Below are 138,976 nucleotides of genomic sequence, written 5' to 3'. Positions count from 1 at the left end.
CTCCCGTGTGGGCCCTGACCTCTGCAGACACCTTCACCTACTTTTCTTTTTTTTTTTTTTTTAAAGACTTTATTTATTTATTTGACAGACAGAGATCACAAGTAGGCAGAGAGGCAGGGAGAGAGAGAGGAGGAAGCAGGCTCCCTGCCGAGCAGAGAGCCTGATGCAGGACTCGATCCCAGGACCCTGAGATCATGACCTGAGCCGAAGGCAGAGGCTTTAACCACTGAGCCACCCACGCGCCCCTCCACCTACTTTTCAACTCTTGCTGTGTTGCCAAGCCTCTGCTCCCCTCACCCCACCCTGTCCACCTCTGTCCTCTTGAGAGGCATTGCCAAGCATGTGGGCGAGCCTCCCAAAAGCACACCAGCTGCTGGGCGTGTCACAAGCACCTGTTCGCTTACCTCTTCCTATCACAGCCTCTCTGACCGCCCTTAAGAAAACCTTCACGACAACTCTCTCCATCTATGACTGGCCACATCTCTAAACTGTCTTCCCAGCGGATACAAACTTTTAATTGACTTCGGCTCAAAACAAATGGCCAAACAGGAAAGAGTAGCAGAAACAAAACAACTGGTCCGATCATGAAACAGAAGGAATCTGGCACCCAAAATCAATGAAGTCCTCAAAAAGGAATCAAAATCAAATTCTTGGTGTGCTTCCAATGGACCTGAGCCCAGAGAGCGTGAGACCAGAGCGGGAGTCCCTTTGGGGTCTGGACTGCTGGTCAACAGTGGCACACGAGGGATCCTAAGATCTCTCCAGTCTGCACCAGTCAGGGCACCAGAACCTCGAGGGTAGGGGGGGAATGTCTCAGACCGTGAGGGAGACAATTTCATTCAAGCTACAGCAACAAGAAGAAAGTTCGCTGATGAGGAATGTCCACAGGGAATGAACGGGGCTTGGGTTTTTCTAGAAGCAGGTAGACAAGAGAGTCATGAGGAAGAGTGGGAGGGTATTGCATGTACAAGGGCAAAGTGGACTTTTAGAGTTAGCCATTTCTCGGAGTACAGAAGGATGGGATTTCTCAAACATCCTTGCTTTTCTGGAGCCGGGGCTCAATCTGTCCTGATGTTGTGTGTCTGATTGTGTGCTCGTGTGTTTGCCGGGTGTGAGCGGGTATCATATCTGTTTCTAGAGGAGTGGGTTTTTGTGCATGAGAGTGTGTGTGTGTGTGTGTGTGTGTGTGTGTGTGTGTGTGGTGTCTAGTTGGGGCTGGGGGGCTAAGGATGGCTGTTAGAGGCTCTCTGTCTACTCCCGTGTTTCTGTTTGCTGTCGGGTATGCATTTTTCTTGGTGGGTCTGTCTCTGTGTTTGCCGGTATCTAGTGATGTGTATGTTTATAAGGTGTACCTCTCATTGGTTGTGTGAGTTGCGTGTGTGAATGCATGTGTGTTGCAATTTGTGTGTGTGTCACCGTGTTTCTGTTTGGTGGTGGTGTGTGTGTCTGTGTCTTGGCATGCGTCCCCCTGGGTGTTGCTGGTGGAGGGTGTATGCGATTGCTGAGGGAGTGTCTCTTGGTACTTCTGTGGGTCTGGCGGTGTGTGTGTTGTAAGGCGTGTGTCTCTCTCAACGCTTCCATAAGTTGGTGGCGAGTGTTTTGGTGTTACAGGGTTGTGTGCCTGTTAGTTTCTTAGGATGTGTGTGTGAGTTGCGGTGTCTCTGTCTTGGCGCTCCCGTTTCTCATGGTGTATACATTGTGGACTGAGTCTCTTTCTACTTCTGTGCCTTGGCTGGATTTCACGGTTGGGACTTCCAGGGGGAGTGTTCTTCCCCGTCTTCCTGTGGGCTGTGTGTGTGTCTGTGTGTGTGTGTACTGGCAGATGAATGTCTCTGTTTCTTCAGGTCTTGCTGTGTGTGCGTATGTGTCACGGTGAGCGTGTTTGTCTTGGTATTCGTGTGTGTGTGGCGGGGTGCGTGTTTGTAGCTTGGTCTCTCCGTGATGTGAACTGTGTCCCCATCTGAAACCCAGCCTGGCTCGGGCCTTCTCCAGACCCACATTCCTCCCGCTCCTTTGTGCTCTGTGCTACAAAAAATATTTGCGTTTTCCACGACTCATAATTTTTCCTCCTCAATCGCTACCAGATGTGGGTCCTGTGGTCCCCATCCCCATGGCAACAGAGGTTCCAGCGGCCGCGGTTCCCTTCTGTGGCGCCTTCCTTGGAAGCTGGCACTGCCGGCAGGCCTGAGGGGGTGGGGAGGAAACGGCTGTGTGTGTGTGTGTGTGTGTGTGTGTGTGTGTGTGTGTGTTGGGGGGGCGGTTTGTTGAGGGGTCCTGGCAGCTGTCTCCCGCAGCGGCTACCAGGATCATCCTGGTGACTTTCTTGGCCTGGTTCCTGCCTGGCCTCCAGGCCACAGCATCCTGCCCGCAGTGGGGGCGGGCAGCAGAGGCTGGCTGCTGTACGGGGGATGACCCTTCTCTGTGAGGCACCCACTCTGAGGGGCTCCCGAAGGTCAGGGTCTTGGGCCCCTGGAGGGTTCCTGTGGCTCCAGGAAAGGCCCCATCTATGTGACCACTCAGGTCACCCCCGCACTGTGCTGACCCAGACTGCTGGGAGGGGGAGGGCTAAGAGCTACGTTTTGGGGGCCAGGGAGTGTCAACGTGGGCCTCCCTGGGGGGTAGGGGGTACAGAGCAAGACTGTGGCCTCAACCACTGCACCACCCTCCCCCACCATCCTCGGTCACTGCTCTGTGTTTGCTGGGCCCAGCTGGGCATCTGTCCCTCCTGGGCAACCTTAAGCCCGTGTTCTCAACCCCAGCAGCAATAGAGGCAGCCAGCCACAGGGCCACGGCTGGGAGGGTGCCCGGCTGGCCAGAGGGAAGCCTGTGTTCCATGTGCAGCCCGACCAGGCCAAATGCCGGGACGATGTCCACGCAAGCCACATCAGATGTCCTGCCCATGGCATGAGGCCATCTCCACCCAGGTGGCTGAGCCACTGTATGGGTCACTGAAGTTGACATCAGTGTGGTATCTGGCCAGAAAGCAAGAGACTTGCAGGGCAAGATCCCTGAGCTGCCAGCATGGTCAGACCCTATGCTATGCTGGGGAGATGATTGGAGGATCTTGGCAGAATCTCCTGATTGAAACTGCTGGGCATCCAGATGGAAAGAGACCTGCTGGGCAGAGGCAGGGGGATGGGAGGAACCCAGATGGACAGAGGCCAATGTGTACCCTAGAAAGATAAGGCTTTGTAGCCCAGGAAGGTCACTTGGGAGACCTGCTGGAGGGCCAGAAGCCATGAAGACCGTGGGGGGGGCGGCGTGCAAATGGTCACAGATAGAAGGCTGGGCCAGAGTAGGGACTGCCTGCCAGGCCAGCTAGGGCTCAGGGCCAGGCACGCTCCCTTTCCTCTTCCCCCGCCCCCTCAGCCTCCCTCAGCCTCCCTCAGCCTGTCGGGGAGGGCGGGTGAGAGTTTCCGGCCGAGGACAAGGAGCCCATTGAGGCAGACAGCGGGGCTCTGTGCAGGGCCAGACCATCTTGTTTGTGCCTGACGAAGCCGGCTGGAGCTGTGCCTGTGGCCCACTGCCCCCTGGGCCCAGCCTCTGACCTGCGCCAGCCACACCAAACAGCTCCGAGCCCCCAAGTGTAATAGCAGTGGCCCGTGGGAGAAGCACAGGTCAGAAGCAGCCCCAGGCACAAGCTCCCTGTAGCCAAGGGACTCCACCCTGTCTGTTCTGGCCCATCCTTCATCCTGGGCCACCTGTGGAAAATGGGAGGGGTGGGTGCCCAGTAAAGTTGATAAATAAATGATGGGCCGATGGACACAACCCGCTTCCAGTGTGGTCCCAAGAGCCCCACACCTGGGCTTCCAGGCTCTGCTTAGGTAGAGGACTCTGGTGTGTGAGCACCCACTGGAAAAAGTGACAGGAATTCTTGGAGGGAAGATCCTTCCTTGCCCGCGAAAGGGCAGATAGGAAGCAAGCAAAGCACAGGAGGAAAAAAAAAAAAAAAAAAAAAAAAAAAAAAAGGCACTTTAATAAGAAAGCTTTGGCCAAGCCCCTGCCGGGAGGAGCCCATCCTGGGGCACCCGGATGGGGTGGGAGCAGCCCTACCGGGGGCCTATAAATACATCTCCTCAGACCACTGGAGTCGCCCCTCGGATTCCCGCGGCATGTGGGGTGGTGGGAGGCCATCAAAACCAGCTCGACAGCTGAGGGGCCAGGGCTAGGGAGGCTGGGGTTGGGGGCGCAGGGAGGAAAAGTGGGGGGGGGACAGGCCGGGCCCAGGGGATGCTGAGCCCCCTAAGGAGCAGAGACCAGCCCTCCTCCCCAGGCTCCAGTCAACCAGATGCCCTGGGGCCTGGCCAGTGCAAGTAGCCTTCCGCTACCGTCAAGAAAAGAGGCCTCTAGCCACAGGCGCCAGGCCCTGGCCAATGAGAGGCAGCCGAGGCAGAAGTGCTTCTGGCCTCAACCAATGAGGAGGTACCCCAGCACAAGTGCACTCTGGGCCAGTTCTTACTGGTCTCTCGGTGGTCTCTCGGCCTTCGAGACCCTGGGTGGTCGGAGCTCTCGGCCAATGGGGAGGGAGTCGCTTGCTAAGCGCCTGTCAGGCCTCAACGAATGGAATGGGGTCTTCCCGCCAATTGAAGAGCCGCCGCTGGAGCCTGAGCCAATAAGACGCAGCCTCCCGCCAGGCTGCTTCAGGCGAGGTCCCGGGAGGCCGCCGTGGCCGGGTCACCGCGGGGCTCGTCGGGCAGGCGCGGAACGCGGGGTGGCAAGCAGCGCTGCTAAGCCTGGGGGACCTGCGGGCGCGGCCGGGGCCACCGCCTGCTACAGGGTGGGCGCGCCCGCCCTGCCCAACTCGCCCGCCGCTTCCCGGCTCTTCTTACGCGGCGGCTTCTGGATGGGGGTCTTTTTCCGGGGGGTGTCGGGCGCGGGCGCTCCGGCCGCCACCTTCTCGGGCCCCGCGGCCTCGGGCGCAGGGGACGCGCGGGCCGGCGAGGCGGGCAGCACCGAGCGCTTGGCTTTCTGTGGCGGCGCCGGCTTCTCTCGCGGGCCCTGCGCGCCGGGAGCCCCTTCGGCGCGGCCCAGGCTGCGAGTCTTGTCGCGCAGTTCCGCGGCGAGCATGGAGGCGGCCTCGGGAGCGCTGCGCGGGGGACCGCCAGCGTCCGTGGGCTCCGAGAGGCCAGGGCCGCGACCCCGCGCCCGAGCCCTAGGCGGCGACGGGGAGGCGAGAGCTGGCCCCTCCTCCGCCAGCCCCGGGGGCCGTGGCGTGGGGTCGCGGGCCCTGGGGCTGCCGGGCTCCTCCGGTCGCGCCGATGTGTCGCTGGGCGTCCGTTTCCTCTTGCTGGGACTGGGCGCGGCCTCGGGTCCCGGGAGTGGCGGTGAGGGCGCACGGGCAGCGGCAGCGGCGCCGTGCTTGCCGTGGATCCAGGACACCTTGGGCTTGGTGGCAGGGTCGGGTGGAGGCGGCTTCCTGCGCTCGGGAGACGGCGAAAGCGACAGGCCCCCGGCCTCGCCCCGGGCCCGGGCCGGCCGGGCCTCGCGCCGAGCCACCCGCGCATACAGCGCCCCGCCAGGCCCTTCCACGCTCGACGCTGACCGCTCGCTGTCAGAGGACGCGGGGAGGGGAGTCGCCTCCTCTGCGGACGTCGGTGTGGTCACCGGCGCGGGGGATGACGCCAGCGCCTCGGTAGGGCCCGTGGGGGCCTCCGCGTCCCGGCTCTCGGTTGCGGTCTCTGACAAAGGAAGAAGAGCTGGCGGTCACGGCCTCCACAGGGAGCTCAAAGTCCAGCCTTAAGGCAAAACCCTCACCTTCCTCCTCCTCTTCCCCACCCCAGCTGATGCTCGTTCGCCCTGGCATCTATACACGCTTTCAGAAATCATACCAACCACAAACTTAGTTCCGATCCCCTAGGGTGTGCTGCCTGGTGCTAGGGAGTAAGGGGGAACATTCCTGGGGCTGAAGCCACAACCTTGGCCTGGCCTCGTACCCCTCCCCCACCACATCCCCAACCTGGGGGCCGCATCATCAAATATGACCCTGGAACACCTCCAATGGGATTCATTATTCTTCATTAAGAGATAAGGGCTTTTAAGGCTCAGAGAGTTTAGTCACCTGCCCAAGGTCACCCAGGGGGATAGCCAGAGGAGAAGAGAAGCCACGGCCAGAAAACCAGCCAGTCAGGCTCCTTCCAGATGACTGTGGGCCAAAACTTCAGGCAAAGGTGTGCCCCATATCCCATAGGCCATCAGCTCCTATCACCTTTGCCATCTCCCACCCAGGCCCAGAAACTCCTCTAGGGATGGCCTCCCCAAGAAGTGACTCTGGGCTGTGGCTAGAGACAGGAGAGCCCACCCACCTCCCCAGACCCTACCCCAGTCCAGCTCTGAGCAGCACAGAACCCCACTCAGTAGTCTCAGCTCTGTGTCCAACCCCCAGTTATAAGCATCGCCACATCCTTCATCCCCATGCTGCCTGTCCCTCAGAGCACGGAGATCTTTTCAACTGGAACATTTCACTTGCCTGGAGGGAGGCCCAAGGAGAGCCGTACTCACCCTCATGGGGTACGCAGTACACCGGGCCCTCATCAGTGGTGTCAAAGGAGGAGAAGGAGGCCCGGGAGGACCATGATGGCGAGGGCTGCTCCAGCCCCGACGGTGGCTCCAGGAAGCTACAGTTGAGTGTATTATCCAGGTCGTGATGGGCCACTGGGAAAGGAGGGAGGCACAGCTGCCAGGGGTCCCCACCCTGCCCCAGCCTGCACCCTCACTAGCCCTGCAACAAATGCTGGAATAACTAAGACCAGCCCTACCCTAAGACTGGGGGGTGGAACAGGCAATTCAACAGGCAGAGCAACATTACACCAGGATGGGAGAATGGGTAGAGGTGGGCTGGTAAAAAGAGAGAAGGGGGAACAATGTAGTCAATGGTGCCAGGCTAGTGTGTGCAGCTAGGCAACTGAACAAGGATGGGCTGAAGTGTTGGAAATAGAGGGCCAGAGAGAACCCCTGGCTGGGACAGACCATCAGGGCCTCTGAGCCATGTTCAGACCCTGCCCTGTAGGACCCAGGGAACCTCAAAGCACTTTTTCAGCCCAAATGTGCAGTGGCAAGGCTCCCCTTTGGCTCAGCCTATCTCAGCAGGCTGAACCCTCAGGCCTAGCCTCCATGAACGTAGACCCCCACAATGGAGGAATCTCAGAGGCTGGCTGGCCTGCCCCCTTTTATGGTTGGGATGTGGGGTCCAGCCCCCACACTTTTGTCCATAGATCCCACTCTGCTGAGTGGGCCAAGGAGTTTTCTCAGCTGTCTCCATCTTCTTTTTTCTTTTTCTTTTCTTTTCTTTTTTTTTTTCCCAACAGAGAGAGAGCACAAGCAGGGAGAGCAGCAGGCAGAGGGAAGGGAGAAGCAGGCTCCTTGTTGAGCAGAGCCAATGATCCCAGGACCCCAGGATCATGACCTGAGTGGAAAGCAGACGCTTAACTGAGCCACCCAGGCTCCCCAGCTGGTTCCATTTTTACCTCCCAGGAGATGAGACTCCCCCTCCCCTTCATCATCGGAAACAAGATGAAGAGGGAGAGTCCACTCCCGGTGTGGATCAGTGCAGAAAGAGGGAGAGAAGCACCTCCCTCCCATCTGGAGTCCTGACCAGGGTGCAGGAGCCAAGGAACCAGCCTGCCCACCATCCAGAAAGCACCGCAGGGGATCCAGGCGGCGGGGGTGGGGGGGTGCTCCTTGTAGCAGGGTTTCCATGCACAGGTCCCACCTACCACCGCCGCCGCCGCCGCCGCCGTCCCCCACCCCCAGCCCGCGTTCACCTGCAGCTACCCACCAGGATTTACAGTGCAATCCTACAGATCGAAGGGGCTTTGCCCACCAGGATGTCTACACACTCCAGATGCAATCACTCCCACTCACGGAAACAGGGCCCAAACCTTCTCCCCACACCTGCCTCTACACCTAGGACTCCCGCCTTCCTCCCCTAGCTCGCCGGCATCAGAAGCCCCTCTGTCCCTCCCCAGCCCACCCACATCAGCACCCAAGGCCCCGTATGTCCTGCATCGGGAGGTGCTCCCCCAGAGACCCCGTGCCGATATCCTTACCTACGACCTTGGGCAGCTTCTGCCTCCGGAGCGGGATCCGTGGCAGCTTCATGCTGATGCGGCTAAAGCGACCACACAGTCGCTGCGGCGCCTTCTTCCTCCCGAGCGTGAGCTCCCTGCAGGGGCGGGGACTGAGTAAGGGGGCGGGGCCCGGATGGGACTGTGGGACCTCCGCGGGAGCCCTCACTCAGGAAGGGCGGGGCCTGGGCTAAAGTTAGGCAGTGCCACACTCCCGGGCGGGGTAGGGCGGGTCCTGGAGGAGGGCGCGCGGCGCCACGTACAGGGTGTGGCCCGAACTCAGGAGAGCCCGACCGCTTCTGGCCTCACCGGCGCGCCGGGTCCTTGCCGCGGCAGGCGCAGCAGCAGCCGAGCAGCGAGAGCAGCAGGCCGAGGAGCAGAGCAAGCAACGCACCGGCTCCCATCACGCCCTTGCGCTGGTTGGTCTCTGTGGGACGGCACCGGGGTCAGCGCGGTTGCCGGCACCCCTGGCATTCCCCTCAACGGGATGCCCCCCACGACTCACCCAAGCGGCAGGCACCAGTGACTGGGTCGCACGAGTCCTCGTGGCAACTGCAGGCCTGAGCGCAGTCCACGCCGTGAAGCCCAGGCGGGCATGTCAGGTTACAGCTATGGGGGCACGGGGTCAGGGAGGGCCACAGCAGCCCTCCGTGATGCTCCTCGCCCTCGCACCTGCCGCCAGGCAGCCCCGGTCCCAGAGCGGAGCTCTCCACCTCTATTCTCTAGGGTTCTCTAGGGTTTGATGCCCGCCACCACCGCCCGGCATACACTGGATGATCAGTGTTTTGGAAAAGAATGTGCAACAGCACAACCAGCAGAATGGGATCTGGGGGACAGGGCCTGGGGTCACGTGGCCTCAGCGTCCATTTCTGGGGCTGACTCTTGGGTGGGTGAGAAGAGGGGCTGCCAAACCACTCATGACTGTAAGTGGAGGTCTCTGCACTTTCTGCACCTCAACCCTGCGGTCCTCCGAAGCCCACTGACCAAAGGCTGAACTGGTTGCCAGATCCCACCATGCGAGCCGGCTCCACACCACGGCAAGAAACTGCCCCAAAAGAGCCTGACGGCTCTCCCTAGCTGCGGTAAGAGGACCTGGGCTGAAGGGCAAGCCTGGGTCTCAACCAGTCGGCCACCATTAGCAGCACCTGGGGGTCTGGCTGGATCCCTGGGACGTGTACTAACTCCTAACCCCCAAAGGGGTCTCTGGCACTCACTGGGGCCCGTGGACGCCGGGGCTGCACAGGCAACGCCCCGACTGGAAGTCGCAGTGGCCGCTGCCGCAGTCGGCGCACACAAATGCACAGTCCTCGCCGTAAGTGCCATTGCTGCACTTGGTCTCGCACCTCGGAAACGCGGAGGAGGGGGAATCAGCGGAAATGGGGGCAAACGAACCCAAAGCCCGTAGTGCCCTCCGCGGAGAGCATTCGGGGATTGGCGGGGCTTTCGGGGGAGAGGAGCTGCATGCCTGGGACACATTCAGGCACGGGCGGCTTGCTCACCGGTCGCCGATCCAGCCCGCGTTGCAGCGAGTGCATTTGCCAGTGACGTGGTTGCAGGCATGCCCGTCGCGGCAGGGCGGGCAGCGGTGGCTGCAGCCCTCGCCATAGAAGCCGGTGGCGCACGGCTGGTCGCACTTGGTGCCGTTCCAGCCAGGCTCACAAGTCAGGCAGCGGCCCTCGGCCACCGTGCAAGGCTGCTGGCCTTTGCACTGGCCGCATCTGGGGAAGGGGCGGAAGGCTAGGCGGGGCCCAGAGCAGCCTCACCCGCCCCGCACCCCCTTCGGCGCCTCCCCCGCCCTCCCGTCTTCCCAGGTCGGGGGCCCGCGCTTACCGGCGGCGGCAGCCCAGGCCGTAGAAGCCGGCTGGGCACGGCTCCCGGCAGTACTTGCCCCGGTAGCCCGGCTCGCAGGCGCACGTGCCGTCCACAGGGTGGCAGCGGCCACGAAAGCACTGGCAGTAGCGCTCGCAGCGCGCGCCAAACGTGCGCTCGCGGCACTGGCAGCGGCCGCTCTGTTGCTCGCATGGCGACGTGTTGCAGGCGCACTGATTGTTGCAGCTGCGGCCCCACCAGCCTGCGTGGCACAGGCACGCGCCCGTCTGTGGGTCACAGCGCGACGTGGCGCTGCAGTAGCACGCGCTGGCGCACTGCGCGCCCCACCAGCCGGGCTCACAGCGACACGCGCCGCTCCGCGGGTGGCACACGCCATGCTGGCACTGGCACGCATGCTCGCAGCGTGCGCCCCAGCGCCGCGCGTGACACGTACACTGGCCTGTCACGTCCTCGCACTGCCCATGCGGGTGGCAGATACACAGCTCTTTGCAGTCGGGGCCCCAGAACTGGCGCGGGCACTCTGCAGGGGCGGGCAGAGAGGGGTGTCAGGCCAGGGTACTGGCGAGGGAGCGGGGATCCCGTCAGAACCTTTCCCCAGTCCTGCTCTCCTCCTTTTGGGGCCCCACCCCCTTGCTGGATCTCGTCTCCGGGTCAGATCCCGCCCCATTCAAAGGCCCCGCCCCACTGCCCAGCCCCCACCCGGGTCCTCTGCTCACTCGTGTCGCAGTTGGCACCAAAATAGCCATGGCGGCAGCGGCACTCGCCCGGGCGCACGCACACTTCGTTCTCCGAGCACGTGGAGTTGCCCTCGCACACCGCTGCGGGCAAGAGGGGCCTGAGCTGCCGCGTGCCCTATCCCCACACTTTTCCCTCCTCTCCGTGTCCCTGCCTGCTGCCCAGGTCCCCAGGGTGCCCCACTCACCGACCCCACACTCGTCGCCCTGCTGCCTCCAGCCAGCGCAGCACGCAGGCTCCTGGGAGCTGCAGGCAGAGAAAGGACTCCTGAGCCCTAGCTCCAAGCCCCTGTCCCCGCTAGGACTCCCCGGCAACCCCTCCCCCAACCCCCCACAGGAGGTGGTTATGGAGGCCCTGCCACACCAGGCACTGATGGAAGTTCAGGAGACTCCCAGCAAGTAAGACAGACTCCAGCCCTGCGGAGCAGACACTGGGAAGCAGCAGAGGCACACCACTGAGGGATCTAACCTCCAAGAACTTCCCAGTCCCCTCTAGGAGGGATCTTCCCTCCCCTCCCCATTCCACCAAACTCCTCTGTGACACCACCCCTCCCCAACTAGGCCTGAGGAAAGAGCCCAGGTGTCCCAGAAGGGGCTGGTGAGAGATCCTTGAGTCTCCAGGAGCTGCTTAAAGGTGACATCGGTGGTGGGGGGGGCCCCCGCCAGATGGGTGTCAGGATCTAGATGTGACATGACCTGACAGCAGGGACAGGTAGAGCCAGAGGGCACATCTGGGTACACAGTTGGCATGATGGGCAACCTCTTATAGAGGTGTCCACTCAGTGGAGGGGCAGGGCACACCCAGGAGACCTTCACGACAGCAAGGAAAGCAAAACGTGAAGGGTCCAGCGCACCAGGGCAAGACTCAGGATGGAGGGAGGAGATTAGAACACTTACTTATGTGTTTGAAAAATCTTGTTTTAATTTTATTTGGTCTTACAAGGTACGTGGTGTTACCTCTGCAGGAGGTAAATAACTTATGACTGTTGCATTTCAGGGTAGTATTTGAGCCCAGATTCTGGGCACAAAAGTCTGCAGGCCCTGCCAGAGTGACGCCTACCACTGGAGATTGTGCGCGGGGCCGGGGGGGCAGGTGGTTTGAGATGGAGTGTGCCCAGATTTGGGGAGCAAAGGAGCCTGAGAAGGAAGAGACAGACACTCAGGCTGCAGATTCATGGGTCCCGTCAGACCTAGAACTTTGCCCAGATCCTAAAGGCACATAGCAGCCATTCATGGTTCAGAGGAAAAGGAATGTGTTCCTTCAGAAGGGTCTGATCTGAACACCTGAATGTGGTGTTGGAAGGATGTTAGAAAGAGGCCTGAGACCCTGGTGGGTGGAACTGACTGGGAAGGGAAAGACTGCAGGTGCCCATATCATGCCCCTCAAAATGCCGCCCACCCGCCCCCCCATCCCCCAGGAGAGAGCATCACCACACCCTGGATGAGTCCCCGCCCCCAGTTTGATTCTCCTTCAGGCCAAAGATGAGGCACCTAGGGAACAGGACCCATGATATCCCGTACTGCAAGGGGTGGACCCATCTTCTTTTCTACAAATCAAACAGGAACCCAGGCGCGAAAACACAAAGCAGGCTTGGCCGCCATCGTTGATTCCAGCCACCGGACTCGTGGATGCCCATCTGGGGGTAGAGCCAGATCTGCCAGCCTATCACCCTCCTGCCCTTTCTGCCTGTTCCGAACCCAGGTCTCTGCGTGGAGAGCCTCTGCTGCTGTCCCTCCTGTAGGCAGTCTCGCCAGATGGCCAGCTGGGATGGTCCTAGAAGCACTGACCACTTTCTGCCCTGGCCACATGGCTCTGTGATTGGGCGTCTGCTTTTAGGGTCACACAAAGTTGGATTTGATTCCTGTGTGACTTTGGGCCCAGAACTTAACCTCTCTGACTTTCAGACTCCTTATTTGTAGAATGGGGTCCATGGGTTTGGAGGGAGGATTAAGAAAGCCAAGATGTCAAGTGTTTGGCATGAACTAAGAGCTCAGCCCAGGGTTGTACCCTGCTCTCCAGCCCATGCTATGCAGGTTCCCTGGTCCCACCTCCCTGCCAGCATGGCTGGCACCTAGGCCCCACCCAGCAGAGCAAACACCCTCTACCCTGGGCAGGACGGAACGCACGTGGGTTCAATAAGAACATGAGGATGAGACTGTGGGACGGCTGCCTTTCCTCTGGGAGGGCTGGCAGAGGGGACCAGGCTGGGGTGGCAAGCCCACCCTCTTAAGAGCTTACAGAAGTAGATGAGAAAAATGGCCTGGCCCAGGGGACAGTTCCCACACTTGAGCTCTAAGTTAGCTCTAAGTTAGCAAGACCCAGGGGAGCCAAACCACAGGCTGGGCCAGGCCCCTTAGCAAGCATGCCTTGCTTCGGGCTGTCCCTTCTAGAGATTATTGTCATTGTGAACACAACTGCCCTGATTCAAACCGTGTGACCTTGAACCTGCCCATGCCAATGCAGCAAAGCAGCCTGGGAGAACTGCTCACTGTGCCAAAGTCCCCATTCTCTCTCCAATCCAGCCCAGAGGCTCCCTGGTCTACCATACCACTTGGGATCCCATACTTCCCTGTTCTCCTCCTTCACCCCTGCCCCTGGACACCCCTCCTCTGGTTTCTGTCCCCCTCCTTGGCTCTGTCTTCTCCTCTCCTCTTGCCACTCCATCAGGAAGCTCCCCAGGGCCCATCTAAATGAGGTGCTGAAAATGCTCGGAGCCCCCCAGTGGGGCCCACCTCCTCAGCCTGAATGCCTAGCCTCCCCCACCCGTAGCCTTCCTTCCGCATCTCAGGGAATGCCATCCTTCCAGGCTGGGAGCCTGAAACCCCAGAGGCCTCAGCTCTGCAGTGACTGAGACAGCACACACCTGATTCATGGAGAAACACGTGCCCTACCTTCCGAACTGGATCTAGGATGGACGAACCACTTCTCGGACTACTCTGCCCCAGCCTTGTGAGAGCCACCCTCATTCTGCCTGGTTTTCTCCTGACTTCCTACCTGGTTCCTCCTTTTACCTTCCTGAGCCAAGTTCATCTGCCACCTGGCAGCCAAGCCTGTTCAGATCCCACCCCTCCCCTGTGCATGGGTTCCCATGGCCCTCAGAGCAGTGGGCAGGCCCGCTCTCATTCTTTGGCCTCTCCTCCACCATCCCTCTCTCAGGCTCTGCCTGGGCCCCATGGCTCTTTTCTGGGCTTCCAGAAGCCCTTGGCACTTAGAGCCTTGCCCCCAGACACCAAAAGGCTCCACCTTTCCTCCTTCAGATTTCTGCCCACTCACCACCCCTCAGTGGGTCTCCTCAGATCACTCTAAAGGATACAGCATTCCCCAACTGAACCCCTCCTCCACAGCACTCAGGAAATGTCAGATGACTTGCTGTAAGTCTCTTCCACTGTGGGGACAGCAGTATTTGTCTCAGCTGCTGTTATCGCTGCACCAACCACAGGCCTGGCATACATAGTAGGTGCATGGGATTTCACCGGCTAAGTGTATGTTCCCCTCTTCGGTTCTCCTGCCATTGGGGAAAGGAACCCCTGGAGATGGCCTGGACCCTGGGTGGGTGGTGGCCAGAGGTGGCTGTCCTTCCCATAAACCAGCTCTCCACTCCATGAGTGGGGTGCCACAGCAACAACCCCATTTGACAGAGGCAGAGACAGGCCCAAAGAGGTTAAGCGATTTGTCCTGGTCCGCACGGGTGGGGAGAAGTGACACCAGGATCGGAACCCCAGAGGCGGTGTCTGGGTTGCTGAAACAGGCCACCTCGTGCGGAGGTGCCCGGGCAACGGGACGCGAGAGCGAAAGTTTCAGGCTCCCGACAGCTCGAGCCTGTTGCCACCGGATCCCCCAGCACGGAGCCCCATCGGGGAAGGAGGGCTGAGGCGGAGAGACAGGGCCCGCAGCAATCGCGCCCTCCCCCTCTCCAGGCACGGCCCCGCCCGTCACTGCCACTGCATTCCTGGGGCCGGGGAGGCCCGGGAGGCGGCGGCGGCGTCGATGTGAAGCAGATGGCGGGCCAGGCCGGCCCCCGCCCCGGAGGCGGGGCTCGCAGTGGGGAGGGGTCTGCGCGCCTCGGGATCCGAGCTCGGAAACCCCGCGCGGCCCCTCACAGCCCCTTGTCTGCGGCGACCGCCAAGCCCCCGGACGCGGCCTCCCAGGGCCCTGCGGCTCAGGACGCCCCGACGCGACGCAACCTGGGGCCTTGTGGCCGCCTCTCCAGCTTCCCGCCCGCCCGGCGCCCCGCCCGCCCCCACCGCCCGGGCTTGAGCCAAGGCACCCCCATACGCCAGCTCCTCGGCCCTGGGTGGAGATGCCCTTGACCTCGCTGTGGCCTCTGACCGGCCGACCAAGTCCTCGGACCCCTGCGCTCACTCCTAGCGTCCTGTCTTCCGCTCTTTTCCCTCCGCGCAAGGTCTTCGGCCCGCCGCTCTCCGACCCAGCCTGCCCACTGCCTGTCCCACGCTGGCTTCCCCAGCCGGCACCTCGTGGAGTCCCATGTCTGCGCGGCCCCTCCGAGCACCCAGTATCCCCACTCGGGTGTTCCATATCTATCGGACCCCGGTGCACGTCATTGTCTTCTCGAATCCTGCTTCTGGTCCACTCTGAGCGCAGGCTCCTCAGTGCCCACCTCTATCACCACCCTCTTCCCACCCGCGCCTATCTCTAAGACACAAATTCGTCCTTCCGAGTCGCGCCAGCCTCAAGATTTGCCAGCTCCCACCTCTCAGGAGCGCTACTCCATCTCCACTCGACCCTCACCCTCCCTCCGGGCTGGAACCACACTCGTGCCCGGGGCCTTTGCAAATACCCTTCCATCAGCTTGGAATGCCCTTCCCCGACTTCTCCCTACGCCTTCGCAACCCAGCCCAAGCGTTCCTTTTTCTAGGTCTGAAATCTCAGACACGGTATGTCACCTCGGGGTGCCCACTGCACTCCGTTCTCTCCTCGGCTGACTTCGCGTCTGGGGTATCCTCGGATGCACCATCGTGGCCCGGCGCCCAGGCTCGGCCTGGAGACGAATCGGCGAGGGCGGCGGAAAGGACTAGAGCGTTTAACTTAGGAAAGTCCCGGACGCCCCCTTCCCTCGGTTCCTAACGTCCCCCTCGGCCCCTTCTCCCAGCCAGGCTGGGCTCCTACCCGGGCGCGCGGCACACGTTGCGGCCGCGCGGGTTTAGCTCCTGGGGTGCCGCGGAGCCGGGCAGCAGCCAGAGCAGCAGCAGCAGCAGCGGCGGCGGCAGCAGCGGCGACGGCAGCTTCCCGGCATCCCGGCGCCGCGCCGGCCCGGCCCCCCGGGGCCCTGCGCCCTCCATGAGGCGCGGGGCAGGCGCGGGGCGGGCGCGGGTGCGGCCGCAGCGAGAGCGGCCGGAAGCGGAGTGCGCGGCCGGGCGGGGGGCGGCAGGAGGGGCGCCGGGCCGGGCAGGAAATTCCACATCGGCTCCCTGATCCCGGGCCAGCCGCGGCCGGCCAGGCGGCAGCGCCCGCCCCGCGCGCCAGACCCCACCCTCCGGCCCCGCCGCCGCCCCTCCGCGCGGCCCCCGCCCCCACGCGGCCGCTAGCAAACTTGGGGGCGAACTTGGAGTAGGCCCGCGGAGCTTTGGGAGAGGGAGGGGCCAGGGCGAGAGGGAGGAGCCGCGGCGGTCCCGCCCAAGGAATCCCCTGCCCCCGAGCCTTTCCCCTCCCTTTCCAGACACCCACCGGAGAAGTCACCCCTGCGCGCTCAAAGCGCGGCCAGGCCCGGGGCGGGAAAGAGGGTGGGGGACGAGAACGCGACGCCCCAAAGCTCCCCCGGCCCGCTGTGCCTCGGAACCGGCCGGGGAAGAGCGGTCCGAAGACGCCCCAGATCAAGGCCACAAACCGGCCTCCGGTGTCCCCCGCGAAGCCCTCGCCCTTGTAGAGCTGGGCTGTGGTGTTGGCTCCTCAGGCTCACTTGGGTGCAGTCAAAGCCTGCAGAAGACACCCGAACAGAATGCTTGAGGCCAGTGGGTCGCCTCGGTCTGCACCTGAGACCTCTGCAAAGGGTGTCTCCGCAGAAGGTAGAATGGCCCAGCAGTGGGCTCTTCGAGAACGTGGAGGGAAATGCAGATGGGGGCAAAGACAGAGAGAGAAGGCGGGAGTACTCCAGGACTGAGAGACCCTGCAATTCTCCTCCAGTGGTGAAAGGGGAGTTTGGGAGAGACATTCTACTTGAGAAGGCTGTTGGATCACCAGAGGTAAAAGTCCAGAAGGTGGAGGCTTGGGGGATCCTGTATCAGGAAGAGTGGGGTGACAGCATAGAGCAGCACAGGGGCAGTGGGGGAAGGGGAGCAATGTGGAGAGGAACAGGGCAAAAGGGGACAGGGAGGAAGAACTCTGGGCCTGAGGAGCCGAGGAGTTGGCGGTGGTCTGGGACACAGACCCAATCCCAGAGACCATGGAGCGGGAAAAGGTGGGCAGGCTGGGATATGGAACAAAAGGGGAGCATCCAGATCCCAGCAAAGATGAGCTTGTCTTTTGCAGACTTGGGAGTTGGTGGGAAGACCTGTGCAGCGAGAGGGCACCTGTGCTCTCTTGGAGAACAGGCTGCATACAGGCTCCTCAGAGGAGGGAGAGGTGGTGTCCTTCCTCAGTCACGTGGAGATGGTCAGAGTGGAAGGGGGGCTGAAGGAGGGACTTGGAATAACGGCCACTGAAAAGCCCAAGGCTGTGGACATCACCAGACTGGCTGGGCCAGAAGCCTGTCCAGAGTAGGCTGGTGGAGGAAAGGAGAACAGGGAACTTCAGAGTTAGGGCCCCTCCGTCGGCCAGAAGCCTGTCCAGAGTAGACTGGTGGGCCAGAAGCCTGTCCAGAGTAGGCTGGTGGAGGAAAGGAGAACAGGGAACTTCAGGTTAGGGCCCCTCCGTTAGCCATGCTGGTGCAGGAGGGAGGTCAGCGGCAGGCAACAGCTGGGTGGACTGGAAGGGGAAGTTGATGGGGCGCCTGGGTGGCTCAGTGGGTTAAAGCCTCTGCCTTTGGCTCGGAAGGGGAAGTTGAACCCCTGAGATCACAAATGCAAACACTTCTTGGGGACAAGTAAACAGGCTAGCCACTTGTGGGCAGCTCTGCCTGGGCACGGCCCTGACACAGCCCATGCTCTCCCAGCCTGGGGGGCCCCTTTCAAGAGGCTCTCCCAGCCTGGGGGGCCCCTTTCAAGAGGCCCCCCCTTAGACTGCCACCAAGAGGGGCCAAAAGTGGTCCATGTGGCTGCCCAGCTCCTAGTTTTAGAAGCACACCCCCCAGGGCTTTGGGCACTCACCCCAGCAGGACTGAGTTCATGGACAGGCACCTCAAACTCCTCACCTTCTTTCCCTTCCTTCAGAACGGCTTGCAACCCCAAATTGCCTCCACTGTGAAGGGCACCAGCTGGATGATGCCCCCCACTCCATGCCAACACCAGGACCTCACAAGTGTCTCAAATCTCTACCTACCCCATTGGCATATCACCCAGAGCAACCCTTCTAATCACATCTGGCTGCCCCCAACGGCTCTCAGGCCTGTCCCCAGCCTCATCTCACTCAATATCCACAGTGGGACCGACATGGGCCCTGCATTCACCCCTGAACTTCCCATCACCTGGGAGGTGGCTATGATGGGACACAGGTGGAGGACCACTGTGGAGGTCGCCCACAGACGACCAACAACCACACATATGCCCCATGGGGGTGTGGAGCCTGGGCCGACTGGTTTCAGCCACGATGGCTTCCCCAGGGGGCCTTGAGAGGGTGAGGATTCGCAGGCAGAATGGAATGAGCGCCCAGCTGAGTGAAGGCATGAGGCGGGGCCTCTCTAAGAGCCTGCAGGCTGGAGAGCCCAGGTTGCCCAGGTCCCAGACAGGTGTTGGGAGGGGAAGCCATGAAGGCCTCCAGGCTGGCTGGACAGTGGCGGGACTCCTTTCAGGGCTCATGTCTAGCCCACCCCATGCTCCACAGGACCTCACAGACCCTTCTTCCCCACCTTCCAGAGCAGAACTCTTACAAAGCTGTGGCCGCACCCTGAAGGCTGCGGGTGGAGGGGATGACACCAGCAAGCCTGGGACACACTGCAGGGGAGTGGCCGTCTCTGGTGCTTCTCCTTCCCAGGGACTCTGGGGTCTGCAAGAACTGCTGCCCTGGCCTCAAGGTACTGTGAGCCCCCGAGCAGGGGAGAGGACACTGAAGAATGTGGCTACTCTGTCCTGCTGGAAGTGATCCACTAGGCTCAGCACTGGGATTGCCACCCAAGCTAGAAATGCACGATGTCACATAGGGGTTAGGGAGTGGGCGCCTATTCTTGAGGGGTACCCGATCCCTGAGAGACAGGAAGATCATACACATGGCCCTGAGGGGCAGGCAGCAACTCCCACTGTCTTTAGGGCATCTGGGCCCTACCTCTTCCTCCCATCAAGCAGCACACACTGTCCCTCTGCTCTCCTCCATCCACGACAGAATGCCAGCTTCCACAGGCTCTGGGGCACAGAAAGAAGACGCCGGTGTCCTTGCGCTCTGCCCAGGAGACTGGAGAAGTGACGGTTCCTCTGCAGGTTGCCCCCTGCCGTTGGGAGTTCGCAAGAGCAGAGGCTGTGGCAGGAGGAGGGGAGGGGGTTCAGGTGGAAGGTCAGCTGCGCAGAAGCAAGGGAGGTGCTGGAGGCCCAGCCCACTCGAGGGTGGCCCCAGAGGTTGCCATCTGCTGTGCCACCACGACCCTTGAGACCACATACTAAGAACTCAGCTAGCGAACCTATAGGAAATGCAGCTCCCCTTCCCACCCCTGCCACACTCAGATCCAGCAAGCAGGGAAGAGCCTATGGTGAGCGGGTCTCCCTCCCCAGGCTTGGGGCTGGGCTTTACTCAGGGCCATGAGATTGCTCACCAAGCTGGACTGAGGTTCAGAGAAGAGCACCTCACCAGAGGTGGTGTTCCAGCAGGCTGGGTGACCACGTCTCAGCAGACCAGGGCGGGTTTCCAGGTTTCCCAGTAACAGCCTGGCTAGCTGGGGGGGGGGGGGGAGTGAGGGGGGTACTGTGCTTTCCCGTCAGATGGGGGCTCCTGTCCTGCCACTGCCACTCAGCAGCTCTGGGCCCGGAAGGCCACAGGCACCCGCAGACGACAGCCTTGCACCGGCTGTGAACGGATGGTGAGGCTGCGGCCACAGGAACACAATTCACACTTTTTGTAAGATGATTTATTTCATTTATCAACAACATGGGGTCAGAAAAGCCCAGCTGTAGGAGATCTTTTTATTACTAGAAGCAGTCTTGGGCAACTCTATGTATCTCCATTCCCTTTCCAGGCCTTGGGAGCTTGCAGTAGCTCAAGCCTCTGAATGCTAGGCAAGCGGCCGGCTCACTCCATCCCCTCCCTGCCCACGGAAGGCGGTATGGTGTGCCTCGGCCGCCTCACCCACAGGGCCAGTCCCCAGGTCCCTTTGGAGAAGGGTGCCCTCTCAGCCCAGCAGGGAGTAGAACCAGGCATTGGGGAGTCCAAGACAGCTGGTGACGCCATGCCCCGTCCAAGCTGAGGAGGAGCAGGCTCGGTAAACTCTCCAGAGAACCAGAGCCCTCCACAAGCATTCCCACAGTAGGGCGATCACAGCCACGGATCTGCAGAGCTCCGCAAATAACTGCTGTAGACCGGCGGGAAGGATGGGTGGCAGGAGCCAGCAAGCACATGGAGCCAGCAGGAGGGGCTGCTGGGGGGGCCCTGCTGCTCTCGGAACTCCTGCCACCTTCCCTTCAGACACCAGGTGCGGGAGCCCTAGTCCTCACTTGAGTTGTCAAACTCCTCCCAGTCAGACACGCTCATCACCTCGGAGGCAAAGTCCGGGTCGGCCTGGCTGCGGTCGGGGGTCCCACGAGGTGGCTCGAGGAGCAGGGAGCGAGGCAGGGTGAGTACACAGGCTGCCAGGCCCGAGATGGAGTTGTCGAGCTGCGGCCCCTCCTCCCAGCAGTCCTTCTCCAGGTCGTAGATGTGCACGTAGCCCATGCGGCTGCCCCGGTTGTGCGAGCGGCCACCCAACACATAGATCCTGGTGTCCAGCACAGCAATGCCAGGCTCGCCGTGCCCGGCTGGGAGCGGGCAGACAGATGACCACTGCCCAGACGTGCAGCTGTAGCAGGCCACCTGCAGAGCCAAGGTCAGAGTAAAGCAGGGCACCTGCTGGGACGGGTCTGCCAGGCTGCCCTGGACCAGCCGGGCAGGGCAGCACTCTCAGCCAGGCCCTGGATTCAGACCAAGGCTAAGGGACACAGCGAGGCTGTGTGCAGACTTGGCTCCTCTGGGGCCAGCATCAGAATGTCCTGTCTCCCAGCCAGGCTGACCTCTGTCTTGCCTCCAGGCCCTCAGCCAGCCGGCAGTCCCAGATGTGCCACACCTCCCTGCGGGCACGCTGTTCTTCTCTAAGGTCTGGGGTTCTCTCCCCTCCACGACACTGAAATTGACCAAAGGCACAGACCCCAGCTAACTCCCTCACAACACCCAACTCTAGGGGGAAGTGCAGATAAAATATGGAAGGAGTTAACTCGCTAACTAGTGATGACCACCAACATTCTTACATCTCCAAACGTCCCCTGAACAGTAAACAAATACATGGGAAAATGTTCCACCTACTTGTAATCCAAGAAATGTGAAAGATGGGTTAAATTTGTCCCTGACAACTAGCAGTCACTGGGGGAAGAAAAACCACAAGACCCATTGCTGATAACTACGTAAGAAAGCCACCTGTCTGTGCGTTTCTCTGATAATCTGGGAAAGCTGTTTGACAGTAGCTTTAAGAGCCACAAAAAATCTTATTTTTTTGGCTTAATAAGCACCTTTGGTTCTCCATCTGTGGTCAGCAGAAAAATGACCCCCCAGAGAAGTCCATCCCCTAGATCTCTAAACCCTGTGTTACTTTACATGGCAGAAGGGACTCTGTAGACATGCTTTGGGGTATGGACCTCAAGGTGGGAAGGTGATTCTGGACTTGCCGGGTGGGCCCGTCTAATTGCACAAGTCCCTGAAAGCAGAGGGGGAAAGTCTACCAGGAGGGAAGAGAAGTCAGAAGGACAACTTGCCGTTGCTGGCTGAGGACGAAGCGGCCCCATGCCAGGAATGCAGAGGCCTCGAGAAGCCAAGAAGGGCCTTTACCCAACAGCCAGCAAAGAAACAGGGACCTTAGCGCCACATAGGCAGGGAACTGAATTCTGATAACCTGAGTGAACAAGGAGTCAGATTCTCCCGTAGGGCCCCAAAAAAGACAGATGCCCTGAGGACACCTGGATTTTAGCCAAGCGAGACCACATCAGACTTAGGACCTACAAACTGTTATAAGAATACACTTATATTGTTCAAGTTATTAAGTTGGTGGTGATTTGTCATGGAAGCAATAGGAAAGCGACCCACGAGAGCCCAAGGGTTCTCACCACTAGGGGCCTGTTAAAACAGATGGCTGAGTCCCGGCCCTACAGGTTCCAATTCAGTGGGTCTGGGGTGGGACCCAAGAACCTGCATTTCTAACAGGTTCCCAGGGATGTAGGTGCTGCTGGTCTGGGACCACACTTTGAGAAGCAGAGCTCTCACCTAAGAAAACAATCCAAAATGCCTGAAATGCACTACAGAGCATAACTTTTGTTACTTGGACCAAACCAAATGACACATCAAAGTGACAGAATTTGGGGCGCCTGGGTGGCTCAGTGGGTTAAGCCTCTGCCTTCGGCTCGGGTCATGATCTCAGGGTCCTGGGATCGAGCCCTACATCGGGCTCTCTGCTCAGCGGGGAGCCTGCTTCCTCCTCTCTCTCTCTCCTGCCTCTTCCTACTTGTGATCTCTCTGTCAAATAAATAAATGGGATCTTTGGGGAAAAAAAAAAAGTGACAGAATTCTGCATGGCCACTGAAGTGGGCAGTGGCTATGGAAACTGAATATTAAACTGGAACTATTCAAAGGATCTGCAATGCAGTCATACTAACTTTATAGTTAATGTTTTTAATAATGAAAACAAATGAAAGTACCCTGTCTGATACTATACTGGTGGATACATGTCATTGGTCCAAACCCAGAGAATGTACATCACCCAAGAGTGAACCCTTAAACTATGGGCTTGGGGTAGAACGTGTCACGGTGGGTTCATGGGTTGGAACGAATGCCCCGCTGGTGGGGGGATGATGATCGTGGGGGAGACCACCTGTGCAGGGATGGGGGCACATGGCAAGTCTCTGCACCTTCTGTTCAACTTTGCTGGGAACCTAGAGCTGCTATAAAAAATAAAGCCTATTTAATAAGGCGGCATACACATTGCAATTCACCCTGCATCTGAAACAACTGGAAGGGATGGGAAGAGCACGTGCGTGGGCGGCCCAGCTCTGCTCACCTGGTGCACGTCCCTCCGGTAGCCGGCATCATTGTTGCTGCCCCCAATCACGTACAACTTGTCCAGGAGCGTGGCCATGCCGTGCCAGGCCCGCCGCACGGGCCCATCAGCCAGGCTGTGCCAGGTGTTGCTGTCGGGGTCATAGCAGTGCGTCTCCTTCAGGTAGTCGTCCCCCCTGCGGCCGCACGTGACGTACATCTTCCCCTCCAGCGTGGCGCCCGCATGGGCATACACCTGCCACCAAGAGAACCAGGAGTGTGTGGGAAGGGGGCAAGAGGGCCGTGACAGAAGGCAGCCAGGGGCCCTCACTCAAACCCCATCCCTTGTGGTGTCCCCAACTTCCACCTCACATCCTGCTGAGAACCCTCCCTGATTTGGTCTGAGTCACCCACCCTGACTTTACCCCAATAGGGGACAAGTCTAGGGACCCAGAGGTGACTCTGAGCTTCTACAAGGGGAAGAACAGAATCTTTGTCTTTCCCTCACCCCTCAAGGAGACATCTGCATGGGGCGGGGGTGCGGTGCTCAAAGCAATCAAAGCCCAGCTGTTAGAGCCAGTCACCAGAGGAGACCGCACTTCTGAGAATACCTGACCTGCCCTCAGTGGCCTCCACCCCTCCCCCACTCCCAATGACCAGCCAGTTCTCCAGGCCTGCTGACCCCACTTTCAAAATCATTCACAAATAATATCTAACCATATGGTGAGGAAGAAAATGAGATGCAAAATGGAACACAAAGAACAATGCCATTTTAGTGATGGTTATGTGTGAAAGAAGAAAATCCACCACCCTGCTTTTGATTTTGGTCCTCAGACCTGCGCGTGCATCCTGGGAGGGGATCCCCTCCCTGCCCAGCCACCTTGACCCTTCACACCGGTCCCTATGGCATCCAGGACCTCCTCTCTCATACCCACTTGCTCAACCCACCCCGAGTAAGGCCTTCATGCTGGGCCCGTTGCCTCCAAGACAGAGCATTGTGTGTTTTGGGGGCAGAGGAGCCCCATGGGGCATGGAGGCTCCAAGGTTCGTGTTTCAGAGGCAGCCACTAACCCTGAGGCTGTGTGGTGATACAGAAGAGGGCTGGAGAGGTGGACAGGGGACAGAGCAGTGGGCAGGACATAAACCAAGGCCTGGGTCTTATCAATGGTGGGGACATGGGGAAGTTTTGGTAGTTTGGGTTCTTTTTTTTTTTTTTTTTTCATTAAGATTTTATTTATTTACTTGACACAGAGAGAGAGAGAGAGAGAGAGAGTGCACAAGCAGAGGAAAATCAGGTTCCCCACTGAGCAGGGAGCCTGAAACGGGACTTAATCCCAGGACCCCGGGATCATGACCTGAGTCAAAAGCAGACGCTTAACCAACTGAACCACCCAGACATCCCTTGGGTTTGTTTGTTTTTAATCAAATTTTTCATTTTGAAGTAAGTGTAGATTCACATAGTTGTAAGAAAATACAGAAGCCATGTACTTTTTACCCAGGCTCCCCAGTAACAGGCAGTACACATCCAGCACAGTAGCACAGCCAGGATGCTGACGCTGACCCAGTCAGGACACAGGACACTTCCATCTCCACTAGGATCCCTCCTGTTGCCTGTTTGTAATCACACCCACATCCCCCTGACCCAGCCCCCTCTTTAATCCCTGTCCATCACCAATCTGTTTCTCCATTTCTATAATTCCGTCATTTCAAGAGTGTTATATGAATGGAATCACACAGCACATAACCTTTTGAAACGGGCTTTCTGTGCTACCTCAGGTTCATCTAGACTTGCTCATATGTGTCCATAGTTCGTTTTTATTGCTGAGTAGAATTCCACACTGCATATCTGCTACAGTTTGCTTAGCCGTTCACCTGCTGAAGGACATTGGATTTGTTTCCACTTTCTGGTTGTTTGTGTACAGAGTTTTCATTTTTCTGGGATAAACGCCCAGGATGGCAACTGCTGGGTTGCATGGTAGTTGGAAGTTAAATTTTTTTTTTAAAAGATTTTATTTATTTATTTGACATAGATCACAAGCAGGCAGAGAGGCAGGCAGAGTGAGAGGGGGAAGCAGGCTCCCTGCTGAGCAGAGAGCCCTATGCAGTGTTCAATCCCAGGACCCTGGGATCATGACCTAAGCCAAAGGCAGAAGCTTTAACCCACTGAGCCATCCACGCAGCCCGGAAGTTAACTATTTAAAGACATTGTGAAATTCTTTCCCAGTATAGCCATGCCATTTTATAGTCCCATCAGCTCTGCGGTCCCGCCAGCACTGGCTATGCCACTAGTTTTTATTTTAGCCATTCTAACAGGTGGGCTTCTCACCGTGGGTCGCATTTGGGCTTCTCTAATGGCTAATGACATCGAACGTATTCTCGTGCTTATTTGCCATCTGATATCCCCCCTCCAGAGTTCTGATGACAAGTCCCATTTATTGATTTTTCTTTCTTTTTTTTTTTTTTTTAAGATTTATTTATTTATTTATTTGACAGACAGAGATCACAAGTAGGCAGAGAGGCAGGCAGAGAGAGAGAGGGGAGGAAGCAGGCTCCCTGCCGTGCAGAGAGCCCGATGCGGGGCTCGATCCCAGAACCCTGGGATCATGACCTGAGCCGAAGGCAGAGGCTTAACCCACTGAGCCACCCAGGCACCCCTATCGATTTTTCTTTTTATGACTCATGCTTTGGGGGTCAAATCTAAGTACTTGTTGCCCAGTCCTAGATCCCAAAGACTTTCTTCTTTTTTCCCCCTAAGTACTATATAGATTTACGTTTTACACCTAAGCCCATAAACCACTCTGAGTTAATTTTTTATAAAGTATGAGACTTGGTCAATGTTCCTCTTCTTTGCTTAGAGATTCCAACTGCTCTCATATAATTTGTTGAAAAGTTATCTTTTCTCCATTCATTTGCTTTTGCACTTTTGTCAAAAATCAGGTGGGCCTATCTGTGGGTTCTCCTTGCTGCTGCACTGATCCACGCCTAGCCCTCTGCCAACATCACAGTCGTGACTACTGCAGCCATGTAGTTAAGTCTTGAAATCAGGTAGACTGATTCTTCCCACTTTATTCCTTTATATTTTTTATTTTTAAAAATTTTTTTAAATTTAAAATTTTTTAAAATTTTATTTAGGGGCTCCTGAGTGGCTCAGTCGTTAAGTGTCTGCCTTAGGTCATGGAGCCTTAGGCTCAGGTCATGATCCCATGATCCCGGAGTCCTGGGATCAAGCCCTGCGTCAGGCTCTCTGCTCTTCGGGAAGCCTGCTTCTCCCTCTCCCCCTCCCCCTGCTTGTGTTCCCTCTCTCGCTGTCTCTCTGTCAAATAAAGATTTGAGAGAGTGAGAGAGAGAGAGAGAGCACAAGCCAGTGTGAGTCCACGTGAGAGACCACAGTGAGGATTTCAGTTTTTATACGTTCACTTAAGTTTGCTTCCCATTGGTGCTACTGCCTATGAACCTCTTCACTTGTATGTCTGAGATACATGAGGCAAAAAGGAAATCCAGGGAACACATAACTGTATGGACTGCCTTCTCTCAACCATTCTGAGGCTTAAGGGTTTTGTTTTGTTTTTTTTTTTTTTTATGTTTATGTGCAGAGTTTTGAGTTGTACTTAGCAAGAATTAGGAGTAATACATCTACTCTATCTTCCCAGAAGTGTGAGTTCTCTGGGGAGGTTTTTAAGTGAGAAGAGTTCCCTGCAGAGGTCCCACTTTTCTCCCCTGGACCACAGGAAGGCAGCACTCCACCTGGTGCTGGGACAGGGAGTTCATGGTCTGTTGGGGGCACGTCAGCAATGCCACACTGGTGGGACTCGGCATTACGTGGGTCCCTAAGAAATAGGTAAGAGAATGTGACAAATGGATAAGACTGTGTAACACTTTTCCCTCAGTCATTTGCTATGTCTGACTATGGGTTCTAGGACAGCAACATGGGCTACACACCTCCCTTCTCCAGGACCCGTGGGCCCCCTCTGCTCACAGGAGAAAACCTCCCTGCTCTCTGGCAGTTTTCCCTCCCTGGATGCCCCCCACAACCCTCTTCTCGTCCCTGTTCCTCTGAGCTGATCACAACTGCTCCCATGGCCAGCATACCATCATTGCTATCTCCTGGCTGACCACTCCCCTGAGCTTGACTTTTAACGTCAAACTGACATTTCCCACTGGAATATTTATCATGATCTATAGGGAACCCTTCCTTTTCTTTTTCATTCCCAAACCTATCTGTCCTCTTGGTCGGCAGATTAGCCATCCACCCACATGCTCAAACCCGGAGCCTGGGCATCTTCCATGATCTCTCCCCTTTCATTCTCTACCATCTGATCCATCAGCAAGTCTGGTCAGTTTACCTCCAAACTATGCCTTGAACCTACCCAGCTCTCTCCTTCCCCACAGCCTCTACCCTAAGACAAGCCACTGTCGCCCCCACCTGGACCACCCAGTGGCTCAGGAGCTGCTCTTCTCCATCCTTGTCTCTTCACAGTGCCTCCTCATGCCATCCCTCTTTCTCAGATTGGGAACGCCCCCTCTTGACCTGGGAACTCCTTCCCTCTCCCAGCAGCTGCTTCCATTAGACCTTGGTCTAATCAACATCTCTTCAGATGCCCCCACCCCAGTCTTTTCAGATTAGTCCTGCCAGACCCCCCTCCCGGGACAATGCTGAACTTAGGCCTCTCGATTTCCTTCACCACACTTAGCACAATTAGCAATTACTAATTACTAATAAACTGATTTGTTTAGTGGTTAAGAGTGGTCTCTCTGGGGCGCCTGGGTGGCTCACTCATTAAGTGTCTGCCTTCGGCTCACGTTGTGATCCCGGAGTCCTGGGATCAAGCCCTGTGTCTGGCTCCCTGCTCAGCGGGGACTCTGCTTCTCCCTCTCCCTCTGCTGCTCCCCCTGCTTGTGTTCCCTCTCTTAACGTGTCTTTTTCTGTCAGATAAATAAATAAAATCTTAAAAAAAAAAAAAAAAGAGTGGTCTCTCTATTAGGCTGTGAACACCATGGTCTGGAGGGGTACTTTTCTCATCTTTTAACACCACTGGATCCCCAGGGATTTGTATATGGTAGGTGCTTAATAAATAGTAGCTGAACAAATAAATGGTAAGAAAGAAGTAACATTGACAGGAGAGAACCTGGTTGAACACAGAGGCTGCCCCTCTGTGGCCATATCGGAGAACTGCACTTTCCAGACAAAGAACCCCTGGAGCCCAACAGCCTCCATTCCTACTCATTCCTTTCCAGAAGAGAATTCAGGGGTCCATCAGGTCTCAAGGACCCCCTGATCTTTTCCATGCAAAATCTCTTCCTTTCTCCAGGATGAGGGGAAGGAGTACCCCACGAGAGGCACTTCTTTCCCCAGGGAAGTGGAGGAGCAAGGAGCAGGCCAGTTTTCCCTGCCTGGGAGGAAACCCCCAGCCTCGGAGCCCTTGTGGGCCATGGAGAAGAGCTGGACCCATCAGGGAGACCTCAGCCCCCTGAGGTCAAAGACTACAGCCTTGGGGGGATTGGAGAAGGGACAGAGATAAGAGGAGGTGTGGAAAGAGGTTCAGAAAGGTAGGAGATCGGGGCGCCTGGGTGGCTCAGTGGGTTAAAGCCTCTGCCTTCGGCTCAGGTCATGATCCTGCATCGGGCTCTCTGCTCAGCAGGGAGCCTACTTCCCCCCACCCCCCGCCCCTCCTGCCTCTCTGCCTACCTGTGATCTCCGTCTGTCAAATAAATAAATAAATTCTTTAAAAAGGGGGGGGGCAGGAGATCTTGTGGCAGAGCCTGGGCAACTGCCCCACATGTGTCCCCATGCCATCCTCTGCCTCTAGAGGGCCCAGGGATACCCCTGGATACACATGATCTTTAAAAACAAGCAAACAAATGTGAAATACAACTTCTAAAGTGGTGTTTTGGCCTTTTCAAAGGCCCCACCCTCCAGAAGCCTTTGAAGTTGGAGACTCCCGTGCCCTCTCTAACAACATCTTTGAACACACTTCAGACCAGCTCGACTATGCTGAGGGATAGACAAGGGGAAGGTTTTTGTCGACATTTGAACTGCAGGATTAAAGTAGTTTCCTCGAGGGGTCGGGGGGCGCCTGGGTGGCTCAGTCAGTAGAACTTCCAGCTCTTGGTCTCAGCTCAGGTCCTGATCTCGCAGTCATAGGATCCAGCCCCATGTCGGGCTCCACAATCAAGGAGTCTGCTTCAGATTCTTTCTCAAATAAAATCTTTTTTTTTTTTTAAGATTTTATTTATTTATTTGACAGAGATCACAAGTAGACAGAGAGGCAGTCAGAGTGAGTGAGAGGAGGAAGCAGGCTCCCCTCTGAGCAGAGAGCAGAGAGATGTGGGGTTCGATTCCAGGACCCCAACATCATGACCTAAGCCGAAGGCAGAGGCTTATTAACCCACTGAGCCACCCAAGAGCCCTCAAATAAAATCTTTAAGAAAAGAAAAAATAAAGCAGCTTCCTGGGATCAAGGTGGCGAGACCAAGATGGGGATGAAATTCCGGGAACGGGATCTGGTGTGCACTTGGTGAGGTTCTCCCCAGGAGGCTGTATGAACTCCAGGGGTCCCCTGACCCAATCACAATGCAGAGTCTTTGGAGGTACCCACTAGTTCTGGTTCCCCAGCTTGGCCATCCACTCTCTCTGCACACCCTAGAAGGAAAGAGGGCAGGAAAAGGCCCCTCTGGGAGGGATTTCCTTACCTCCCTCTTGAGCGGAGCCACGTAAGCCCAGGAGTTGGTGGCGGGATCATAACGCTCCACGGCACTCAGATCATTATGGTAGTCGCGGCCCGCCACCGCATAGATGTACCTGCCCACCACACACACACACAGGTCGGCGTGTTCCTGCTGCAGCGACTGGATCTGGAACCAGCGGTTGTGCCTTGGGTCATACCTTTTGAGGGAACACGAGGGCAGTGCATCACTGATAGGCCAGAAAGTTTGCCCAGCAGGCCCACACCTTCTGTTCCACCACTGTACCCTGAACCCGCCACCCCCCAGCTGCCCCAACACACCAGCACATGCCCATCTACAACCACACCAGCAGGCCACTACATGCCTGAACATGGGTGTGTCTCTAGCACAGAGCCTGGAAGGCATGGCCAGGAGCTGGTCTTCTTTCTTCATCATCCTTTGCAAAAAGTCATATCCCCAAGCAGCAGCTTCATTCCGAGCTCCTTTGTGCAACTACCCCCTCCCACAGCCCTGAGAGTCCTCTGCCCTTCAGCGGCCTTTGAAGGCCTTCATTTGCATACTCAGACCAGGCAATCGCAGCCTTCCTGGGAGATCCACATCACCCCTCACTTTGTCCTCGGGCATGCTGGACCCACACGGCAAAGGCCTCCTAGCCCTCTCCAGCTGGCTGCTCACCAGTCCGAACGGAAGCCCGTGCTCCCTCTGCTCACCCGATCCCACGCTCACCAGCAAGCCCCCACTTATACCAAAATCCTCACCTAGCCTAGCAGCTGAGGCCCTTCACAGGCCAATCTACACGCCTGCCTTGCCGGCACTCAGCCCTGCCCCACTCCATGCCCCAGGCCTGGCACTTTGCGGGACATGCAGGCAGGTATGCTATTTGGGTGAATACGGAGGATTACAGAGCCTTAAGTGACCAGGACCCTGTGAGCCCAAGCCCCAGAGTCCACTCTCCCCACCAAACTGAGTCTGGCCCTTTTCCCCTGGTCGTCCACTCTGGTACCAGTTCTGAGTGCCTGCTTCTGGAGTCTCCTTCCTCAAGAGCTCGTGCATAATTATAGCTGCTTTCAGATAAGTGGTTTTTGTTTCTCCACGGAAAGACCAACACCAAGGGGATGAGCTGAACTTCAACTGGCTCATTAGAGAAGGAACAGTTTTCTTTGGTCGGTGCCACATACGGTTGGCGGACAGACGGATTTCAACCTTTGCCCCAAAGCACGAGTGAGATGTGCTCTGCGGCTCCTCCTGCCTGCCTGTGCCTTTCAGCCAGCTCCTCCCTGCCAGTGAGGAATGGCAGGAAACAGAACACCTCAACGGCTGGGGCTAACAGGAGAGAAAGCACATGCGCACGGGTCACAGAGACCCAGGTTTGGGAGCTGGTCTGCCCCGGTCCAGCCGGGTGCGTGCAGGCATCAGTTCTCCCCGCTCCAGCATTCACTTAGTTTCTGCGCCTGACGGACGGGAGGATGCCGCCTGCCTATGAAAGCTTCACAAGGACTCAGAAAGGACAATGCACATGAAAAGGGTCCTTGTCACACCGGAAGGGAGTTCGTAAAGGACTGGTTCAAGTCTGTATTCCTAGTCCTCACTGTAGCTCGGGGCAGAGAGCGCACTGTCTGCTCAAAGAATTAAACAAAAATTACCAACAGTGCAATCATTCAGTCATCGCTGGCCACCCAATGTGGATCAGGCAGGGAACCCGAAGGGAAACTCCACACAAGCACGCTTCTTTCAACTGTAGAGGTACAGAGAGGGTGATCTACCCAGAAGTCATGATCCACTGGACAGCAGGGCCTGGGAGGGCAGAGCTCTCTCACAGAGAGACCAGGAAGGGCCCGGGGCGAGCCAGTCCAAGGTCTAACTAGAGACAGGCAGCAAGGCCATTCCAGGGGCTCAGCACTCACGGAGGCCCTGCCAAGTGACTGGGATGGGCGCTTCCCACTGCCTTTCCTGTGCACGACACTCATTCATGTCCATGTCTCCCCCACCCCTATTTCTGGTCAAGTGCAAGTCAGCATCTTCCACCAGAGTGAGATAATACCCACCAGATGCTTCCGCTTGCTTCCTTCTGGTCTCCTGCCCTCACAGCTTCCTTGGATGCATTCATATGGCTTTGTGGTTTCAGACACACACACACACACAGAACACACTACACATACACACACTATACATCAATAATTTAGACGCAACCGCAGTTGTGCTCTACTTCTTATCTCTCCACTGTGTCCTATATTCCACATTTCCCATTTTATTGGATTTTCTACTTTGTTGGAATAAATCCTCAAGTAATGTTTTTTTAACAAAAAGGAGCTATATAAAGATATAAACAGTTTTAGTCACTTTAAGGCAGATTTTGGATCACCCTACTGCAAACTCAGAAGTGCAAGCTAGAGTCAAAAAGAAACGCTCTGAGGTCTTTGTTAAATCGGGCAGACCATTTTTCTTGTTTCCACAACTTAAGCATTCCCATGCCTATTAACAATATCCATTATAATCAAGGAAATTTTAAAAATATATTTTGAAATATGAATAGCCACAGAAATGCCTAAGGGAGAAAACAAGTTGCTATTCTAAGAAGGGTCCAACAGACCATGGGTGAGGTGGACAGTCAGTGCAGATCCCCCCATCTGAAAGTAGGGTATTCCTCGGGAACCTTTCAAAAGCTGAAATGGTATAAAACAAAGCAAATACAATTAATTCACGTGGGAAAAAAATGAGAGTGTTTCCAGACCCAAAAAATAACCGTTCTTAGGGCCCTTCTGATACCTTAGGTCACCGCTTGCTAATGGAGGCACAAAAGAAACGGAGACAAAGCACAAATGCTCACAGAGTTCAAAGCGCTGGCCACTTGATGCTGAGAGGCTGACTGTAGTTTCCAGGGAAGGCGCCTGGAGGGCCCACTCTCGCTCAAGGGTGCATGCTGCCTCTGTACAGGCTTGCTGCAAAACCAATGCTGAACACTATCTTCGCTTTTAATCTTCTTTTTGTAAAAGCGAAAATCCTCTTTGGAATTCTACTGGTTAGCGAAAACAGGCACTAATGTAGGTCTTTCACAAGAGCAAAGTAAAGTAACGCAGACTTTGAAAAGTAGCGGGGAGTACAATACAATTTGCTCCAAGACAGCTGACTTCTTACATGCAGGTCCTGGATACCAATGCTCTGACATAACCTGAGAAGTCTCTAGTACCCCAAGTGCAAACCCTAATTGCAAATTTTGTCTTCTTGTATTCCGAGAGTCTGTAGATCTAAGGCTCATAAACTAAGGAATGGGAGAAAGGAGAGAACCAGACTCTTAGACCATTCCAATTAATATCCATCCAGCAGTTTTAGAAGTCTACGAGGAGACTGATGGAACTCCCACCCTGTAGAGGTGACAGACCCCAGGGTCCTGCCACCACCCAGGCAGACATGGCACCCCAACCCCTTCATGGTGCCTCCCCTGCCAGGCAGGTCTCACCCACCCCACCTGCCACGATGACCCAACCTTGTCACTGGAGTTTGAGGCTGTGGTTATCAAACATTGCTGCTGATACTAACATTTTCCAGAGTTTGGCTTGGGAAATTTACACCGGTCTTGAGTGAAACTGATAGCAAGTCAGTAAAAGGGCAGACCAAGGGCAGGCAGCAGCCCCCGCTGTGGGAAAGCCCCATGGCCTCCCTGTGGGCACACAACCACCCCGCTGTATGATAAGAACTGGTGACCACAACACCCTGGAGAGGTCTGTTTTGCAGGTCTGTGGGTTGCTCTCAGCAGGGAGGTCTGGCCTTGGCCTTCCCAACACAGAAACAGGTCCCTAAAAAAGCAGCTTCGAAGCTTTTCGAGGGAAGGCTGAACCTGGTGCTGCCACACCCACTGTGGAGGGTATTTGGTTAGGGAGAAAATGAACATATTGTTTCCTCCTTTCTGAACTCAGCCTGTCCTGTGTTTAACTGCAGTTGAGCTGCCAAGCTTTGGGTCTCTTCAGTTTAACAGAGGTGATTGCTTCCTGGAGCCCAGAAAGCAGAAGGGGCTGGGGCTCTCTCCTCACAGTCACCTCATGCTCACTTCCAAGAGGCAAGGACAGGCCAGACCCCACCCCCATCCCCAAAGAAGGAAACATGAATGTGAACTTGGTCAGTACCTAACTCACAGCCATGGAAGCAGCTGGCACTCTCTCTCTCTGCAGTACCAGCTTTCTTTCAGCTTGCAAAAGATGGAGACTTCCCACACACATCAAATCCCACGAAATCAAACCAAAGTACAGTGGAGGGGCCCTGGACACCTAATGGTAGCTGAGGCTGTGGGGATCTACCCTGATTCCTCTGTTCTGCCCCCAAAAATGGATAGCTCAATAGACTGACAGAGCCGGAAGCATCCTACAGACCAGGACAGTCCACAAAACCCCCTCTTTTGGGTTCCTGCACTCAATTCCAATGTGTGTTGGGACGGGGAGCACGACATTTTCTCCACACCGATAAGCAATCCTCTGGATGCCAACTAAGTGTCCTACAATTCAACTCAATCCCAACGCTATCTACCTGGAGGTGCATCAGATCCCAGAGTACGATGGCTCACTCCACAGGCTGGTACCGCCCTACCCCACCGTTCCCATTTCAGACACTAGTCACAAGCCCAGCCTGTTATCTACGCTTCTGACCTACCGGCTACCAACGGGAGGCTCCAGTGACCCCCCTCCAGCCCACAATGCCAATCACAAGCACCAGGTTGTACCTCTGGCCAACTGGCCATAAATCAAGAGATTCTCAAAACCCCCTTTCTTGGGTTTCATTAATCTGCCAGAGCAGCTCACAGAACTCAGAGAAACATTACACTTACTAGATTACCCATTTATTATAAAAAGATATAAATCAGAACAGCCAGATAGAAAGAGATACAAAGAGCAAGGTCTGGGGAAAGGGCAGGGAGCTTCCACACCCCCTCCAGGACGGTATGTCACTTTCCCAGCACCTCCAGACTGGGTGGTCGCCAACCCCGAAGCTCTCCCAACCCTCTCTTTTTGGGTTTTTATGAAGGCTTTGCTACATAGGCACACTTGATTAAATCACTGGCCATTGGGAACTGATTCAACGACAGGCCATTCTCCTCTCCCCAATGTCCGAGGGCGTGACTAAAATTCCAACCTTCTAAGGGGCAGGGCTGGTTCTCTTGGGGACCAGCAACCCCTCACACTCAGGGGCTTCCAGAGTCACAAACAAAGTTCAAAGTTCTGGCCACTTGATGCTAAAATGCAGAGTGTAGTTCCTAGGGAAGGCGCTTGGAGGTGGCATTCTCACAATAACTCTCTTAACAGCAAAAGACAGAATCAGTGCTCTCCTCTTAGAAAATTCCAAGGGTTTTGGAAGCTATGAACGATGAACTGTGTATAAAGACCTAACATATAGAAAAAACATACATAGTACATCACACCTCTCGCTCTTGGGAAACTGCCTGCTCAGAAGACCTCAGGGGACCCCGAGCCCACCAACACCACGGACGCCAGGGCAGGCAGGGGTAATGAAATCTCACATGAGGCTCATTGATGCCTGTTGGCTTTTTCGGTCCCCTGGGCTGAGGACTCTATACTACAAAAGAGGGAGGGAGGACAGGAAGCCACTCTCCATCAGGGGCTGTGGTTAAGAGAGGGGAGCACAGCTGACGGGCAAAGGGAACCTGGGATGAGACATGTCAAAGCTGGAGAGGGCAAGACACAAGGAGCAGCTGCCCTGCCCAGTGCTCCTGGCAACTCAGTCCCCTCCTTCCGAGGCCGATCCCTGTCCAGCCGGTCCAAGTGCAGTCATTCACAACCTAGCCTCTCCCCCACAAGACAGCTGGGTGTGTGACCCACAATGAGTGGCTTTGAGAAGAAGACAAGAGTGAAAACAAGCACGCCTGGTGCCTTCTTCCTTGCCTCATCACGGCCGAACTCTCCAAATTAACCTGGACTTTATAAGGCGGTGCACCCCAGCAAGCCACAGATTAATTTATAAGGCTAGTGCCTCAGCCCTCGCAGAAGCCCCCCCAACAAGCAGCCTCTGAGCCCGCAGAGCCCGTAACTCCCGCACGACAGCATCACCCACAGACCAAACCTCAGCCGAGCACCTCGCCTACCTCCAGCACCGGGACTCGGCGCGGAAGCCCTGGACATTGTTGTCCCCTCCGATCAGGTACACAAAGTTGTTGAGCACCGCAATGCCCTGGTTGGACATGCGGGGGGCCAGGGAGGCAGTGAAGTGCTTCCACTCTCCCAGCAGGGGGTTCAGGTACTTGGCCTGGTCGCTGAGGACAGTGGACGGTGTGGAGTGAATGCCCCCGAAACCCACGACGCACTGGAAGTCCGAGCGCAGCTCTGTCTGAGGGCCCTGCAGGCTGGGCTGCAGGCTCTCGTTGCGGTGGTACATGAGTGCGCTGGCCACCGTGTCCCTCAGCGGGCTGGGGTCCAGCTTGTCGTGCAGCCGCTGGAGGACCTCAGCTTCCATCAGGGGAAAGCGCACTGTCTCCAGGAGCTTGGGGGGCTCGTGCAGTGAGATCTGGTCGGCCTGCACCTGCTCCAGGGTGTAATGGTAGAGCAGGGCGCCCTCGTACACCTCGGTCTCGCAGGAGACCTCCAGGCGGTTGCTGCTGAGGAGGGAGTAGACCTTCTCCAGGGGAAGCTGGCGGTACTTGTCAGTCCGAGAGAAGGCCACAAAGTTTTTGAGGATGTAGGTGTCCAGCTGCTCAGTCAGACGGCTCAAGTCAAACAGCTCCGCCAGCCGGTAGACATCAAGGATGTTCTCTTCGTCCACCCAGGACATGAGGAAATCACAGCAGAAATGGATGATCTCTGGGATCTGTGAAGAGAACAAGCCCCGTTCGAGCCTGGGCTGGGAACAGTGTCTGGGTGAGGGAGACAGAGTGTAACAGCCATTGGCTACAGCTGGCCCCCCACCGCTCCCCCCAACCTTTCCTGAAGTGGAGGCGTGGCGCTGCTGTTCTCCCCCAGCTCTAGAGGCGACTGGGGCTCACTGCAGATTGACTGGGTCTAAATCCAGGCTTGGAAGAGATCTGTGGCACGTTCTTAACTGCTCTGAGCCTCGGTTTCCTCCTCTATAAGTGGGGAGGAATAAATTGAAAATGAGACTGTACCCAGGAACTATCTGGCACAGAGCAGACCCTCTCATATCAAAAGTAGTGAATCTCCAGAGAATCAAGAGGCAGCTCAGCGGCCACCACATCAGCCACCCCTGCTCTGGAAGGCGCCTGGGACCCCAGGCTGTCTACAAGTCATCCAGCTCTCTTCTCCCCCGCCCCCCCGCCAACAACTGTGGGCTCAGCCCAGGCTGCAGCCCCAGGGAACCCACCCCCATCCCAGTAGCAGGGCCCTGAACCCCCCAGGAGCTAGGAACTGCCAGCAGACCATTTCAGATGCTCACCCAGCACCCTTCCTGGGAATCCCACTCAGTTCTTGAAAGGCTAGAAGCCATCCTGCCTGGGGAGAGGCCTGCACGACTCTGGTTAGCACAGGGGCCCTGGGTGGCCGAAACCTGTCCTTTTCCAATCATGCAGAACTGGTGGGTTGAAAGGAGGGCAAGACGGAACAGTGCTGAGACAATCAGAGCATGGCCGGGTGAAGGACACAGAGAGGAGGGCTCTAGGGAAGCTGCCCAGGCATTGCTAAGTTGTAGGAAAAGAGGATTTTGAAATTGCTCTAAAAATGGGAACTTCACTCATCATCGACAAATTAACTGGTACACATAAAGTAATTCTGCTGGTATGTGAAGCTTAACCATAAATGTGTAAAATCTTATCTTTATATTTTTTTCTCATTTCAAAAACACTCCGTGCTTTCCAGGTCATTAGCCAAGAGCTGAATGGAAACCTGCGAAGTGCCAGGCATGTGTCTGACCCAGATGGAATGTCCCCGTAGGGCTCTGTTAGGTCTTGGAAGTCTTCACTCGACTACCCATTTTCTCTCTTGCCCGGCACTTCTGCTTTGCCTCTTCTTCCTAAAGTACTACTTCTGATCTGTCGTGGGCTAGGACACTGACGAGGTTCTGGGGAGAAGTGTGAGCAAAGAGCCCTCAGTGGGCAGGAGAAGCAACTTCTGAAGAACCCAGGAGCCGTGTCACCCTCTCTTTCCCATCCTCACTGTCACAACAGGGGTGTCCTCTGCTAGGAAAGCTTACAGAGGAATCACCCCAGGCCTGTCCAGTGCAGGAGCCCCATGAGAGGCCTGGAAGGAGCCCTTTCTGGGAGTTACCCTGTGGTGACAGTCTTGCCGGGATTCAGATCCAGGTCTCTGGGGACACCAGGAACAGTGTGATCCTGAGCTAGGGCCAGGCACAGTACAAGGGGAGCACGTGGTCACTGGCTACATGAACAAACATGACCATGGTGGGCCTATGGACTTGGAACTGTTATACCAAGTAAGACTTGCTTTAAACACACTGCATAGAAGCCCACTATGTTAAAAATAAAACCCCAAAAGCTGAGCTGCTCGAGGTAAAGCAGAGGCTCTACATCTGGTGCTGCCCCCACAATGGCCTCAGAAGTGCTAACGTGCTCAGGAGCACTGGCTCAAGTCCATCTACTCATTGCATATGGCAAACCAGGGTCAAACCAGCCCAGCAAGCAAAGGCCAAGTGTCCCCCACCCCCCATCTGAGAGAGACGGCGCAGGGAACTGTTGGGGCCCCGCCGCAGTGTGAGGGCTCCAGACACCCCTGAACAGCTTGGCTTTCCCGACTTGAGTTTTTGCTGATGGCCCCAAACGTGTTCTGACCTGAAAAAAGGTCAGGATAATGAATTCAGCATAGCATTTCACTTTCACTTTCAACAAATATAAGATGAGACGTCTCTTCAGCCAGATGAGACCATCTGACAACGGCTCCTGAAAGCAAAGGCACGTGCAGGCCCAGCCCTTGCATGACTGCACCAACGCCACCGAGGTCACACAGCCTTCCAAAACGTAAGTCACGCTGTCAAAGCCTCAGAAAACTTTCTGAGTTCTGTAGGAAAACAAGTATTCAAAATTCAATGACAAAAACGAAAAGTAGTTTCAAAGAAACTGGAGAGGCCAAGTGGGGTGGATGAGCAGAAAAGGCCTGGGCAGCTGTGGGGGCGGCTTGGCTTCATCTGACACCGGGACGCGCGGGACATCACACACCTGCCTCAGGGTTGGCCTACATGTTTACATGTGGGATCTTCTCAGGGGCGGGGAGACCCAGGCAGAAGGAAAGGAACCAGCAGAAGGGCAGAGGGCAAAGGAGCCTGGGCCTGGAGGCGTTTGGAGCAGCTATGGTTCGGTGCCCAGGGCTGGCTGAGCCGTGCACCACCTGCGAGCCTCTGCCCTACCTGCAGTCTCCTTTGCTGCCTGGTATCCTCACCTGCTGATCCCCCTCACGCCACTGTCCGGCAGACACCTGGGGATCACCCCCTGGGGTGGGGTCTGCTTTGCTGGAGCGAGGGCAGCCTCACCTGCAGCTGGCAGGCGGCGACCAGCGTCTCCTGGACATTGCTCAGGCTGAGCTCCAGCTCAGAGGTATAAATGAAATGCAGGATTTGGCACATGGCATTGTAGGACACACCGTGGATCAGCACCTCTTCCTGCTCCATCTCCTTCAATCCCCCAGCAAACATCCCTCTGCAAAGTAAAAACATGAAAAAGTGCTGTCATATCCATCTGTATCAATCATAGCAGCGTCTGGGTGGCTCAGTCTGTGTCCATCTCTTGATCTCAGCTCAGGTCTTGATCTCAGGGTCATGAGTTCAAGCCCCACAATGAGCAAATCGGTATCAATTAGGATGCCAGCCCAGCCTGCAGAGAGCAAGGGGGAGCAGGAGGCAGACTGACCCAGCAGTGATGTGCAAAAGAACAGTGGTTTGCGCTGAGCACTGAGTCTTACCATGGAAGGTGCCCACCAGCTCCTGATCAAGTTTGGACAGCCACCCTGGAAATCACTGTCCACATTTCACGTGCTGCAGGGTGTGGCACCTGAGATTCCTGGAGCCAGGGACAACGTCCGGCTTGCTTTCTACTGCATCCACAATACACTTCCTGGATTACAGCTGCAGCCCAGAACACGTCATGAATGAATGGATGAATGAATGAATGGGAAACAAGTCATAAAAGTCAATCCATTCAAAATATACTGAGCACCTAACTAAATGCCAGCACCATTTAGAGTCAAAGGATTAACTGTCAAGTAAAGTGGTTAAGACTCCTACTTACCAGGAGTTTGATGCTAGGGAGGACAGCAAGTAAAGAACAAGGGATTTCTGAGTGTGGAAATGCTGATCTAGGAGTGCCCAGCTGGAAGAGGGGGAGCAGGGAGAGAATGAGGAGGAGCAGGGATAGGCCGAGACAGGGCTGGATGGCACCTCACCAGCCAGTGGATGACATTCCAGGCGGAGGAATTAGGAGCTCAAGTCCTGGAGCAGGGATGAATTCAGTACACAGGCAGCCAGGCCAGCACAAGGAGGAAGTGAGCAGGTGAGTCAGGGCCAGATCCTGCTTCCCCCAAGTCAAGACTGAGTCAGGATTGAAATCCAAGCATAACGAAGCTCTGTCGGCGAATTTTACCTAGGATGGCAGTGTGAGCAGACTTTTCAGGCAAAAGGGTTCCTGCAGGCCTAGGGAGGGCCCAGTGGCAGGAAGAGCATGTTGAAGGACTGAATCTAGAAGAGCACTGTAGGAACCAGGGCCCTTTGGCTGGGTTAGCGGTGCTGACAGGGACTTGGGAGGAAAGGGGTCAGAGTGAGGTCGGAGTCACCATCAGTGAGATGCCTCTGAGGCATCCTGGGGAGCCAGTTAATAAGCTGTTTGGGGCAAAAGAGCCTGGTGGTCAGGGGAGGCAGCAGGGCTGAACATGACAACCACACAGAGAGGACAGAGTAGTTATTTTTACATTTTGTTTATTTTTCAACTAGGTAATGTATATAGCAGTACAAGACTTAAAATACACAGGAGGGTGAAAGTTTTCCTCTTGCCCTCCTCCTCTGCTCTGCTCTGCTCTGCTCTAGGCTATCAGTTGCCCTTCCCAGGGCAGCACCGCACCCAAAGGCAGTCCAAGTACTCTATACTCTACGTTACATTGTGATTTAACAATGCATCTTGGAAATGGCTCCTTAATGGTATACACAGTGCTACCATGGTTGATTTAACCTACAGCGCAATATACCCGGGTTACTTTTTTTCCTTAGAGAGAGAGAGGGAGAATCCTAAGCAGGCTCCACACTCAGCGCAGAGCTCGACGTGCGCCTCAATCTCATGACCCCGAGATCCAGCTGAGATCCAAATGAGCCAGCCAGGCACCCTTTAAGGTGCCATTTCTATATTCTCTCCCTTTTTTTTTTAAGATTTTGTTTATTGGGACACCTGGGTGGCTCAGTTGGTTAAGCAGCTGCCTTCAGCTCAGGTCATAATCCCAGCGTCCTGGGATCGAGTCCCACATCGGGCTCCTTGCTCAGCAGGGAGCCTGCTTCTCCCTCTGCCTCTGCTGCCACTCTGCCTGCCTGTGCTCGCTCGCTCTCTCTCTCTCTCTCTCTCGCTGACAAATAAATAAATAAATAAAATCTCTAAAAAAAAAATCTTTTAAAAAAAGGATTTTATTTATTTGACAGACAGAGATCACAAGTAGGCATAGAGGCAGGCAGAGAGAAAGGGGGAAGCAGACTCCCCACCGAGCAGAGAGCCCAACATGAGGCTCGATCCCAGACCCTGAGATCATGACCTGAGCCTAAGGCACAGCCTTAACTCACTAAGCCAGCCAGGCGCCTCTCTATATTCTTTTTTGAACAGTCCAGATTCTTTGTCCAATTTCTGTTAGTCTCTATCTTGTCAATTTGATGAAATCTGCCCATCTTCGAACAAGTAGAACTTTTTTTTTCTACCTCAAATCTTTTGATTTTATGATGCATTTTGCCATGCACCAAGTTTGACCCCAATGAGATCAAAGTCTTACATCTGAGGTGCACTGGTGGGGAAGTCGGTGCCATGTCTGCCCTGGCCCCCAAGATTGGCCCCCTGGGACTGTCTCCAAAAAAGTTTAGTGATTAAAAAAAAAAAAAAAGGTTAGTGATAACATCACCAAGGCAACCAGTGATGGAAAGGGTTTGAGGATTATAGTGAAACTAATCCTTTAGAGCAGACAGGCCCCAGACTACCTGGGTGGCTCAACTGGTTAAGCACCCAAGTCTTGATCTCAAGAGTTGTGAGTTTGAGCCCAGGTTGGGGTTGGAGCCTACTTAAAATTTAAAACAAACACAGTACAGACAGATTGAAATGGTACCTTTTGCCTCTGCCCTGATTATCAAAACCCTCAAGGAACCCCCCAAGAGACAGAAAGAAGCAGAAACACATAAAGCACAGTGGAACTGTCACTTTTGATGAGGGTATCAACACGTTAGCCAGAGAACTCACTCTCTGGAACCATTAAAGTGATCCTGCTGTGGCTTGCAATGCTGACGGCTGCCACCCTCATGACATCATAGGTGACGTCAACAGTGCTGTGTTTGGAGGAATGCCCAGCTACTTAAGAACTACAAAGGAAAATATTTCCATAAAGGATCATTTAACAACAACAACAAACTGTTCCATCTGAAGTTTATTTTGGTACAACATGTGAGCCAAGGGGCAACTCTGTTTCTTGAGAGGGCCACCCCATCATCTCCTTCCCCAAGTTGGGATGCCCTCTTTGCCACACACCAAGTTCCTGGCAGGCTTGTGTCTGTGTTCAAAGTCACTACTTCCCCAGTAATGTTCCCACATCTCTTCGGCCACCAGAAGCGGTCTGGATTACTGCAGCTCCATAACATGTGTGACCGTAGGGTAGGGCGAGTCTCCTTTTATTAGCTTCTCAGTAACTTCCTGGCCATTGCTTGCTTTTGAAAATCTGGACTTTAGAATCAGTTTGTGCAACCCTCCCACACCCCCCCATAAAGTCTCTTGGTATTTTTATGAGGAATGCATTACACATACAGACTGATGCAGAGAGAGCTGGCATCTCTGTGATGGACACAATGGGTTCTTCTATCTCACAAACCAGCCTCTGTGTGTCTGTAGATATCTTGGAGGTCACCTGCTCACAGAGCTGGCAATGGCATGTCACATTTATTCATACACATTTTATTCCACACACACACCCTCAGGGTGCTTTCCTGTGCTCTGTGGTACACTGACTGACTCTCTGGGGTGTCCTTGCAATGTGTGGACCTTGACTGGATCCTGAATGAAGAGGGTAAGAAGGAAGGAGACAGAATATATTTTGGGGACAATTAAGAAAATGTGAAAATGGACTCAGTATCAGATAAAATTATGGAAGGACTATAAATGTTCTGAGATTTACAATGTTCTTACAGATAAAGGTGGAGAAAGCTCTTATTCTTGGAAGTGCAATGAAGTATTTCCAGATAAACTGTTATATCCCCAACTTACCCTGAAGCAAATATGCAAAATGCTAACTGATGAATCTAGGTGAAGGGCACAGGCTATTCACTCTCACTGTACGGATCTTTCAGCTCTTCTATAGCATTGCCTTTTTTTTTTTTTTTTAAGATTTTATTTATTTATTTGACAGAGAGAGAGAGAGAAAGAGAGAGAAAGAGCAAGAGCACAAGGGCAGGGAAAGGAAGAAGCATGCTCACCACTGGCCCTCTCAAGAAACAGAGTTGCCCCTTGGCTCACCACTCCCCGCTGAGCAGAGAGCCTGATGCAGGACTCAATCCCAGGACCCTGAGATCATGACCTGAGCCAAAGGCAGACACAAGAGCTGAAACTCTTGGTTTCAGCTCAGGTTGTGATCTCAGGGCCCTGAGATCTAGCCCCATGTCAGGCTCTGGGCTCAGCATGGAGTCTGCTTGAGATTCTCCCTCCCTCTCCCCCCCATCCCCATGCACGTGCTCTCTCTCTCTCTCTCTAAAATACATAAATCTTTAAAAAAAGGCGGGGGGGGGGCGCCTGGGTGGCTCAGTGGGTTAAGCCTCTGCCTTCTGCTCAGGTCATGGTCTCAAGGTCCTGGGATGGAGCCCCACATCGGGCTCTCTGCTCAGCAGGGAGCCTGCTTCCCCCTCTATCTCTACCTGCCTCTCTGCCTACTTGTGATCTCTTTCTCTCTCTAATAAATAAATAAAATCTTTTAAAAATAATAAAAAATTAAATTAAATTAAATTAAATTAAATTTTTTAAAAAAGAAGAAGTAGTCCATACCTCATAACCATTAGGATGGCGACTACCAAAAAAACCCTGAAAATGATACGTGTTGCTGAGACTACAGAGATAATGGAACCCTGGTGCACTGCCGGTGGGAATGTAAAATGGTGACAGCTACTGTGGTAAACAGCATGGAGACCCCTTCTGCACCAGCATGAATACACTTCACTACTCAGCTGTACACTAAAAAATAGATATAAGATGGTAAATCTTATCACGTGTTTAAGATCACAGCACGGCACCAACAAAGTAGGTGGCACAGAACACTCTGCAAGGAGGGCTGCCTCTGCCGCTAGGATACCACAACTCAACTCCAGTGAGTGCCCTAATGGGGGCCAAGTATGTTTCAGAATTCAAAAGGTTTCAACTGGAGAGACACAGCACCCATGCCACATATGATGTCACACCCCTGCAGGGTCTGTACCTCCCATCCAAACTCATTAGTATTTCCAAAGCAAAATGTAAAAGACATATACTAAGTAGGATAAAAGTAAAATCAGTCTCATATCAGTTTAGGGCAGGCTTTGTTGTTTAACAGATTGGTACCAAAATTTAAAAAACAAAAACAAAAACTGGTGAAAATATGGCAATGTGGCCGAACCCAGAGTTCCCCATCCCCCCACAAAAGTAAGGACTGGACAGCTACCAACTAACAAAAACAGCTCTAGGAGACCCCCTGAATACACTTACAAAGTTTTAGCAACATAGTGGAACAAAAAACCAAAACAAAACAACTTTCAAATTTCAGGGCTTTGGCGGTTTCAGAATTCTGGACTAGTGTTTACAAAAAGAAACAGTATAGGGATGAAGAGTAATTTTGAAAGAGTTAACCATGGTGAGGGGGTGAGGTGGGGAGGTGATGTGGGAAGGAAGGGAGAAATTTTTCACCAATTCAGAAAGTATACTTCAAAAAGTATTTTAGGGACGCCTGGGTGGCTCAGTCAGTTAAGGGTCTGCCTTCAGCTCAGGTCATGATCCCAGGGTCCTGGCATCGAGCCCCTCATCAGGCTCCTTGCTTTGGGGGGAGCCTGCTTCTCCCACTGCCTGCCCCTCCCCCTGCTTGTGCTGTCAAATAAATAAAATCTTTAAAAAAAATTTTTTTTGGAGACCCTTTCTCTTTCTCTGCTCTGAAAGCTTAAATGGCATTAGAGTCTGTTCATAAAAGGATATGACTCCAGGACATGTCTAGGCTTCGTGTTTTTGTGGAGAATATAACTTTCTTTTCAGGGGTGAAGTTCTGTCAATATATATTTTCTAAGAAATCATCAATTTTATCCAAATTTTCAAAATCAAAGTATCAAGTATAGTTGACTACCTTATAATTCACAGTACGGAAACGAAGGAGAGGTCTATGACCCAGAGAGACCACAAATAGGACAGAACACTTATGCCCCCTGACACACAGAGGCGGGGAGCACAGGAACCAGCACTGGAGAAGTAGACAGGGCAAAGCACGAGAGGGTCATGGGAGCCAGAAGATTAGTATAGTGGACAGTTATTACCACAAGTGAAAAAAAACAAGACCCAGGGCACCAGGGTGGCTCAGTGGGTTAAAGCCTCTGCCTTAGGCTCAGGTCATGATCCCAAGGTCCTGAGATGGAGCCCCGCATCGGGCTCTCTGCTCAGCGGAGAGCCTGCTTCCCTCTCTCTCTCTGCCTGCCTCTCTGCCTACTTGTGATCTCTGTCAAATAAATAAATAAAATCTTTAAAAAAAAACAAAAAAACAAAAAACCCAAGATGCACAGTTTAGTTAATCCCTAAGCCTAGCACAGAGTACACACCAAAGGAGGATTCCTGCAGTGGGTACCTCCTAAGACAAGGGCGATCCAGGGCTATGCAGCTCTCTGTCCCCAACAGGTCAGCAGCCTCCTGCAGGGAGGAGCCAACCCTGAGAGCCAGAGGCTGGGAGAGGGTGCAGGACAACTGCAGAAAGCTTCCCCGAGGAAGAAGTACCTCAGCTGGGCCCAGAAGACAACACTGTGGTGCAGGAAAGGCAGAGAGCACTGCAGAGTAACAGCAAAAGTAGAAGCAAGAAAGCCTGGCATGTCTGCCCTAGGTCACCACTGGTCATGCTCGCTATAAACTCCTTCTGAAGAACAGGAGGTACTTTTACCATGAAAAAATACTTCACTTGAGGGGCAACTAGGTGGCTTAGTTGGTTGGGCGGCTGCCTTTGGCTCGGGTCATGATTCTAGAGTCCAGGGATCGAGTCCTGCATCAGGCTCCCTGCTCGGCAGAAAGCCTGCTTCTCTCTCTCCCTCTGCCTGTCACTCTGCTTACTTGTGCTCTCTATCTATCAAATAAATAAATAAAATCTTATAAAAAAAAATACTTCACGGGGCACCTGGGGGGCTCAGCTGGTTAAAGCCTCTGCCTTTGGCTCAGGTCATGATCCCAGGGTTCTGGGATCGAGCCCCGCATCGGGCTCTGCTCAGCAGGGAGCCTGCTTCCCCCTCTGCCTGCCTCTGTCAAATAAATAAATAAAATCTTTAAAAAAAAAATACTTCACTTGATAGTTCCTAAAATCAAAAATGAGAACTTGGGGGTCTGACTGGCTCAGTTAGTAGAGTGTGCGACTCCTGATCTCAGGGTCATGAATTCAAGCCTCATGATGGCAACAGAGATTATTTTAAAAACAAACAAACAAAAAACCGGGGCGCCTGGGTGGCTTTAGGTTAAGCACCTGACTCTTGTTTTTGGCTCAGGTCATGATCTTGCAGTTGTGGGATGGAGCCCCACATCAGGCTCTACCTTGAGCACAGAGTCTGCTTCAGATTCTCTCTCCTTCCCCCTTTGCCCCTCCCCTCCCAGTCTCACTCCCCACTCCCTCTAGCTCTCAAATAAAATCTTTAAAACAAAAACATACAAGCAAAACAAAACAAAAAACCCCTGAGAACTATAACCAATACTTGAAGTTGAAACAATGAAACAATCGGCTGGAATGGGAATCAGGTGGCCATGGCTGGGGCTCATTCCTGAGCCTCCTTTCACCAGGGTACAATGAGGACAGTGGCACTAATTCTTCTCAATGTGCCAATGGTTGGGATGGGGTCATGAAGGAGGCCACAGAAACTCCAAGGGACCAAGAATCCATGGCTGGGCGGGAGCAAGGAGTGGGGGAGGAGGAAGTTCAGAGGCTTAGGCCCTCAATATGAAAAGGTGTGGGACACCTGGGTGGCTCAGTCGGTTGAACATCTGACTTCTGCTAGGGTCATGATCTCGGGGTCCTGGGATTGGGCCAAGCGGGGCTCTGTGCTCAGCGGGGAGTCTGCTTCTCCTTCTGCCCCCCACCAGCATGCGTGAGCATGCTCACTCTCTCTCAAATAAATCCATAGATATAATCTTAACAACAACAACAAAAAAGATGAGAAGGTGTGGGTGAGAAGGTAGATGGCCAGGGAAGGGGCACAAAAGGCACAACTTTATATATCATATGGTTGTGTGGACAATGTATACACACAACTTGACCACTTGTCCTTGGCCTCAGGACCAGAAGCCTGATGACCAGGGTTCATGTGGGCTTTTAGTTAGCATTATAAGGACACCACTGGGGGGTGGGGGGAATGAAAGACTAAAGCATAAAGTGCCAGTATCTTTAAAAAGGTGTGTATGTGTCTTCGTGTGTAAAGAGAAACAAATATGGTAAAATGTTAACAACTGGTATTCAGGTGTTCGTAATATTATTCTTCCAACTTTCCACAGATCTGAAATTTCTCAAAATGAAATGGTGGGGAAACCAGAGTAAATAGAAACAAAATCTATTTTATACCAAGATATAGAAAATTCATTTTATAAAATACAACAGGACAAGTCAAGTCAAGCATGTTGTCTCTTAAAAAACAGGAAAAAAGGGGTGCCTGGGTGGCTCAGTGGGTTAAAGCCTCTGCCTTCAGCTCAGGTCATGATCCCAGGGTCCTGGGATCGAGCCCCACATCGGGCTCTCTGCTCAGCGGGAAGCCTGCTTCCTCCTCTCTCTCTGCCTGCCTCTCCACCTACTTGTCTGTCAAATAAATAAATAAAATCTTAAAAAAAAAAAAAAAAACCAGGAAAAAAGGGGGCGCCTGTGTGGCTCAGTGGGTTAAAGCCTCTGCCTTAGGCTCGGGTCATGGTCTCAGGGTCCTGGGATTGAGCCCCACACCAGGCTCTCTGCTCAGCGGGGAGCCTGCTTCCCCCTCTCTCTCTGCCTGCCTCTCTGCCTATTTGTGATCTCTGTCTGTCAAATAAATAAATAAATAAATAAATAATCTTAAAAAAAAAATAGGAAAAAACAGGGGAGCCTGGCTGGCTGGGAAGAGCATGCCACTCTTGATCTCAGGGTTGTGAATTCCAGCCCCACCCATGCTGGCTAGAGACTACTTAAAAGTAAACAAACTTAAAAAAAAAAAAAAAGGAAAAGAGAGAACAGGTCCCAGGAGAGCTGAAAGAAAACCAGATTCGAGGGCACCTCGGTGGCTCAGTCAGTTAAGCATCTGTCTTGGGCTCAAGTCATAATCCCAGAGTCCTGGGATCCAGCCCGGAGTCAGGCTCCCTGCTCAGCGGGGAGTCTACTCCTGCCTCTCCCTTTGTCTCTCCCCTGGCTTGTGCTCGGCTCTCTCATTCACTCTCTCTCTCTCAAATAAATAAAACCTTAAAAAAAAAAAGTAGGGGCGCCTGGGTGGCTCAGTGGGTTGAAGCCTCTGCCTTCGGCTCGGGTCATGGTCTCGGGGTCCTGAGATCGGGCCCCGCATCGGGCTCTCTGCTCGGCGGGGAGCCTGCTTCCCCCTCTCTCTCTGCCTGCCTCTCTGCCTACTTGTGATCTCTCTCTGTCAAATAAATAAATAAAATCTTTAAAAAAAAAAAAAAGTAAAAAGAAAAACAGATTCAAAGACCCCTCTGTCCCACTCAGTGTTGGTGAGTCACTACAACAAGCAGTGGGAGGAGCTTGGGGAGAGCAAGGGACTTGGCAGCTTCCGACTGGTTCTTCCCACCTGGTCACTGCGGGTGCCAACACAAACTCCTAGTGAAGCCAGGATTGCCTGTGTTACTTTACTTGTGAGAACATGTGCATGTAACTCACCTGAAGTAATCACAGGACGCAGCCAGGAGGATTCGATGGGCCTCAATGTGTCTCCCCTCCACCACCAGGACAACATCAAAGAGGATGCCACTGTCCCGGAGAGCCAGCAGCCCCCGGAGCAAGGCCTGGGAGTGCTGTGCACTCCGGTAGGTGTTGTTGACACAATGCGGGTGTGAGGGCTGCACAGGCAACTTGCACAGCTGAGTGAACTCCTGCTCTTCCGCCATCCTGACCACCACACCAGACCTCACCGCTGCGGCTGTCAGCTGGCAAGACAGAGGGGACAGGGAATAAGCCAGGGAAGCAACACCACACAGTGCACAGGCTGGCCTAGTGGCACCTGCTGCTGATGGCACTTCTGTTCCCTCCACCAGCTCACCAGTGCTTCCCCTGTGGTCTTAAACCCACAAACTCCCTCTCCCCACCCACCTCTCCAAACTTGGAGCTTCCTTCCTGAAGACCTGTGTCCCTTCGTCTCCAAGATTCTAAGGGGTTCCGGAGACAGACCGACTTTGGTGAGGGCCCCAGCCCTACCATGGACTCACCACATGACCAACCTGAGGGAAATAAAAGCACCCCACCTGTTGGGGAAATCTAAAATTGGTGAACAATGAATATAAAGCAGCAGCACAGACCAGGTTCTCAAGAGCTCTTCCTCTCTCCCATTGAAAAAGGATAAAACTGGGGCACCTGGCTGACTCAGTCTATAGAGCACGCGGCTCTTAATCTCTGGGTTGTGAGTTCGAGCCCCAAACTGGGAGCAGAGTTTACGTTAAAAAAAGAGAGAAGGGCGCCTGGGTGGTTCAGTCGGTTAACCATCTGCCTTCAGCTCAGGTCACGATCCCAGCGTCCAGAGATCAAGTCCCGCATTGGGTTCCCTGCTTGGTGGGCAGTCTGCTTCTCCCTCTACCCTCCCCCCTGCTCGTGATCTCTCTCTCTCTAAAGCTCTCTCTCAAATAAACAAATAAAATCTTAAAAAAAAAAAAAAAAAGACGGGTGCCTGGGTAGCTCAGTCGATTAAGCATCTGTCTTCAGCTCAGGTCATGATCTCAGGACTCCCTGCTTAGTGGGGAGCCTGCTTCTCCCTCTCCCTCTGCCACTCCCCATGCTTGTGCACTCTCTCTCTCTCTCTCTGTCAAATAAATAACATAAATAAAATCTTAAAAAATAAAATAAAAAATAAAAGAGAGAGGGAGAACAAAACTGGGTTCCCTCACATAGGAATGGATGCATAAAAATGACAACAGACCTGAGTGCTGGCCAGGAAACCCAGGGGAGGGTCCAGGACCTGTCTTCTTTTACCAAGATTATGAGAGTCAAGCACAGTAATTTCAACTAGAGCTGGTGCATTCAAGATCACATGCAGCATGTTTTTGGTTCAAGGTTACTTTGTAATAATTGAGTATGTTCAAAACATGCACAATGATTTGAGTTGAAGCCTCAGAAACCCAATCAGTAAAATAAACCTACCTCAAACACACTTTGGCAGTGCATTCTAACTCAGAGGGCAGCCAGTCCTGCACTGCACGCTGGGGCTGAGCTAAGCACTCTAGCCGCAGCACTGCCATCTAGCTAGGAAGCGGGAGCCCAGGAGTTACCTGCCACCCTGCCTATCAACATCTGCCTTCACCACTTAGGCCATGCCACTATGCCCTGCCCCAAATTAGTTTCTTCTCCAATTCCCTGTACTGTATCTTTAAGAGAAAAAAATGAAGGGGCACCTGGCTAAGGCAGTCAGTAGAGCACAGGACTCTTTATCTCAAGGTTGTGAGTGCAAGCCCCATGTTAGGTGTGGCGCCTACTTAAAATTAAAAAAGAAGGGGCGCCTGGGTGGCTCAGTGGGTTAAAGCCTCTGCTTTCGGCTCAGGTCATGATCCCAGGGTCCTGGGATCGAGCCCCGCATCGGGCTCTCTGCTCAGCGGGGAGCCTGCTTCCCCCTCTCTCTCTGCCTGCCTCTCTGCCTACTTGTGATCTCTCTCTGTCAAATAAATAAATAAAACCTTTAAAAAAATTAAATTAAATTAAATTAAATTAAAAAAGAAAAAAGAGAAGAAGGGGGGAAGAGAAAGAAAAATAGATTCTACTATATAACTTGCCAAACTGGGGTGCCTGGGTGGCTCAGCTGGTTAAGCATCTGACTCTTGATCTCAACTCAGGTCTTGATCTCAGGGTCGAGAGTTCAAGCCCCGCACTGGGCTCCACGCTGGGCACAGAGCCTACTTAAACAAATGAAAAAAAAAAAAAAAAATCTTGCCAAAAAGAAGAGGGCTCTGTCCTCACTACTACAGCTTAGGAGCACACCTGATTGCTTTGGACTCTCTGCTGCTTCCCATCCAACATGCTCTATTCCTCTCTGTGCCGGCCCCTCAGTGTGCCTCCTGGATTTGGGACCTTCACCCACCATAACCACTGCTTCTTCCGCACCCTGGACTGGCTCACACACAGACAGCAAGGGCCAAGGGGTAGTCCCCATTAACCACCTCTCTTGACTTGAAACTCTGCCCCATGGCAATGCTCTCTTTTCTGATCCCTTCGGCCAACACACTCTGCCTCAGCCCTCCCCTCTTTCCCAAGAATCTACCCTATATTCCCAAATGCGCCTCCAGCTCAATGCCTAATCCAGCCAGCACCCCTCCCCACTGGTCTAGCTTTCTTACTCCATACAGCCATGATTTCCACATCAGAAATCTCATGGTTTCAAAGATCTCTTTTCCTTTTTATACCTGTGTCTATCAGACCCCCTCGTTCTGATTTAATCTCTCCTATCTCAGATGCCCATCCACGTATTCTCCCGCAACCACCACTCTGGGTCAGACCACAGCAATGACACTCCCAACTGGTTTCCTTCCTCCTGTCCCATCCTCCCCAGCTCACCTACTCAGGCTGCAGGGGGTCCCCAAATGCCCAGTATGTATACCACCTGGCTTAAGAGCTGGCTCCTTACTGCCTTCTTCTTAGGTCTCCCCCACGATCTGGCTCAAAATGATCCTTTCCCTTGTACCTTGTCACTAGCCCTTAGACCAAAAGGGACACCACTGGGTCATCCTCTGAACACCATCAGACTCCCTCTTAGACCTGACTCTTTACAATACCATATTGGTCAAGGTCTAGTTCGATCACTTCTCCCTCTGTCACTGTATCAAGAACACAACAGGTATGCTCCATCACTGAAGCTGGTCTCTCTACCCACCAGCTAGTGCTTTATCTCACCCACATTGCAAAACTCCATGGCTGTTTGTACCACTTGTAACCACATGACTGTGAGCACATAACTCATTATCTCCAAGTCTAAGCTTCCTCCTCATTACCACGACCACCAGGAAGTCAAGAGAGCCTCCTTCTCTAAGGGTGGCAGTGGAGACTGACTGCTCCAATAGACATCAATCCTTGGTGGGTCCCCACCCCACATCAGCGCTTCTGCCCCTCTGGGAAGGGATCCATGGCAGCTACACTTACTATGGAGTACAGAATGCATTAGGAGAAGGCTGCCCCCTTGGGCAAACAAACCACATTTACCAAGCACAATTTAAGGAACTAATTAAGCTAGGTGCTGAGGGTGGTGTGAAGAAAACGAAGCAATTCCCTGCTCTGACAAAGCATAGCTCAGAGTGCAACACATTCAAAACCATGCATCAGAGCCTCCTTCATAAAACAAGCATTGGCCACGACCAAAATGTCCATCCTCAGAGGAATGTATGCCGCAACACAGTGAACCAAAAGAATACTAGACAACAGCTAAAAATGGGCAACCTAGGGGCGCCTGGGTGGCTCAGTCATTAAGCATGTGTCTTCAGCTCAGGTTATAGTCCCATGGTCCTCGGATTGAGCACCACATTAGGCTCCCTGCTCAGTGGGAAGCCTGCTTCTCCCTCTCCCACTCCCCTTGCTTATGTTCCCTCTCTCACTGTGTCCCTCTGTCAAATAAATAAGTAAAATTTAAAAAGGGAGGAGTAAACCAGAACTCAAGCTATAGTCATCAATGTGGAAAAATCTCAAAGGCTTGCAAAGGGGGAAAAAAGCGCGCTGCAGAATATGTATAATACAAAAGTTTGAAATTACACAACAAAATACTGTCGAGTTTTGCTTATAGATAGGTGTTACAGTAGAACATAGCATAGGCACATTAAAGGAATTCAGGATCATGATTTTCTCCAGGAAGGAAAAAGGGAATGTTTTATTTCCTTAAAACAAACAAAAAAACAAAGAAGACAAAACATTAAGATCTGATAGGGAGAGATGGTAACTTTTCTGTCAGCATAAATTTTTTAAAAACTAAATTCTCAAACTTACTTAATATGTTCACATTCAAATTCAAAAGGCACAGAAAGGTATGTTATGAAACTTAAATTTTCCTCTCACTTATGCCCTAAACGGATCCTCTCCCAGAAGAAAACTACATTCTATCTCCTCTGGTAGGGGTCATCTACAGTTTCAAAGACAAATCTGTAAATCTACACCATTCCCCCCTTCATTAACTTTTGCATATGAAAACTTAATATCCCTCCCACAGTCCATTGTATGGATGGATAACCACATGTTACTTAAACAATCCTTTTCAGAGACATCTGGGTTTCCTCCAACTATTTGCTTTTGCGAACAGTTACACTGAAAATCATTTAGATATGCCACATATGCAGCAGTTATCTGAGGAAAATTATCTTGATACATAACTGCAAGATCATGCTAATTTCAATGCTTGTCATTTGAATGCATAATGCCAAATGGCCCTCCATAGAGGTTATAGGAATTATTCTCCCACAGCCAAGTATGGAGAAGCTGGTTCCAACCACTATCTAGCTCAATCGCATTTCTTTTTAGTCTTTGTTGACTTAGATGAAAAACAGCATTCAGAGTGCAACTATGTTTGTGTAATTAACAAAATTTCAAAAAATAAATTAAGTTAAACGCAACACTCCTTTTGTGATTCCTTTCCCTTGAATGTTCTGGGGAGTACATTTGGCAGCACTTTCTTTCTCCTATTCGTTTCACAGGGATTACTCTATCATCAAGTCTTTCCCTGGATTTAGTTCCCTCCAGCTCCATAACATTTCTGATTCTACTCATCACAAGCAAGGCCCCTCCATTCTGTGCTCTTCAAAGCTTTTGAGGGGAGCAGGAAGGAAGCTTTATGTCCCAAGTAAGTACAAACTTAAGGATGTAAAATGATTTTTTATTAACTCATGGATGAGAAAGTCCAAAGTATTTTTGAAGAATTTTCAACTCAACACCATTTACTGAGCAGGCACCCCTCAGTCCTCTGAAGCGCCCCAAAACACTGTCTGCCTTCAACAAACCCCAATCCTTGGCAGCATGAAGGTCTGCAAGAAAGGGAAAAGGGACAGTTGCGAAGAGGAGGGGAGGGAGTAGGTACTAATTTCCAGAATGGGGAGCCATCCATGAGATGGCTCTCATAGGAGCCATCATAGGAGTGCCAACTCGGATGCGCTCTGGAATGAGTCTTCCAGAAAGCAGAGTTGGGGCATCTTGGCGCGCCAAACCCGCGGCTCAGGCCCGGAGCGAAAAGGACCCCGGGCATAAGGCGATAGCGACCCCGCGACTCCGGCCCGCGCCAAGACTGGAAGTAGTCAGAACCCGCGGCAGACGCTTCGGGACCCGGAGATTTTGCAATGACAGCGCGATCTCCGGCTTCTCTTTGGAAACCGCACGAGCCGGCGAGGTTGGACTCCATCGGCTGCAGCCCGCGGGCCCCCCGAAAACCCGGCCCCGGAGAGCTGCTGAGGAAACTGAGGCTCGCAGGACGAGGTCCAAGGTCACACCAGGTGGTGGCAGTCCGGCCCACCCCACCCGCCTGTTGCAGGACCCGCCCGCGCGCAGAACCGAGGGTCGCGGGTGGGAAGGCCGCACTCAGCCCCGCCCCGGGCGACAGGCAGCCCAAGAGCTAGTAGGCTGGAGGGCCCGGCAGCCGCGCGGAGATCTGGTATCTCTGCTAGCGCCAGCTCCCCGCCCAGCCGCGCCCCGGGGTCCCGCCCGCCGCGCCCCCGCCACGTCAGGCCGCGGGCTCGCCTCAGGCCGCCACTCCTGCGCCTCTGGCCCGCGCCCGCCCCTGCGTCCCCGCGCCCTCAGGGCTGCTCGCCCGGGCTCTGTTGCCGCCGGCCGCCCGCCGCCCACCACCCGCACTCGCTGCCACCCGGCCAGCCCGGCCCGCGCCTGGCAGCTCACCTGGTGCCGCCGCAAGCTGAGGCCGCACTCGCCGGAGGCGGGGGCGGGGCGGGCGGGCGGCCGCGGGGCGGGGCCTCAGAGAGTCACGTGGCCGCGCCGCGCAGGCGCCAGGCGAGTGTAGACGGAGGCCGGGGGGCGCCTCGCTGGAGGGCTGGGGGAGGGGCGTCGAGCTCTGGCGGGCGGAGGGGCGCGTCCCGAAGCTTCTCTTACGCGGGCGAGCTTCTGGTCTCTGCTCAGCCAAGAAGAGCTCCAGCCGCCTGGTTGACCTTGCGTCTGTGTACCTGGTATAGCTCCCAGCACCTGGCGGGGCTGAACGAATGAATGAGTGAATAAATGAAGCAGTGCCTTTTGGGAAGGGTCGCGCCCTGTAAATCTAGTTCTTCCGTCCCTTTCTCGTTTTCTCTCTCCTCACTTATTCATTCCCTCCCTCACTCATTCCTTCCATCCATCCCCTCTTTATTCCTTTATTCCTTTCCTCATTACCTCTCTTACTCATCCCCTTATTCATTCCATGTAACTCATTCCCTCCTTTCCTCGCGGTCCTATTAGCTCACGGTGCTTCTGCCGATCGCCTGCCCTCTGCTGGATGTTGGGGAGAAGAGAGAAACTGCCAGTGTGAAGGGGTGACTGAGATTCTGAAGTAAATCCAATTCCCATCCCAAAGGGCTGAGTATTCATTTTCTACGCCTCACCTGCAAGAGGATCTTGTCCTCCGAGGCTCATTTGTAATTGCCATGTCCAGCCAGAGGTTCCAGCCAACAGAACCTCCTGATAGATGAAGTCGCGGTGTCCTACACTGCTGTTTATGAGTCATTGTGGAGTGTGGGGGAACTATGGGGGAAGAGTGTGGCTAGGGATAGCTCATGGTTAAAAAAAGGTATATGGGAATGAGGAAGAAAGTAAACGAAACAGAAGCACTGTCCTGGCTGATCCCAGAGAGCTGCCCTAGGTCCAGGCGAGGGCCAGGAGAGTTGGACCAGACTCCAGGACCAGGGGTTCCCAATGGGAATGGGCTTCTGGGAAGACTCTGGAGGAGGTACCCTCCCCCCCCCCCCCCGACCACCAGCTACACAGCAGTTGAGAACTTTTGGGGAATGGGAAAAGCATTCCAGGAAGGGAAGTGTCAGCAAAGGCATGGAGATAAGATCCTACAAAATGAGTAGTCTGGAGGCCACCAGAAGTTTCTGAGTCTGAAGGGAGCACTGGAAAGCAGACCCTACCTTTGGAGGTACAGGTGGATGTAGCCCTAAGGTCAGCCTTCTGCCAGGCCTGGCAGATGCCAAGGTGGGTTACAGACTGGACTAGAGGGGGGAGGGGGCTGAATATGGGGGCAAAAGTGAAGCTGTAGCCTCAAGTGGGCATGGAGAGGAGACAGGGAGGTACGGGTTGGAAACCCGGGAAGGAGACAAGTTCCCCACTACACGTGAGTGATGGGTGAGGAAGAGTGACCCCAAGAGGTGGTGGGGAACAATGAGGCTCTCCCCGTGACAAGGAGATTGGAGGAAGAGCAGGTCTAGGGGGAGACAAAGCTCACTTTGGCCCCAGGCAGGGTAAAGAGACTGCAGATGTCCAGAGGTAAAGTCATGGACATATCATACACTTCAGCCGGAGGTGATGCACTGAACCAGAGCAAGTATGAGGAAAAGGAGAGTGAGTAGAGGACAGAGAACAAGTCGCACTGGTGTTCCAGGGGACACCCAGAGAGCAGGAACCCATAGAGGAGATGGAAGGAATAATTTCAAAGGTCTAATGGGGCTAAGTGTGAGGGTGGCCCCAGAGGTGAGAGGCAGTATGTTCACCGGAATCCTTTCTTTGGCATTCCAGAAGCCAGCCTGCGGTGACTGAGGTATGAAAGCAGGGGAGGACAGGAAGGCTGCCAGGGTGGGTCTGGAGTCTGAGATGAAGACAGATGGGACCACAGCTTGAGAGAAGAGACCAGAAAGAGCACCTTCAGGGTGGAGAAAGGAGCTGCAGGGTGAAGGGGAGAAGGCCAGGAGCAAGGTGGAGTGCTGGCCAGGACTGAGAGGACAGGACATTTCCCCTGTCTTCAGAGATAGAGGAACCCGCATCTCAAAATATACTCAGAGTAAGTCAGCAGCTTTCCCACCAGAAAATTCTAGAGGAGGGGAGTGGCAAGAAAAGAGGAGGCCCCAAAAGCTATGGTGTGCAGGGTCATCTGGTGGCCTCCCAAGGATGTGTTTGCTTTCTAGGAGATCCTGTGTCCCCTGAGCGTACAAACTTCTGCCCACTCCTTTATGGCTATATTCCCAGAACCTAAAACAGAGCCACACACAATAGGTTCTAAGTAAATAAAAGTGGAGGGAATTGGAGAGAAATAAGAAACTGAGAGACTGGTTAAAGAACTGATAGAGATAATGGAAGACTTTCCAAGCTTCAACCCAATGGAAGATATTTCAAAAGAAAAGCCAAACTCACTTGCCTGCTACACAATCTGATCACAGACATCCTAAACAAAAAACAGTGGAGGAAACGTTTGCAACAAACTTGAGAGCAAGTGGCAAATAGTATATAAAAAAATTCGTGCAAGGGGTTCCGGGATGGCTCAGTCCATTAAGCGTCTGCCTTTGGCTCAGGTCGTGATCTTGGGTTCCTAGAATCCAGACCCCATCAGGCTTCTCTGCTCAGTAAGAAGTCTTCTCTCTCTCCCTCTGCCCTTCCTCCCTGCTTGTGTGCTCTCTCTCTCTCTCTCTCTCTCTCTCGCAAATAAATAAATAAAATATTTTTAAAAAATTCATACAGTGGCACCTGGGTGGCTAAGTCATTGAGCATCTGCCTTTGGCTCAGGTCATGATCCCAGGGTCCTGGAATTGAGCCCCACATTGGGCTCCTTGCCCAATGGGAAGCCTGCTTCTCCCTCTCCCTTTCCCCCTGCTTGTGTTCCTGCTCTTGTTGTCTCTCTCTCTCTGTCAAGTAAAAAAATAAAAATCTTTTTAAGGGACGCCTGGGTGGCTCAGTTGGTTAAGCGGCTGCCTTCGGCTCAGGTCATGATCCCACCGTCCTGGGATCGAGTCCCACATTGGGCTCCCTGCTCAGCAGGGAGCCTGCTTCTCCCTCTGAGTCTGCCTGCCACGCTGTCTGCCTGTGCTCACTCTCTCTGACAAATAAGTAAATAAAATCTTTAAAAAAAAAATCTTTTTAAAAATTCATACGAGGGGCACCTGGGTGGCTCAGTGGGTTAAAGCCTCTGCGTTTGGCTCAGGTCGTGATTCCAGGGTCCTGGGATCAAGCCCCACATCGGGCTCTCTGCTCAGCAGGGAGCCTGCTTCCCTTCCTCTCTCTCGCCTGCCTCTCTGTCTACTTGTACTCTCTGTCAAATAAATAAAATCTTTAAAAAAAATAAAAATTCATATGAAACAATAAAAAAGATACTAGGATTCCAACAGATAAGTAGAAATGGACATGAATGGATAATACTCAGAAAAGAATATACAAAACATTTAATACCTGAGAGAATCATCAACATCAGTGAAAGTAAAAAAAAAAAATCAGTGAATATTTTTACAACATATATCACAGACAAAATATTATTATCCAGAATATATAAAGAACTTCTAAAAATTGATAATTAGTCAATGGTTAAATATCTGGTAAAAGATATTTACTAGAAACTCACAGAAAAGGAAGTCCCAGTGGGTATAAACAAAGGAAGTCAAGTTCAATCTCATTAATCATCTGGAAATGCAAATAATACACCACATTTTCATACATTGTTAAAGAAAAACTCATTCTGAGACCTTTTAAAACAGGAAGGAAGACCATTCAGGAAGCCTATTGTAACAGGGGTATGTCAGTAGGGTGAGAGATCTGGCTGAACCCTGAATACAACAAAGACAGCTGGGGATTTATAGCTAAAGAGCAACTGAGGGGGTCAGCAGATGTAAGATTACTAACACTAGACATCAGGGGAGGGGGATTCTTGCTAAACTGTCCTAACAGGGTTATCAGAGCTGGGGGATGAAGAACTTGACTAGATTCCAAAGGTGGGGGGTGCTCCCTGAACTGATTTAATAGATTTATTTTTGTTGTTGTTGTTGTTAAAGATTTTATTTATTTATTTGACCAAGAGAGTCACAGTGAGAGAGGGAACACAAGCAGAAGGAGAAGCAGGCTCCCTACAGAGCAGAGAGCCCAGGATCATGACCTGAGCTGAAGGCAGATGCTTAACAACTGAGACACCAAGGCACGCCTAGAACTCTTTGTTAAGACTGAACTAGACAGTGAGGCGCTGTACACACAGCCCTGATGAGAAGATAAATCGGAACAGCTAATTTGGAGCATACAGTGTTTTCAAAAATTTATCTGCAAATTCTTTGACTCTCCTCCCTTTAGAAGGTAAAGAAAGGCCAGTCCTCCTCCCCTTGAATGTGGAATGGGCTTAGTGACTGGGCCTTCTAAGGAATAGAATGAGGCAGAAGAAGAAGCCTGTGCTTTTGAAGGCCAGGTCATAAACGGTGTTGCAGCTTCTGTCTTGCTCAGTCTGTAGGAAGTGAGCCACCATGTCACAGAAGCAGCCCTAAGGAGAGACCCCCATGGAACTGAGACCAGGCCAGGACCGACTTGCCAGCCAGGCATGAGCTGCATGGGAGGCAGACCCTTCAGTCTTAGCTAGGCCATAGTCTTCTGAAGTCCCACACCTGCCTGGAGCCTCGAGAGACATAGAGCCAGGATCTGGCTAAACCTCTGCTGAATTCCTGACCCATAAAAAAACAGTGAAAGATAACAAATGTTGATTAGTGTCTTTTTAAGCTGCTTGGCTGTGGAGTCATTTGTTATGCAGCATCATTAGATAACTAATACCCTAAAACAACTGGCAGTAGCTATTAACATTTATTTATTTTCTACATGTTATTTTTTCCCCAATGATTTTATTTATTTATTTATTTAAATCCCAATCTCCTCCAGAGCAGGAAGACCAATGTGGGGCTCCATCCCAGGACCCTGCTATCATGACATGAGCTGAAAGCACATGCTTAACAACCGAGCCATCCAGGTGCCCCTACAATTTTCTTAATAACATTTTCTTTTCCCTAGCCTACTTTATTATAAAAAACAATGTATATTATAAGTATAACATGCAAAGTATGTGTTTATTGACTGATTGCGTTATTGGTAAGAGTCCCAGTCAACCCTAGGCTGTCAGTAGTTACTCTGCATATAATCCAGTAGTTACTGCATTACATGCGGATTTTCAATGGTGTAGAAGTTGGCACCTCTACCCCCTGAGTTGTTCAAGGGTGCACTGAATAAACATCCTGCCTTTGACCTCCTCAATTCCATTCTCATCCACACATAATCAACAATAATTTCTTAATATCACCAAGTAGTCAAGTGATCATGTTTCCCAATTATCCTACACATGTCCTTCTTTGTTGCTTCTTTGGGTGTTTGTTTTTTAATTTCTAATATATTTTTCTAAGTAGGTTCCACACCCAGCATCCAGCCCAACACGGGGCTTGAACTCACAACCCTGAGATCAAGACCTGAACTGAGATCAAGAGTCGGATGCTTAAATGCCCACAATAGCCAAACTATAGAAAGAACCTAGATGTCCATCAACAGATGGATGGATAAAGAAGACGTGGTATATCTATATACAATGGAATACTATGCAGCCATCAAAAGAAATGAAATTTTGCCATTTGTAATGATGTGGACGGAACTAGAGGGTATTATGCCGAGTGAAGTAAGTCAATCAGCGAAAGACAATTATCATAAGATGTCCGTGATACGAGGAATTTGAGAGGCAATGTGGGGGTTTTAGGGGGTAAGGAAGGAAAAAATGAAACCAGTTGGGATTGGGAGGGAGACAAACTATAAGGGACTCTTAATCTTACAAAACAAACGGAGGGTTGCCGTGGGGAGAGGGGTAGGGAGAGGGTGGTTGGGTTATGGACTTTGGGGAGTGTATGTGCTATGGTGAGTGCTGTGCAGTGTGTAAGCCTGACGATTCACAGACCTGTACCCCGGGCTAATAATAAAAAAAAAGTCGGATGCTTAACCAACTGAGCCACCCAGGTGCCCCTTAGCTTTTGTTCTTGTTTTTGTTTTTTGTTGTTGCTTTAAAGTTTATTTGAATCAAGATCCAAACAAGGACCTCACACTGCATACAGTTGGGATACCTTGAAAGTCTCTTTCAATCACTGGGTTCCCTTCCATCTCATATTTTCCTTCTTGTTGAAGAAACCAATTCCTTTGATCTGTAGCTTCATCCAGACTGAGTTATGTAGTCTATAATGTAATTACCGATGGTGGGTATGTAAAGTGCTCCCTTCTTAGAAAAAAGGTAAAAAATTGTAAAAATTATGAGATGGGCCCTTAAGGAAATTTCATACTTCAAGGGGGTACTATGAACTGATTAGAATACACTCTTCTCATCTATCAGATTCCAGTCTTTCCTTGCCCTAGCTGATTTACAACTGTACAATGTAGATAATATCAATGCAAAATAATTCTTGTCCGTAGAAATGCAAATCATGCCGGAGGGAGATTGAACTGATTTCCCTCCCCCACTGTAGGAGAGGCCAGTTTTGTCTCATTTACATATTCATTATAATATTCCCCAATACTAAAAGCTGGTAAGATGTTACCAGCTTGCTTGCTTGCTTTTAAGCTTTATTTATTTATTTGAGAGGGAGAGAGAGAGCATGAGCAGGAAAAGCAAAGGGAGAGGGAGAGAGAATCTCAAGCAGACTCTGCAGAGCATGGAGCCCGAAATGGGGTTTGATCTCATGACCCTGAGATCACAACCTGAGCCAAAACCAAGAGTCAGACACTTAACAAATTGCACGACCCAAGCACCCTGTTTCCAGCTTTCTAACCAGTGAGTTAATATCTGCATGAAAGCTATGATTATACCTATTTTTATTTTATTTTTTAAAGATTTTATTTATTTATTTGACAGAGAGAGAGAGAGCGAGAGAGAGCTCACAAGCAAGGGGAGTGGCAGGCAGAGGGAGAAGCTGGCTCCCCACTGAGCAAGTAGCTGGATGTGGGGCTCAATCCCAGGACCTGGGATCATGACCCAAGCAGAAGGCAGAGGCTTTAACTCACTGAGCCACCCAGGCACCCCATACCCATTTTTTTTTAAAGATTTTATTTATCCATTTGACACACAGAGAGAGAACTCACAAGTAGGCAGGGAGGCAGGGAGGCAGGGAGAGAGGAGGCAGAAGCAGGCTCTCCGCTGAGCAGAGAGCCCGATTCAGGACTCGATCCCCGGACACCAAGACCATGACCTGAGCCGAAGGCAGAGGCCCAACCCACTGAGCCACCCAGGCACCCTTGATTATACCCATTTTAAAAAGATTTTACTTATTTATTTATTTGAGAGAAAGAGAGAGAGCACATGTGCGTGCACATGGGAGTTGAGGGGAGGAGCATAGGGAGAGGGACAAGCAGACTGCACTGAGCACTGAGCTGGATGTGGGGCTCGATCTCACAACCCTGAGATCATGACCTGAGCTGAAACCAAGAATCAGCTGCCTAACTGGTGGTTAGGTGATCCAATTCTACCTATTAAGGAAAAACCCTTTAATCTGTATAATGGGTGGAATTCTATCAAATGTCTGAGCTTTCAAAAGTATGTCCCTGGGACCCAGGACCCAGGACCCATGTCTAGTGCCTGGGCTGAGGAAATCTTCTGCAACACTAGCAGAAATCTGTGCACAAACATGTTTGTTACACATTATCTGTAACAAGAAATCAAACTTTCAGAATCTAAATGTCTAAGAACAAGGGAATGCATAAGATATGACAGATTTCATAGATCAGTATATAATACTTTTATTATAAGTGTATTTTAGGGGCCCCTGGGTAGCTCAGTTGGTTAAGTGTCCGACCCTCGATTTTTGGCTCAGGTTATGATCTCAGGGTCTTGAAATCAAGTCAGACTCTGCACCCAGCATAGAGTCTGCTTAAGATTCTCTCTCTCTCCTTCTGCCTCTGCCCCCATACCCTGCTTGGGCTCGCTCCATCTTTCTTAATAAATAAATTTTTTTTAAAAATTGTATTTTACACAGGTTACAATTGGTCCTATATAGATTTGTCCATAATGTGGTTTTATAATCTAAATTATAATTAAAATTCCCGTTGCTAAAGGGTTCTCAATACTTGGGGATATGCTTATGCTATGATGTTAGGTTTACAGTACAGGATCAAATGGCATCTACACCGTAACTTGTATTTTTTAAACTAAGGGGGTTAAGGAGAAAAGGATAATTTATCAAAATATAAACAATGGATGCCTCTGAATGATGGGATTTATAATGTTTGGTCCTTTCTCAAGTTTCCATGTATTGCTTTTAAACAATTTTTTAAAGGATTTTATATATTTATTTGAGACAGAGAGAGAGAGAGAGAGAGAGAGAGCGCACATGAGCAGGGGGAGAGGCAGAGGGAGAGGGAGAAGCAGACTCCCTGCTGAGCCAGGAGCCTGATGTGGGGCTCAATCCCAGGACGCTGGGCTCATGACCTGAGCCCAGGGCAGACGCCTAACCATCTGAGCCACCCAGTCGCCCCCATGTATTGCTTTTAGAAGAAATAATCACCGCTGCTGCCAACGCCGCACCCCCTCTGCCTCCATCCACACTCAGAAACAATTGCACGCCTTAGGCTAAACACACTAGAAGGGTTACATTGGGCAGGTGCTAGGGTGGAAAGAGGGGCAGGTGAGCACCATGTCTGGAGTACCAACGCAAGGAGGGGAATTGGAGGGGACTTCAAGTGCAACTGAAGGGAGACAGAGGCTTAAAGAGCATGTGCAAGGCTCCCTAGAGGGAAGGATGTTTCATCTGCCTCAGAAGCTTCCAGCTCCCAGCTCCCAACTCCTGCAGAGCCCAGGATGGTATTCACAAAGTGTGTTACTAGTGACAGGATCCAGCAATGACAAGGTACTGTGCAGGAACCAGGAGGGCAGAAACTTAACCATCCTCAAGTGGTGTGGGATACGGGTCAAGCTTAGGCATAGCTTCAGCATCCTTCATCATTCCCCCTCAGGGTCTAAATCTACCCACTTTCACACTGGGGGCCCCAGGAGGGTCTTCAGGGTTTGAGAGAGTGCGGATCCATTTCGGGACCCACCTTCCGTTGGCCTTCTTGTTTCCGGGAGGCTAGGAGGTCTGTGGCTATCTCTACATCCTCTCCTTCCCTCGTCACCCATCCAGATTCTAACTGAAGACCTTTGCCCTGGGAATCACCACTTCTGGGCCAAAAACAAAGGGACAAGTAGAGATAGAGCTCTGGAGCAAATATCAAAGGGATAGCCCTTAATTTTATCGCAATGACAAATTCTTGACAGTCAGTCTCCTGGCCTCTGTCTATGAATCATTGTGTCTATGAATCTGTGTGTCTATGGCTCTATCAGCTTTCCAAAACCAGAGTGCAAATGGGGAAGAGATGTCCTGGGGACCCTATTCACATGCTCAGTGGGTTGGACATGATACAAAGTCCACCTTTTTCTTCCAGAGCCCCAGGGAATCTCATATCTCATTTGCCCGAGGGTGTGACAACGAGGACTGGTTTTGCCAATGAGGCTGTGGGACCCATATTTTTCATAAATTGATGAGCAGAATTTGTATGGCCAAGGATCTAAATAATAAAATGCATCTGAAGCCGATATACAATATAGGATACACTATAGTCATAGCATTGGAAAGGTACTTAGAAAAGTATTTAGATGTCAACCTAAAAATGGGCAAGCTGGCTCAGTCGGTGGACCATGTGACTCTTGTTCTCGTGGTCATGAGTTCAAGCCCTATGTTGGGTGTGCAGCCCACTTTAAAAAAAAAGTTAAAAATGTGCAAGAGAGTGGTTATGGTTGTACAATCTTTTGAATATATTAATAATACTAAGAAACAAACAGTGAATTGTTTACTGTAAAAAGGTGAATTATATCTTTTTTTTTTTTTTAAACATGCAAGCGGGATATAGATAGGGTGATCAATCATGTCAGTTGGCCTGGGATTCCAGGGGGTTGCAGGGATGCAGGACTTCCAGAGCTAAAACCCAGAGAGTCCCAGGGAAACCAGAACAAGTGGATCATCCTAAATACAGAGTTTTTAAAAATTATTTTTAGGAGAATGAACAGAAAAGTTTGAAGATGTGAAAAGCTCTTCTAGCAACACAAGACCTGAAACACTGTGAGCAAGAGGGGCCCCTCTGGGAAACCTGCTCACATTCTCTCTCCCTGTACTCCAACCCGCCCCACCCAAAGCTCCTGTCTGGGATACTGAGACACTGGGTGTACACAGCCTACCCTGGGCTTGGCACTTACAGGTATCAGTAGATGTCAGTTCACACTCTCTGAGCCCATGTTGGTGACTGCCTATACGGCACTTGTGTACCATTGGTGCTTAGGATTTTTGCCACCTACACCCCACCCCAAACCCCTAAGGTGCACACAAGGGCCACATAGATTCCATACAGCAGAACTCCTATCCTCCCAAAATTATCCTCAGGCTCCCCTACCCCTTTGCATCCCACCTCCAGCTCACTTGCCTCCACCCAATAAGTTTGTGTACCATCTGGCCTCCACTGAGGACCTGGACTTTGTTCAAACAGGATATGGCTTTTGGGCCAAGCAAGACTGCCCATGTTCGGAATTTAATAAATGTGGCTTAGGCTTCTTATATCACACCACACCCTACAAAATACAGAGGGATATGAGATTCCAAAAGTCTAATGGAGAGAAGCAGTGAAGAAAGTCTATCTGGTCATGCTTTGGATGTGACGCTGTAAGGTAGTGGCGGGAAAGCGGAGCCTGGATCATGTTGGCACAGTACTTGGCCCACAGTAGGTGCTGAGAAATAGTTGATATATAAACAATCTCTCCATGGCATCCGCTGTAGATTGCTAGCAGCTTGGCCGAAGGGTGCAGATCTCGTGGAGTTGGTAAGGCTAGCACACAATAGGGTCACACGAAATTCGGCTGGCCAGCGTGGGCCTGCTATGGGCAGTATCAGGAATACTATGAAGCCATGGCTCTCCCACACCCGTTCTGGTCAGCCCCGAGTCCCCATCCCCCGCGGCACGCGCTCTGGGAGAAGGGCCAGGGGCTCGGGATACTCCCGAGGGGGCCACCGAAAAGTCTCCCCGTGCGGCCCGGAAACTCCATTTCCCACGGGCCCGTGCGCAGGACGCCATTTCCCACAATTCCTGCTCGGCTTCCGGCGCGGCGGAGGAGCCTTCGACGGCTTCCGGGTTTGGGCCTGGCGCTGCGGTAGAGGCGGCGGCGGCGGCAGCGGCAGAACGGGACGCGGGCGGAGCGGAGCGACCGGCATGGACGTTTCCGGGCAGGAGACCGACTGGCGGAGCACCGCCTTCCGGCAGAAGTTGGTCAGTCAAATGTAAGTAGGGGCCGGGCTAGAGGGCAAAATCTCCGGACCTTCCTCTCTCAGCCCTTCCGCGCGCGGAGGGCGAGGCCCGGGTCGGACCCGCGGGGGACCTAGGGCGATCGGACCCACTGGGGCCTGGGGGCGCCGAGAGGCCGAAGGCTCCGGGGATTCGTGTGAGTCCCAGAGCGCCGCTGAGCCCTTGGCTGTCCCTTCCCTTCCTGGCTGATACAGACTGTTCATTAGCTTTCCCGGGGCCGAACTCTGCAAACCAGCGAACCCTGGCTTATGAGTCATCGTCCTGAGCGTTCTCATTCGTCATTTGTGTGCTTTGGTTGCAGACTTTCCCCTGCTTTGAATCACACTGAATTCGAAAAAGGAAAGGGGCAGCCCTTGGCGGCTTTAGCAGATGTGGATGTTTTGTGATTCGTCTTTGGGAAAAGCGCATCAGAGTGAGAAAAAGAGATTGCTGGGGGGGTGGATGGAAGATGAGGTTGGGAGGCTAGGTACTTGGGACTGTGGGCGGTGGGGGATGGAGAATCAACGGGTATCCTGCCTCCCCCGCCCCCCAGTCCAGCCCCAGTGTGGATTTTGCGAAGGGTGGCAGGAAGAGGCTGTCAGGAAGCGACCGTCCGTTGGGAGGAGGGAGTGAAGAGCTGGTGTTAATACCTTTTCCCCTCAGTTTAAGCTGCTGAACCCCTCAATGCAGGGGGTGCCGGTGCGCTCTAGGCTTCACCTCGTGGAACTCCAGCTCCTCGCCACCCACTGCTTGTTTCATTTAGCAGTCTTTTACTGAGCTTACTGGTGTTGCGCTAGCCACAAATTTGACGGAGACAGCCCCTGCCCTCAGGAACCGCACTACCATAAAGAAGCAGTTACAGTATAGTCTTTCTCCTAGAAAAAACTGACAGTTTTCTTGAGCAGGGCAGAAGGAGCCTTCTGGAGTAGTAGGTGGCTAATAGGTTGAGCCCTAAAAAGACAAGTAGGAGTGTGAGAGGCCATCATTCCAAGCTGAGTAGTAGGGAAGTTTGAGCTCTCACTGCACTGGAGGACATTGCTATAGGCTGAGTTCTGGGGATTGAGGAGAAAGGAGGTTCAGGAGATGGTAATGGAATGAGGGTGAGCAGGTGCTGACATGTTAGTGGTGGGAGTGCTGTGCTGAGGAGTTGGCATGTTGCCTGCTTTGAGGTAGTGAAATGCCAGAGTTGGGAAGATTCCCGGAGTCCTTGGAGATGGATCAAGAACAGAGGAGAGAGGCCAGTTAGGCCATTATGAGTTTTGAACTCTTGGGGTTTGGGGACCTGTCATTTTTCATCCCTGTGTTCCTACTGCTAGATCACTGCCTGTTGCATTGCTCCATAAAATGGTTGTGGAAGGACCTAGTCGGCAAGAGATTATAAAGGCCTGCACTAGACAGTGGTGGAAACTGAAAGAGGAAGACCACTCCAGAGAAAGGGGAGAGCAAGCATAGAGAGTCCTTGATGACTAAACTAGATGCCGGGGGTGGAGTGCAGCATCGTGGAAGGAAGGAAGTGGGATGGAATGCTGGGAAGCTTCTTAGTACAGTGGAAGGCGTGGGGACTGTAGAGTTGGTGGCTCTGGGCACTGCTGTGGAATAGTCTGGGGACAGTTCTGCAGATATTGCAGAATCAGTGAACATTGCATTTGGGTTTTTTGGGAGGGGGGTTTGATCCCCTGGAATTGTCTATAGATGAAATATATTTTTTTTTTAAAGATTTTATTTATTTATTTGACAGAGAGAGAGAGAGAGGGAAGCAGGCTCCTCGCTGAGCAGAGAGCCCGATGCGGGACTTGATCCCAGGACCCTGAGATCACGGCCCGAGCCGAAGGCAGCAGCTTAACCCACTGAGCCACCCAGGTGCCCTGAAATCTTTTTTTTTTTTTTTTTTTTTTTTAAGGTTTTATTTATTTATTTGAGAGAGTGAGAGAGTGAGCACAAGCAGGTAGAGGGGCAGAAGGAGAGGGAGAAGCAGGATCCCAGCTGAGCAGCGAGCCTGACTCGGAGCTTGATCCCAGGACCCTGAGCCAAAGGCAGACACCCAACCAGCTGATACACCCACCCATGTGCCCCCATAGATGAAATCTTGAGGTATAGCCCATTTCACGGCTCCCCAAGAAAAGCCCTCAGGGCAAAGATTCTTCTTTGGGTTTGGGGAGACCAAAGAACCAGAAGAATAAGTTGCCATCAGAGGAAATTGGGGAGGGGGGGAAGTCAGAGGGCAGGAGGGCAATTGAAGAGTCTCTGGGTGTCAAGGACTGACTGGATATTTCATAATTCAGCTTCTTTCTGCTTTTGGGCAAGCTAGATTCTTTCCTTTATTTGCCAGATTGCTGCTTGTGTATTAGTTTTTCTCTTGCTGCCATAACAAATGACTACAAATATAGTAGCTTAAAGCAACACAGGTTTATTACCTGGAAGTTTTTTTATAGATGCAGGGTCTAGGTGGACTCAGCTGAATCTTCTGCTTAGGGTCTTAGAGGACTGAAATCAAGATGTTGGTTAGGTGTACATTTCTTCCTAGAGGCTCTGTAGTAGAATTTGCTTTCAAGCCTGTGCAGGTTGTTGGCCAAATTCAGTCCATGCAGTTGTAGGACTGAAGTGTTTTTGTACCTTACTAACTCTTTGTCAGTCAGTGGCCCATCTTTGTTCCTAGAGGCAGCCTGCATTTGGTCTCACACTTTCTATGTGGCCCCCTCCATCAGGGGTGGGTTCTTTGGCTATATCTTTCTGACATCAGCCAAGAAAATTCTCTAGTGAAGACTCAGGTTAGATTGGGTCCACTCAGATAACCCAGGATGATTTTCCTGTTTTAAAGTCTGTAACTTTTATTCTATCTGAAAAGTCCCTTCTGCCATATAATGTAGCATGTGCCTGGGTTCGTGAGATTAGGGCATGGACATCTTTGGGGAGCCCTTCTGCTACCCCTGCTGGGATAAGCAGTTTCAGAGATTGTCTGCCTGACATGATGTGGTGTTCTCAGTTCTCAGATTTGTCTGTTTTCTCTCCAGGGTTCACTTTGAAAGTCTTGATTCTTGGTGCCTTGATTTGTTGTGTGCACAGGTTTAATTCTAACTTCCCTGATATTTATGTTGTTGTTTGAAGGTGGGGTCTTGGGAAATGTTTTGAACCCAAGTAATTTGTATAGATAAGGGAGTAAAGAAAGCATAGTGAAGCACTGGAGAGTTTCAACAAAAGGAGAAGCATCTGATAGCTGGTTCACTGTTTCCACCTGGCTCTTGAGTATCTATCAAGAGAGAACAGTGCTTGGGATCGCAGGCCCAATCCTCTAGACTCTTGGCTACCGTGAGAAAAAGCAGTTTTGATTTGGAGCTGGTTAGGAGAGACCTCGAGGGGACTCTGTATAGCCTCCTTCTTAGCTCTCCTCTACCTGCACCTCATCTGGACCCATCCTGGACTGCTGCCTCCCCCTCACTCACTACTGCCCTGCTGAAAGCCTGCTGGTGGCTTCTCTTAGCATTAGAACAAGACTCCAGATGGCCCACCCTCCCAGTCCCTCACCGTGGCCTGGCCTAGCCACCTCTTCTCAAACCCCCAGTTTGCTCCTGGTCTTTCAGCTTCTTGAACATTCCAAGTTCGTTTGTTTGTTCGTTCTTTCTCCCCGCCCCCCGCCTTTTCTTTAAGCAAGTTATCGTCAAGTATTTAGGGTACTCAATAGTGGGTAGACTTCCCTCCACTACATTTATCACCAGTTTCTCTTCCTTTGCTTTAGATGTCTGCTTAAATACCAAATACTCCAGATCCTTCTCAGCCTACCCTGACTAAAGTGGGTCACCTCCTCTGATATGTTAGATCTCAGCCCCTTGTAGTTTCCCATAGGACCCCAGTCCCATGAAGCGTGGCACCATGCATATGAAACACTTGTCAAAGTGTGTAAGAGGAAGTCTTTTCCTGAGGGCTGTGTGTGCCACCTCTTGTACTACAGTGGTCTTCTTTACCTGTGCCAGCATGCATTGTGAAGCTCTGGAAACCCCACTTTCTCCCCTTGTTAGCCAAGTGACCGTGGGCGGGATGCCTAACCTTTCTGGATCATCTTCCTCATCTCTGAAATGGCTGGAGTCCAGCTCACATGGGAAGGTGTCACATGGAGTCTGTGTCACAGGGAAGGGGTGTGTGTATGTGTGTGTGTGTGTGTGAGAGAGAGAGAGAGAGAGAGATGAAAAGATCTCCACCTGAGCCCTAGCAAATACCTCCTTCTTAAGTTCTTGCAGGAGTAGGAGCCTTGGAAGGTGAAGGTGATACCCCCAAGCCTGGTTAGAGGAGTTGATGACACTTGAAGGAGCCTGTGGGGAGGGTAGTTGTGACAGTGTTGGTGAGTTCAGACCATCTCTTCATTGAACATCCATTCTCCCCGCAGCACTGCAGGAGAAGCCCCCCGCCCCCTTAGAGTTCTCAGGCTGGCCTTTGTGGGCCTTGGGCCTTCCTGGGGGGATTGTTGGGTTAGTGTTGAACACGTGTCTGGTCTATAGGATCCCGGAGAGCAAGTGTGTATCTGTAGTAGCTGGCACTGCACCTGACATAGAGTGGGAAAGCAGTGAATGAATGAAAGGACTTCGTCAATCCATTCTTCCCATTCTTTTATATTTTTCTGCCATCTTATTCTTGAGACTTTTATGCCTCCCACCTCTCAGTACAGCAGATTGCACATATAGACTTGAAATAAATAAATGTCTGTTGGGCTGAACAGATTGCAAGGGGGAGGATATCAGGGGGGTGGAGGGTGGAAGGGCAGTGTGGATCAAGGCTCTACCAAATGCCAGGAGATCAGGGAGCATAGAGCAGAGTCAGGGCAGGCAGGTTAGCCGCCCCTTCTGGTGAAGCCCGCAAAGATGTGAGCTCCAGGTTGAGACCTAGGAGATGCCGAGCTCTCTGCCTGGACTGTAAGGAGAAAGTTGAGTGCCTTTATCTAGAAACATAATGAAACAAAGCAAAAAAAAAAAAAAAAAAACCCATAAGGAAAAAGAATAGGTAACTGAACAGCAACTTCCAAGGGCCAGGAGAGGCCTTAGGACAGAGGGGAGCCTGAAACTTGCATGTCTAGATTCTGCCTGTGGGTTATGTTCTTTTTTATTATTATTATTTTTTTTTAAGATTTTATTTATTTGAGAGAGAGAGAGAGACAGAGCACAAGCAGGGGGAGGAGCAGAGGAGGAGGGAGACTTGGACTCCCTGCTGAGCAGGATCCTGACCTGGGATCGATCTTGGGACCCAGGATCATGACCTGAGCCCAAAGCAGACACTTAACCGACTGAGCCACACAGGTACCCCGTGTGGGTTATGTTCTGTCCTCTAAGCAGATGTGAGGGAGTCTTGGCTGAGCCTTTTCTGTGGTTTATTCTACTCAGGCCTCCCAATGGCCCTGTGCTCTGCTAGTGTGATTCTGGCCCTTGTTTTCCAGTGGGGACTCCTGAGCCGCACTGCTTTCTTCATAGCCTGATTGGTAGCTAAACAACTGGGCTGGCTTGCAGCCTTCTGTGTATAAGCCACCCCTGTACGTCCATTCCCTGAGGCCAGGGGCCCATCTCTCTGACCACCTCCAAGCCTTAGTGCCCCTGATGGCAATCAGGAAGTGATTGTGGAGCCATTGACTTCAGAGTCCTGAACCTTGGCCCTACTGCCTCTTGACCAGAAGTGACAGTGACCTGAGGGGATGTGGGCCCTCATCTGCTCAGGGGTCAGAACTTTCTCCACAGCAGCAACGACAGCAGCTGACATGAACCCCTGCTGCAGGCGTTGACCTGTGTTAGCTCATTGACTTCCCATTTGCACTGTCACTCAATGTATTTGTTACTCCCATTTTTAAGATGAAGAAACTGAGGTGTAGAGGAGAGGTCACTGTTGCTTATAGTTATACCCTGCTTGTTAGAAATGAATGCTTGCTGAACCACAGCAGGACAAGAGAGGCAAACTGCCTTTTAATTTTGGAAAGAGAGGTAGTACCTTTTAGAAGTAGAGGGAAATGGCAGCTGAACATTAACCCAGGCCAAGTGCCAGTGGGCATCCTTCTGGCAATTTGAGCAACTCCCTGTGGGTGAGGGGGACCCAAACAGTGGCAGAAGGGCCAGCCAGCAAGCCTCCGATGATCTTTGGCTTCCTCACAGCCTGTAGAGAGCCTCCTGGCCTCACCAGCTCCCTTTTGTAAGAGACCCCACCCACCTACCACACCTGCAGCCATTACAGCATTCCTCACCGGAAGTCTTCCAACTCTTACTGCTGTTCATAACAGGGTGTCTGTGGTTAGTCCAGGCTCTGTGTGGGGCATTCCCTGGTGGTCACATGATCATCTCCCTGTCACTGTCACTTTAAAGCATTCCTCAGGGCAATAATGTTGATTACATACCAGAGGGTACATTTTTTGAGGAATGTAATGCATTTTAAAAAAATTCAAAATGGAAAATTTGAATCCTAAAACCAAGTAGAGTAGTTTAAAGACCCCATGCTCATGTATCCACATTCAGCTTCAAGCTATCAATTCTTGCTTCATGGACTCCAGCCCCTGCCCCCAATTATGTTGTTGCTGGGAATGTTTGAGTGGCCGCCCACCACCTGTGGGTTCCACTCTGAGCCTGATTCCTTCCTCCAGGGTCTGCAGCCCCCTGTACTGGCTGCGTGTGGATCCTCAGAAGAGCCCAGCTCTTCCTTTCCCTGGCTGTTCTGCATCCTGTTTGTTTCCTCGCCTGAGAGACCCATCCCTCCCATGGCTCAGCATTGCAGTCCCATCCCACTCACCCTTCCAGGACACAAGGCCACCCGCCGCTTCCCTCCTCTTCACACACATTCTGTGAAGAGTTACCATTTTGCACTTGAATTGTTTGAACACTCATTTCCCCTGGTCTGAATCCCTTGTGGGGAATCCCGTGTCGCAAGGAATGCTGTGGCAAGTGGATTCCTGAGCAGCTCCAGAGGCCTGTTCAGTCCCTGTGGTGATACTGGTTTAACCTAATGGGTGTTCACTTCAGAATTGGAGAAAGTCTTTTTTTTTTTTAAAGAATTTTTTTCCTGGGCACCTGGGTGGCTCAGTGGGTTAGGCCTCTGCCTTCAGCTCAGGTCATGATCTCAGGGTCCTGGGATCTAGTCCTGCATCGGGCTCTCTGCTCAGCAGGGAGCCTGCTTCCTCTTTCTCTCTCTGCTTGCCTCTCTGCTTGTGATCTCTCTCTGTGTGCCAAATAAATAAAATCGTTTTAAAAAAAAGAATTTTTTTCCTTTTATTTTAATAAGGTTTTTTTTTTTAAAGATTTTAAAATTTATTTGACAGAGATCACAAGTAGGCAGAGAGGTAGGCAGAGAGGTGGAGGAAGCAGGCTCCCTGCTGAGCAGAGAGCCTGATGTGAGTCTCTATCCCAGGACCCTGGGATCATGATCTGAGCCGAAGGCAGAGGCTTTAACCCACTGAGCCACCCAGGTGCCCCTATTTTAATAAGTTTTATTAATTTAAGTCATCTCTACACCCAACATGGGGCTCGAACTCATGACCCTGAGGTCAAGAGTCCCATGCTCTCTTGACTGAGCCAGCTAGGCGCCCTAAGATTTTATTTATTTATTTATTCATTCATTTTGTGGAGCCCAGTGCGGGGCTTGAATTCGTGACTCTGAGATCAAGACCTGAGCTGAGAGCAAGAGTTGGACACTCAACCAGCTCAGCACCCAGGTGCCCCTTATTTTTAAGTAATCTCTACGCACAATGTGGGGCTCGAACTCACAACCCCAAGATCGAGAGTTGCATGCTTTTCTGCCTGAGCCAGCCAATTGGCCCCCCAAGTTGGAGAAAGTCTTAACACCATGGGAAGACACAGGCAAAATGACATCCTCACAAGCTGCTGCCAGAGGCACGTAAATGAGGCCATTTTTCTGGAAGGCCGTTTGGCAATACTGTTTATTCCAGTAAGCTTAAAATGTCTACTTCCTTAGGCATTTCCTCCAAGGCCATACTCAGGAGAGTGTTCAGAGCCTGTTGGCAGTGAGGATGCTCATATTCATATCAAGTCAGGAGTGGAACAGGGGGACATAAGCCAGCAGTGGAGCTCGATTAGATTTGTTGTGGGAGCTGGGGAGGGCAGGTTCAGTGCTGCGGTTAAAAATGACATGGGAGGGGCGCCTGGGTGGCTCAGTGGGTTAAGCCTCTGCCTTTGGCTCAGGTCATGATCCCAGGGTCCTGGGATCGAGCCCCACATCGGGCTCTCTGCTCAGCAGGGAGCCTGCTTCCCTTCCTCTCTCTCTGCCTGCCTCTCTGCCTACTTGTGATCTCGCTCTGTCAAATAAATAAATAAAAATCTTTAAAAAAAAAAAAAAATGACATGGGAGGGGCGCCTGGGTGGCTCAGTGGGTTAAAGCCTCTGCTTTTAGCTCGGGTCATGATTCCAGGGCCCCGGGATCAAGCCCCACGTCTGGCTCTCTGCTCTGCGGAGAGCCTGCTTCCTCCTCTCTCTCTGCCTGCCTCTCTGCCTACTTGTGATCTCTGTCTGTCCAATAAATAAATAAAATCTTAAAAAAAAAAAAAATGACATGGGAGAGGGGTGCCTGGGTGGCTCAGTCAGTTAAGCTTCCGACTCTTGATCTTGGCCCAGGTCATTATCTCAGGGTCCTGAGATTGAGCACTGTGTCAGGCTCCCTGCTTGGTGGGGAGTCCACTTGAGTTCTCTCTCTCTGGCCCTCCCCCTGCCCTTGCTCATGCATGCACTCTCTCTCTAAAATAAATAAATTAGTGTCTTCCAAAAACCAAAAAATGACATGGGAGGGACACCTAGCTGGCTCAGTTGGTGGAGAGTGTGACTCTTGATCTCGGGGTTGTAAATTTGAGCCCCACTTTGGGTGTAGTGATTACACCCAAATAAAATCTTAAAAAAAAAAAAAATGACATGGGAGATGTTCTATAACCCATCACTGTTGAGAAGAACAGGTTAGCAAGCAGAACACATGGTCCAGAATGAGGTGTTTGTTTGTTTGTTTTTTAAGAGAGAGAGACTGTGAGAGAGGACATGAGAGGGGAGAAGGTTGGAGGGAGAAGCAGACTCCCCATGGAGCTGGGAGCCGGATGCGGGACTCAATCCCAGAACTCCGGGATCATGACCTGAGCCAAAGGCAGTTGCTTAACCAACTGAGCCACCCAGGTGCCCTGAGTTTTTTTCTTTAAAGATTGTATTTATTTGAGAGAGAGAGTGCACAGACAAGTGGGTGGAAGAGCAGGGGAAGAGGGAGAAACAGACTACCTGCTGAACAGGGAGCCCAACTCGGGGTTCAATCCCAGGATCCTGGCATCATGACCTCAGCCAAAAGTAGACGCTTGACCAACCGAGCCACCCAGGCACCCCTGGAATGAGTTTTGTTAAATAGACACTGTTAGCTGGTTATCTGAATAATTTTCATTTTTTGGTAACTTTCAGTACACGTGTACACGTGTATTTTTGTTAACAATAAACATATGTTCCTTTTGTAGTCAGAAGTCTTGAAGAAGAGGTGGGCCCTGTTTGCACATGAGGAGGAGGGAGCTGTGGCCACAGATAGCTACCATAAGGTGGAAAAATCACATGTGCTCTGCCTTCAGGGTGGGTGTCCTCCTTCTCCAGGGCCCTGAGTGCCATCACAGCCTTCCCAAGATGATTCTTTTCTTTTTGCCCCTGCTTGGAAGCATTCTCCTTTCAGTCTGAAACTGTCTTTCCAGATGGCCTTCCCTGCATGCTGGTATGAGAGCCCCAGCCAGATGCTCCTTCCTCCATGCCAGGCCCTCTGGTTTCACTCTTTCCTGTTCTTTCTCTTCCCCATTGGAGGTTTGGCCTTGGCCTCATCTTCTCCTGGACCCTGATGGCTCAGCTCGTGGCAGTTTTTTGCTGTTTTTACACTCATTATTATTTTTGCCTTGCCAACAATATTATAAATTCCTTGAGTGTAGAACCTGATCTTACACTTCTGTATCTCGTTGAGCTCCTGGCATGGTGCCTTGGCTTGGATAAGAGATGCATCACAATCACAGGTAGGGTGGTGGAAAACAGTGCTGGCTTCTTTTCGGATGGCCTTCCAGGGCTTTCTCTCATCAGTGCTCCTCCACATTGAACCACTTCTCATTCAGAGCCTTTTTTTTTTTTAATTGGAGACATTTATTTGAAGATTTGAAGACAGGGAGTCCACAGTGCTTATGAGGTGGTTCTCTTTAACAGACAAATAAATGAATACCCAGTCCTAGAGAACAAAGAGGCTACACTAGAAGCCCAGGTGTAACTATCTTGAACCCCTCCCTGAGAGGGAGATGCTCCCTTCCACTTTAACAATGACTCTCTTGCTAACCTGGTGGGGGTTAATAAAGATCCCTGATTGAATGGGTTAAGTATCTTGAGGTGGAGTAGCTGTTACTTAGGTCAGTGAGTCTTTGGAGAAGACGTTTGACCTCTGGAAGTCCCCGTTATCCTTACTTTGAGCTTTTTATTTTGTGACTGTTCCAGACATGCAGAGTCGTAAGTATGGTATAGAGTACTAAATCCCTCTTATTTACCCGTGCTCTCACACACGTCTTGGTGCTCGTACTTGGCGAATAGCCGCTGAGTTGTCTTGCTCCCTCCTCCGTCTGGACCCTGTTTCCTCTTAGAGCTTGGCTACACAGGCTTCTCTGCCTGGGACTCTGCTGGAGGCGTGGGGGCGGGTAGGGAACAGGAGTGACCCGGCTGCTGGTTAGCCTTTGACCTGAGCCACTTGCGTCCAGTCCAGGGAGGGAAGTCTGGAGGCGTGGAAGGGGTGCTTGTTGGTTAAGAGGTGGCTCTTGTGCCTCCTCACGGTCCTTCTTTCTGCTCCCCACCCCTTTCCAACTTTGCTTCAGTCCTGGGGCACCTGCTGGCTCAGTCAGTTGGCTGGCTGTCTTGGGCTCAGGTCATGATCTCGGGGTCCTGAGATCAGCCTCCGTAGGGCTCCCTGCTCAGCAGGGAGTCTGCTTCTCCCTCTCCCTTTGCCTCTCCCCCTGCTTGTGCGCATGCTCTCTCTCTCTCAAATAAATAAATTAAAAATCTTAAAAAAAAAAAAAAAAAAAGAGCCAGAAAAAACTTTGCTTCAGTCCTCATCAGAGGTGGTGTTTGAGGAGGTGATCTAGCCACTCTGTGTGGGACAGAGCTCCTGCTGTAAGGTAGAAAGAATGCCAGGTTTGCCTTGAAGCTGTCTATGATGGATAACCCTGGGCCCTTCAGAAGCTACGGGTCTGCTTTGATTCAGGCTGGGGAGGATTCACGCCTATGAAAGTGCAGAGGGAATCACCTCCAGGTGCTCTGTACTCACAATTCAGGCACAAGGCCATTCCAGCCCAAACCCAGGGGTGGAGGGGGCTTAGGAGCTCTGGTTGTCTCACATGAGACTTTTTTTTTTTTTTTTAATTATTTATTTATTTATTTATTTATTTATTTTAGAGAGTGTGTGTGCGTGCATGTGCATGAGCTAGAACACGAGCCGGGGAGGGGCAGAGGAAGAGAGGGAGAGGGAGAGAAGCAGATTCCCCTCTGTGTATGGAGCCTAATGTGAGGCCGGACCTTAAGACCCTGAGATCATAACCTGAGCTGAAATCAAGAGGCAAAGGCTTAATTGACTGAGCCACCCAGGCGCCTGGTGCTTCTTTATATTGAAGTATAAGAAACCTACCTCAGTGAATGACACAGGACTCATCTTCAGCATGGTGCCACCAGATGAATGTTTACGCATGTAGATGCCACATAGCCATAGCCCAGGCCTGTGTCTGGAACAGGCCTGGAACTGTGCAGGCACCTCCTTGTGCTTCAGCAAGTGCAGATTCTGCTCCACTCTCCTGGCTTCTGGGCCATGGAGACGTGTGTTCTTAAATTTCCTGTCATTGGAGTCACAGCGTGTCTGGCTTCTTGCGTTCAGCATCATGTCTGTCCAGTGGTTCCTGTTTATGCCATGTGTTGTCTGTACATGACTCCACCCCAGGTTCCTTTCCTGTCCTATGCCTGATGGGCATTGGGGTTAATGCTAGTTGTTGGTTATGGGAAGTCAGTGCCAGGGGTGTTTGGGGTCATGTCTTCCGGTGGTATATGCACATACTCCCTGGGCCGCACATTGAGGCTGGGTTGAGGGGTGTGGCCTGAATTCAGCATGGCTGTGGTCCGCCTAACAGTTTTCCCAAGTGGTAGGTACCCATTTACATTCCTACCAACGGTGTGGGGGAGTTCCTCTTGTTAGCCATCCTGGCCAACATCTGGCATTGTCAAGGGACCTGCCTTTAATAACAAGCACCCTTGTTGGTTTTGAAAGCACCCTCCAGTTTGAGACCTACTGGGTGCCATGGCAGTGGGAACAGGGAGGGTGATTGAGGAGGGAGAGAGCCTGTAGAGAAAGCAGCTTTGGAATTTGGTGACTGTGTGTATGTGTGTACATGCAGGAGGAAGGGAGGAGAGAACCACAGGTATGCACCCTGAGGGAGATGGACTGTGATCCTGCGCTGTTTCTGAGGGGTGGGGTACCAGATGATGGTTTGTGGAGTGTGTAGGGGTGTCAGCCCTTCCAAGGAGAGAGTCCAGCAGCTGGGGGTGGTGTAAGGAGCAAACCTGCAAGGGCAGTTAGCTGCAGGAGTGACGTGGGTGTGGGTGGCAGAGGAGGCTGAGCTGAAGGCCCTGGTGGCGGCTGTGGTGGGCAGAGCAGATGTGTGGAGAGACTGGGGTAAGATGGTGTGGGCACAGGAAGCCAGTCCCAGCAGCTTGGGCCTGCCTCTGTTGTTGGTTCCTGTCCCTGTGTTCAGGACTAATGGATGCAGCACTTAATTGCTTTTCAGATGACATTGTAGAGGATTTCAAAACAGGAAGATATTTTCGGTAGCAGTTGTGCCAGAGATAGCCATTGGTTACAATTTGATTTTTGCCTTCCAGTCCTGTTTCAGTGGATAGGTACCTTGATATGTATGTATTTTAAATATGTAAGTACATGCATATACCAGTATTTTTGAAGTGGAGTTAGACTCGAATTCAGTTTGAGTTTTGGCTTTTTCACAGCACAGATTGCGTTTGTCTCCTGGGGTGTGACTGGCTGGGACCTGTGTGCTTATGTCCCTGGTTCGTGCACAGCATGGACACAGCTAGGCTTCTGGCCAATGGGACTCTACCCATAGTTGGGCTCTATCTCGGTAGTGAGGGACTGGACTGGGCTCTGCTGCAAGAGCAGATTTCTTAAGACTTTTATTGGGTTGCTGCCCTCCAGAGAACCAAGCTTCTTCAGGCTGGGGAGAACTCTGCAGACAGGGGGGATTCAGGGTGCATGGTCACTCCCTGCATGACAGCCAGGACGGCCTCACAGTAGGGCACTCTTAGGAGTAAGCCCCCTTCAGGCTACTCTGAACAGTCATCCCGCATACTTGACAGGAGCATTTTATTTACGATCTTGTTAAAAGTTCCATTATGGCCTTTTCTAAACATTCACAGAAGTGGAAATATAAGAATGATCTCTCAGGTACTTGGGAGAGTTAGCAGCATATGTCCAGTTTCAGCCATCCCTCTCCACCCCCTCCTAGACTATTTTCAATCACATTCCAGACACCATATAATTTCAGCTGCTAGTCCTTGAGTGCAGATCTGTAGAAGATAGGGCTTTTCTCTCCCCCAGATACCACAAAATCATGTGAGATAAGCATTTTAATAAATTCTTGGGCTGGCAGAGAGTGTCCTCACTGCGTGGTTTCCTGGTGGTGAGTGAGAAGTGCTGGGGCTGGAACTTGGGGTTGCCAGCGTGGTCTCAGCCCTGGAGCCCAGAGGCCAGCACCTGAACAGGGATCTCAGGGCCTCTCGGCTCCTAGTCCTGTGGAGGGCAAACCAGCAGATTGGAGTAAATGACAAAGTTTGTGTCGTCTTCTGAACCAGCTCAAATAACAACATGCCCTTCTAAGGGCAATGGTATTCTCTTTAGTAGTTCTTCCATTGATCTAGTTCTTTGGGGATTGAGAAATCTTAAGAGCAGAATTTGGAGAGCTTGATCAAACCAAGAGGAATGCGAAAAGAAAGTGCTCTCAGTCTCTTGTGTTTGTATGATTAAGAAATTTCTTTCTGCAGGACTAAAATACTCTTTCCTACGTGTAGGTGGCTGGTTCAATTCTGAAATACATATTTTTATCTGGTTAGAAAACACTTTATGTTTCTTCAAAAAGTCAGAGAACCAGAATGCAGAAGGGTGTTGACAAAGATGAGAAAGCAGTTGCAGTCTGGGATACGGTTTGGCAGACATGCTCACGGCTGCCTGTAAGGTCAAGAAGGCCCACTCCCTTTGAGGCCAGGTGTTTACATTGGTTGCTCTTGGGGATTGAACAATTGGTGTCTGGTCATTTCCTGCCTCTGAGATGAAAGCACATGGGGTGCTGGGGCAGTAAACCGCTGCTGGGGAACCAAGAGGAGGGGAGGAGGCTGCTCTGGAGCTTTCTAAGGACTCTGTGAAGGGAAGACCCACCAAAGAGTCCTTTGGCCAAGGGCCCACTGGGACAATGATGGAATGTGTGGTAGACTTTTCAGGATGCTCCAGGGGTCAGAATTGCCAATGAGGTATGAGCATTCTGTCTCCAGGTTGCCTAAGTCTGGAAGGTTTAGAAAGGTGAAGGAGGGGCACCCGGGTGGCCCAGTAGGTTAAAGCCTCTGCCTTCGGCTCAGGTCATGATCCCAGGGTCCTGGGATTGAGCACCCGCATCAGGCTCTCTGCTCAGCAGGGAGCCTGCTTCCCCCTCTCTCTCTGCATGCCTCTCTGCCTACTTGTGATCTCTGTCAAATAAATAAAGTCTTTAAAAAAAAAAAAAGAAAGAAAGAAAGAAAGGTGAAGGAGACCTTTTTTTTAAAGCAGTCTCTAGGCTCCAGATGGGGCTTGGGCTCCTGACCCTGAGATCAAGCGTGGATGGTCTTCTGCCCACTGAGCCAGCCCTGCACCTCTAGGAGGCCTTTGTTAACATACGGCGCTCACTGAGTATTTCTCTATGGCACACTTTTTATATGCATTTTGTCATTTAACTTTTAATTCTTATTTTATCAAAGTAATATATAGACACATAAAAGTCAAGTAGTGGTTTAAAAAAAAAAAAAAGCCTGGGTACCTGGGTGGCTCAGTTGGTTAGGCCTCCAGCTCTTGATTTTGGCTTAGGTCATGATCTCAGGGTCTTGAAATTGGCCTTATGTTGGGCTCTGTACCCAGTGGAGAATCTACTTGAGATTCTCTCTCTCCCTCTGGCCCTCCCCCAGTTCGTGTGCTTGCTCTTTCTCTTCTCTCTTTCTAAAATAAATAAATAAAATCTTCAAAAGCAAAGAAGAAAAAACCCCCCAAGAAACCGTGGTGGGTCTCCACTCGCCCAGTCCTCCCCTGTGACTCTGCTCTTTCTTCTGGCCTGTGCCTGTGATTCTCAGTAATGTGCACGTGCTACCGTCTTGGGTCATCACGTTGTTGAGTTTCATGAATTATGTATTGACTTTCTCTGTAGCTCCCTCTACATAGCCATTATCTCTGCTGCTTCCTGTTCTACCGGTATTTTACCTCCTGGGTAAATCTGTAAGGAATACTTGTGTTTTATGCCTACCCAAATGTTACTCTACAGACAACCTTTGTGGCATGCTAGTAGTGACAAGGTTTTTTTGTTTGTTGGTTGGTTGGTTTCTTTTCTCGAGAATAAAATGGCCTTCTTAAAAATGTGCCCAGTTTTCTGTGTACCTGTGGCTGACTTTTCCTGTACCTTCCAGGCGTGTATTAGCTATCCCCTGTGCTGAGTGCTGCCAGGCTGCCTGTCAGCTCTGGCTCTTTCCTTGGGCCTCTCTGCTGGAGCTCTCAGGGCACAGGCCAGTGGCTGCATTAGTCTTTCAAGGTGCACGGCTCTGGGGCTAGATTTCTTGTTTTCTGTATCCCGTGGTGTCTTAATTTTGGTTCACTCCTTCATGCCACTAGCTTCTTGAAGAAGAACTCAGTTTCTGGAGACCATGTCCATTTGGGTGCATGGGGGCTTCTGGGTCGGAAATACTTCATCAAGGATTGAGGAGCGCGTCCTGCTGCTTTTTTGGTTCTGGTGCTGCTGCTGAGCAGGCCCAGCGCTTTTCCCAGTGAGCTGCGGGGTCGCTTGCCTCACTCCCAGAGCTCCTGTCCAGTGCTGCAGGGAAAGTTCCGGCGAATCAGGTCACAGGGAGCCGTGTTTCCTCCGCTCCCTGTGTTTCCTCTGCCCCCTGTGTCTGAATGTTGACCCCTCGGTCTTTTTCTAATTTATCTTTTATCTCCTGTGTCCATCTCTGTTTTTTTTACTGGACTCTCTGGGAGATTTCTTTAGTTCTATCTCTGGCCTTTTGCTGCTGACATGCTTTTACTTCTGAGAACTCCTTCTCTCTTTTTATTTTTGTAATCTTTCTGTTTTATAGACTCCTGTTCTTGTTAAACGGATGCAGTGTCTTATCCCTTTGGAAAATAAAGATCGTTTCTTGGCATTTTTTCATGTGGGGTCTTCATCTGCCATGGGAGGGTGTCTGGGAGCCCTTGGTTGGCAGCTCACTCTAAGAGAGGGGCATGGGGAAGACAGGTGGACACTCTGAACATGAGGGGCTTGTCCACTGCCAGCTTCCCCGGAGGCTCACGTAGCTTCAGTTTCTGGGTCTTTCCTCCAGAACATGGTCTTCCAAACAGTGGGCTGTAGGGTAAAGGGTTGGGTGCCACACTGGAAGAGGCCACAGGTGGACAGAAGGGCAGGAGGGTGGCCCTCAGGAGTTAGTGTGGGTCTAGACACTCAGTGGCCACAGTCTGCTTCTTTCGTTAGCCTCCTGTGCCTTCTCAGCTGGGTGGGTTGAGCCCCTCTAAGTCTAACAATTCTCCATTTTATGCTTTTCCAGAGAATAAATCTCTGGTGTCTGCTAGTGTGGAAATAGTTACCCAGCAGTGTGAAGTGGAGGAGGGGATGCCGGGAAGGCTTTCACCCAGGAATCTTTCCGTTTACCCTGGGTCCCTGAGTGCCTGGCACGCCCCGTCCAGAGCCTTGTGAAGATCTAGGGCTATCACTAGATTGGCTCTCAGCCCTCCTTACTGTCACTTACTTAGGACTCTGCTTTCTTGGTTGGCTTGCCCTGTCCATCACCACTGGACCATCAGCGTTCCAGATTCTAAAATGCTGTTGTTGGAGCCATCACTCCAGTCCTTCCTGGCTTTGTGAGTTTGTGTTAAAGAAAAACAAAATCTTCCCTTTTCTGTAGTTTTAGTGGGGTTTTGAGTTGCAGCAAAATAAGACGTGCAGGTTCAGTTCCTTATGCCAACCTGGAGGTTCATATCTCATTTAAATTTATTTTTAAATGAAATTATTGTAGGGAACATATTTATTTAGACTGTGGCTTAGGCTAGCTTAATTTAAGTCAAAACTGTGTTTCCTGCTCAGGGCCAGTGTAGTGATTTGCTTTCCTTCTGGTCTGTCTTCACTTCCTGGCCCTTCTCCTGGTGGCAGGTTCACGGGCTTCCTTGGCACTGGGGGAGAGCAGAAACTTCGGGCTAGGCCTCAACCATGGCAATGCTTGGACCCAGCTGGTGTTTAGAGAGGGCAGAACGGTTCTCTTTTGTGCTGGCCTGAGCTCTGCTTTACCAGATATGGCATATTCCTAGGCTGTGCCACAAGTGCTGAGAGCTTACTCAAAAACATACGGGGCCATTGCACAGGAATGGGGTGTGGGGGTGAGTGGTGGGTCCTGCCATGAGCACCTGACTGGGAAGCAAGGCCGCCAGGACCTTGTCTCTCGGGACATGAGGGTGGGCTTGAGTTGCTGAGGGCCTGGGGTATCAGGGGCACTTTCTCCTTATCTCTTTGGTAGATGTTTGGTTAAAAATGTGGCAGGAATCTTTTTTAACTTGGCAAGGTCTTTTTCCCTCTATAGTATCTACTTTTGATTGTGTGCTCAGGAAAGCCTTCCTCAGCCCGGTATTATATAACTGTTCTCCTGTTGTTGTCTGGTACTTTTATGATTGGGGCTTTTACACACCCTGGGCGAAGTGTCACCCAGGCAAGCTGCGAGGTCCTGTCCCAGGTGGTGAACAGACTCTTTGCACACACAGGTGCCACTTCATCTGGAAGTTTCTCTTGTAGGGTGGGGTGAGACAGAGCTGGCAAAACTCCTGCCCCATGAGAGGTCAGCTGGTTGATGAGTGTGTGATTCTCAAAAGAGGAGAGGCTTCCTCTGGGCGGAACAAAAACCTCACACAGATGAGTGGGCATCCTGTCCACCTAAGGCAGGAGGGTGAGTCTGTGACGCAGAGAGGAAAGAGCCTTCCTGGTTTAGACAGCAGCAGGAGACCAACCAGATGGCCTTGCTCGCTTGTGAATGCAAGCACATGTTTAGCAATGGAAAAGGGGGTTGAACCTGGAGAAGGGGCGGTGTTGAGGTGGGTGCTGTCGGGAGAGGTGGGAAGGCCCCTGGGTGTGAACCCCGGCCCTTTGGAGTGGAGCACAAAGGGAGGTGGAGCACAAGGGGAGGGTCCAGCAGCTGGAGGGCAGGGAAGGTCGCTGGATGCTTCCCATCAGCATACCTGTGCACAGGCCTTTTCTAAGAAGTGTTTTGGCCGCTGGGCACCCTGAAGGCATGCTTCCAAGGGGCTCAGCTTCAGGGGGACAGCAGCTCTGCCTGAGGGAGCCGCCTGCACTTGCTGCTGTCATCTGCTAGGAAGGGGGCGACACCAGCGTCATTGAACATTGGAGGTATTTTGGGATGCAGTCTTACTGCGCAGTTAGGCAGACTGTGCTCTGATTTCTGTAACGCACCCTACTGCTTCCTATGTGCCAAGTGCCTGACGTCATTAACTACTATAATCCTCAGACCAGCCCTATGCAGTGAGGACGGGCAGGGTGATACCTTATCAGAGTCACCAGCTAGGGGGTGGAGTGGTGAGGGGCAGGCTGGAGCATTAGCGGACTTGGAGCTTACACCCATGCATACCTTCCTGGGACACACAGTTTGCTAGTTCTTTGGCTTTATCTTGCACAGATTCAGATTACAAAGACTAGGAACCAGCTCCAGGTGTTGAATTGAGGTTCCCAATCAGGGGATAGGGTAGAGGTGAGGCAGCAGAGCAGGCCAGATACTGGACAGGAGTGCTGCAGGATGGACCCAGGCTAGGCTTGGCCTCACACCCTGGCCTCTCCTGTGTACCTCCCTTCATCCTGGCCACAGCCCTTTCAGAGAGCTTCTTTATGAGGAACATGTGTGTGGGGGGTGGAGAGCCTCTCCCAAGACCCAGAGCTGGCGAGTGGCCAGGTCGGAATTTGAGCCTTGGTCTGTGTGAGGTCTGTGTGATTCCGGAGCCCAGGCCCTTCTTCCTTTGTCTGCTTCCTGCAGCTCCAGTGCCCAGCACTTGGCCCACCCCAGCACATACCTTTCCCATCACCCTGGCCTCTGCTGCCTGGACAGACTCATTTGAGTCCCGGTTTCCCCTCTACCTGTCATGCTGATTCTTGGTTCTGCACATCAAAATGCATGGCATTACCACCCCTTGTGTTAAAAATAACCAGTTTTTGGTCTGGTGCTGATTACTGCTGTTGCATACCAGTCCCTGCTCTCAAGATGTTCGTAGGATGGCAGGTCCGACCGATAGGGAGCCAGCAGTTCCTGCAGGAGGTGCCACGGGTGTGGCCAGGGTGACCACAAGGTTACTGTGAGGCAGAAAGTTGGGTTCCTGGGTAGGAGCACGACTAGAGGGCCTAACAGGGGCGCAGTGGTTGGGCATCAGCATGCTTAGCAGCAGGACCCTGGAAGGGGGAGGGAGTGGGCTTCATGGCTGTCTGCCTTGCTGATAAGGAGCAAGGCCCTTTAGGCAGGCAGGGACATAGCCTGGGCCACTTCCCACTCTCACTGTCCTGTGGCTTAGGGGACTGGCGGAGGTGATGGAGGTGGAGACAGAGGCCCATGAGGAAGGACACCACAGGTACAGTGAGAGATGGGGTGAGGGTTTGAACTTCAAGGAACAGAAGTCAGAATTGGGAAGTGAAGAGGGGCTTCCCAGGTTTCCAGTGTGGGCAGTTGGTGGACATAGAGCTAAGGTTTCAGGGTGGCTTTTTTTTTTTTTTTTTTTTTTTTTTTTGGGTGTGTCACTGCCCTCTGGAAAGAAAGGGCCTCCTCCAACAGGGCCTGTGGAATGGGTCAGGTCCTCCCTCCGAGACTCAGGTCTAAACCAGACACCAGTTGAACCCTGACCAGGCAGACCGGTGTAGCTGTGGCGACCAGGAAGAAGCTGGAGCTGGGGAACTGGGGAGCCTGGCTTGAAGCAAGGGGCCACGTACTTTGAGCCATTGTCAGTCCTCCATCCATCTTAGCAGAGGGTTGGGCACGTCCAGGCAGAGGCCAGCAGACAGGCTCTCTGTTGTGGTGCTGGTGCCTTCCTGGCAGCCTTAGGTTTGGGGACAACGGCCTTGGTATTGGTAGGATGTGGCAGGATAGCCCCAGTTAGGGTCCACCCTTGTGAGCTGACCCTGGTTTTGCTCCCTGACCTCCCCTGACTTTGCAGGCCCTTGTATTCCTGGCACTGATCTTAGGCTTGCTTGTGTGGGAAGAGCTCACTAGGACTTGCTGGTTCTTCTAAGTTGTTTCTCTGAGGCTGTGACCACCACTCTGTCTTTAGGGCTGTCTTTTCGTGTGCTAGTTTGCGTTCGTTTAGTGTCGGTTGCTGGAAGGGTTTTGTTTTCTGAGGCTGAGGAATGGCCATCAAGATCCAGCTCTTCCTGTAGGCATCCTGGGGACAGAGCAGAGAGGGGAGAGTGGCTGGTTCTGCGTCTGTGCGGGGCCTGCCCTAAATGTGGGGCTGGGACCCACGACAGGCTCATGCAGTAGGCATGCTGGTCCTTGGTGTGGAAGGAGGGAGGGACACCACCCCTAAGCACTGATGCAGGAAGCTCTTCTGTGTGCAGTTAGAACCGGATAATGGATGGGCACCTCTGACAAGATGCTGAGTTGGCTGAGAAGGAAAAGGACAGAGCCTCCTTGGGGGAAGATGTGGGAATGGTCACAGGGAGCAGAGCTGCCTGGTTTCTTTTTTGCCTCATCTTCTGTTTCGTGGAGCCTTACCTGCAGACTAGAAACAGGAGCAAAAACATTCTGTAAAATATGGTTTGCAGAACTGAAAACAGTGCTCAGGGCGCCTGTTCATTCTTAAGCCAACAAACATGCAGGGCCTCTTTGGGCAGGCGTTGTGTGCAGCAGTGGAAGGGACAGGTGTGGGAAATGGGCACGGTGCTGTCTCGCAGAGCCCTGGTGCCTGGCCTAGGAGCGGCCTTCCTCCTTGGCTCCATAGCTGTGCAGCCCCTTCGCGGACATTTATCCCAGATCTGTTTCCGCTTGCTCAGGTGTGTATTCTGCCTCGTCAGGATGGGCCCTATTCTGGCCTCCTGTCCTGACAATGTTCCTCAGGCTCTTTTTCAGTCACGTAATAACCAGTGCCCCCGCTCTCTGTGGACCTGGATGGGAAAGGGCTCCTCCTCCAGCACACCCCCTGGCATCTGTGCCTTAGGGCCTCAAAGCTCTTAAGCTGGTGTCTGTGTCTTGTCTCTGGGGACTGTGGCAGGTGTCTTTGCTACAGTCAGAGTTCACAGAGTTTGTGTGGGGCTTGTGAGTCTAAGGACTCCATCAAAGTGCCTAGCCAGCAGCTCAGGAAGGACGACTTTTAGCCAGCCGGGAGCCTGCCTAAGCCATCGGGGATTGCTCGTCTTGGGCACAGAGCCTGTCTGCATAACTGAGTACTGTCTCAGAGCCCTCAGCCCTGTTCTCTGCCTTTTTGTGTTCACACCTGGGTCTGGCTCCACCTTCTACCCATGGCCTCTCCACTTGCCCTCAGCCAGCCTTCAGCATGTCCCACGGGCTAGCAGGTACCCTTTTGGCTGTGTCTGCTGCTTTCTCCTCCATTGGTCTGTAGCTCTGTGGCCCTCAGCCCTGGCAAGCCTCTGGGGCAGGGTTTGACTCCCACTGCTCTGGGAAGGTGGGTAAGGGAATAGGTATGGCCCTGGGAGACACAGGTGAGGCACACTTGGGAAAGCGGGTTTGCTTTGTCACTTCTCTTGTCAGAGATGCTCCGTGACTTAAGAGCCTGACCAAGTGACGACTCTCGATCTCTGTGTGTGGATGCCTGCCTTAACGCTGGCTAGGTCCTCTGAGCCTGGCTGCCTCGCATCCCCACGAGTTGGATACCGCGTTGTCCTCCTGCATTGTTCCTTTTGCTCCGCACTTGTGGCCCTGGTCACATTGCCCCTCGTGCGCGTGTATGCTGCATCTCGGCTGCCTCACCAACAGGAACTTTTTGCTGCTTTGCCTCTGTGCAGCTTGAGGAAGCAGACCGGGGTAGAGACTATGCACTCATGTGTTTAATGAGTTATCCAGCAGTGTGGTGGGGCAGGGTCTTTTTATGTTTCTTTACACATTAATACAGATTTGTCCAAGTGATCCTTTCTTTAAGGATCACAAACATAACCATGCAACCCCATGTGCACACTGCTGAGTATCCTGGGCTTGGTGGGTTGGTTGGTTTGCTTGTTGGTTTGTTAGAGTAGTCCGAAGGCTGTCTAGCGCCAGCTGGACCAGGCTTGTCTGATCCTCTTGGGGTGAGGCAACAGAGCCCTGACATGCTCGTTGGTTCATTCGTTCGTCAGCACGCCCAGCTCTGCAAAGAAGGGAGGCTGCAGACGGGCCAGGCCCTGAGACCCAAGCCTAACATTCCCCTTTCTTTCTAACAGATGCACACATGTTCTCAGCTCTGTGTGTGTTCGGCAGGGTGTGTGCTGCCGTTCCCGGGGAGCTCAAGCTCAGCTGCTGTGCATGGCTGCCTCCCAGCAGAGCATCAGCTGGCAGACAGCCGTGATAGCCTTCTGTCTCTGATTGGACAGGTTTTGGCAAATGTGTGTTTGTTTGGTTTTTAAGATTTTATTTATTTATTTATTTAGAACGTGAGTGGGGGAGGAGCGGAAGGAGAGGGAGAGCATCTCAAGCATACTCCGCACAGAGGGTGGAGCCTGACCTCAAAACCCTGAGGCCATGACCCAAGCCAGAAATCAAGGGTCAGACTGTAACTGACTGAGTCACCCACGTGCCTGTTGGCCGATGTGTTTTTAAGTCGTTCCCAGATTTGTGAGGTTTATCTCCTTGGTCCCACTTGGAGAACCTACACATCCCACATATGGACCTTTACTATGGGGCATCTGGGGGGCTCAGTTGGTTAAGCATCTGCCTTTGGCTCAGGTCATGATCCCCGGTCCTGGGATCCAGTCCTGAATGGGTCTCCCTGCTTAGCAGGGAGCCTGCTTCTCCCTCTGCCTTCCGCTCCCCCACTTGTGTGCGCATTCTCTCTCTCCCTCTCTCTCTGTAACAAATAAATAAGTAAAATCTTTGAAAAAAAAAAAAAAAAAGAAAAAGGACCTTTGGCTTGGGAGGGACTATGAGTTGACATTGCATGGCCCCTTCATTTTACAGAGGAGGAGACTGGAGCTGGTGTCCCACTGTTCTTAATGCCAGCCTTGGGTGGTAGTGGGGACACCCAAACCATTGAGAGGGTAGGAAATAGAAGGTGCTGGCTGCTCAGCTATCTGCGTACACCTGATTTTGTGCTGGTTGGGAGCAACTCCTAGGGCCTAGTTCCTCTCATCCTTCCTGCCAGGGATAACTGCTTTGCTTTGTGGTGTCTGCCTTTCCTGTTTCTTCCTTCTCATGGCTCTTCCCCCTTACCTGGCTCAGCCCACCTTTTATTGCTCTGCTGAGAGTCCCTCCTTATATGCCTTTCCCGGACTTTAGCAACGCTGCTGTGCTGGGGGACAGCGTCTCTTCCTCCCAGGGGCAGCTGCTGAGCAGGGCCTGCTGGCCAGGAACCCTACAGGAGCAGACTAACAGGTATGTGTGAACATCTCTCTTTATTCTGTATTACAGTGAGGATGCCATGAGAAAAGCTGGTGTGGCCCACAGTAAATCCAGCAAGGATATGGAGAGCCATGTGTTCCTGAAGGCCAAGACCCGGGTAAGGCCCTGGTGGGTGGAGCCCCGGGCAGAAAGCTCAGGGGCCCAGGAAGGGGAGGGTGCAAGGCAGGCTCTGGAAGCTCTCTCCCTGCGGAGTGAGGGCGGGGTGGCCACTCACTGACTGACCTTGGCACTGTGGGCTTTATCTGCAGCATGCTGTGGGTCTTCCCACGGGTCCATGGTACAGTTATAGGGAGGGTACTCTGGGGGACATGCAGGATGCAGGCCCAGCCTTGACCACAACACTGTTGCCAACACCCTCCATTCATGGTCAGCTCCCAGGAATCTTGTAGGATGCTCATGGAGGTCCCAGCTGCTCCTCTGAATAAGAGTGCTCCCCACGGGATCCTCACTAAAGGCCCGCAGGGCCCTGACACGCAGGCCCAAAGGTGTTCCTGTCGTGTTTTGTTAAGTGCTAAAGGCGAAGCTTATGGGTGTTGAGGCCTTGAGCCTAGGAGTGTCACAGGTGGAGTAGTAGGGAAGGATTTCCGCCTTGTGAGCTCTCATCCTGGGCCGGGTGCCATGGGCTTCACATGACCACCTCCTTTCATTGGAGTGTTCTCCCCAGGGCAGAGCTGTTTTAGTAGAAGTGGAGCAGAATGGGCACAAGGAAGCCAACGGCTTGTGTAGGGTTACCCAGCCTGTGCAAGGGGGGGTGTGGCTGATGCCCGGGGCTTTTCCTCTTCACGGCACCCGCCCTGCTTCCCTCACACATCCTGACGGTGCAGGCTCTGGCTGCACTGGGTCTGCCGTAAGCACTATGTGCCTGAGTGTGGTGTTGGGAGTTCTAGGACATCCTTGCGTGTCAGGAATTCAAAGCAGATCCTATTTATGGCCCTTGAGGGGATACTGGTTTGGATAAACCCAACTGTCAAGACATAGAGGTCAATTCAGGAAATTAGGGCATGGTCTGAGTGTTTAGATGAGGTGGACATTTTTCAAAATGGAAATAACAGAGTCACCAGCTGGAGAAAGCAGTTTCCAGAAGAGAAACTACCTGCATGATCTGGTCTTAGAGGTTAGAGCACACAGGTGTGTGTTTGTGACCACACGGAAGTATAAGAAAGAGCTCTGAGCACTGAGGTGTGGGGGTCTGCACTCTGGGTATATATGATAAACATCTTCCTTTGTTTTAATAACTTTATTGAGACCTATTTCATATACTGCACAAACCGCCCACTCCCCATTTTCCCGGCCATAGGCCACCTCTTCCTGCTTTCTGTTGCTATGGATTTGCCTTTTCTGAACTTTTCATATAAATGCAGTCATACAGAAAATGATGTTGTGACTGGCTTCTTTCACTTGGGATAGTATTTTCAAGTTTCATCCATGGACCGTTTTGTTGCATATAGTTTATTCCATTTTACTGCTGAATAATATTCTGTTGTACGGATATACTGTCTTATTTATCTGTTCATCAGTTGATGGTTGTTTGGGTTGCTTCCGCTTTTTGGCTCTTATCAGTAATGCTGCTGTGAGGTCGCCTGGTGGCTCAGTGGGTTAAATGTCTGCCTTCAGCTCAGGTCATGATCCCAGGGTCCTTGGATGGGATCTAGTCCCATGTTGGGCTCCCTGCTCAGCAAGGAGTCTGGTTCTCCTTCTCCCTCTGCCCCTCCCCCTGCTCATACACACACACACTCTCTGTCTCTCAAATAAGTAAGTAAATAAATAAATAAAAACAGTGCTGCTGTGAACATTTGTGTGCAAGGGGCACCTGGCTGGCTCAGTCATAGCAGCGTGCGACTCTTGATCTCAGGGTTGTGAGTTTGAGCACCACGCTGGGCATAAATATTACATAAAATATTTTTTTTTAAAAAAAGCAAAACAAAACCAACAACATGTATAGAAGCTTTCCTCTGGACCTAACATTTTCATTTCTCTTGGGTAGATACCTAGGAGTGGAGTTGTTGAATCCTATGATAGCAGAACACTGCCATACTGTTTTGAAAGCAGCTGTATCAGTTTACGCTCCCACAAACAGGGTATGAGATTCCAGTTTCTCCATGTCCTTACCGATATTTGTTATTGTTTGTCTTTCTTACTTTAGCCATCAAAGTGAGTGTGGAGTAGTATTTCACAAAATACTACTTTGCTTTGCATTTCCCTGGCGACTAATGATACTGAGGATCTCCATGTACTTGCTGGTCACTTACATATTTGCTTTGGAGAAACGTTTATTCAGATCCTTTGCCCATTTTAAAATTGAGCCTTTTTTTTTTTTTTAAATTGACCATAAGGGTTTTTAACGTGTTTTGGATATAAGTCTCCTATTAGGTAATGAATTTGCAGATATGTGGGGGGGAGGGATGGGATGTTACGACTGGTTTTGTTTGTATTTGCTTAGAATTAAAAGGACTTTGATGAGGGCTTATTTCAACTTTTGAAATGCAAAACTTGTTGGTTTGGCATTGTTATCTATTGTTTGATGAGGAACTACCCTAAAACTTAATGACTTGAAGCAATAAATTATTTCTCCTGATTCTGTGGGTCAGCAGCTGGGGCAATGGGAGCTGCCTGGCTGACCCTTCTGCTCATCTCCGTGCGAGCTCCCATGCAGCTATATTCAGCACGCAGCTGGGCTGACCTGGAAGGTCCATAAAGGCTTCCCTTGTGTATCTGCACATCAGTTTTCCCGACGTGGCCTCCATGTGGTGTCTCCGGCAGTAAAGTGTGCACTTCCTTATTACTGTATGGTAGCTGGCTTCTGAAGAGGATGGAGCAGAAGCTACCAGTCCTCAGAAGTCCTAGACCATCACTCCAATACAGCAGGTCCTAAGGGCAGTGGGAATTGCCACCTTTTTTTTTTTTTTTTTTTAAAGATTCTATTTTTAAGCAATCTCTACATCTAGTGCAGGACTCGAACCTACTGCCCTGAGATCAAGAGTCACACACTTCCCCGACTAAGCCAGGCGCCCCTCACCTCTTTCTTTTGATGTGAGCCGTGGGGTGTTTGTACAGAGAGGCCAGTGATTGTTGGCGGCCCTCTTGGAGATTGGCTGTCATAGACCCTCTCCTATCATCTGGGGTGCCTTCCATCCCAAAGAGAGCATCGAGCAGCACAACAGTTCTCTAACCATCTCAGCCTTTGCCTCACTGTAGCCCTCACTCTGAACCCTAATGACGGCAGTCCCATTTCCTTTGATCAAGCTGGTTCTAAATCCCTAACTCCGAAGAAGAGAGGCCCCAACTATTTGGAAGAGAAGTATTTTTAACAGGTGTTGGAAATTTCCTGTCTTTTTTTTTTAAACAGAGACAGACCTACCGCTTGGGCACTAGCATTGTCTGATTGTCTGCTGCCTAGCTTTTTACCGCTAGGCTCCTCATAGAGCTGGGTGCCAGTCAGTGCAGTGAGGCCCTTCTGTGAGGACTGGTTGGACGGCAGCCCAGGTACTCTTGTTGGCCTGCCCTTCCCATCTGAGACTCCATCAGAACAGCTGTGAAAGAATTGAAGAGGTGGGACCGTAGAGCAGGGAGAAGGACAGGGAAGAGTAATTTCTCTGTTTCTGGATTCTAGGAGGGGCTGGGAGGTGTAAGAGGCCGCAGGGAAGGGGCTGACCTTCCTGGGGAATCCTGGCAAGCTGGCAGGTCCAGAGGTGTCCACTCTGAAGGAAACTGGGGTGCTAATGGATACCTCAGGCTGCCTAGTGTATACCCCAAGGCCCTGTTCTGTATGCTTCATGTGTGAGCTCCTGTGATCCCACATCAGCTCTGTGAAGCAAATATGGTACCACTGTCCCCAATTTCAGAGAAGGAGGCTCTGGCATACAGAGACTAGTTAACTTAACCAGGAGGTCACAGATCTGGGTGGAGGTAGAGCCGGGAATGGAACCCAGATGGTCTGGTGTCACCACACTCAACCACTTCTTTTACTCCCTCTCATCTCTCAAAGCAAAAGATACCCAAACAGCCACTTTAATTCCTTAACACCTTTAATTCCTACAGATGGGACTACTCCCTGCCTAAGGGAGGCTGATGGAAGCAAAAATAATTGTGCCTGGGAATGGTGGGTTGTTGTGAGAGTGACATCTCCACAAAAACTTGAACCAGCCTCTGAAGGTTCGGGAAGATGTGGCATCCCCTGGATGAGAGCGCAGTCATGGGTCCCGGAAGCTCTGGCGGTGCCTACAATGGTAGTGTGTAGTGATGCTTACTAAAGCTGAGTGCGTTTCTGAACATTTGCTCATTACTTGATTGTTTTTACATTAAGCCTGTAAGTTAAACACTCATCTACTCTTTTTCATTTAATATAGTGTTATGCCAGAGTAAACCATTACTGGTTTACGGTGTGGAAAGGACTGGTATAGAACTAAACCCCAACTTGGGAAGCCAGAGTGAAACATGGGAACCAGGGAGGCTGTGAGCATCAGAAGTAGGAAGCCATCTTAGGATCTATCAAAGAGGAGGGCCTGAGCTGAACAGCCAGCCCCTAGAATAAATAAGGACAAGCACAGGGTGGGAAATAGGATCAGGCACAGCCGTGCGTCCAGCAAGGGAAGAGGAGGATGTATATCTGATGAAAGGAGGTGTTTTCCTTCCTTTATCCCTTTTAAGGGACCTCACAAGCCTGGAGTCTGGCTTTGACTGAAAATTTTTTTTTTTTTTTTTGTCAGAGAGAGAGGGAGAGAGAGCAAGCACAGGCAGACAGAATGGCAGGCAGAGGCAGAGGGAGAAGCAGGCTCCCCGCCAAGCAAGGAGCCCGATGTGGGACTCGATCCCAGGACGCTGGGATCATGACCCGAGCCGAAGGCAGCTGCTTAACCACCTGAGCCACCCAGGCGTCCCTGGCTTTGACTGAATTTGAACATACCTTCTACTATCCCTGTTTAATCAAGAACAGCTATTGGACCACCCAAGAATTCAGGCATTAGAAGCCCTGCATCTTAGAGCTGAGAAAAGCACAACTGTGTGCACTAAAAAATGTGAACACATGAAAAGACTGGCATTTTCTTTCCTTTTTTCTTTTAAAGTAAGCCTGATCTTACAACCCTGAGGTCAAGAGTCACTCTACCAACTGAGGTAGCCAGTGCCTCAGGACTAGCATTTTCTTAACAGTTGCTAAGATCTGCTAGGAAAGCCTGGCTTGGTGTAGCTGGTTCATGAGGAAGGTCCAGTTGGCATTGCTCCTTCCCTCCGTTCTATCTAAATGTGTAACAGTCAGGACTCCTGCATCATCCTTAGTAAACATACTCTTTCCGCAGTTCGCTGTCCGTTCATTGCTTGGTTTTCACCAGCCGTGTTTGCTGAAGCATGTATTGAGGCTGAGAGAAGTACACACTTTGGCTAGCCCTTGTTACATTTTCTCCTGTTTACCGGTGAAGAAACAGACGTAGGGCATGTCACTGGTAGCATGGGGAGCTAGCTAGCTTGTTTTACTTGCTCTTTTTTCCTGTTATTTTTATTTTTACTTATTTTTCGTTTTGGGTTTTTTTTTTTTTTTTTTTTTTTAATTTTAAGTAGCCTGCATGCCCAGTGTGTGGCTTGAACTCGTGATCCTGAGATCAGGAGTCACATGTTCTACCAACAGCCAGACAGTTGCCCCTCTGTCTTATTTTTATAAATGTAAGCTGGGTAAGGAGACCACTGGCATTTGTTTTATTACTCATTTTTTGTATGTCTAAAATACTTCAGAATATATAAGAATAAAATGTTAAAATACATGACTTCCAATCCAATACTTAATGAAGGCCCTCTGTTGCCAAGAACACTGGCTTTGGAGTACCTGCTCTAGGATTTGATATATTTTTCAACATGTCAGGAAAACTTTCAAACAGACTTTGTAGAAACTAACAAACTGATCCTAAGGAAATTCAAGGGACCCAGAATACTCAAAACAATCTTGGAAAAGAAAATAGTCTGAAGACTCCTACTTGTGAATTTTTTTTCTTTTTTTTTTTTTCTACTTTTGCATTTTTAAATGTCCTGCAAAGCTACAGTAATCAAAACCATGTCAAACTAGCATAAGGATGAACATACAAATCAGTGGAGTGGAATTGAGAATCTACAAATAAACCTTTGTGTTTATGGTTAATAGATTTTTTTTTTTAAAGATTTTATTTATTTATTTGACAGAGAGATCACAAGCAGGCAGAGAGGCAGGCAGAGAGAGAGGAGGAAGCAGGCTCCCCGCCAAGCAGAGAGCCCGATGCGGGGCTCGATCCCAGGACTCTGAGATCATGACCTGAGCCGAAGGCAGCGGCTTAACCCACTGAGCCACCCAGGCGCCCCTGGTTAATAGATTTTTTTAACATGGGTGCTGAAAGAGTTCAGTGGGGAAAAAGAGTCTTTACAACAAATGGTGCTATGAAAACTGGATTACCATATATAAAATACTGAGGTTGGATCCCATCTTCACACCATATACAAAAATTAACTCAGAATGGATGGAAGGCCTAAGCTGAAGAGGTAAAACTATAAAGCTCTTAGAAAAAGTTGTAGGCATAAATCTTTGGTGACCTTGGATTAGGCAACAGTTTCTGACATATGACACCAAAAGAACAACCAGCAAAAGAAAACCTAGGTTAGTTTGACCCATCAAAATTAAAAACTATTAAAAAAAATTAAAGGGGCGCCTGGGTGGCTCAGTGGGTTAAGCCTCTGCCTTCGGCTCAGGTCGTGATCTCGGGGTCCTGGGATCGAGTCCCACATCGGGCTCTCTGCTCAGCCAAGAGCCTGCTTCTCTCTCTCTCTCTCTCTCTGTCTGCCTCTCTGCCTACTTGTGATCTCTGTCAAATAAATAAATAAAATATTAAAAAAAAAATTAAAGACTGTTGTGCATCAAAGGACATCATCAAGAGAGTGAAAAGACAACCCATGGAATGGGAGAAAATATTTGCAGATCATTTATCTGTTAAGGAACTGGTATTCAGCATACATAAAGAAGTTCTCCAACTCAACAATAACAACAAAAAGCCTAATTCAAAAAAAAGCATGAAGGACTCTATCAGATGTATCTTCAAAGAAGACATACAAATGGCCAAGAAGTACATGAAAAGCTGCTCAGCATCAAAAGTCATTAGGGAAATGCCAGTCAAAACCACAGTGAGACACCACTTCACACTCATGATGCCTGAAGACCTTGGAACCTCCTACGTTGCTGCAAGGAATGTAAAATGGTGCAGTCGCTGTGGAAAACAGTGTGATGATTCCTCAAAAAATTAAACAGCTACCAAATGTCCACAAAAACTGGCCCACAGATATTCATAGCATCATTCATAATAGCCAAAAAGTGGAAATAACCCAAATGTTTATAAGCTGATGAATGGATAAACAGAAGGAGGTATATCCATACAATGGAATGTGATTTGGCCATATAAAGGAATAAAATACTAATATATGCTATAACATGGATGAATCTTGAAAACATCATACTGAGTGTAATAAAATAGTCATAATGGTCCATATAATGCAACATGATTGCATTTGTGTAAAATGCTCAGAATAGGCAAATCTATAGGGACAGTGTATTAGTTTCCTATAGCTGCTATAACTAATTACCAGACTTTGGAGGCTCTAGTGTCTGGGCTCATGGCTTTGGCCTCTGGGCCTGAAGCTCTGCCCTTGTAGTCATCTTTCCTTTTCTTGAGAAGTAATGCATGTTTGCAGAGTCACTTTATCAGCCTGTTTCCTGCCTATAGCATTTTGGGAATCTGACACCCTTCTTTGATTTTATCCAGTCTCTCTCCTTTTCAGGCCAATCAGTCAGTGTTTCTGCTGATGTAATACTCACAAGCCTTTGTGGGTCTCCCATGCATGTGATGGGATCCATGCCATTAGACAGGGGGTTTCTCCACCAATCTTTCCTGTACGATTTCATCCCTGCCTTTGGCTTCTGTGAGATGATTCCCAATTGAGGGGTTTGTGAATTCTGTGTCTACTCTCTTTGGCACTAGTAAAATTTACGTCCGGCCACACCTTGGCCTTTTCTCCAGGAGCACATCTTCATAACAGTGAATCTCCTCAGTTTAGCTTGATTTTTTTTTCCCCCAATTAGGATAGCCTAGGAGTTTCCCAAACCCATCAAGTCCAGGTTCCTTTTTGCTTATTAGTTCTTCCCTCAGTTTCTCTGTCTGGTCTCACATTTTACTCTGAGCAGCAAGAAGCCAGGCCATACCTTCAACATTTTGCTTGGAAGTCTACTCCCCCAGCTCTCCAAATTCATTGCTTTCAAGGTCAGTTTCTGCCTTCCATACAACTAGGATACAATTCAGCCAAACTTCTGCCACTAGAAAATGAAGCTTCTTTCTGCTTCACTTCCAGTGACATGTTCCTCATTTCCTCTGAGCCCTCCCCAGAAACACCTGTAACATTCATCTTTCCACCAGCGTTCTGGTTTTGATGATACACATGTGTTCTCAGAGATGATATGGGGCTTTCTCTGCCAGGTTCCTCAGTAACCTGTGAATCCTAGGTAGCAGAGTCTTTGGCATGCATGTTTCTACCAACAGTGCCCCCTGTTGCCTGACTTCCTCCTTTCCACCCCTTAATTCTTGTGAACTAGGTGTTAGATGGAAAGAGCCCAGCGTTGCTGTGGTGTCATGAGCAAGAATATGTCTGAGGTGGTGCCCCGTATTCATGGTTTGCCGCAACACCACAGTTGGCCGGGAGTTCAGAGAGTGACAGCCTGATTCCTCTCCTAAAAAGTTCCCCCATGCACTTGTCATCTGATGATTCCACCATTTAATTGGGTGTCGCAAAATGGTAAATGTCCTTAGTTCTGGGTTTCCTTACACTTTTATTAGAAGGAATTTTTCTGCAAAGAAGGGTTTTCTTTCATCAACCAAGACTCCTTGGTTGCTTGAAACAGCCTCTTCTGGATGACCAGGAATGCTTTCCTGTCCATTGTCCCTTTGTAGCTCAAGGACTTGCTACCCTTGGTTACCCCCAGGGGCAATCAGTAGAGCTTGGGAGTGAGGTTGGGTCTGTTCTGTGAGTATTATGAGCTAGGGGCTTTCCATCATGTGTGTTTCAGTCCATTGCAGTGGTTCATTTCGATGCTTCTGTGGTCCTTTCCTCACCCAGGGGCAGCCCCCAAGCACCCCCTGTCCCCCTTAGGGCCCCTTATCATGACTCCTTTCATCTTTTGCAGCTTACTTGCGTCTTGGTCCCGGAATGGGCCGTTCCTCTATGGAGCCCTGGTTCCTTTTTGAGGGTGAAATGGTATTTTGAGCATGCGGTGTGGGCACTGGTGCTAATGGCTTCTGCACCTTTTTGTGAACAGAGCTAAGAAGTAATACGTTTTGGTGGCAACAAGCAACAACTTCAAAAACCCCATAATTTCTCACTGATATTTCCTGTTTCAATTTAACCTTACAGGGTTTTACTTTCGTTTTAAACGTGTATCTTTTCTCTTAATGTGAATATCTTTGCTTCTAATACCATTAGCATAATTACTTGCTCTACTCTAAAATACTTTTGGGGGATGCCTGGCTGACCTCAGTCAGAGGAGCATGCAGCTCTTGATCTCGGGGTTGTGAGTTTGAGCCCCACAATGGCTGTAGAGATTACTAAAAACAGTAGATAAACTTAAAAACATAAAATACTTTTGAAATGAACAGACTAATATTACCACTAATACTGGTAACAAATAATAGCAAAATGTGGAATGAAGGATTTCTTTGCAGCTCTGTTAGTCCGTAAAGTGTATCCCTTCCACTAAGAATATCCAGTTTTCTGTTTTGTTTGCTTTTTTGTTTTTTAAAATGGTCACTGACAAGGGTTCTTTTCCCTCTGTGATTCTGATACCAACTTGATAGTTAGCTCATATATTTCAGTTTATTTTGAATTTTTAGGAATTGTTTGTTTTTTTTTTTCTTTTGGTTTAGTTCTATGTTGTTTGATTTAAAAAAAAATGTACGTGCTTCCAATGTGAAACCCATATAACAAGGTGTAAAATCTCATTTTCAGCCCCATCCCTGGTACCTCTGGGGGTAACTGTTTATCTCCGATTTTCCCTTCCAACTCTGTTTTGCAGATACAAGCGCATATATATATTCAGATTCCTCATGTCTTAGACAAAAGGTAGTGTACAGCGTGTAGTGTGTGGTGCCTGGAATCTTCTATGGATCCTGTATGTGTCCCTGCTCCTGCTACTCTCTCCACATCCATGTGGAGAGGCATCCTTCACTCTTGTTGGTGGGCCTTCATGCTAGTCTTGCACAGGTTAGGCAAGGGTTTAAACTATAAAGCTTTTCCCCACATGTTTGTCTTTTCATTTGCACCTGCCTCAGTAGGTGGTTGGAAGAATTGAATGCATTGATACATGTAAAGGTTTAGAGCTGTGCCCGGCACCGTGTCAAGTGCCAGAGTGTTGGCTGTTACTACCTTGGTCTGGTGACACCCATCCTCGTGTTGTAGCTGTGACACAGATTTTTGATGTTGAGTTGGGGAGATGGTCAAGACTGACTGAAGGTAAGGGATGGGGCAGTCCCAGAGAGGTGGGTTGCCTTGGAGCAAAAGAGGGTAGCAGACCCTGGGAATTCTTACATGGGGGCAGCTCAATCAGGACTTCTCAGTTAGGGGCCAGGGGAGTCAAGCAGCCCACTCTGGGGGACATGAGAGGGGCAGTCTCGAACTCTGGGGCCTTCCGAGGAGGAACACTGGTGCAGATCTGCAGCACTCAGCTCCCAATGGTTCCTGGGTGGCCTGGCCTCTGCAGGAATCTTGGAGATTCATTTAACCTGTAAGAAAACCTCTTGGCGGCCTTGGGACTAACTGCTTCCTGTGCCCATGTCTCCTGTCGGTGGTCACATCCCTCCCTCCACCCCCTACCCCCAGGCCTCATCATGCTGTCCTGTTCTGATCCCTAGAGCTTCCATTCTCCCCATCTGGCAGCGGTTGGCCCCAGCTGGGAGCAGACCACGCCTACCCTCCAGGTCTGGGTTCAGGACTAGAGTGGGGCTCTGAGCACCGCATCCTGGTTCTGTAGTAAAGGCCTTGGGGACATGCTCCAAAGCTCCATTTTTACTGTATCTTGTGTCTGCATGAAAGTATCTGGTTGCTTTTCAACCTGTTTCCTCATTTTATCTTTTGTGGAAGTATAGAAAACTCTACAAATTATTTTAAGGTATCCCCAGTGTAACTGATGGCCTATGGCCTTAACAAGACAGCAGAAATTGACCTGCCAGTCTCCCAATCCTCGTTCCCTTGTACTTGGCCACCTCATTTCCTGAATTTCCTTCAGGCCGCCCACTTTCCTTGCTCCTTGCTCATCACACCTCTGTCCTTTAAGGACCAGCCTCAGCAGGTGACTCACAGGCTGGAGCCCCAACTCCAGGGAGCTTCCTTCACCCCAGCCCATTGTCTTTCCTATCAGAAATGGGGGGGGGCAGTTGGATATTGGGAGTGTTGACATACCTGCTAAGTGTCCCTTTGCTCCAGCAGAGGCTCACTGTCCCTCTTCCTGTACCTACCCCCTTTGCATGTGCTTAGCATCCCGGCTTTGCCTTCCCCTCCTCTCATGTTTGGGTCTGCTGATTCCCCTGGCCAAAAGAGAGTGGTGGGGTGAAGTTTGGAGGTAGATGAGGAGTAATGAAGATTTACAAGGTGTGCTTATATTTTTGTATTCATCTGAGACCACTTTTCCCTGAAGGTGTCTCTTACAACAGTAGGTTTACTGTCTGTGCTTGGGCTCGCTGGCCTGTGTCCCCGGGGTAGTAACACTGCAGGTGGCGTGGCTCGGTCCTGGGTTGTGGGGGGTGTCGTCCCATCAGTCTGCTGCTGAGTAGACTCTCTCTCGGTGTTGCAGTGATTTAGGAAGGAGGGTTGTGGAAGCAGGGCAGAGAGCAAAGGCTTTGCCCATGCAGGGATGCCTTGCTGGAAGGATGGGCTTTTCAAGCGGGGGGAAGGATGGTGCAGCTTCTCTGAAATAAGATTTTAACTCACACATGCCTTCCTTCGTTGGCCACAGGACAGACTCACAGTGGTGATCTCCCCAAAATCCCTGGGAGCGGGTGTCCTTGGTTACAGAGAGGACAAGCGGTAGAAGGCAGGACCTGCGGTGCAGTTCCAGAAACCCGGCAGCTGGAAGAAGAGGGCCCTCGCCAGTGGCTTTTACCTGCCACCCTTGAATGGCCCTGTGTCCTCTTCCTTGCCTGTGCAGTAAATTCAGATTCACGCAGATCTCGGAAAAGCTGAGCCAGGGGCACACATCCAGATTTGCATGCAGGCACGTCAGCAATGAGAGAGCAACAGGCCGGGTATTAAAAGCGAAAGTACTTGGATACAAATAGTGCAAAGACAAAAGCGGCCCGCCCATGCCTACTGCTGATGTGCCTTGTGACCTCAGGCTGGCCCCTCGTCTCCTCTGTGAAAGGAGGGGTGCCTGAGCTGGCTGGAGGCCCTCTTGGTTGAACGTTTTCCCCAGGCTGGAAGGAGCAGCAATTTGACGCCTCTCGGTATCCCTCTTGGCTTTTTGTTTCTTTGTGCTTTTTGTTGGCCTGCTGTAGCTGAGCACTGGCGGCTCTTCTCTGAGAGATGGATTCCAGAGGAGGCCGAGCCAGGCTGGCCGGCAGCCTTTCAGGAAGAACCCTGTGTTTGGTGACACTGCCATGCAGAGGGGGATGGGAAGGGGTGTCGCAGGGCTTCACTTCTTCATCTGGGATTAAATTGCTTCCTGTTTTTACTTTTAGGATGAATACCTTTCTCTCGTGGCCAGGCTCATTATCCATTTTCGAGACATTCGTAAGTAAAAATTTACATTTCTGGGTCGTTTTGATGGCCAGGAGGGGCTGGCCCTTTCTTCGGACAGTGGGGGCTTTCTTGGCCACAGTGCCTGTGGCAGAATATCTGTGTAAAAAGCTCCTGCTTTCTGGGAAGTTCAACATTGCTTTGCATTTGATTCTATTTCCCATCCACTCAGAGCTTCAACATCAAAAATGCTGATTTTGGCAAAATTGAAATGCTACCCTCCAAGTGGTCTGGACTGCTATTTTTGCTTGTCCATGAACATCTCCTTTTTCAAAAGACTGTTGCTTTTGTCTCTAGGCAGTTCTTAAATAAGCCAGGTTTACCCTGGAAAAGAAACTTCCTTCCCTAGTTGTTGGTTTTATTGACCCGTGGGTCTGACCTGTCAGGCTGAAACCCTGAGTCTTGCCTCGGGCTCCGTGCCCTGCAGAGGGTCCCCTGGCGCCTGCTGCATTCCCCGCCCTCTGATTCACAGGGTCCTGCTGGCATCGCTGGGGTGCTGTGAGCCCAGCCTGGCAGCAGCAGTGGCTCTTGAGAAGTACATGTCCTTGCAGACTGGGCTCAGGGGTCTTGGTGGTCTTTTGTGTGTTATACATAAGCATGGAGATCTCGGAGTATTCCTGGATGGGCGGTCACAGTGTCTAAGGGAAACCAGGTTGACGGGGCCTGTTGAGGTTTCAGCCAACAGCGCCTCCTGCCTGCCTGCCTGCAGTTCTGCGACTGCAGGGGGCGCCCTGTGGACACGGCCTGTCTGTGGAATATGCACTTGGCACGTCCAGTGGTTTCCACCCATGCTTGTAGAGGTGGCAACAGCTTTAGTCAGTAATTTCAGACAAGAGGTGATGTTGCAAATCCCAGAGTCCCTGTGTGACCCATAGGTTTTTCTTCTTCCCATACTGGCTTTTTATGAGAATGGCCAGCCAGGTGAACTTCGCTTGATTCTACTTTCTTTGGCGTGTTTGGGAAGGTCCTATAGTGTTTAGAACAAATTATTGGAACTAGAAGCCTGGGGAATGAGCAGCCTGGATGAGACGCTTTGGCTGGTCCTGGCAAGGGGCTCTGCTTGTTGGGGCTAGGCTGTCCTGGTCTGTTTGGGAGGCGGCCCTGGCATAGTAGCACACAGCCCTGGGGGGCCAGGAATGTCCCCTGCCCACTCACCAGCTACAGCTCATCGCCAGTCCGGGGAGGGAGGCCCTGTTGCAGTGCTTGCCCCCCAGGTGGCTAGGGGCAGCTGTAGCTCCGGCTCCTGGCCAGCCTTGGACCGACTCACTTTCCTCATGGAGAAAGTAGGGATGCTGCCTCATCAGGGCAGGCTCAGAAAGGTGTCGTGGAAGTCTCGACACCATTCTGGACCCATCGTGATCCCTGTAGCTCTTGTGTTTGTTGCTCAGGGCCCCACTGAGACCCTGCAGCCAGGAAGGAAGGAGAGCCAGAGTAGGCTTACAGCAGGCTTCTGTAAAACTGCCTGGGGGGCAGTTTTCCAGGGCTCTGGGTTGACCTTGGGTGGTTCTGTACCCTCTTCCCTCATACCCCCTTGAGTGTCAGCTCTGCCAGGAGTGGACACGCATGCGTGCACGCAAACACACTCAAGATACCTTTTACCTTGTGTTTAGTTTTGGCAAATGACCTCTAGGCAAATGCCTACAAAGTTGACTTACCCAGGAAATATGTGGTTATGTAAAACTTTGTTTACTCTGTGTTTTGTTTCTGTTTTCTTAAATACAGATAACAAAAAATCTCAAGCTTCGGTCAGTGGTAAGAGTTTTTCCTGTTTGAATTAAAATTGTATCCCAACCTTGGGCTTGGGGTGGCAAGAATGGGATTATGGATGCTGCATGTGCCTGGGTTAAGCTGTTTTTAGAGGAGAAAGTGCACACAAAGGAGAGCTCTGGCTGGCGTGAGAACTGCGAGCCACGCCCAACCCTGCAAGCTTCCTCTTCCTGGCCTGCTGCAGTCAGAGAAGACATCCCCGTCCCATGTCACTCAAATACTGTTTTTGTCTGGCAAAAAGATGATTTAAAAAATTCCCACAATTATGGAGATGTTATCCAAAATTTTGAGCTCCCTGGAGGAGAATTATCATGGTCTGTTTACTATAATAATCTGTAGTAGTATTTTTTTAGAGAGTAGCTGTGAGATCACTTCCTCAAGTTACAAAGTTTCTTTTTAAGTTAAGAATTACTTTTTTTTTTTTTTTTTTAACTTCAAGACTATCACATGGGAACTGTGTTGATTCAGCCCTGGTCTTGCTGATCAGGCTGCCAGCGAAGGGGTTTTGTGAATCCACAATGGCCAGCTGAGCTCTGATCTGTCAGGAAGGGAGCCAGCCTGGCACGCTGTGTGTCTTACAGCAGGCAGCCCAGCTGTAAATGCCGGGTGCCCAGGCTGGCCTCAGCCGAGCTGGCAGCCCTTGTCTGTGTGGACCCCCATGTCTTTGCGGGGCTCTCCCGGGCACGTGCAGGGATTGTCGGCCAGCCAGGGCTGGGTGGGATAAAGAGCACATGACCAGGAAAATGTCTAGGTTCTTGGCCTTGAAGTGTAGGTTCCTTTGGCACCTGGTTGTGCACAGGGCACACTGGCTGGGCCATACCTTTTTGTAGGAAGCATTTGCCATGAGTTGACATTGTTTTTGTCAAGAGTCTTGGGCTCCTTGTTCCAGGTCATGGCATTGCTCGGTGAGTGGAGTCCACTGCTTCCTGGCAAGCATCACTGTGCCTTATCTCGTGGCACTCTGTGGACCCTTCCCCCATCCCTCCTGCACACCTTAGCTTGTTTCAGTGTGGTGTCCTGAGAACTCCTTAATGGGAGTCCTGCACAGACTTAGCAGATGTGGGTGGCTGGGGTGCAAGGAGGCTTGTAACTTCCCTGAGAGAACATCTGTCTGTGCCCCTTCAGTTCTCTGGCCCACAGGGTTTTTCTTACCACGAAGAGGGACCTGCTGTCCTTTGTTGTCCCTGGGGTTACCAGCTGTGTCTCCCCCAGCAGAAGGGGTGTACAGTCAGGATGGGTGGGGGCTGTTACATGCCTTCAAGGGCTTGTTCGTCCCTCAGCATTAGGACCTGGCACAGGCCAGGCTATGGTTTGAGATGCGTTCCCTGCCCAGGAGGGCTCACAATCCAGGAGCAAAGACATTCATGTTGGCATTTGGGCTCCTGGGGTGTGATGGGCAACTGTGGGCCCAGAGGCTCCTGGGACAACGGCCTTTTACTGCTCGGGGCTTTGAGGGAGTCATGCCTGGAGGTGGGGGGAAATGTGTGCTCTGTGAGGCCTCATAGTCTGCAGAGCATTACGGTTCAGCAGGCACTCGGCTGAGATGCTGTGCCCTTGTGTTCCCACAGACCCTATGAATGCGCTGCAGAGCCTGACTGGTGGGCCCGCTGCAGGAGCAGCTGGAATCGGCATGCCTTCGCGGGGCCCAGGACAGTCACTGGGCGGGATGGGTGGCCTTGGCACCATGGGGCAGCCGATGCCCCTCTCAGGGCAGCCGCCCCCCGGCCCCTCAGGGATGGCCCCCCACGGCATGGCTGTTGTGTCTACAGCAGCGCCACAGAGTGAGTACCGTGCTTTGCACAGAGCCTGCCGGTTTGTTTGCAGGTGATGTGCATTTTATTCCTTTGCTTAGGATGGTATTGGGACAAGCTTGAAGAAACTCCCAGGTAGCTCTTTTTATCTTTGCTGTGTATGGAGAGAAAAAGTTCCAAACCTTCTTCAGGCTGTCAGAGGATTAAGTGACATCGAGGCCCTCCTCCTACCCCTGAGCAGGAGTGGAGGCCTCAGAGGAGGTTGGAGTAGTCTGGGATTCCATCCAAGGGGCTGTGTTTTGCAGCTGAAATAGTCACAGTCATTCTCGGGCTGTTGTTACCCACAAAGCAGTGCTGTCAGCACCCCACAGCACCCAGAAGGCCCCCGTCTCAGGAGCCATTCCTTCCAGTGCTGCCCTTGCCCGTTGGCCAGGCTTCCCTTCCCTGAAGGCAGTGCCGTGCCCTCCTTGTGCTGCTTTGCAGGACCCAGTGCCTTGGCCCCTCCATCCAGCTACCCCAGCTGGGAGTGAGTTATGTGGCGCAGGTCTCCCCTCCCTCTTCATTCCGGGGCCTGTCTTATTGGCTCTTTGATTTTCATAAACTGCCATTCAGTGCTCGGATTGTACTTCAGTACTGCGAAGTGCTTTGGTACTTTTCTCCCCTTTGTATTTATTTTTATGTATGTATTTTTTGAAATAGTTTAAGAGTCACAGGAAGTTGCAGAACGGCATAGAGAGTGCCCATGTGCCCTTTGCCCAACTTCCCCAACACTAACCTCTTAGTAACGCATTGCCACAACTGAGAAATGAACGTTGCGATGCTGCTGCTAACTCAGGTGGCCTTTTTTCAGATGTTGCCAGTTTTTACATGCTTTCTTGCGTGCAAGCTGATGTGCGTAGAGTTCCGTGAGATTTTATCACGTGTGGCATCACCACCACAGTCAGCGTGCAGAGCTGTTCCATCCTTGGTAGCAAGCTATTGTGTTCTCTCTTAATAATCCCACCCTCCCTCCAACCTCGAGCCCTGGCAACTGCTGATCTATTCCCTGTCGCTCTAATTATGTGACTTCACAATGGAATTGTTTTATCAATGGAATCACATGATGTTTGACATTTTGAGACTGGCTTTTTTTCACTCAGTGTAATGCCTTTGAGATTTTCCAAGTTGCATCAGTAAATCATTCCCTGTTCGTTGCTGAATTGTATTCCATGGACGGGGGTATACCACAGTTTCCTTATCCATTCACCCTTGAAGGACATTGGGTTGTTTCCAGCTTTGAGCTGTTACAAATAAAGCTGCTGTGACCATGATTCACATACAGGTTGTGACGTTTCGATGTATTTTTCTGACGCATCGCTCATAGTAACCCTCCAAAGAGGGCAGTGTCATTGTGTCTGCTTTGCCCACTAGAGCTTGGTGGGGAGCCCAGGCTGCCTGACCTGAACACCCCCGTTCTTTGTTGGCGTTCCCGGTGGGAGCATCACTTTGCTCTTCACAGAGGTCATGTGCGACCTCATTCCCATCCACTCCTACACTGGAAGCCTCCCTTCTTGGATCATCATTCTCTTCTCCTTACTGACGTCTTGCCATCTGACGCTCATCTCTTCGCTTGAGTGTTCATCTCCAGCTCTCGTGTCCCCTCTTCTCTAGTATCGTACCCAACACACAGGCGGGGGTGGCTCATGGAAGGGTGCCCAGGAGAAGTACCGGTTCTGGCTCTTCTTTTATGTTATGCTCTGGTTGAACTTTCTTTTTTTATCACAGACTTAGATTTTATAATAAAAAATAGTTTTAAAGTGTATGAGTTTAGAATGCTACTGTTATTTGCCTTGTGGTCTCCCTCCAAAGACTGCGTCAGTGCCATGGCAGAGCTTGGGCATCCTGCCCACACCCTCCCCAATCTAATCTTGGCCCACATCCTGTTTTCAGCTTCTGAGGGACCTGGTCTTCTGTGTAGGTGGATGTGGGTTCTCTACTTCCATGTCCCACTGCTGCCTTTCAGAGTTGCTCCCTCTCTGCCTTGGACCTCTTGCCTGCCCGAAATAGGTGTTCATGGCCCTACGGGCATTTGTTACTCCCTTCTGTCAGTTTCTCCATATGCCACTGTGTGATTGAGAAAGTGTCAGGGGAGGGCCTGGGTCAGAGGTTTTGCTGAGATTCTAAAAGGATAGTCCAGGGCACACTGTGATAGTCTTCAGGTGTCCTGGATCAGTCATGGAAACAAACCACTGCTGTAGGTGAGGCTGTGGGCTTGGCTACAGCATTAGAAGGGAGACTTACTTGTCACTCTACATTTCTGTTCCTCAGTGACTTTTACATCATGTGCCTGTAAAACCAACTTTGAAAATAAAGCCTGTTTCTGGCTGTTTGACAGACTGGATGCTGAGCAACCATCCTCCTTCTAGACAATTAGATCCTAACTGCATTTTGGCTTGTTGGGCCAGCAGAGGGTGGGGGGTTTGCCTGCTGTGCATTGGCCTGCTGCAAGATTGGGGGAAAAGTAAGTCTGGCACTCCTCTCTGTAGTGGGATTGGTGCTGGGGCCTTTGGCATCGCTAGCTCCCCCAGAAGCAAGGGCACATTGGAGGACAGTGCCCCCAGTTTAGGCCTGTGGGCATTGCAGATTAAAATCAAGCAGTGAGTTAAAGCCTCTGCCTTCAGCTCAGGTCATGATCCTAAGAGTCCTGGGATCGAGTCCCACATCGGGCTCTCTGCTCTTCCGGGAGCCTGCTTCCTCCTCTCTCTCTGCCTGCCTCTCTGCTTACTTGTGATCTCTGTCTGTCAAATAAGTAAATAAAATCTTAAATAAATAAATAAATAAAAAATAAAATCAAGCAGTGAGCACACAATCAAAGACCAGGAGGCCTGAAAGAAAGCAGAGGCATCATGAGGAGGAATGGAAACAATAAACAGATGTGGAGATGCCCAGAGACCATACACATCACCATTGTTAGGTATGGGTTTGGCCCGATTAAATAAATAAAGGACGGACTTCCAAATGAACAGGAACTGTGATGCCTGGCGGGGTGACCAAGGAGCTTTGAGAAGGAACCAGGTAGAGCTTGTAGAAAGGAGAAATAAAACTTATTGAAACTAGAAAGTGGAGATTAATGAACAACGGATGAGATACAACTGAAGTAAGAATTTATGAACTGGAGGTAACATTGGAAGAAATTATCTGAAATGGAGCCCAGAGAAGGGGACATGGAAAAATAGGAGGGTAAGAAATGCAGAGGATAAGGTGCATCTGGCTGGCTCAGGTCATGATCTCAGGGTCAAAAAGTCGAGCCCCATTCTCAGCAACCCCCCCCCCCCACCGCAAAAGAAATGCAGAGGATAAAATCAGGTTCTAGCAACTAATAGAAGGACCAAATGGAGAAGACAGAAGCACACCAGCATGTGAGGAGATGGTGGCTGGAATAGGGCCATGGGCCTGTGCAGGATAAATAAGGCATGCATGCCTTAACCTGTTTTGGGGAAACTATAGAACACCAAAGGCCAGAGGAATAGCTTAGAAATGGCCAGTTGCTAGAAAGGAGCAAGAAGTAGACTCAGTGGACTTGGTGATGGTGTCAAGAAGAGAGCAAGAGGTTGTTAGAGCCCTGGGGATAGAGCTGCCAACCACAGTTGTGTGCCAGCAAAACTCCAAAGGACTAGGGAAGCAGACATTTTTGATGAACAAAGCCTGAGAGACGTTCACTATAAGGTTTTTTATTTGCTCACCATTTCCTCTTCCCTCTCAGACCGTCCTTCCTGTGATGCCAGGTGTAAAATGGGAGAAGAAATGTTTTTTGTGTAAGGTAGCAAGCGTGTGTGAATCTAAACCAGCGATTCTCGCCTGTTTTGTACACTGGGAGATATTTGTCGATGTTCGGAGACATTTTGGATGTCACAGCTGTGGGGGTGCTCCTGGCATCTAAAGTCGAGGCCAGAGATGCTCCTGAACCTCTTAAGTGCACAGGACAGCCTCCCACAGCACGGAATTGTCTAGCCCAAATTGTTGGTTGGCACAGGGTTGAGACTCCTTGGTGGTTTCTAAACAAAAATTACCTCTATGAGATAATAGTGCTCCCAGCTAACTACACGGATGTGCTGCATCCCAGGCGCTATTTTGAGTGCTTTATCTGTAACAGGTTTCTAATTCTTAGTGTGTGTAGGTACGTAAATTATCATCTCTTTTTCCACAGCTGAGGAGACTGAGGCGCAGATCAGTGACAGAGTTGGGATTTGAATGCAGGCGGTCTGGGCCAGAGGCTGTACCCCAGCCATTATTTTGTGCTGCTGCACAAAATTTTTTAAAATTATTTATTTATTTTTATTATTTTAAAATTTTTCTTTCTTTTTTTTTTAAAGATTTTATTTATTTATTTCACAGACAGAGATCACAAGTCGGACAGAGATCACAAGTAGGCAGAGAGGCAGGCAGAGAGAGAGGGGGAAGCAGGCCCCCCGCTGAGCAGAGAGCCCGATGTGGGGCTCGATCCCAGGACCCTGGGATCATGACCTGAGCTGAAGGCAGAGGTTTTAACCCACTGAGCCACCCAGGCGCCCCACATTTTTCTTACTTTTTAAAAGATTTTATTTATTTATTTGACAGAGAGAGAGAGCACAAGCAGGGGGAGAGGCAGAGGGAGAGGCAGGCTTCTAGAGCAGGGAGCCCGATGTGGGACTCAATCCCCAGACCCTGGGATTGTGACCTGAGCCGAAGGCAGACAGCCAACCGACTGAGCCACGCAATCACCTCAATTTATTTTTTTAATATTTTATTTATTTATTTGAGGAGAAAGAGCATAAGTGGAGGGAAAAGCAGGCTCCCCACTAAGAGCAGGGAGCTCGATCCCAGGACCTTGAGATCATGCATGACCTGAGCTGAAGGCAGACACTTAACAGACTGGGCCACCCAGGTGCCCCACTGTTCTGCCTCTTAATGTATGTGTGCTTAGGGGTGTAAGAAGATAAAAGAGACCAAACTAAGTGGAAGTCAGGAAGTGTATCCAAGGTTGGACACCAGGTCTATCGTGTGCATGTGGAACCTACTTTAAAAAACAGTGTTCTTGTATTTGGGATTTTAAGATTAAGATTTTAAGGTTCTTGTATTTGGGAAAGATGTTAAAATATGGGTATATTTTATACTTTGGTAAGTTAAATATTCATGATGGAATTGAAAAAGTAATTGTTTTTAAAAAAGGAAAAAGTAACTGCCAAAGCAATAGAAATAGTTTATAAATCCTAAATGAATAGGAAAAAATGGAGTAAGAAAAAATTAAAAATCCAAATGACATGCAAAATTCAGCTCAACCATCCAACAAAAATATAATCCAGAGGGCACCCGGCTAGTTGTCGGTGGAGTGTGTAACTCTTAATCTCAAGGTTGTGGGTTTGAGCTCTGTGTTGGCAGTACAGATTACTTACAAACAAAATCTCTAAATATATATACATATATATATTTAGTCCGAAAAGGAGGAAAAAATTTGTCAGTTATACCTCAGTAAAGCTGGAAAACAAAAAAATGGAGGGAAAGAAGCTTAGAAAAGGGAAGACATACAAGCTAAGTTGAGAAATACCAGCAATCGCAGTATATGTGAGTGGACAGAATCTTCCTGATACAGGATAGGAAGTGTGAGATTGGGTATAAATGAAAGACAACAGTACCGCTATATTATCTTTAGAAGAAACCCACCTAGAATATAAGATACGGAAAGATTTTAAGATGGAAGGTGTATTGGGCAGCTCCTTCTCTTAGTTATAGATAGTTAAGCAGACAGCATGCATTTAGCAAAAATTGGAACAGCATCGTCATCTAGGCATGTGGATGGAACAGATATACTTGCAAGAGTAAACCACAAAGCAAGTCTCAATGCTCTGAGTAGCTCTGCGATACACACAGCATATTCTCTCTGTCAAAAAGAAGTCTGGGGGGCGCCTGGGCGGCTCAGTGGTGAGGCGTCTGCCTTTGGCTCGGGTCGTGATTCCAAGGTCCTGGGATCAAGCCCTGCATCAGGCTGCATGCTCAGTGGGAGTCCTGCTTCTCCCTCTCTCACTCCCCCTGCATGTGTTCCCTCTCTCGCTGTATCTTTCTCTGTCAAATAAATAAAATCTTTTTTGAAAAAAAGTCTGTAAGGAAGAGATAAATTTAAAAATTCATACACCAGCAGAATGGCCAAAATAACACTCCCAAATGCTGGCAAGCATGAGAAGAAACTGGATCACTCATACATTGCTGGTTGGAATGTAAAATGGTTCAACTTCTTTAAAAATTAAACATATAGGGACGCCTGGGTGGCTCAGTTGGTTGGACGACTGCCTTCAGCTCAGGTCATGATCCCGGGCGGCCGGGATCGAGTCCCACGTCGGGCTCCCAGCTCCATGGGGAGTCTGCTTCTCCCTCTGACCTTCTCCTCCTCGCTTATGCTCTCTCTCACTGTCTCTCTCTCAAATAAATAAATAAAATCTTTAAAAAAAAATAAATAAAATAAAATAAAAATTAAACATATACCTCTGTAGTCGTGCCCTTGGGCGTCTATCCCAGAGGCATGAAAACTTACATTCCCACAAAAACCTGTACATGAATGTTCGTGGCAGCCTTATGATAGCCCGAATCTGCGATCACTTCCAAATGTCCTTTATGGCATGAATGGTTGAACAGAGATACCCATACCATGGAATACAACTTGGCAGTGAAAAGGAAAGAAGAGCTACTGATACTCATTAATTCCTGGATAATCTTCAGGAATCATGCTAAATGAAAAAGCTGGTCATCTTCTAGAGCTGCCACTTACATAATATTTTTGAAGTGACAAAATGTTAGAGGACACCTTAGTGGTTGCCTGGGGTGCCCAAGGGGGTAACACTGGGTGATGCTGGGGGATCCCTGTGGTGTTGGAACTGTTCACTCTCTTGACTCCTATATGGCTGAATCTGCCCAGGTGAGGAAACTATAGAGCTTCATATACACACCCACACAAATGAGCATACATTTTGATTGTGTCGTGATGTTACAATTTTGTAAAATGGTACTGTCGGGGAAACTGGATGAAATGTACAAAGGATCTCTCTGGATTAGTTATTTTATTTTGTTTTTTATTTAAAGATTTTTATTTATTATTTGACAGACAGCGATCACAAGTAGGCAGAGAGAGGCAGGCAGAGAGAGAGGAAGGGAAGCAGGCTCCCTGCTGAGCAGAGAGGCTGATGCGGGGCTTGATCCCAAGACCCGGAGATCATGACCTGAGCCAAAGGCAGAGGCTTTAACCCACTAAGCCATCCAGGCACCCCTATTTCTTTATTTTAAATAACAAATTTATTGAACTGTAATTCACATTCTTGTGGCTCACACATTTAAAGTGCAACATTCAGTGATTTTTTTTTTTTTAAGATTTTATTTATTTGAGAGAGAGCAAGTATGCAAGCACACAAGCTGGGGGAGCGGCAGGCAGAGGGAGAAGGAGAAGCAGGCTCCTCCCGGAGTAGGGAACCCCACAGGGGGCTCAATCCCAGTACCCTGGGATCATGATCTGAGCCAGAGGCAGACTCTTAACTGAGCCACCCAGGCGCCCCAAGTTGTGATTTTTAAGCATATTCAGAGTTGTGCAAGATTTAAACACCACAATCAATTTTAGAACATTTTCATCACCCCAAAAGAAACTGCACCACAGAAAATCTTGTAAATGTTTGTTCATATCAGCATGATGCATAACCACCAAATGGTGGAAACAGTCCAGATCTCCATCAACTGATGGGTGGATAAACGAAATGTATCCATATTGTGGAATACTATTAGGCAATAAAGAGAAATGAAACTCCCGTGCAACCCTGGTGGACCTTGTAAATATTTTGTGCAACCCTGGTGAACTTTGTAAATATTACTCTCAACAAAGGAAGCGAGTCACAAAGACCGCACACATACTGTGAGATTCCATTGATAAGAAATGTCCAGAGCTGGCAACTCCATAGAGACAGAAAGTAGCTCAGTGGTTGCCAGACACTGGGCCTCTTGGCCGTTTGAAAGGCTTAGTTGGCCCTTTTCTCTCCTGTCGTCGGAGTGAAATTCAGAGTAATAAGGCCCATAATCAACGCAGACGCTGCCCCCCGGCGCCTCGGGCGGTCTCTCCCGAGCAGAGCATCGGGCTCGGGCGCCTGTGGGGGCCCCCGGGCTGTGTGCCCGCCCTCCCCGGGCGCACGCCCCGCCTGACTCGCCGCTCTGCCTCCAGCCCAGCTGCAGCTCCAGCAGGTGGCGCTGCAGCAGCAGCAGCAGCAGTTCCAGCAGCAGCAGGTGGCGCTGCAGCAGCAGCAGCAACAGCAGCAGCAGCAGCAGCAGCAGCAGTTCCAGGCCCAGCAGAATGCCATGCAGCAGCAGTTCCAGGCCGTGGTGCAGCAGCAGCAGCAGCAGCTCCAGCAGCAGCAGCAGCAGCAGCAACACCTGATTAAATTGCATCATCAAAACCAGCAGCAGGTACTAGGTGCCCCGGCTCCCGTGCTCAGGCTCCCTCCCCCTCCATCCCCCACCTTGTGGTCCTGGAGCCCTGGACACGCACCAGCCACAGCGCTGGGTGCAGGGGCCTGGAGGCAACCACAGCTCCTCCTGACGCCCGGCACCCGGGCTTCCTCTGCTGGGGGCTTCCTGCGGAGCCAGGGGTGAGGAGGAGATAGAGGCCTCAACTTGTCAGGAGGGCGCTGGGATGGCACAAGGAGGGCTTCTCTGTCAGGCCTGGTGTCTGGCTGCGGGCCTACTGTGTGCCGGGGTGGGGGGGCACTGGATCCTTGGAGGCTTCTGGGTGCCAGCGGTTCCTATAGGAGTTAACCGAAGCAAGAAGTGAGAAGAGCACCCCAAGGTGCAGGAATGCCTGAGCCGTCCTGTGAGCATGTTCCTGTTGAGTACTCGCATGCCTCCTGTTTTGTCTCTGAGTGTTTTGGTGTCTGGACACAGCTCGAACCAGACCTCATCTCTCCCGTGTGTCATGTTAGAAGCTCTGCTTATTAGAAACTGTTTTCTTCCTCCCATGGTTGGCAGGCAGCATCTAGCTGTATTAAGCATCCATTGTCAGGTCTGCTCTTGGTTGAGGGAGGGAAGACCTGAGGGGAGCCCTCCCCTTGCCCACCGTCCCCTGCCTTGGCTTACTGCCTCTGTTTCCCAGCGGCCACCCTCCTGGGTCTCGGAGGCCCCCTCCCCCAGAGCTGATTGTGGTCCTCAGTCCCACTGTTCTCATCATCCTGGAAAGCAGACGTTGGCTGTCTTCCCAAGGCTCATACTGTTGCCCACTCTAGTGACCAGACAGGCATCCCTGGGGAGGCCTCCGAGGTCTGCAGCCACCCAAGCATTTACCCCAGCTTCCATGGGTTACGTAACTAAAACCCTCTGGATCCTTCCCTCGCACCTCCATTCTCTCAGACTCAGGTGCGGCCAGTGGCCAGGGCGTGGGCACACTCTCAGTGTGTTCCCGGAGTCCAGTGAGGGCAGCCCAGGCAGGCTCCCCCGGCCGAGGCTGACACAGAGCCCAGAGGCTGGTGGGTTGACCAAGTCTGGCTCCTTCTGCCTATAGATACAGCAGCAGCAGCAGCTACAGCGGATGGCACAGCTGCAGCTGCAGCAGCAGCAGCAGCAGCAACAGCAAGCTTTGCAGGCCCAGCCACCGCTCCAGCAGCCGCCGATGCAGCAGCCCCAGCCTCCACCCTCCCAGGCCCTGCCCCAGCAGCTGCAGCCCATGCACCACCCGCAGCACCACCAGCCGCCGCCACAGCCCCAGCAGCCACCCGTTGCTCCGAACCAGCCATCGCAGCTCCCGCCGCAATCACAGACCCAGCCTCTGGTGTCCCAGGCTCCGGCCCTCCCTGGACAGATGCTGTATGCCCAGCCACAGCTGAAACTCGTGAGTACCGTGGCTCGTGGTGGGCTGCAGCCCTTCTCCTGGTGCGGCATGTGGCTGGCAGCTCTTTCTGGGGCTCCGTGGCTAGAGCCAGCATGACCTCTTCAAGCACTGGGCCATAGGAGACTCTTCCCCATGCCAGCCTCAGCAGCCAGCTTGGTAAGGGAGTGCGTTCCAGGAGCTGCTGGACCCTGCACGGAGGCACCCCTGCTGCTGGGCAGCCGTGTTCTTCCAGGCAGTCTGTCTAGCGTTGGCAGCAGCCATGCACGGCCTTTTAAAACTTGGTGAACAGGTGGACAGCAGTACCCGTGTTCTTGCTGTGAGGGAGGGTATGCGGCCTCGGTGAGCATCACAGCGGTTTGCTAAATAAGAATTATTATGAGCAAAGATCCCTGTCATTAGCGCATTTTTGAGGAAACGTGTTGTTAGAAAATAGTGTTACTGTCAGTCTTGTTATATATCTCTGTGCAAAAGCAAATGCGGTCAGTGACATTTACACAGAGGACACAGTATTGGCGTCAAATTGGGGAACTTTTTTCAGCTCATTTCCTTGGTTTTCGTGGACTTCACTGGTTTTGATTTATTGAGTGGAGTGAGAATGGGCCATGCTTTGAACTGAGTGGTGGGCAGATGGGAGACCCAGAGGGCCAGGCTGGAAGGCTGGGAAGGGTTGTAAGGAGCAAGGTATGGTCACACGTGTCACCTGGGGACCAGCCCTGGTTTCATTTGAGAATTAGGGGTTTTAAGTGGGGCTCTCACAGACCATCCACATGGTTGGCCCAGAGGTCGAGTAGGCTGGGCTTTGCACTTGGCCTTGAGAGCCATCACTTTGCTTGCAGCAGTAGATGGTAGTTGTGGTGGCTGTATGGTGACACCCCAGTGGGAGGGTCACGCTGCTCATCATAGTCAGGGGAGGTGGCACCTGGCTCAGAGCCAGGCTGGATTGGCACATTTCTAATGAGATAGGGGTAAGGCCAGCAGGGTGACATCAGAGCCAGCGTAATCAGGATGACCCTGTCCCTTCTCAGAAGCTTCGAGATTCAGAGCTCCCGCAGAGGTAGTATCCAGATCGTATTCTCCCTTCCTCCCTCAGGTGCGAACTCCTATGGTGGTGCAGCAGCCGCAGGTGCAGCCCCAGGTGCAGCAGGTGCAGCCCCAGGTGCAGCAGCAGACAGCGGTACCGACAGCACAGGCCTCCCAGATCGTGGGCTCTGGAGTGCAGGTGAGGGCCTTTGCAGCCAAGGGCTTCCGTAGTTGCTGGCAGGTGCCTGTCCATCTGTACGTGGAGCTGGATGTCAGGTACCCTCCCGTGAGGGGCCTGGTTGCATCAGGGGAGGTCTGGGAGCCAGTGTCCTCAAGGTGGCCAGCCTGGTACTATCCCAGCCCCGCCACCTCTCTTCAGACGCCGTCCAGCTTTCCCCCTTCCCTCCTTCTCTGAGAACATGTGTTGGAGAGGATAGCGCTGTGGTCTCAGCCTCGCCTCAGCTTGGCGCGCAGGGCCGGTAGTTGGTGTACGGTGGCGCTCTGGAAACGGAAGAGCGCCCCCAAGGTTGGTACCCGGTGCCGGTGGATGGCACAGGCTTGTGCTGCAGCTCCTCGCCCAGTTGGCTGCCAGAGCTGGCCCCCTGTGCTGAGAGGCATAGCTGAGGCCCTCTGTGCTCACCCTCTGTGTATTGGATGTCAAGGGGGCAGAGTAGGCCTTGCCCGGCCTTTCCTAGCAGAGGCCAGATTCTTGTTGGTGTTTAGGGTTGCAGATCGGGCCTCGTGATTTTTCCACAGACCCCGCCCCCCACAACCTCCGCCTGCTGGTGCCAAGGAGGGGAGACGTCTAGTCTGGGATCTTGGTTCTTTCTGTCTCCACCTGGCAGTGGGAACACTGGCTCAGGAGAGAGTGTTGGCTTTAGACAGAACAGACCTGCTAGGTGCAGTGCCACATATCAGGTTCTGCCCAAGCTGGGCTGTCCCCAGCACGCTGCTGTGCCCCTGCCCTGCGCACTACCTCCAGGTCAGCCCAGCTCCGTGGCCGGTAACAGCACATGTTGAACGCTTCTGGGATACTGTGTGTTCTCTTAGTGTCTGATGACATCTCATGATGGACGTGGCTCAAAATTGGTCCTGTCTGGTCCTGGCCACGTTGATCCAGTCCATGGGAAGCTGCCTGAAGGGACGTGTGCCAGCAGAGGGACCTGACGTGTTTGCATGTAGCTAAGCCCTAAAGCAGATGTAGTCTGTGCACTCAGGACCCCACACTGAGCCCGTGTTTAGGGCTGTTCTTCCTGGCGGTTACCCTGCTCTGCTTCTGCTGGAGGACCCAGCCCAGCCAGCATGAGAGCTTGACTGCGGGCTCAGTCACCTCTAGAGTAACCTTGATGTGTAACCTTCCCCACTCAGTGGAGTTCTGCTAAGGCAGAACTAAGGTGGGCCCCGGATTCTTTTTTTTCGGCGGGGACACTGGGAAGATGGTGGGACTCTGATAGCTGGGGAGGATGCGGGGGTCATTACTTGAATGTTTGTGGGAGGGTTCGCTTTTATGAGGCATGTGCCTTGAGGTTTTTCAGGAGTGATGTCCACCTCTCTCAGGTGTCACAGATCAGCCTTAGGGAGCGGGCGAGAGGCTCTGCCCTGTGCTGTGTGGCCATGTGGTGGGATTCCCAGGTGCTGGTGGTAGAGGGAGCATTCTTGAAGCCCAGCTGTGCACAGTGTGCCCTTCTGCTGCGCCTCTCAGCCTAGTGGCCGCACCCTGAGGGCCTCTGTGGGTGGTCTGTCTCAGAGTTAGGGCCTGCATTGCTGTGTTGTTCTAGTAGCAGCAGGGTTCCTGGGGTGTGACAGACCTTCCCGGGGGCATCTTTGAATTCACAGCCTTCCTTTGCAGCCTGGGTTGGCACAGTCACAAGACAAGGCTGCAGATACTCTGATGCAAATACTTGATTTTATTTATTATTTTTTTTTAAGTAGGCTCCACGCCCAACATGGGGCTTGAACTCACAACCTGGAGACAAGAGTCATGTGCTCTGCTGACTGAGTCAGCCTGGTGCCCCTCCCCTATAATTAAACACCCTCAGTCAGTGTTACTTTACACTGAACACCTATGAATGTATTCTTATGTCCTTACCTAGTGTCTTGTTCTTGGACCCTGAAATGATTTCCAGTTTTTTGCTGTTTAACTGATAATGCATATCCTGATGCATGGCCAGGTTCTGGCGGTTCTGTGAGAGAAGTGCTGGGGCCAGGGCCCTGAGCACGCAGCCCTCCGTGCCTGGTCTTTCCAGGCAGAGCAGAAGAGAGGCGCCTCTTCACGCTCGCCAGTGCCATGAGTCTGACGGGTGACTAGGGCTCTCAGCCTGGGGTGAAGGTTAGTATTCTGGTGTCCCAGGAAAATTGGTGAACCCTGAGCCCAGGCTCTGTTTTATCTGACATTACTTGTGTAAATGAAAGATGATGTCATCATCACCCATAATGGAATGTACTAGAATACGACAAGAAATGCACTAACTTCCTTTTCTCCCCTAAACTTTATCTGTGACTGTAGATAAATCCAGAACACAATGTGTCTCCGTTTCCAAAAATACTGAGGCTTTTGTCTCTTGACCTTCTATTCTGTTAGTATATGGAAATTTAGCTACAATTCTCAAGTTACAAAGAATTGTCCTCAAAGCACACTTCCCTGACGTGTGTGCAGGTAACCTGGCTGCTGCACAGTGATCTCACACCATGCCTTGGTGCACTACTCGGACCTCGCTCTCCTCTTCCTGGGCCCTGTTGCCCCGTGTCCTGCGGGGAAGCAGGCCTGTAGCCTGCACGGTGGACTGTGAATTCCTTTCTGAGTAGAGGTTGTTGGTAGTAGTGAACATTGATGCTTGTGAGAATGCAAGGAATTGCTGGTTGTCGGCTGTGGGGCTCATGTGATCCGGTAAACACTACCGATGTGTTTTCCATTAGGATTTGTGGTTTAAAAAAAAAAAAAAACGAACTTTCCCTCTCAGGAGTTCTCAAGTTACGAGAAAAGCAGTCAGTGGCGAATTAGATTTAAGCTTTTCATTCCTTATTACTTCAATTTTTTCCTGGAAAAAGTTTCCACCTCTCTCATCCCACCTGACTGATTTCTCAAGGCCTTTCTTCCCCTGGAGGGGGCGCTGCTGAGTTGCCGGTGGGCTCCTGTGAGTGCAGTACTGGTTGTAAACGGACACTGTTCACTGCTGCCCCAGCTGACCACTGGAGAGCCAGTCCCAGGGACCCTTGCTTTCGGCCCTACTCTCAGTGCAGGCCGTAGGCCCTCCAGGGGAAGATATGCCTGTTTCCCCGAGTACTCTGTGAGTGCTCGCACACCCCGCCAGTGTCCCACTTTGTGTCTCACGGGCTGGTGGGCTTCATGGGACTGGGCCCGAGTTTTGGCAGACACCGGGACAGTGGCTTCCTGGCCTCCCACCCTGGCAGGTTCTTTGTTGTGTGGCTGGAGGGGCATCCACTCCCCAGCCCAGCAGGTTGGCATCTGCTGCTGCTTGTGTCACCCCAGGTGGCTGCGCGTTGTGACCCGTGGGTGTGAGTGTGGAACATGCATGTGATGCCAGGGCTTCTTGGAGGAGCAGGCCTTTGTCCTGTGTCAGAGCGCTGTCCCTGGCATACCTGCCGTAGGGACTGAGTGGCCATCCGGCCGCACTGGTCTCAGGGACCAGCTTACAAACCTCCCGTGACAAAGGTTTTGGTTGGGGTTTTTCTCGGATCTGCTTCCTTTCTGCACCCAGCCCTGCTATTTTAGTTGGTTTCATCCTAACGCTTGTGAGTGCATGTAGACCCTGCTCTCTAGGGCCCAGGTGCAGGCTCCATTCCCCGACTCTGAGCCCAGAGCTAGGGTGCCAAGGCCACGGGCAACCACCAGGTTCCCATTAGCACAAGCCAGGCCCAGATTCACAGCTGTGCTCAGCCTGACTCGGTACCCATATGCTTCTAGAAGTATATGTGGATGAGGAGAGCGGTTCCAGAGCATGCTAGAGTTCTGGAGTCTGCAGTCATCTTGTATGCTTAGGACAGACCTGACTCGCATCCTTTGAGAGGTGCACCTGGGAGGTATAGAGTGCCAGGCTTCCCTTGCCAACCCTGCCGTGACTGTCCTCACAGAAGGAAACCAGTTCTCTGAAAGCTGCCCAGAGGCCTGAGGAGAGGAGGGTGGTTTGAGTTCAGGCCCTCAAAGGCATTTTGATCAGCCATTTTGACTCCTGAAAAGGAGAGGTGCTGTGAGCTGGCTTCTGTGGACTCTTCTGTTTTAACGGTGGTCGACTTCTCATAGTAACTTTAGTGGAGGGCTCTCTTTCTGAGTCTGGCGCCAGAGCCTAGTCTCCCAGAACCGCCGCCATGGCCAGTGAGATTGGGCCCTGAGGGTTCTGTGGGCTCGTCAGCAGATCAGAGGTTTGTTGAAGGAGTGCAACCAACAGCACAGAGAGGTCTGGAGGCAGCATTCTTGGAGGCTCCGGTGGGCTCTGGATGCGTGCACAGGCCTCAGTGTTGTGGGCGGGGACATCTAGGCCAGGCTGCCCTGAGCCCCAGAGACCCCTCACCCTTGGGCACTCCCTGTCTCAGAGGCTACACACCCCTCTCCACTTGCCCACACATTGTGTTTCTTGGTGGGATCGCTGTTTTCCCTCTGACCTCAAGACGATCACCACAGCCTTGGCCCCAGGTGGGATGCATGTAAGAGCCCAGTTCCTGCCCACCAGACCCCTGCTGCCACGCAGTCAAGCTCCACCCCTTTGGGCAGATAGCCCTCAGCACAGGTGTTTCTGGGGCAGCACCGAGGGCCCCCAGGAAGCTCAGGGTCCTCTGAGCACCTTCGTGAGGCCCGTCGTGATCGCTGCTGACTTCCTTCACCATGATTTTCAGAGTGACTTACCAACCTCACGTGAGCTGGGTTTGGCTTATGTGGTGCAGGAGTGAATACCTGGGTTTATTTTCATTTCAGTGTTTTGGATAGTTTTGGTATTTTCATTTGCTGGAGAAGATGGGAGCTAACTTTCTTTTGAAGAAATTTAATGTTTTAGGGGTGCCTGGCTGGCTCAGTTGGAGAATTTGACTCTTGATCTCAGGGTCATGAGTTCAAGTCCTACATGGGGGGTAGAGTTTACTTTAAAAAAAAGTTTTTAAAGTTTAGTGTTTTAGATAGTTATGGTGGGGTCTTTTTCGTGCTAAAATGAAACCAAAGGTAAGCAGAGAGGCTGGCTTTCTTGAGCTGTGCTGTTGATACTGTAAAATCATCAGCCATACATAGGTATTTACTTTTAAATTAGTTAAGATTTAAAAAAACTAAAAATTCAGTTTCTTTTTTTTTTTTTTTTTCTAAAGATTTTATTTATTTGACAGAGATCACAAGTAGGCAAAGAGGCAGGCAGAGAGAGAGAAGAGGAAGCAGGCTCCCTGCCGAGCAGAGAGCCTGATGCGGGACTCAATCCCAGGACCCTGAGATCATGACCTGAGCTGAAGGCAGAGGCTTAACCCACTGAGCCACCCAGGTGCCCCTAAAAATTCAGTTTCTTACATTGAAATTCAGTTACATGTCAAGGGCCCAGGGTGCCATGAGGAAACCAGTGGTTCCTGTAGTGGACAGCACAGATTATAGAACAAGTCGGTCTGTTGTGATGGAAAGTTCTCGGGTACTGTGCTGTTCTACAGTTTACTAGGTGGAGTGTAGAATTTACTACATGAGCTCCTTTCCGGGTGTCCAGAGTCTTCTGTGTGCATCACACTTTTTCAGAGAGCTGAATTCCTGGCTCTCCCATTACCGTACAGCATCTGGAATTCTTCCGTGGCATAGTCATTTAACAGATTGTTGTCATGTGCATTCTGTGGGCCAGGCCCTTTTCTAGGACTTGGAGAATAAAGTGGTAAAAAGGTTCCCTATTCTGATGGGCTTCCCATTCTAGTGGGTTTGCTGTGCACACCCCAGAGTTGCCACTACTGTAAGGTGCCGTTCCTCCTGTCAGGCAGCTGCACCTGTAACCCTAGCAGATGGGCCTGCCCTTCCCCGATGGCCCATGTGCAGGCACCACTGTTGCCGCCCAGGAGCTGGGCTGTCCAGGCAGGGTGGTCATGGGCTGCCGGCCTCGGGCCCTGCATCACGCCACCACCGCCACTGAGACAGGGGCAGGGACCTTCCTGAGGCCGAGGCACTGCCATTTGGCAGCGTGGTCTCTTGTAACCCTTCTGCCTCCTGACCCTAAAGAGTTCCCCCAAATGTGCCAAGAGCAGTTTCTCACTGACTGGAGTGTGAGTTCTTCGGCACTGGCCTCCCTTTTGGTAGTCATTGCATGGTGGGAGGCAGAAGTGGCTGGAACCTGCTGGTCAAAAGGCCTTCTGACAGAGCTCACTGGAAGAGCGAGTTTGTGCGGCAGGACGGTGGGTCCGTTAACTGAGGTGGCGCGGAGGGCTGGGCGGCGTGGAACCCGGGCGCAATTCCCATGACCTAAGGCTGCATGGGGTCCTCCGCACGACCCCTGGCTCAGGGCTCCATCCCTTGCTGCCTCAGGCACCCCCGGCCCCATTACCTGCGCACCTGTCACTAGTGAGTGTTCCTGTCCTGGTCCCTTTGATTGTCAGTTCTGTGACCTTGAGCTGCTTGTTTTCCTATCCTGCAGCCTCTGGCGTAGTATCCATCGGGGATACTGAGGTTGGGTTGTTGGGTGTGGGGGAATGACCTTGGCGTCAACACGTGGCGCTGATTTCCATAAGAATATGTCCCTAGCATGGTGAGTATGTGGTACCTGCCAGGCCTTGAATTACTTCTGTCTGTGGACTTGTTCATTCTCACTGCCGTGGGTCACAGGTTACGCATTTAGGAGAACCCCCTGTTGTCACCCCCCTCAGTGGAGGTAAATGTCCACCACTGGGCCCCCGGCAGTGCTTCAGGCCAGAGAAGTCACCACCCCCTGTAAAAGGGGCCCAGACACTCCATTAAATCCTCGGCCCAGGCTCCACAACTTCTTTTTCCCACCCTGGCCTCTTGGTGGGGTCCTGGCTTCCAGGGTCAGACCTGCCCCCCACACCCTGCATCCTTCCACCCCTGCGCCAGCACAGGCACACTGTGGTCATTTGGCTGGTCACAGACCTGGGTCCAGAATCGGTGTGCAGCTGCTCTCATGTCTGTGTCTTGCTGATCGCGTCCCTTCTGAGAAGAGCATGCTTATTCTGAAGATGCTTCCTTACAGGTCAAGGCTGCCGCTGCCGTCCCGTGGGTGCCCCAGCGGAGCCTTCGGCAGCCAGCTGCTCCAGGCCCTGGAGTGAGGTGCTTCAGTGCCTGCAGCACCTGTCTGCCTGATTCCTTCCTTGTGGCAACAAACGGGGTCAGGAGAACAGGCGAGCTAGAAGGCCTGTTCTGTCAGCCCTTCAGGAGATGGGGCTCTCAGACACTCTCTGCCCCCGGCCCTACAGCGTGTCCCATGGCTGTGTCTTCAGACTGGGGGAACACTTCATGACTCCGACGCCCATGACAGAGCAGGATTCTGTGCTGGACACGTGCTGGATGCAGTGCCCTGCGTGGGGGTCCAGGGGTGCAGGGGTGACGTGGGGTCCCTGGCAGTGTGAGCAGGTGGTGCTATGGTGGGGTCCATATTCGTCTTTGCTCTGGGGACACATCACGTACAAGGGCCAGGAGGATGGGAATGTTCCAGGGATGTCTGGTGGGCATGGGTTGTCCCAAGATGGCTAGAGGCTATGGTGCCACCAGCATCCCCTGAGGTATCTTCATTGCACTTAGCTCCCCAGATGAGGCCTGCTGCCCCGCTGCCCAGCATCCTGGCCCTGCCACTCCCCTGTGCTCCGGCTGTGTCCCCTCTGCTTGAACCTTGCCTTCCCCCGCTCCTGCCTTCAGGCTGTTGTGCAGGGTCTCTTCCCAGACACTTGTCCTTGCTCCTTGGGAGAGTAGATGGTGCTGAGATGCCTGAATTCCTCTGCTAGCCGTGTGACCTTGAGCATGTCCCTTCTTAATTCCCACTTCCCCTGTGTGATATATAGGTGACAGTGGGCGGGTACATTAGTGTCACATGGCATGTGCCAGCCACTGTGACCATCAAGCCTGTGCCTCTGGCAGAACATGCATGGGGAGGGAAGATGCAGAGCTAGGGCAGCGGTGCTCCCCTCTGGGGGGCTTCATACATCACTGGAGGTGCCCAGCTGTCTCGCTTCTCTCTGCCCCAGCATCAGCCAAACGGAACAGGGTCTCTGTCTCCTTAGCCACTTTGGTTGGCCATTGTTTTCTTGACAGAGACCTTCAGGTTGCGACTCCTTGTCCTGCGTGTGTCTGTGGCATCTCAGGATCTGGGAAGCATATGAGCCCTGGGCTGACTGGGGAAGGGATCCTGAAGGCCTGGGGAGGGGAATGTGTGTGTTGCCAACAGAATCAGGCGTTTTTCCAGAGGCGCTGTCAGATGTAAAGAGATTTGGATTGGATGTCAAAAGCCTAGGGGTTTTCCTGTGGTGGCCTGGAGAGTGGCCTGGGGTAGCCTGTGGCTAGATGTAAGAGACAGGCTCGTAGGAGGAAGCAGAAGTGTTGAGCTTGTGCCCAGGTCCGGGGCAGGCTGCTCTTGCCTGTATCTTGTGGACTCTAATGCCCAGGGGAGCCATGTATGCTCCATGGAACCCAGCAGAGGGTGTGGGGAAAGTGCCCTGTTTCCCGTGGTCGCAGTGCTGAGGGCGCCTTTTAAGATACAGCTTCAGACATTTAGGTGGGAAGTGAACTGTGCAGTGGCCTTCCCCTTGCAGTGGCTTTGTGCTGGCCATGGTGCCCTCACATGTCTCATTTCCCTTAAGAGAAGCACCAGCTTTACACTACAGACAGGAGCTGAACACCTTCTAGAAGGGACATCTGCTGGAGCAGAAGCTAATAAGGCTGGGGCTCTTCCCTGGGGCAGGTGCGGGTAGGTGAGGCAGGAAGAGGGCACATCAAGAGGCAGTTTCAGGGGCACAAGGTGGTGTGTGGCAGCAGGTTGGGGAGAGAGAAAGGGGAGGTGACAGTGGGGCCTTTGTAGGAAATCACTCCAGGGGAGTTCCCAGGCCTCGCAGGCTGAGCCCACGGTGTGGAGGCCCCAGGCCTGTAGTTCTCCCTCCTTGGCACCATATGCTTCTTGGCATGGGCTCTTCTGAGATGGCCTGTTCACCTTCCTAGTCCTGGGAGTTTGTTGGGTGGATTCTGGAGCCTCTTGTCCAGTGCCGGGGGCATGCTGCCCGCCCTGGGACTCAGCGTAGCCCAGCACTGAAGGCAAGCCCTGCCTAGGAGAAGCCTGCTGCACTCAGTTCAATTTAGCTACCCCAGGCCCTGTTTCTGCCCTCGCTGGCATCACTGTGAATCACCTGGGACCTATTGCTTCACTTGGTAGAACAACCGGGCCTAGCAGCTGGAGGCCTGAGCGTGCATGTTCCTGCCCCCGCCCCGATGGCAGATGAGTGTGTGGGAGGAAGGTGCAAACCCCCCGCCCCAGATGGCACAAGAGTCTAGAGTACCCTGAGACAAGCACTGGGCTTGGTCTGCAGAACTGGACAGTCCAAGAGTTGGGGGGGTTGTGGACTAGGCTCCAGGAAGCAGGCTCTGAGGGGGGCTCAGCATGTAGGAGCTTGACTAGGGTGTGGGAGGAGCCCCCTCCGCTGACCCTGGGAAGCCCTGAAACTGGCAGGGAACTTTGGGCTGGTTCTTGCTGGGCCCTTACGCTGCCATCACCATGTCCTGGGCGAGGCAGGTCTGCTCGCTCTGCCAGTCAAGGGCAGGCTGCTCAGCCACCAGACCAAGGGTCCTCAGGCCACACGTGCTGTCAGGGGCTGACACAGGGGCCACTTTGCTCCCATTAACATGAGAGAGGCTCCCACTGTGCCCTGAGAGCTGAGAGGAGCTCACGGAAGCACGTGGGAAGATGGTCCCATCTGTTGCAGGGCGGGGTCCTCACTGGCACGTAGAGGAGAGCAACACAGGCCGGGAAGGCCAGGCAGCACCATCCAAGGCCATAGGCCTTCTCTGGCTCCCCGCCCCGTCAAACAGAAACATGGGGATGTCCTATTCCAGCACAGAAGCCTGTGGACCTCATTGTCTTCCTGCCAAGGAGCAGGAGCTGCCCAGCCGGGCCTTTGTGCCAGCCGCTCATCATCGTGGACTTGTGTGTGTGGCTCCTCGGGGTGGGGCCCTGTGCCCGTGTTGGTATTCATGACGCAGGGTGTCTGAAAGAAGGGGTATTTGGGTGAGGCTGAGAGGGTGAGGGGGCTTCTGTGTGCAGATGGGGTCTGTGACACGGGGATGGGGGTGGGAGTGAGGGCGCAGCAGGAGTGAGAACGTGTGGCAGACGAGCAGGCTGAGCCCCCTCCACTTCCAGGTCAGCCAGAACAGCCTCACCATGCTGTCCTCGCCATCACCGGGCCAGCAGGTGCAGACCCCACAGTCGATGCCCCCTCCCCCGCAGCCATCCCCGCAGCCTGGCCAGCCCAGCTCGCAGCCCAACTCCAACGTCAGGTAGGCCTGGCAGGGGGTGGCCCTCCCCACCTGGCTTCCAGGGCGGGCCCCACCTTGTGCCCTAGCTCATAGGTGCACCTGCTTTTGTTTTGCTGCAGCTCTGGCCCTGCCCCTTCCCCTAGTAGCTTCTTGCCGAGCCCCTCACCACAGCCCTCCCAGAGTCCAGTGACGGCCCGCACCCCGCAGAACTTCAGCGTCCCCTCCCCGGGACCTTTAAACACCCCAGGTAAGTCGGGTCGGGGGTGGGTATGATCGGAGGCCCAGAACCCATTGTGTAACCCACACACAGACCCACAGGTGAAGGGGCTGAGATTCGCCCCTCACCATCTGGAGGCCTCCGCTTATAACAGGGTGGGTGAGCTTTAGATCCCCGCCTGGAGGGTTTGCAGAGAGCCCAGGCTTGTGGGTGGGAGCCGCGCTTACCACGTCATATCCTGTAGTGAATCCCAGCTCAGTCATGAGCCCAGCTGGCTCCAGCCAGGCCGAGGAGCAGCAGTACCTCGACAAGCTGAAGCAGCTCTCCAAGTACATCGAGCCCCTGCGCCGCATGATCAACAAGATTGACAAGAATGAAGGTGCGGCTGGGGCTGGGGCACAGCATGTTTGGGGATGGCGGGGGGATACCCCAGGCACGTGTCTTAGTGGCCCTTCTCTGTCCCAGACAGAAAAAAGGACCTGAGTAAGATGAAGAGCCTTCTGGACATCCTGACAGACCCCTCTAAGCGGTGAGCTTTGCCTCCAGGTTCCTGGAGGAAGGATGGCGCTCTGCCCACGTCCGGCTGCATGGTTGGCCCAGCCTTGAATGGGCGTTTGGTGGTGATGTGGAGTTTAGAGAAGGGGCCTTAGGGCTCCACTTACGTGTATCTGCTGGGGCTCCAAGCCCCTGGCCCCCTACCTTTGCGCTGCCCCTGACTTACCAGTGGTCTTTGGCAAGTGACTTCATATCAGTTAGCCCGTCTGCAAAAAGGGGCAGCTGTGGCTCACTCACCTTGGCTGGGAAAATGAAACAAGACGACCCCTTGAGAAGCACTTATAAGGCAGTGGGGCACCAGCTTCTCGGCACACATGCCCATGCTGGCCAGTGCCAGGGCTGCTGTGAGCACCAGAGCTTGGTCTGCAGTACAGGACTGTGCATGTAGACTGGCCTTTGGGTTTGTCCCTCTCCCTGCCTCTTAGTCTGTGCTCCCTTCTAGAAGGTCTTCTCTGTTCCATTTACTAGACAAAATGCTGGAAATGGCAGACCTAGGCCTCTTGGATCTGGACCACCCTCCGAGCCCTCTTGGATTGATCCTCATTGGAATTCTACGGCTGGGGGGCAGGGGCCCAACCTCTGTCCCTCCCCACTGATCCATCACATTTATGCCCTGTTCTGCCAACCAGGATGGGGCCACTCCTGGGGACAGGACAATCTGTCCTTATGCTTTGCATCTAGGAACAGCTGGTCAATGGCTGGGGCTCCTGTGGAGGCTTGTGCTGGCCGAGGCTGCCTCTGTTCACACCAGAAGAAGCGAGGCGGGCGGTGGTTGGAATCAGCACCTGAGAGCCACCAGCGCCCCATCGTCAAGCATGGAGGGTCAGCCACATCCCTTCTCCCCACAGGTGCCCCCTGAAAACACTGCAGAAGTGTGAGATTGCCCTGGAGAAGCTCAAGAATGACATGGCAGTGGTGAGTGGGACACCACGGCCTGGTGGTGTTCAGAGGGCCGCAGGCATCTCTGAGGAGACCGGGACTCACCCCACAAGCGGGAGAAGTGTTCACAGGCAGGAGTGGGTAGAGGGGGCATGCCACTCAGCCTAGGGACCTCGCCCAGGAGTCTTCTTCCAGGTCAGGTCGGCCTTGGGGAAGGAGAGCTTGTGTGCGAACATGGGAGAGGTCACCCTCCGGCTGTGGTCCTGTGGGTGTTCCCTCCCTCCGCCAGGTTCACAGACTTGTGTACGCTTATCTCCACTGTCTCGCTTCCACTTGCCCCTGCCCAGCACGAGGCCCAGCTCTGTGGGGAGGGGCCTCAGGGGAAGGTCAAAGCCACAAAAGGCAGGCGAGTGCATCCAAGATAGCTGTATTTATCTCTCGGGGTAGAGGTGGTGGGGAAGCCGTGAAAGTCTGGCTGTGAGGATGGACCTCAGGGTCTAGAAAGCTTCCCAAGAGTGGGCTGCTGACCCCGCTGTCCTGTCCCAGCCCACACCCCCGCCGCCTCCGGTGCCGCCAACCAAACAGCAATACCTGTGCCAGCCGCTCCTTGATGCCGTCCTGGCCAATATCCGCTCACCTGTCTTCAACCATTCCCTGTACCGCACCTTCGTGCCGGCCATGACAGCCATCCACGGCCCACCCATCACGTATGTGTAGCACAGGGCTCAGGCTCGCGCTGGGCAGTGGGCCGTGGGCTGTGGGTCGTGGGCCACAGCCTAGCCCCGTGTGGTGACCATAGCTGCCTCCTCCAGAGCCCCGGTCGTGTGCACCCGGAAGCGTAGGTTTGAAGACGACGAGCGGCAGACCATCCCCAACGTGCTCCAGGGGGAAGTGGCCAGATTAGATCCTAAGTTCTTGGTGAATTTGGATCCTTCTCACTGCAGTAACAATGGCACCGTCCACCTGATATGCAAGTTGGGTGCGTACTGGGGAGGCGGGGCTGGTGCTGTGGGAGACTGAGTCCAACTCCAGCCCCAGGGTTCTGCCCCTGCCCCTGGCTCCAGAGCAGGCCCAGCCCAGGCCCGCCTGCCCCATCGGGACTCGCACTGTGCCTCCCACAGATAGGCACACACACATACCGTGCCCCGAGGCCCACCAGCCCCACATCCTTCTGGATCCTCCCACATACCTGGCCTAGGATGTGCCCTGAGGGCCTAGCCTGGAGCCCCCACACTCACCTCTTACCCCTGCGGGGGAGGCCCCCTCCCTGCCTTCCAGGTACTGAGCCTGAGGCCCTAGGGAAATGTGGAAGCCTGGGAGTCAGAGTGACCTCCAAACTTTGCAGCAAGCCTCACCAGAGCCTTTTGGGATTCGAAGAGCCCTGTTCGGAGCAGGGCTGTGAGGCAGGGCAGGTTGAGGCCTTGGGCCAGGTCACAGGCACAGCTGCATGTGTTGCAGATGACAAGGATCTCCCGAGTGTGCCGCCACTGGAGCTCAGTGTCCCTGCTGACTACCCTGCCCAGAGCCCACTGTGGATCGACCGGCAGTGGCAGTACGGTGGGTGAGCCGCGAGGACGGCCGTGGTGAGGCCTTGTGGCTGCTCTCTCGGGGCCCTGGTGGGACGGGGTCGGCTCCAGGCAACTAGGTTTCCTCTGGGCTCCCACAGTGGAGCCCACTCCTCCCCTTTCTCTGTTTGCCCCTTTTTGGACAGGAGTAGGTTGCCCAGAAATCACTTGGAGAGAAAGGGGTCTCTTTCTCTATGGTGTTCTGTCGGTCTGCAGGGCAGCCATGTGTAGTGGTGAGGAGTGAGCAGGCCCATCCACCCCTGGGGGCCTCTGCAAGGCTGATAGGGGAGCACAGAAGGAGCTAGGGTTCGTGGGGACCCATCTGGGTGACATGGCTTCAGACCAGAGGCCCAGAGAGAGCCCTGTTGATGGGGACCAGTGCCCCTGCAGCTCAGCTGGGGTGTGGGGCTGGGGTCCTAAGACTGCCCCTGAGTGGGGGTCCTGGGCTCCAGACCTGTCCACACTGTAGTTCTCCACTGATGCATGGGCATGGGAGGGAAGCCCCTCAGCTACCCCACTGTGTGAGGGAGATGGCACCCCTGCTCACGCTGGCTGGGTGGAATGCCCCAGACGACAGCCTGTGTCTATGGGGTAGCCCATTCACAGAGAGTTGCTGTGTGGCCCAGCATCAGGCCCAGCACCTCTCATGGCCCACTGCTCTGTTGCAGATGCCAACCCCTTCCTGCAGTCGGTGCACCGGTGCATGACCTCGAGGCTGCTGCAGCTCCCCGACAAGCACTCAGTCACAGCCCTGCTCAACACCTGGGCACAGAGCATCCACCAGGCCTGCCTCTCAGCCGCCTAGCCACCCAGCCGCGGGGGACTGCGGGGAGAGTCAGCGGCCTTGTCAGGGCCACAGAGGACTTGTACCTCGTGTCGGACATTTCTAGGTGTTGGCTCCCTTAGAGAGTCTGGGCTTAGATTAGCTTTCCTGCTTTTATCTTCTGCCTTGGGGACTTGCCAGACATCCTCCCACACTTGTACATGACAAGGGCAGGTGGCTGTGGTGCTGGCTGCATCAGTGATGGGGTTGGGACATCCCCCAGGGAGTCGGACATGCCACCAGCCCTGTGTGCTCCTCCCTGGGCTGCTGTCCCCTCGGCCTCTCCAAGGCCCATGTCCTTCCTCAGTAGCACGGGGGAGAACTCAGGGTCTTGTTAGGGCCTCTTATGTGTGTGCACCAGAAACACATCCTGTTCCTGTAGGGGAACATGGAGAGCATAGGAAACCCTGAAAACGCACACAGAATTCTCTGGTCACAGTTTTAGGTTCAGACCCTGCCACCATGGGCATGTGGGGCAAGCCACAGGGAAACTCCTGGATCCCAGGGCGCTGGCCGAGTCTCAGAAGGAAGTTTGGCCTGCAGGTGGTTGCAGATCCCCTGCAGGCGCCTGGGCCTCATACCTCATGGCATTCTCCCTTCAAGCCATGGGGGTCTGCTCAGCACTGTGGGGGAGCCTGGGGAGCAGGCACCTGGGTGGATCCTGTCCCTGGCACCATGCCCACTCTGGGGTCAGGGCTCAGAGCTGTTCCTGAGAGCGAAGAAGGCTCCCTGACAGGGCATCAGCCCGCCAGCCCTCTGGGGTTGAGAGGGTCCCCCTTTTCTATGTGCACTACCATGTCATCTGTGGTTCTTACAATAAATTTATTATTCCTGTGTTTGTCATGAATTTGTCACTGTGTCCCCTCCCCTCTGAAAGTCTGGGTACTACTGTCCAGTGAGGAACATTGGCGGGGCTGAGCCCGGTTCCCCACCTTGGGGATGGCCATGGAGATCCAGATCTTAGTTCACCCTTTTTTGAGTGTCAGGGCCGTAACCTCACCCAGGTTTCTGGCCAGGTTCCTGCTGCCAGAAGCAAGAAGAAGTAGAGATGAGCGCTGAGGAAATAGGCCTGGAGCACAGTCCTGCCAGGGGCAGGTGGACGTGACACTGACTGCACCCATGAGCCATAGGACGCTGTGGTTGTGGGGGCCCTTGGGGCAGGAGTCTCACCGGGTGGGCTTCCAGAGCCCCGGAGAGGGCCGCTCCCAAGGTGCCGTGGCCCTCCGTGTTGGAGGGCAGGCCCGTCAGGATGGCGCATCAGCTGTGTTTGTCAGCCTGGAAGCTGGCCGGCACCAATGGGGAAGAAGGCGTCTCGCCCTGTGCACAGGGCCAGGAACTCCCCTGCACGCTTGCCCGCCTTGGATGAGCCCGGAGTCCCAGGCACCCCCACAAGGCCCCTCCCACTGCAGGAAGCAGAGCTAGGGGCACAGAGCAGGGCAGTGATGCCTGACGGCAGTGAAGGATGAGACGCACAAGTGGAGAAATGAGCTTTATTTCCAGTCTTCAGTGGGGTAGGGTAATAATTCTTTCATAACGTGTTTTCATGTAAACGCAGAATAGCAAAATACCGAGCAAGAAAATACAGTTTCCCAGTTCTGAGACCAAGTACTTTATCTGCCACGAGTTTTGTTTATCTGGAATTTCAGTTAGCCTAAACGTATGAGAATTGTCTGTAAGTGCTATCTAGAGAGGGTGAGGATCTCCAGCGGGGGGGTTGGTCAGGGGCCTGGCCGAGAGCTGCTGTGCAGGCGCAGATGGGCGCCGCTGGCCTCAGAGCACCGAGCGGTGCAGCCGCCGGCTCTGCACCACCTGCAGCCTCTTCTGCCGCTCGGCGAAGTTGCTCTTCAGGGTCTGCTTCAGCGCCGGCAGGATGGAGCGCTCCGCCACGGGCATCGGGCTCAGAATCAGGCTGTTCGGGCAGAGAGCGGGCACTGCAGAGCCCCTGGGAGCAGGAGCCCAGCCCAGTGCGGCCCCAGGCAAAGCACAGAGCCATCTGGGTCCCAGTCCCTTCCGTACCCCATACGGGGTTTGGAGGTCACCTCAACCTCCCCCTGCCAATGCAACTCACCATTTCTTGGGGATGCCCTTGGTGGGGACCTTGGGGAGCTGCATGGCTCCCGGGTGAAGGGCCTCCTGGTCCCTGGTGAGGGAGGAGTCAGCAGTGAGCCCCAGAGGAGAAGACCTCGCTGGGGTAGGGTGGGGTGGGGTGAGGGCTGCGAGGGCTCTCACTCACTTGGGAGAGCTGGGCCCAGGCTCCTCAGGGGCAACCTTGGGTCTCTGATTTTCTTCAAGGAGGGCCTTGAGGTGTTGCAACTGGAAGGCAGGGATAAGAGGGGCAGTGGGCAGGCTCCGCAGAGGTCGGGGGGCAGATTGGGGTCCCGAGCCTCACCTCTTGGGCCTGCAGGAGGTTGGCATTCCACAGCTGGCGGATGACAACCTCACATTGCTGAATCGTGGTGGGCTTGCGCAGGTATGGAGGCAGGCTCATCACGGGGGGCTGCTTGCCCTTGTGCTGGTTGCCTGCCGTGGAGCTCGCCACTGCACTGGAGGTCTCCCCTTCTTCCTCTCTGGAACAGTCACTGCAGCAGCCTGGAACTAGCCTGCCAGGCTTGGTCTAACCACCCCCACCTCTCTTCTGGGCAGCTCCTGCTCCAGCCTGAGGCTGGTGTGGGGAGGAGGGGTGTCCACACAGCCTCCTCAGGACTGGTTCCCTTCTGCTGACCAGGGTGCTCCTGGCACCAGGTGGGGGGGCTCCGGTGCCAGCTGGGACCTGGGCCCATCCCTTCCTCCTCTCTCAAGGTGCCCTGAAGTTTCGATGTGGTTCAAGCTGCAGGGCCACCCTCAGTCCTGACCCCACACCTGTGAGCCTGGTTGAGAGAATCTAAGGACTGTGCCAAGAAGTGGAAGCCTGCTGGTTGCCCTACCCAGGGCACAATGGGGTCTCTGATTTTGGATGCAAAGTCCAGGTTCCTGGGGCGTCTGGGTGGCTCAGTGGGTTAAAGCCTCTGCCTTCGGCTCAGGTCATGAGCCCAGGGTCCTGGAATCGAGCCCTGCATCAGGCTCTCTGCTCATCGGGGAGCCTGCTTCCTCCTCTCTGTCTGCCTGCCTCTCTGCCTACTTGTGATCTGTCAAATAAATAAAGTCTTTAAAAAAAAAAAAGTCCAGGTTCCTTGCTGTTTTCCAGGGCAGTCCCAGAAACTCAGGTATCAGCCCAGTCTTGCTCTGGCCTGCCAGGTCTGCGCCTCACAGAGCCGAGCACACTTCCTGGGGTGAGCCCAGGAACCCGACTTACTTATTCCCCGACTTGGTGAATAGCAGGGTAATTTAAAGGCCAAATCACTTTGTTCCATGTCTGTGAGAAAACAGTTTTGGAGGCTGCTGTTGGCATCCTCGTGTGGGCTTGAGTCAGCACAGGGACCCTGCAGACCCCCTGGGGAAAGGGGGAAGGCAGTGCCCACTGGATGGGCAAGCCTGGAGCAAGTCTGCATTCACCGGCAGACTGGCCCATTTGGAATGGCTGAGCAGCTGGCTGGTGGCAGAGTGTGAGCTTGGTAAATGGAGCGCTGGGCCCACGGGGTCTGGGCGAGCCCTTACTTGGCCGGCCCCTGCATCCCTGGGGCTTTGTCCAGCTTGCTGTTGCGGAACAGGGCAGCAACTGGGGTCTCTTCTTCCAGGTCCATCTTCTGGGGAACGTCAGCTTTCGAGTCTTGCTTCTTGGAGAAGCTGAGCTGGGTCCGGGCCTTGCCTTGAGAGTTGGCAGCAGCCAAGGCAGTCACTGTGGGCATCGAGAACCCGTGCCTGAGTCGCCCAGGATCAGCCATGTGTGCCCATGGAGTGCCTGTCCCCTGCCTTGGTTTCCACCAAGAGATGGTAACAGAGCCCCCACTGGGGGGCTGCTGGGAGATCCAAACCCAAGGGTCTGAGGGTCTGTGAAAAGCTGGCTCCATGTACTCAGGGAAGGGCAGGGCTGGGGGTGGCCCCACAGCTGTTCCCCGACTCTGAAGCAGTGCCCCATTTTGGGCAAAATGACACTGAGTGGGAGGTCTGGGACCCAGCCTGTGCCAGTGTCCTTTCCAAGGACAATGCCCACTGCCTGCCTGGGGCCCGCAGAGAAGGGGCAAGGGCTGCTCCTGCGAGGACGCCTGGCCTCAGGAAGGCAGAGTGGGAAGAAGCTATCAGCCCCTAACTCTGCAAAGGACACCACAAGCCCAGAACTCTAGGCGGAGCCGCCTCTCCCCACCCCCCGCCTCTGCTTCCTGTCTGCTTGGTGGGGCAGGGCTTCTGCCAGGCCACCTGTGTGCCATCCCTCCCTGGAAGACCACTTAGTGAGGCACAGAGGCTCCTCTCTCTGTGTGTCGGGGGGCATCTGCCGTAGGGCCTTGTGCCCCATGTTGGTGTTCACTCCCTTTGTAGCCAAGCCCATGGGGCTTTCAGCGCCCCACATTGGCCATTGGGCCCAGGGTCCTCATGAGGCATGTGCCCCTCCCCCGACCCCGAGCTCACAGAGGGTGCTGGTGTGCTCACCTGACGTCGAATTTGAGACGGACTTGATGGAATGAAAGCTGGAACTGGAAATGCTGCCTGTGGGAGAAGGCACAGGGTCAGTTGGAGATGGCAGGAATGCCGCTTCCATCCTAGTGTCCCCAGATGCTTCCGCCCCCGCTCCCCTCCATGGATAAGGGGCCCACCGCCTGTGCCCGCCTATGTGCTCACACAGGGCCCTCCCCAACTCCGGTGAGACAGAGCCAAGGCCGGGGGAAAGGCGATATCTTGAAGGGCCATCTAGAAAGCAGTGGGCTTAGGCCCAAAGGAGCCCTGAAGGAGGATGACCTCTTCTGAGGTCCCACTGGGGACCCCTGGCATCTCGGGACTGGGACCACCAACAGGCCCTGCCACTTGCCGAGGACAGCTCACCGGAGCTGCTCCTCCCTGTCGGAGGAGGGCCCACCACCACGCCATTCTCTGTGTCCCCTAGAAAAGGAGCCCTGTACACCTCCCAAGACTGGGGCTCCAGGCTAGCACCACCCAGACTGAGCCCCAAAGGTAAGTGGGGAGAGCAGGCTGGGCTGGGGGACACGCAAAGTGAATGGGCTACTATCAGGATGAGGAAGGGCAGTGGGTAAGTGGCTGTGGGTCTCTCCATCTCGACTGCCTTCACCCAGCCCTCTTGGTCACTGTAGAGATGGCAGGGAGGCTCCCTGAAAGGACTGTGCCTTCCTAGTACAGAGCCTTCTGTGCTAGGAAGTGACGGGCCAGAGGCCCAGGGCTGGGGCTGCCCAGTGCTTGCCAGCCTTGCAGAGGGAGCCTGGGGCCTGCCATAGCCAGAATCCAAGTCAGAATCCATCAGAGCAGCAAGGCTAGGGAGGGCAGCTGCTCTGCCTGTTTCCCTGCTGCACAGACCTCAGGCCTTGGGATCCCCGAGAGCCCCACCTCTGTGCTTCAGTGCACAGTCGCCCAAACCATGGCTGGGGGCAGTGGCATCTCTCCAGGTCCCCCAGGACCCCTCCTCACTGGGATAGGCCAGTGCAGCTAGCTGGGTGAACACAAGCAACCCAGGAGCTGCTCCAGACATCAGTAACTTCCCATCAGGCACCCGAGGGCCTCATTCTTACCTTTCTTTGGCTTCTGATTCATTATTAGCTTGTAATGGAGATCTGAAAGCAAACACATGCTTCGGTCATTTCTGAAGCTGCTGCCAGTTTGAGAGAAGAGGTCTGCCTTGTCCCGGGTGCTCCCCTCCTGCTGAACCCCTGAGAGACTTCACGCATGACCTTGACTCAAAACTCCTTATGTCAAGGGGAGGTGGAGTCCTGACATAATGGGTACCCCTTGATCTCATACTTAGCACTTCAAGTAGACAGCAGGAGAAGGGTGGGGAGAAACTGAGGTAGGACTAGGTGTGTGGGGGGAAGAGCTCCAGCTAAAACATGAGGGAGAAGAGAGAGGGAAGCAGCGTAAAAGACAGGTTCCGCTTCACGCCTGGCCCATGGGGGTGAGGAGCCACAAGCAGGGCCAAGTTAGGAAGGCCTTGCCCTGAGGAGACTCGTGTATGCGGGAGAGCTGGATGGTGCTGGGCATATAGGTCCTTGATTTGGGGGCATTTAGTTTGTGAAAATCATTAAGCTGTATGCTCGCACTTTTTACTTCCACAAAAAGTTTTTTTTAAAACAGGCGGGCCTGATTCCCAGAGACGAGACAGCCACCGGGCTTACTGTGGGAAATGCCACGGACAGGCTGCCCTGCCAGATGGCTAGATGGCCCCGACGCACCCCGACCCCCAAGACCACCCTGGTTTGGGGCCGATGGCGGGGGAAGGGAGTCCGAGCCCCGCGTGGCAGGACCCGGGGTTTGGCTTGCTGCCCTGTGTCTGTCCTCCTTAAAACCCTGCGTGTTCTAGAGTCCACGCGTGTTTCCGTGCTGGAGGCACCCGAGGGCAGCAGGTCTGCGTCCCCTCGGGCCCCATTGGCGGTGGGCGCCCCAGCCGCGGCCCCGCCGCTCGGACTCACCCTTGTTCTCCCGCTTGAGGTACTCGATCTCCTCGTGGAGCTTGACCAGCGTCTCAGAGTGCTGCTGCTGCAGGAACTGCAGGCTCTTCTCCAGGTCCAGGACCCGCTTCTGCGCCTCGCTGTGCCCAGCCTGCGCGCCGTGCTGTCCGGAGTGCTGGACGACCGCGGGCTGGCGGGGGCGCGGGCGCGACGCGCCCCGAGAGCCCGGGATCCCCGAGCTGGGGGGCCGCTGCCCGGCCGCCGCCACCCCGGCGCTCATGTAGCCGCTGCTGCACGCCCACTCGGTTGCTGGGCTGCCCCGGCTAGGTGCCGCGTCGCCACGGAAACGGGCGCGAGCGAGGGGGCGGGGCGTGCGAGGGGCGGGGCTGTTTGTGGGGGCGGGGCTAGCGTCAACTTCCGCCTCAGCCCTAACACCCTGACTTAAAAGGTATCCGCCTTTAGGGTAGGTCTTAATTTTGTAAGCTTGTTTGTTTTAATACTTCACTTTCTGAATGGATGCTACGGATTACAGATTGAGTTTCTACTTCCAGTAATTACAAAACGCTCTGCTTTATGAAATGT

The 138,976-nt window shown here is 52.4% G+C and overlaps 4 protein-coding genes across 10 annotated transcripts; 1 reads left to right on the top strand and 3 right to left on the bottom strand.

Annotated features, from left to right (window-relative positions):
- Window positions 1-4,109: 4,109 nt before the first annotated feature.
- On the bottom strand, window positions 4,110-15,928 carry LOC111142562 (scavenger receptor class F member 2). 2 transcript variants are annotated; one of them, XM_022495832.1, is made up of 11 exons: window positions 15,756-15,928; window positions 10,816-10,874; window positions 10,610-10,711; window positions 9,894-10,413; window positions 9,563-9,781; window positions 9,278-9,406; window positions 8,569-8,672; window positions 8,373-8,490; window positions 8,046-8,176; window positions 6,499-6,651; window positions 4,110-5,678 (listed from the first exon to the last, which is right to left on the bottom strand). In XM_022495832.1, exons 1-11 carry the CDS (start codon window positions 15,926-15,928, stop codon window positions 4,771-4,773), a joined length of 2,616 nt encoding a protein of 871 aa, XP_022351540.1. In that variant the 3' UTR covers window positions 4,110-4,770. The 2 variants fall into 2 exon arrangements, with proteins under 2 accessions (XP_022351540.1, XP_022351539.1); XM_022495831.1 differs by having other exon boundaries at window positions 8,046-8,161.
- A 3,852-nt stretch (window positions 15,929-19,780) lies between these two features.
- On the bottom strand, window positions 19,781-55,044 carry LOC111142736 (kelch like family member 22). 3 transcript variants are annotated; one of them, XM_022496028.1, is made up of 7 exons: window positions 55,022-55,044; window positions 48,842-49,107; window positions 39,054-39,219; window positions 35,710-36,428; window positions 29,628-29,820; window positions 22,960-23,193; window positions 19,791-20,732 (listed from the first exon to the last, which is right to left on the bottom strand). In XM_022496028.1, the coding sequence occupies exons 2-7, from the start codon at window positions 49,066-49,068 to the stop codon at window positions 20,367-20,369; spliced, it is 1,905 nt and encodes a 634-aa protein (XP_022351736.1). In that variant the 5' UTR covers window positions 49,069-49,107; window positions 55,022-55,044; the 3' UTR covers window positions 19,791-20,366. The 3 variants fall into 3 exon arrangements, with proteins under 3 accessions (XP_022351734.1, XP_022351736.1, XP_022351735.1); XM_022496027.1 differs by lacking the exon at window positions 55,022-55,044 and adding an exon at window positions 49,271-49,319; XM_022496026.1 differs by lacking the exon at window positions 55,022-55,044 and having other exon boundaries at window positions 19,781-20,732; window positions 48,842-49,295.
- An 11,224-nt stretch (window positions 55,045-66,268) lies between these two features.
- LOC111142727 (mediator complex subunit 15) lies at window positions 66,269-132,756 on the top strand. Of its 4 annotated transcripts, none has more exons than XM_022496007.1 (17): window positions 66,269-66,384; window positions 90,265-90,352; window positions 102,978-103,029; window positions 104,758-104,787; window positions 106,371-106,583; window positions 114,763-115,004; window positions 116,092-116,418; window positions 117,509-117,637; window positions 127,806-127,891; window positions 127,990-128,117; window positions 128,332-128,466; window positions 128,553-128,616; window positions 129,491-129,557; window positions 130,068-130,228; window positions 130,334-130,500; window positions 130,980-131,078; window positions 131,755-132,756. In XM_022496007.1, exons 1-17 carry the CDS (start codon window positions 66,317-66,319, stop codon window positions 131,889-131,891), a joined length of 2,193 nt encoding a protein of 730 aa, XP_022351715.1. In that variant the 5' UTR covers window positions 66,269-66,316; the 3' UTR covers window positions 131,892-132,756. The 4 variants fall into 4 exon arrangements, with proteins under 4 accessions (XP_022351715.1, XP_022351714.1, XP_022351716.1 ...); XM_022496006.1 differs by having other exon boundaries at window positions 127,755-127,891; XM_022496008.1 differs by lacking the exon at window positions 106,371-106,583 and having other exon boundaries at window positions 127,755-127,891.
- A 648-nt stretch (window positions 132,757-133,404) lies between these two features.
- On the bottom strand, window positions 133,405-138,674 carry LOC111142729 (coiled-coil domain containing 74B). Its single transcript, XM_022496010.1, has 8 exons — window positions 138,416-138,674; window positions 137,522-137,563; window positions 136,434-136,490; window positions 135,504-135,684; window positions 134,299-134,488; window positions 134,143-134,222; window positions 133,978-134,049; window positions 133,405-133,851 (listed from the first exon to the last, which is right to left on the bottom strand). The coding sequence occupies exons 1-8, from the start codon at window positions 138,672-138,674 to the stop codon at window positions 133,680-133,682; spliced, it is 1,053 nt and encodes a 350-aa protein (XP_022351718.1). The 3' UTR covers window positions 133,405-133,679.
- Between the last annotated feature and the right edge of the window lie 302 nt (window positions 138,675-138,976).

The sequence above is a fragment of the Enhydra lutris genome, unplaced genomic scaffold, assembly GCF_002288905.1.
Source record: "Enhydra lutris kenyoni isolate GAN:26980312 unplaced genomic scaffold, ASM228890v2 scaffoldscaffold8, whole genome shotgun sequence".
NCBI classification, from domain to species: domain Eukaryota; kingdom Metazoa; phylum Chordata; class Mammalia; order Carnivora; family Mustelidae; genus Enhydra; species Enhydra lutris.
Note: the sequence above shows the minus strand (reverse complement) of the source record. Positions and strands in the feature narration are given on the sequence as shown.

Bases quoted from the DNA above. Each gene is read 5' to 3' on its own strand.
- LOC111142562 (XM_022495832.1), bottom strand. From the start codon at position 15,928: ATGGAGGGCGCAGGGCCCCGGGGGGCCGGGCCGGCGCGGCGCCGGGAT. The intron at 9,407-9,562 runs GTGAGCAAGCCG...CGCGTTTCCGAG, and splicing joins GCGGGCTGGATCGGCGACCG to GTGCGAGACCAAGTGCAGCA. The intron at 8,177-8,372 runs GTGAGGCCAGAA...CCCCTTACTCAG, and splicing joins GGCAAGGACCCGGCGCGCCG to TCCCCGCCCCTGCAGGGAGC.
- LOC111142736 (XM_022496028.1), bottom strand. From the start codon at position 49,068: ATGGCGGAAGAGCAGGAGTTCACTCAGCTGTGCAAGTTGCCTGTGCAG. The intron at 39,220-48,841 runs GTGAGTTACATG...TTTACTTTGCAG, and splicing joins GCGTCCTGTGATTACTTCAG to AGGGATGTTTGCTGGGGGAT. The intron at 36,429-39,053 runs GTGAGGCTGCCC...TTCTCTTCACAG, and splicing joins TCGCCGCCTGCCAGCTGCAG to ATCCCAGAGATCATCCATTT.
- LOC111142727 (XM_022496006.1), top strand. From the start codon at position 66,317: ATGGACGTTTCCGGGCAGGAGACCGACTGGCGGAGCACCGCCTTCCGG. The intron at 127,892-127,989 runs GTAGGCCTGGCA...GTTTTGCTGCAG, and splicing joins CAGCCCAACTCCAACGTCAG to CTCTGGCCCTGCCCCTTCCC. The intron at 129,558-130,067 runs GTGAGTGGGACA...GTCCTGTCCCAG, and splicing joins TCAAGAATGACATGGCAGTG to CCCACACCCCCGCCGCCTCC.
- LOC111142729 (XM_022496010.1), bottom strand. From the start codon at position 138,674: ATGAGCGCCGGGGTGGCGGCGGCCGGGCAGCGGCCCCCCAGCTCGGGG. The intron at 137,564-138,415 runs GTGAGTCCGAGC...GTTTGCTTTCAG, and splicing joins CCTCAAGCGGGAGAACAAGG to ATCTCCATTACAAGCTAATA. The intron at 133,852-133,977 runs GTGAGTTGCATT...TCCTGCTCCCAG, and splicing joins AAGGGCATCCCCAAGAAATG to GGGCTCTGCAGTGCCCGCTC.